General features: G+C 41.9%; 1 protein-coding gene across 1 annotated transcript; it reads left to right on the forward strand.

Moving 5' to 3' along the window:
* The first annotated feature begins 21653 nt into the window (after positions 1–21653).
* Positions 21654–95611, forward strand: gabrr2a (gamma-aminobutyric acid type A receptor subunit rho2a). The gene is made up of 9 exons (XM_040049148.1): positions 21654–22409; positions 33209–33315; positions 53021–53088; positions 56784–57007; positions 66984–67066; positions 79581–79721; positions 83490–83642; positions 88935–89143; positions 92653–95611. Exons 1-9 carry the CDS (start codon positions 22288–22290, stop codon positions 92986–92988), a joined length of 1443 nt encoding a protein of 480 aa, XP_039905082.1. The 5' UTR covers positions 21654–22287; the 3' UTR covers positions 92989–95611.
* The last annotated feature ends 19166 nt before the right edge of the window (positions 95612–114777 follow it).

Genomic DNA, 114777 nt, shown 5'->3' on the forward strand with positions numbered 1-114777 from the left:
TCAGTGGATTGCATAACAGCTGCTAGTGTCTTTGTCTGAACTACAATGTGTTACATAAGCAAATTTGATGTTCACAGATATAATCCGGCCTGTGCTCCCTGAGTACTTCCCACCTAGGATTTCCAGCGTGTCCTCGTCCTGAGCTCAACACTCACCTTGCCCCACAGCTTCAGTTTGACATAACTTTGCATAAAGGCAGATCAAAACGTCAAAATGAGCTATAGTGGTGTGAAAAAGGGTTTGCCCCCTTCCTGATTTCCTATTTTTTGTGTATGTTTGTCACACTTAAATGTTTCAGATCATCAACAAATTTAAACATTAGACAAAGATAACACAAGTAAACACAAAATACAGTTTCTAAATGAGGAAAAATATCCAAAGCTGTTCTCAATTAGGAACCAGGACCTGCCCGACAAAGTGGAGTAGACCCAAAGATCAGTGAGAGCATAGTGAGAGCCATTCACCACAAATGGTGAACCTTCCTAGGAGTGGCCAGCCAACCAAAATTATCCTCAGCAATAACTCATCCAAGAGGTCACAAAAGACCCCAAGACCCCAGAACATCCACAGAACTGCAGACCCTACTTGACTAGTTAAGGTCAATATTCATAATTCCACCATAAAAAAACAGACAGGGAAAAAAATGGCCTGCATGGCAGAGTTCCAAAACCACAGCTGATCAAAACAAATATAAAGGCTCATCTCAGTTTAGGCAGAAAACATCTTGATGATCCCCAAGGTTTTCTGGAAAATACTCTGTGGACTGATGAGTCAAAAGTGGAACTTCTTGGAAAGTGTGTCTCCCACTACATCTGGCATAAAAGTAACATAGCATTTCAGAAAAAGAACGTCATAACACCATTAAAATATTGTGGTGGTAAACATGTCACTCCTGGTCTGATTGTGGAGGGGACCAGAGAAAACTACAGAGTCTGACATTGTTTTGGCAAAGTTTGGCAAACCGATTTAATATTGATTTTAGTGATCTCCAACAGACATAACCGGGTGTCATTACTGCCGACGTGAATTATAGTTTTACTGAATTTACCTCTAACCTTAGCCAGCAGTTTTAAATTTCCCTGAATGTTGCCTGCTCTGGCCCCTGGAAGACAATTGACTATGGTTGCTAATGTCTCTAGCGTCACGTCTCAGAACAGAATCACCAATTACCAGAGTTTGATCCCCAGCAGGTGTGTCACAGAGTGGGAAAAAGTGGTTAGACACATGAACAGGTTGGTGGTGTCCCAGGGGCTTCTGTTTAAGACTATGCTTCCTCCTCACCGTCACCCAGCCATCTTGTTTCCCCGGCTGCTTGGGACAGTCTGCCGGGGGACAGCTGGCAGGGCCTACACTACCTAGTCTCCATTTCAGTGACCCTGGCCTCCAAAGCTGCAAATAGGCTACATTTATTACAACTTTATCACTGCTAAAGGAGGCCAAGAAGTTACTAAACATCTTACAAAATGAGAAGCGCAGGAGGGACAGATGCTAGCGAGTCACTAAGCTAGCGAAACCCTAAAGACACAGTGAGTGAATACCATAGCTGGACTGGCCATCGCCAGTTCATTGCCCGGTATGCCCGATGGTGATTTTTCGTTTTTATGGGCCGATGTTTTTTTTTTTCAGTTTGTTTTCGTAACGGTATAAACACTGAAAGGTGGTGGATTGGCCAGATGCTGGCCGGTGTGTAAAAATAACTCAGTTGTTTGGTGGTGGCTATGGCGGAGCTTCCACAGATTCAGTAACATTAGCAAGTGGTGGAGGCCAGCAGATGCAACACACTGGCAGGTGGATGACGGAAAGGCAGGAGGAGCAGAGACCCGAGGCGGTGAACTGAACTTCAGGTCAGAGTCAGAATACTTTATTGATCCCTGGGGGAAATATTTTTTTTGTTACAGTGCTCCATTATAAACAAACATTAACAAGACAGACAATACGCTAACTAAGAATAGTACAATATATACATATACATAAAGTCACTTATTAATAAATAGCTGAAAAAGAAACATGTGTAGTTGTAGCAGTAAACAGTTAAGAATAAAGAATATACATAAAGAAGTTATGACCTGCAGTCTATCTGGGTCAGATATAAACCAAGCTTAGGTGGAGTTTATTTTTGTTGTGCTGAGTTTTTACAGTCAGTTACAATAACTCATACTGCGTACTAGCTAGCATGACGGAGTTTCTATACAGCTGGGCGGGTGCTATGATGTTAATGATGTTGAACTTGTTTTGTCTTATTTTATTTATAAGGTTAGTTATTAGAGTTTCCAACCATCCCATAAAAAATGGAATCGTCTCGTATTCAGAGAAAATATTGCGCGTTTTGTATTGAAGTGAAAAGGAACAGTTTGTCCCGGACTTCAGCTACAATGAAAAAGACACAAAGCTGGAGTTATTCTGTGTCTTTACACTGCAGCTGCCTCTTCTTCTCTCATCCTCTCCCTCTCCTGTTTCTACTTCAATCATGAAACTGATTCAATGATCAGCTGATCGGCTTTTCTCTCTTGTTTGTTTATCGCCCACTTTGTGCCAGAAAGAGGAAACCAGCGATGTCGCGCTAAACAGCAGCAGCACGTTTAAGCTTGATCAGCTGTTGTTAGAATTTATTTAATATTAATTTCTAGTATCAGCTGATGTTTGCTGGAGCCACAGCTGTAAAGCTGCTGGTCATGATGTCGGTTTGGATATGTGGTGAGAGGGAAACATGAAGATGAAACCAGGAGATGTCCTTACTGAATCATCAGAGCTGAACAGGTGATGGAGAAACAGGTTTACCTTTTAGGTGACATGAATGAGTTGAAGTTATGAACTGTTTCTGAGAGACAAATAACACCTGGATCCTTTTCTAAGTAGCTGACAGCTGCTAACTGTGCAGGGGCGGGTCTAGCAAAGTTATGCCACAGGGGGCAGGTAGGGCATTAACAGGGAGAGGGGGGCACAAGGAAATACTTTTCTTTCTTATTCTCATTTAAAATTTCTCGCTTTTAACAAATAATTATCTGAATCTTACAACAAACGTTTTCATCTGATGTAAAATGTATAGAAATCCATTATTGTACATAGTAATTTTTTTAGGGTCCCATCATAATTTCTTCAGAAGTAGCTAAGTACTGTATATGATGCCAGTGTTTTCCCACATTTTCTAGAAACTGTACCAGTACTGTGTGTAAAATGCCATCAAAAAGTCAGTTCAGTTTTATTCTTTCTCACCTGTCTTTCTGTCTCCTTTCACTTTTTATAGGTTGCCATGTTAGAAAAAATATTTTGCCCTGCCGTGCTGTTTATTGATGTGACAAATGAATGGTTTATGAAAATAAATCTAAATCTGTCATCAGTAATCAGTAATGATCATGTCTCCCCTCTAGTCTTTGTCTTAATTTCAGGTTTCCTGCATGTGTTGTAGATAGTTCAGGAGGTTAACTCGACCAAGCAGTCTACTTTCGGGTACTGTTTAGAATACCAGGACAGGGAGGATGGTGTAGGTTTAAGTTTATTAGACTGATACATATATACCAACAAGACAGTGTACATCACTGTGACAATAGCGTTTGTTTTCATTCAAAGGCTTTATGGGTTTTTCTATAATACCTGGTGGGCCGGTCTCTAGTCAAAATGCCCGGGCCGATTTTTTGTCCCAGTCCAGCCCTGGTGAATACTATAAATTAGCGAGTGAATTCACAGACATTAAAATGAGTCCATGTTTATGTACGTGCACAATCTTATCACTTTAGTAGCACATTTAGAAAAAATGTTTAGATCCTTCTGATCAAGCTGTACTGAAAATAATACAGTTATGGCAAAAGAATGTGCTCATATTCCACTTGTGCAAGCTAAATTTTGTGAATTTTGACTATCTATAAGAATACTTGAAATGTGCTGCCGTCATAGATTAAGCCTACTGTAAGGTATGTCTGAGGTTTTACCTTTATACTAAGACTACTGGGTACCTAATGAACACAGTTTATAGATGCATTACTGCAGTTTTTGAGCTATGGTTCCTGGGTCTTTGACCCAATGTTTTGATTTTTGTGTAATTTTCTGTATTTGTGTTAGTTTTTTTCTCCATATTTCCCAGGTCTAGTTTCTAAATTACTCCATCCCTGGTTTCAGCATATTACTTGAGTGCCTTTGTAGTCTTGCCTTCCTTATGTTGTTTCATATGCACACTACATAAAGGACAAAACACAGATGAGACAAACACGTAAAAATATGTATAAATGCTAATTTACACCACAGAACCCTGTTCTCAAAAATGGATATAGCTATAATCCTGTCTGTGAAGCTGGATTTAAGAAATAAGTGCTTAAAAAGTTGTTGGCACCATCTTCTGTCAGTAAGGAACGTTACATCACCAGGTTGGTTGATCAGAATTATTGTCTAAAGGTGTCACGGCGAGTGAGAAGAGCCGTGTGGAAGAAATGAAGGAGGATCCAAGCGCAGGTTGTCGTGAAGGTGTGAAGGTGGTTTATTGAATAAACGGCAAAGGGAAAATGGCAAATGAAGACAAACTAAACTATACTGGAAAACAACTAAACTACAGCGCAGAAACCAGAACACGAACATGAAGGAGGGCGAGCAGAGGCAGACGATGGTAGACAGCAGGGAACACACACGGATGAAACATGGTGAATACACAGGTGGTGGACACAGCTGGGAATAATCAACAAGACGAGACAGAGGTAAAACTGAACACACACACACTCATATGAAACAAGAACACTACACAAAGACGCAGACTCGACACTGAGAGACAGACAGAAAATGACACATGGAACTAAACCCACACAAAACATGAGAACACAAATCTTAAACCCAAATAAACAGAAACATGGAACTCTAATAATCATCATCATCATCATCATCGCACCCAAAACCACAACAATCATTCAAAAATAAACTAACAATCAAAACTCAAAATACTGGTTTGAAACTGACCCAGAACCGTGATAGTACCCCCCTCCAAGGGCTGGCTCCCGACAGCCCTAAACAAAAAAACCCAAAAAACAGCGCAACAAAACAGAGCACCAGACCAGGGCGGGTGGAGGGGGTCCAGGAAGGAGGGTCCGAAATAAAAAACAAGGAGCACAAGAGTCCAAACACACAAGAAAACAGTCCAAGAACACAGGAAAACAGATCAAAAACAAAACCAAATCAGAGCTCAACAAGAGTCCGAGAAAAGTTCAGGGGGTCGACCCGGGGGTCGACAACACAAGGACCAAGACAGTTCTGGAGGCTGACCGTGCACACGGCAACGGCGGCGGCACAGCCAAAACCAATCAGGAGGCTGACCACTTGGAAGGCAGTGGCGGCCACTGAGCAGGTCCGGAGGTCGGCCGCGATGCCAGCGGCGGCGACGAACTCTTTCCGGAGGCCGTCCCCGAAGGCCATGATGCCAACTTAGAGGCCCGGAAAACGGCCGGCAGAGGCGAGGTGGAACGGGTCAAGCTGGCTCAGACGGCGGTGTGGCAACCGCAGGACCAGGCAAGGCAGGACCAGGCGAAGACGAAGGCGGGGCAGGACCAGGCGAAGGCGGAGCTGGACCAGACGAAGGCGGAGCTGGACCAGGCGAAGACGAAGGCGGAGCTGAAGCTGGACCAGACGAAGACGAAGGCGGCATCACGGAGGCTGGACCAGGCGTGGATGAAGGCACAGAGGCTGGACCAGGCGGCAGCGGACGGCTGCGGAACCTGATGGCAGCGGGACGGCTGCGGAACCTGACAGTGGTGATGCTGCAGGCGGTGATGCTGCAGGAGGTGATGTGGATGCAGGCAACGGTGTAGAAGTCACAGGGGATGATTCATCAGGTGGTGGCTGAACAAACTTCCCCGGACCGTCAGCAGACGTGAGGATGTGTTTGCTGGGTCCTCCAGGACCCCCAGCAGACGAGGCGTGGTGCTGGGTGGGCTCCTCGGACCCACCAGCTGACTTGGCTTGAAGCTGGACGGGCTCCTCGGACCCAGGAGGCACCCGAACCCCCAGCAGACGAAACATGAGGCAGGATGGGCTCCTCAGGCCCTCCAGCCGACGAGGCAGGACGCTGGCTGGGTTCACCTGAACCCCCAGCTAACGTGGCTTGAGACTGGACGGGCTCCTCGGGCCCTCCAGTGGGATATATTATATATAATATATTATATATATATTGTCATAGTGTCTCTTTGTCTTTTGTCTCTTCGTCCCTTATTCTTCAATGCTGTATTTCCCTGATGTGCCATTTCCCATAAATTGGATTATTGTTCATTCTGTAATTTTTGATCAGCCTGTAATAAAAGCTTGGTTCATGCACTTTGTGTCCTGAGTCTTGTATTTGGGTCCTTTTACATTAATCTCCAACCTCTATTTATATGCCCTTTTCCTTTTTCTTGTTTGTGGGTTTATTTTAATTTTAATGTTTGCAACCTGCTATTTCCATTTTAGGTTGAAAAACACAGTCAGAAGTGACTCATTCAGACAACTGTGACATCATCCTGTTTGATTCAGTGTTGAAATGGAAAACCGAAAACTCCTGACAGGTAAAATGAACCCAGTAAACATAAAACCTAAAAATACTGCTCTCCTGGGAAGAAGTCTGTGATATGAGACATGAAGAGGCTGCCAAACTGAATATCCAGCAACACCATCTGAAGATCTGTTCTGCTTCAGCTTGCTGCTGTGCACCATGGGAGGGGGTATGTGTGTGTAAACTAGCATTACTAATGCTGTGGGGACGTCAGTTGTTTTCATGGTCACATTGTGAAGTCTTTTCTTTTAGAGGAGGTGGCAAGCACTCAAACTGTAGCAGTGTGTGTGTGTGTGTGTGTGTGTGTGTGTGGTGGGCCTTTGGACACTTTTTTTGATTGTCAAAGCACCTTGTGTTTTTGAATATGCTGTTAACCTTAGCCTTGTTTGCCTGGTTTTATTGGGTTTATATGTTTCTCATTGGCTTGTTTTTGCTTATTAAACCTGATTAATTTATCTTTTGATTCTTTGATTTATGTGACCCAAGGGAGGCTTGCAGGGATGAGCTGCCATTTTTCTTTTAATATTCACCTTTTCTTTTCATATTCTTTGGTTAACATGGAATTGAGGTGTAGGTTTATAAATTTTCTATTGACCAAGTTAATCAGTTGATGATGTGCTGTTTTAAATTATAATTTACAATTGTACTCGTTGGCTTTGACTCTCCCTGAAATTATCTTAGTGGTGAGTCCCACACTGTAGAATCAAATTAGTTCCCAGAACTTAAAAAAAATATGCAAACTCATTGCCTCAAATAAATTGAGTAAAGCTGACTTAAGATGACTAAGTTAGGACAACTTTTTCATTGCACATTACAGTACTAATAATAACTTGATGTTTCTGATTGTGCAATACTAATTATTTACCCTAATTGTTTATATATTGATATAACACTGTATGCAAGTATAATTCAAAAAGAATAATTAACAACACTTCTTATAATGGTGTTTAAAATCAACCCAACCTTTGTTTTCAGATACAAAAAAGTATATCAGCTAACATGCTGGGCACTGTTGTTCTGCTGAACAAAGAACAATTATATTGCCAACACTGTTAATGATCTTAGAATGAAACAAAGTCTCTGATGTAACTATTCTGAAACTAAGTTTAGGTTTTCTACAACTTTGTTTTGCAAGTTACATTACTTATATAATCGATATTGTCCAGTCACAAGTGCAGTCTCTAGCTCAAACAACACATTTGTTTTGCATTCAAACACATAAGCTGGTATGTTGTAATATTTTAAGGATGACTTGTTTCCTGTCCAGATGGATTTAGGTGATCCAAATGTAAGTGCAGAAGAAAGTCTTTAACTTCCCTTAAGTACAGTGGCAGTGGATGTGGGTTGGAGATGCAATGACCTTGAACCTCCATCTGTGACTTAGGAATCTCTCTCTCTCTTGTTAGAACACCAACTTATTTGCTTTCTTAAAAAAAGATAAATCTGCATTTGCTGTTGAACAGATCCCAATTTAGACAATCTCAGGCTCCCTCCCCACCGGAGAGTAGACATTCAATGTCAGTCTGGACAGCCCTGACCACCACCCGACACACAATAGTGTCATGAAAGCATATTTTTTTTAAAGAGCTCTGCAAACACAAACAGAACTTGCAGACTTCACTGTTTACTGTGCAGACAGTGTGGACCCTCTAAACTAAGTTTGTGGCATATGATCTTTCAAGAAATGCAGATCAAACTGTCGCTGTTTGTTTACTTACACAGCATGTCTTGAAGAATTAACTGGAGTCATCAGCAACAGCACAGAGCATTCATATCTCTGATAAGTCTGATAACAGTAGACAGGAAAAAGATCAGTAAGGAAAGCCAAATAACAAATAAGAAAAACAGGTTGATAAATGTCACTGAGAATTACTAATGTATTGGAAAACCAAACAGTTGATGTCTTTCTGTCCAACAGCTCCTTTTATAGACTTGTAAGAGTTTGATGTGATGTGTGGAGTGCTGCTCTGAGCCCCACAGACAGGAAATCAGAATCAGAATCTATATTGTCATTGTGCTTTAAGAAGATGAAAAATTGTATGCAAACCTGTTCAGTGCAAGTGAAACGAGCACACTTTTAAGGGAAAAAAAAGAATATATATACAACAAATAAAAAAATAAAATAAATAAAATATAGTATATACAAGACTGTTTATAGGAGTGAAGAACACGGCTGTTGCACAGTGATATAGTCCTTAGAAATACTGCACAGTTAAGTTATATTTTCACAGTGGTTTTAACCCCCGAGTATATTTATTAATGCACCAGTCCTGGCGTATGTGCTGTTCCTCAGTCTGTTTGTTTTGTCCTCCTGTACCGCCTTCCTGAGGGTAACAGCTCAAACAGGTGATGTGCGGGGTGGAATGTGTCCTTCGGGATGCTGCAGGCTTTTCTGTGGCAGCAGGACCTGTACAGCTCCTCTGGGGAGTGAAGAGCACAGCTGATGACCCTTCTGTGCTGTGTTGATGACCCTCTGGAGTCATGCTTTAAAACACAAACAGAGGGAGAAAAAACAGAAAATTATTTAGAAGCTGATTTGATCCTTAATGGCTGTGCAACCATTATAACTTCCAACACAGAAAGTCAATGTAGACCTCATACAACCAAATTAGACTAGCACATAGCATATAGCATATAGATTAAAACACCATTTACTACTGTGTCTGAATGTGTGGTATTGCCAAAGTCATTTTAGGCCTAAAGAGAGATGTGTTTAAAGGCACCTAATTTAAATGTAATCATTGCATGCTTGTTAAAGGCTAACTTCCAATATATAAGGTTTCTAATAAGCACACTGACCAGATAAAACATATGGCAGTGATTATATATAACATAGGCACCCTCAAAATGTTTCTGATGATTGAACTGTGGAATTTAACTTATTTGTTTAGAAGGACAAGATAAATTACTTTATTTTCAACTATAAAGGCAACCTGGACTTTAACCATATAACAGGCCACTAATCTGGGTTATGGCTTTGGACTTTCACAACAAAACTAAATGTCTAAATACAATTTTTAACAAAACAAATACTATTGTTATTATTATTATTTAAGGTGTAATTAAACAGATATGTTTGTTTAATGTAAAAACAGCCTGCTTATGTTGTTAGAGAAAGTAAAGATGCCCCTGAGACAATCCAGCACATCACAGCAGGTTGCAAGATGCTAGCAGGCAGGGCATACATGGAACGCCATAACCAAGTGGCCAGCATAGTAATCAGGAACATCTGTGCCGAGTATGGCCTGGAAGTCCCGAGGTCAAAATGGGAGATGCCCATTTTGATCCTGTGTGACTTCCAGATACAGACGGACAAAATGGTGGTGGCTAACAAACCGGACACAGGAGTGGTAGACAAGCAGAAGAAAACGGTAGTAGTGATAGAAGGAGGGACATGGGCCACCCCTCTTAGGCCCACCACCCGCAGAAGGTGCCATGTGTGCTGGGCAAAGGCCAAAGACGGAGACTCTGGTAGACTGATCCTCAGCTACCTAGGCTGGCTATTTGGATATGGAATGTGGCCTCTCTGGTGGGAAAGTAGCCTGTGCTAGTACATGAGTTTGAAAGGTATTGGCTAGATATATTCGGGCTGATCTTAACACATGGCTTTGGATCTGGTCCCAGTCTTCAGGAGAGTGGCTGGAGTCTGTCCCAGTTTAGAGTTGCCCTCCGTGGAGGGCTGGTGTGGGTATCTTGGTGTCCACTTGGCTTGCTGCTTGTACATTGTCATATGGGTCATATGATTGTTGGGTTTTTCTCTGTATCTATTATTGTACGATCTACTGTACAATATAAAGCACCTTGAGGCGACTGTTGTTGTGATTTGGTGTTATATAAATAAAATTGAATTGAATTGAATTGTGCTGGGGCGATCGTGGCTCAAGAGTTGGCAGTTCATCTTGTAATCGGAAGGTTGCCCCTGCGCTTATGTGCCAAACGACAGTTCCAAGTACCCAGAATTCTTGAAGTGCTTGGGTGGGGTGCTTGAGGGTGCTCCACCTGCACACTGTTGCCCTAATGGTCATGTGGGCAACGGCAGTGAGACCTGGAGAAGCTGGGAGGAACGGATTGCCTAATCTGAACCCGAGCAGTGTTCTGTCAAACCACAGTTTGCCTATAACCAACATCATGTTCTAACACATTGGTTCCGAAAGTGGGGGGCACAGAGCCATTGCAGGGGGGGGCACAGTATAAATAAAAAAAGAATGCTTGGACACTGCTAGCATAATGGAAAGGTTTTTGATGGGGCTCCCACACAAACGAAAAGCAGAAGATGAAGCATCGCCAAATATGCCTCCAAACCAACTTCCTTCCAAGCCAAACACTAGAAAATATGGTGAAGCATTTCTTGCTTTTGGTTTACCTGCACAATGGTGGTACCAAGGTAAGTATCTTCGATATAATTTGTTTCCCCTGCATAGGGAGGTGCTGGGCTGTCCAAATCACAGACAAACAGTATCCCACATTCTTGATTTTTAGTTTACAAACACTTCTTATAATGACTAACTACTCTTGAGATTTTGGAGATGATAGCTCTTTATACAGTAAAGTTACAGGAGGATACAAGTAATATCAGGCTGATCCTGACACAATTTGATCCCCCGGTCCAAATCACGGACAAACAGTATCCCACAGCTGGTTATATTTTTAAACCCATTTGGCATATAGGCATTTTTTGAAAAATGTATTGATAGCAGTGTTGAATATTATTACACAGTAAAAAAAAACAACTACACGTAAAATAATTACCATAAAGATGGTTTGTTTTTCTGTTATTTAAAAAAGGGAGTAGTTTATTTTATTGCAACCTGTAATTTATTGCAGTTTGCATTTATTTGTTTAATTGTTTACAAAAGGTTTGAGGTATGAAATAAATTGCAGTGGAGTTTGAAAACAAAATGTGTATGTGTGTGTGTATGGAGGACCACAAGAGCCACGTGCATCGAAATAAAGAATTCTGTGCTTAAATAATGAATTGTAGAATAACTCCAAAAGTTGATTCTGTTCATCTGGACTTAGCGTTTTTGTGGGAGAAATGTTTCGTCACTCATCCAAGTGACTTCTTCAGTCTCAGCTGACTGCAGGCTGAGACTGATTTACTCACCTGGATGATTGAGCATCCATCAAGAAATTGTAGAATGAATTCTCCATTTGTAAATTCATTTTTGAAGCACGTTACCTTCAACAGGTGGTCAGACTGCGTAAATGGGCACTCAGTCAGAGGTTGCGCTGTCCGTTTCGCTGCAGGGTCCCTTCATTCTTCACATATCCGTGTCGCGCTGAGTGTAAATCCTGAGGATGAACGGCCTTTGTACAAGCACACATGCTTCTTAGCAGGGCGAAGCTATGAGCTAAAAAAATCCAAGCAAACAGCCTGTGTCTGTCCACCAATCAGAGAGCTCCTTACATCCCACGGTGTGCCTAATTTGAATAGCCGCAGTTTTTTTTTTTAAATGCAGTTGTTAATCCAGCAGCTAATCCAAAAATTAATCCCTGAGCAAACAGGAAAGGGAAATGGATTTTCAGTTTCACCGGATGGCCAGGAAGCGTTCGCGATGTCTTCTCCGGCGCTGATAATTGGCGTCTGTCTTGTGTCAGTGACGTAAAAGACGGATTTAATGCGACTTGACCATTCACACAGCAGTCGCTTTCTGAAACATCGGATATGTATCGGATTCAGTACCACATACGAAAGTGACCCAGAGCGGATTTGAAAATATCGGATTTGTGCCGTTCACACTGTCACACCATGATGGGTCGCATAGGGTCAAAAAAATCGGATTTGATGCGCTTTCACCTGCAGTGTGAACGTAGCCTAACACACAGAGACAGACAACCATTTGCACTTACATTCACACCCATGGGCAATTTAGATTGATCAATTAACCTATCCCCACTAACTGACTATCTTTGGACTGTGGGAGGAAGCCAGAGTACCCGGGGAGAACATGCAAACTCCACACAAAAAGACCCTGACCTGATGGTGGAATTAAACTCAGGTCCTTCTTACTATGCAGCAAGAGTGCTAAGCACTCCCGAGGCGTAACATCCCGACGTTTTGTCACGTCCCGCGGCGTTCCTGAGGAACATGAAAGGTGACCTTCCACGTTCTTATGTCCTCAGTTTTCCGATGTCATCGTGTAGGAACGTGTTGGGTGCCCGAAAACGTAATATGTTGACGATTTGTCACCTAGCTTTGGGAGTGAGAACGTGTTGAATATGGTTAGAGGCTGCTGGTGACAATAACACTGTAAACTGATGTTTTCAATGGAGATTCATTAAAGTTTGTTTGCTGCTCATTTGAGTTCAGATGTAGTGAGAGTCATGTTTCCTAGGCTCCTACTGATGACATCCTTCAACCTGCAGCAAGTAGAGGGCATTAAAGAAGCTGTGCTACTGTTCTTGTCCAAAAAGACAATCCTACTGTTGCTTCATGCACACAAAAAGTTTTTTGATGGCACAGTTTTTAGTGGAGGACTTCATGATATGGTGCCAGGGTGGGCGGGATTTATGTGGATGCATTGTGATGAAAGCAAAAGTTTAAGAAGTTTTCTTAAATACCCTAATAAGGTAATTTATAAAATCAAAAGGGGTGACGTTATAGTCTGTCCAACTGCAGCTGGGCGATTTTGGACTGGTACTACAGCAGCAATGCTGGTAGGTCAGCCTGTACAGACAAAAAGGAGATTGGTAAGCTAATGTGCTCTTCACAAGTAAAGCTCAGCTCAAACTGTAAGAACCAGCACTGAGCCCTGTTACATTTATACACAGTGTCAGAGCAATGGCTGCAACCAACAGCCTTAAACTTGTGATTAAAATGTTGCCTGTAAACACATCAGTCCAGATGTTACTACATGACTTTCTAATGTCTTGAGTTAAAAGACCTTAAAGAGGGTGATTACAATGATAGTTGTCATTTCTGTCATTGCCTATATCACTGCCCTCTGCCAAGGCAAAGAGTAGAGGTGACACTATTGATTAAAGTTCAGTTGTTTTAATTACACGAGTACACGCACATTCATTCTCAACTGGACATAGATGATCATCAAGGACCATGTTCACCTAATACCAGCCTCTAACATAGTATGTTGAATCCAGGTCCAGTATATTCCAATGAGTATCATTTAACAATTTACTGCACCTATTCAAATAACCCTATTCAAATATGTCGTAAAGATAAAGACAGTATAATATATGTAATGAAAACCAAAGCTGAAATTGATTCAGTTTATTAATTTTGTCTGTATGTTCTGTAGGGACTGTGCCTATACAGGCCCTGAACGTATACAGTAAATTATGTGGAAATCATTTTCATAAAGTTAAGTTTTTAAATCAGTGCTGTTGTTTTGGCTGATGTTCATATTTTCAATAGACCTTTGTGTTTAGGTTTTGGGGCTGAAACAACTCATTGAGTAATTCAAATGATTTGATTCGCGACACAAATTCTTTGTTTAATGCTTTATTTAATACTCAGCTCTGGTTCGTGCCGTTGTAGTAAACACAAGCATTTCACCCACATTTGCGACTAAAAGCAGACCTGCAATAGAAATGGTTTTAGGAGCAGCATGTGAATAAAGATTCTGACAACTTTAAGCCCAAGGTTGAACAGAAACACTGATAACAGCAGCAGTGATGATGGCACTGGCATAGTTTAACATGGAGCTTGAGTCTGTTTACACACCGCGAAGAGCAAAGAGGCGAAAGTGTTACTGAGACGGAGAGCTCAGGTTGACTGAAAGAAAACGTGTTTCTAGTGTCTAAAACTGTAGCACTGTTCCTGTGATCACCATTAAAACCTTTGCTGGAAAAAAAGCACCTGATCAACAAACTCAGACATGAAGAAAAGCAAACTTTGTAGCTGTTCCTTCCACCGCCGTTTTAAATGTCAGACTTCAATATTTTAATTTTTTAAAATCCATTTACATATCCATATTTATTTTAAAAAGTATTTTGTAACACTTTGTAACACAGATGTGACGCACAATAAATCTTTTTTTTTTTCCCCCTTTGGCAAAATTATGGAGGCTAATGGCCAGCTTGTTGGGCTGTGCCTACTGACTGCAACCCAATCTTTCCTTTTCATTACAGACATTGGATTAAACATATACAGAGAGATTTTTAAGCCAATTAAAAATTAAAGTAGGCATCCATCATTATTCTGAAAGAACAAGCAACGCCAAAAGGTCTGAAATGCTGGGCTATACAACTAAGTGGATTATCACAGAATTGTTCCTTTGTTAAATATTTTTAAGGGTTTTTTCTTTTCAATTAAAGTCAAGAATACTCTAAAGGAAGATTTACAAGGAAATGTGCAAACTCGTTCTTACAGGAACAAAAATGCAAGGTCAGATGCTGCCAGTAAAAGAGCCTGCTCAGGACTGGGAAAAACATTCTTTTGAAAATTAAACAGAAGAATTTTTACCAGATTGATGGATAGCAAAACGTATAGAGACGGTAACAGTAACATCTCATGATTTATGATAGGCCAATGTTTATTGTGTTTATGATCAGGATCACTTTTAGTGAAAACGGTGTGTTTAGTAAAAAGTACAAATGGCTGTACAACAGTGGCTACGCCAAATGTTGCAAAAGTGAATGAATGACACTTCAGTGTAAATACTCCATGGCACAAGTGAGAATAGAAATGTAGATTGATCGATAGCTTTGCTCTTATGCTCAACTGTCTTACCACGACAGATCAGTATAGCCCCAGTCAAGACAGATTGGGAAATCCACTTCTGCAAATTATCTGTGGGGTGTCTTCAATGAATAGGTGATATGACAGAGGAGAGGAGAGGGACAGGTGCTGCTAGGGTGAGATAGACGTCTCTCAGGCAGTCCTTTAATGCTGCAGGCAGGCAACATGTTCAAATAGTGCACAACTTTAGGTTTTTTATTTCTATATGATAATTCTGCATTAGTTAGCAGTAAGAACAAGTAGTCTGATGTCCTGTAATCATTATGAAGCTATAATTTGAAATACAATAAACATTAAGTTTTTGTACAAAGTATCGGTATTGGATCAGTATCATCGATACCACCCTGAATTTTACTTGGTATCGGATCAGAAAGGAAATCAGTGGAATCACACATCACTACAAGGGACAATGGGAAACTCACACAATAAATGGCAGAACAGGATAATCAGGTAAGTGGAGGCAGCTGGGGAACATGGGAGGAACAAATCTGACATAGGCTGTGTCCCAATTCAGGGTCTGCAGCCTTAAAGTACGCAGCCTCAACGATCCTCAAGGGCCGCGTAAAGACCGCTAAGGCTGGAAGTGCGAGGCTTGTGAAATGGGACGGTCTAGCCTCCGTTGCGCTGCCCAGGTTGCCTAGCAACCATGATACTAACAGCTGGAAACGTGTCATACAGCTTTGTTTGACAGAAATGAAGGAGAACATCTTTTGTTCATTTGTTTCTTTCTTTCTACATGAGCTTTGATCATTCTCTGTAAGATTAAGCTCAGCTATTGAACGGCGTATATTTTAAAGTAAAGGCTGTAAAACCAAGTTAGTACAAACGTCACTAATGTCACATAACTTTGCCGACATGTGGCCAACAGGAATGTTTTAATGTTCTTCGCTATTAAACATTTGCACATAAATAAGTGACATAATATTCAGTACTTAAAGTTTACTCTTCGGGCGCCCCTCATCCGCCGTTTTTTTCTGCAAATTTATCCACACCCACCGCCGCGCTATGCATTCTGGGATATGTTGGGCCATGAAGTCTACACCGCCACGTCCTTAATGAAGGACGCATTTGAGGGCCGCATTTCGAGCAGCCTTCAAATTGGGACAGCCTTCGTCGCGTCGCCGTGACGTAATCGGCCTTAAAATGCGGCCTTTAAGGCTGCAGACCCTGAATTGGGATACAGCCATAGCGACACGGTTGGGAAGAAAAACTGAACACAATGTGCGAGAGACAAGGACTACCAAAATAAAACAGGAAACACAGCACGAAGAGAGAGAGCGAGGGAGACATGACAGCCTGGGTGGAAGACACAGATGAGACCGAGACAAACGGGACATAAAACAGAATAAACTGAATTAACAAGAAACTAAAAGTACAAATGATTAAGCTGAGAAGCACCAGCAAACTAAATAATACTGAATAAAGACTAAGGTACACAGATTACTACAATAAAAGTAATAAAGGTCAAAAAGGTCCAAAAACGTAAATGCTGGGTCACAGGACCATGGCACCTTCAGTTTTTATTGAGTAAACTAATTGTTTTGTCAATGAAGTTAAATTTCACCATTGCTATATATTCATACGTTTAAAGCCTTGTAGGTGAGCAGCAGGACCTTAAAATCTGCTCGAACCTGACAAGGTAGCTAATGCAGAGATCTCAGAACAGGGGTAATGTGCTCAAATTTCCCAGTTCTTGTTAAAATGCGAGCAGCTGCATTTTGCACCATCTGTAGACCTCTAAAACTTTTCTTTGGTAGGTCAGAAAGAAGAGCGTCGCAATAATCAATGCAGGAAGACACAAATGCATGGACAAGAACCTCTGCAGTGTAATTAAACTTCCACTTAATATTCCGACACTTGATGATCAAAGATCTCCAATCTTACTTTTATTTAAAGAAAATCTGTGAAAGGGCACTTTCATTTAAATTTGGAATTCAAATGATTTCTTTGGCTGTATCAAACCTTTAGTCCAGCAGCCCACGTCAAATGATGAAATGGATATCCAAAAATTGATTCTGTTCATCTGGACGTAGCATTTTCAGTGGGAGAAACGTTTCGTCACTCATCCAAGTGACTTCTTCAGTCTCAGCTGACTGCAGGTTTCCCAAATCTTATAAACTGTACATTTGCATAATGACTGAAACCATTTATCGGGGTAAATTTGTAGTTTATCATTAACAGGAACACAGGGAAGGAAACTACAGGGTGGGCCATTTCTATGGATACACCATAATAAAATGGGAATGGTTGGTGATATTAAAGTCCTGTTTGTGGCACATTAGTATATGTGAGGGGGCAAACTCCTCACGATGGGTGGTGACCATGGTGGCCAACTTTTACAACTTTTGTTTTTTCAATAGGAAGAGGGCCATGTGACACATCGAACTTATTGGTAATGTCACAAGAAAAACAATGGTGTGCTTGGTTTCAACGTAACTTTATTCTTTCATGAGTTATTTACAAGTTTCAAGTTTCTCCCACTCTTCACACACTGATAGCAACACCGCAGGAGAAATGCCAGCACAGGCATCCGGTATCCGTAGTTTCAGGTGCTGCACATCTCGTATCTTCACACCATAGACAATTGCCTTCAGATGACCCCAAAGATAAAAGTCTAAGGGGGTCAGATCGGGAGACCTTGGGGGCCATTCAACTGGCCCACGACGATCAATCCACTTTCCAGGAAACTGTTCATCTAGGAATGCTCGGACCTGGCACCCATAATGTGGTGGTGCACCATCTTGCTGGAAAAACTCAGGGAACGTGCCAGCTTCAGTGCACAAAGAGGGAAACACATCATCATGTAGCAATTTCAAATATCCAGTGGCCTTGAGGTTTGCATTGATGAAGAATGGACCCACTATCGTTGTACCCCATATACCACACCAAACCATCACTTTTGTTGGTCCAACAGTTTTGGAGGGATCCATCCAATGTGGGTTAGTGTCAGACCAATAGCGGTGGTTTTGTTTGTTAACTTCACCATTCACATAAAAGTTTGCCTCATCACTGAACAAAATCTTCTGCGTGAACTGAGGGTCCTGTTCCAATTTTTGTTTTGCCCATTCTGCAAATTCTGTGCGCCGATCGGGGTCATCCTCGTTGAGATGCTGCAGTAGCTGGAGTTTGTAAGGGTGCCATTTGTGAGTAGCTAATATCCGCCGAAGGGATGTTCGACTAATGCCACTCTCCAGTGACGTGCGGCGAGTGCTACGCTGTGGGCTCTTTGATGTGTTTGATGTGTCACATGGCCCTCTTCCTATTGAAAAAACAAAAGTTGTATCCAAGATGGCCGACTTCTAAATGGCCACCATGGTCACCACCCATCTTCAGGAGTTTGCCCCCTCACATATACTAATGTGCCACAAACAGGACTTTAATATCACCAACCATTCCCATTTTATTACGGTGTATCCATATAAATGGCCCACCCTGTATATCATTCGGACAGTCTAAATTGGATGGAACTACTTCCTCTTCCGCCTTTCATAGTCATATGTGAAATACAGCTGTATGAATGCGTGGAAGCCCCTTGGCGTGTGCACTCACAACAATGGCTGAGCGTAAACGCTCCTCCACACCCAGCGGAAGACCAGTTTAAAAGAAACTCTTTAACTATAGCACCCAGCTATGAAAATTGGGCTGCCCAGAATAATACATTCTATTTAAAATTTATAATAATAGTACATTTTATTTAAAAGCACCTTTCAAGACACACAAGGACACTTAACTGTCATGGCCAGTGTTTTTCTAGTCTTACTCCTCGTCCTCGGGCCGGAGTCAGAATCATCTCTTTAGGAGCGCACCTGGAGCTAATTAGCGCTGCAGCATTTAAGTCCAGCTGTGACAACAACTCTTCGTCAGAACGTCTGCTAACCAGTTTTAGTGTCGGCCCATTTTCTTGTCTAGTTGTATGCTCATGTTGCTACTGAACTTGTTTTTCTCCTGTGTCCAGTTGCACTTCCGGAATATTCACTTCATCGTTTGCAGTTACTCTTCACCCGGTCGCTGGACTTCACTGCATTCTTCCCCACCTTCGCTCTGGTTTGAATACACTCAGTCACTCCGCCTGCCTACCTCCTTACTCATCAAGTAAGGCCTCTCAGACCAAACTGCCACTACTCACACGGACCTTCTCTGAACTTACCTCCTCCTGGTGGAGAAAGAACTCAGCCTGGGTCTCTATTGTCTTGTGTAGTCTGGAAGATGAGTGGATGACGGGGTGGGTGTAGTTTTCTCTGTGGTGGGGTCGGGTGGGCTGTCCCGGGCTCTGTGGGGCCGGGCGGCGCTGCTGAACTGGGCCCCGGTCCGGATGGGCCTAGGCCCCCTTTGCCCTGGTGGGTTGCAGAGTATGGGGGGTGCCTACTGGAGTCAGCGGGGGAGCTGGCCCCAGGGAGGGGCCACTTGCCTCTCCCTTCCTTCCTTCCCTCCCCATCGGGGAGCGGGAAGAGTGAGCTGCCTCCCTCTTCCCGCTCCACCACAATCACCCACACATGCAGGGCCTTGGGGTAAAGGTGTGTCACCAGGTTGCAGGGGAGTCATCCCCCCCTCCGTCCCCTTCTGGCTGCCTGTGCCTCAATTTTATCCCACAACTTAGACATTCACATTACTCACACTCTCATAACACATACATATAGGATCTTGGGGGTGGGCACGATACACGGAATCCAAAAGACCATCAGGGTGTACAACCCCACCCCTGGCGTCGTTGCCCACCTCTCAATTTTAAAAACACGTCCGATTGGCGTCTGGAGTGTGGGGACTCCCTGCTGCTGTGGAGTCGGGGCGGTCTGCTTCTCTCCACCCCAGGGAAAAGGGTAACACTACCTGGGTCTGGGTGCAGTTCCCCCCTCCAGGGGCAAGGGTACCTAGACCCGGTTCGTAGAGTACGCTTGGGGAGTGTGATCGTGTGTACAGCGTCTCTTTATGTCTGTCTCCACGTTGGGTGAGTGTTGAGTAAGTGCATATGAGAGCATGAGGGTGGGAATGGATGTTTGTATCTGTGTGTGCCTGTTTGTCTGTGTCTACATGTCAGGTTGGGTAACAGACGCCACCTCTCTGGGGACATCTCAGGCGTTGTGTATTATTATATTGCTGTTTTTGTTTGCTTGTTTTCTCTTTTTTTTCCCTCTCAACAGGTGATTCAGGTGATATATACAAAAATATGTATTTTTTGCTATTAGCCCTAGTGTTAATACTGTCTGTGTTCTGCTCACACATTCTTGCTTACAACTGGAGGGTACTGTCACATCCGGTGTGGCAGACGTGTGAAGTTTGTAGAAAGGACCCAAAATGCAGCAGCTCTGGTGCAGGTGAGTATTTATTGAACAGAGTAGATACAGAAGTGGCGGGTGAACATGAAACTGGAAAACCTAAACTGGGCAAAACTAATAAAACAAACCAGAACAAAGATGCAGGGACGGAGGAAAGAGACGCAGGGAGACCGAGGGGAACAACACAGACGAACCAGCAACTAACAGAGGCAGACACGAGGTTTGAATACACAGAAGGATAATGAGGGAATGAGACACAAATGCAGCCGTACCATCTATAGGGGCCTTGCTAGCTACAGTGGCGTGGAGCCAGGTCTCCAGTTCAGCATTCCTGGACTACAGAGTTGTAAACAGGCTGCATTTATGACAAATATCATTATTATTAAAGGAGGCCAATGAGTAGCTAAACATATGACACACTAAGAAGCAGGACAGTGCAGGAGGGACAGGTGAAGAAGCCATGCTGCTAGCGAGTCGGCTACAAACTAAACTACGCTGACAAATCTCTAAAGACACAGTGATAAATACTGTGAAACAACTAGTGGGTGATTCAGGAGAGAATGCACTTTGGATAAAGCATGTGACGATCAAACAATGAAATAAGATGTTATCTGTGAGTTTTTCCTTAAAAAACACCACTGTGTGTTGTAACAGGAACAGGAAGTGATGCTCTAAGGCAGAGAGAGCCAATCCCATGTGAGAGCCTAAAATAAGTGGACTTATCAGTACTGATTTGTTAGTCTATTTTTTGTATGTATGATTGGTCCTAAAGACATACTGTTTACTATTATTCATACAAATATATGTTGGCTTTGTCATAGGAGTAGAATTTTGATGGAGCTCCATGTGCAGCATACCCATATGGAAAAGAAATAGTAAAAACTTATATGATTTACTCATGAAAGTGGCCACTTTCTCATTACTTTCATATATTGTTTTAGGAAGTATCCAAAACATACAAGTTTCATATAATTTTTCAAGGGATCTTATATCTGTTTTCACTCTTGTATGCTTTTCATACAAGTTTCACACAAGGCAGATACAAACTTTATAAGATTTATATATATCTTTTCCATATGGGTATAAATGGTCTCCTGCTAAGTACAGCTGCGAATCACACCAACATAAGATATCATGTGACTTGGTGGATATTTCTGCCCAGATCCCCAGAAATGCTTCAGCCAGCGCTGCATTGAATGGTTGCATTTAAAATGTTCCAACATGCCTCTGAGCTGGGTGAAACGTGATTCCTGTGATGAGGTTTTTATTTATTTTTTTATTTAGAGGGGGTTATAATCTGGCTCTCTTGTGTCATACCAAGCAGCATAATCGCTCTCTCGCTCTGGTGTGTGTGTGTGTGTGTGTGTGTGTGTGTGTGTGTGTGTGTGTGTGTGTGTGTGCGTGCGCGCGCTCGCGTGAACTGTCTTTGTGAGAACCATCTTGACATTTGTGGTGGACCTTTTAAGAACGGCAGAAAGTAATGTTTAAGGTTGGAGTTAGCATAGACACAGGGAATTCATTATCTGTCAGTCCTCACAGTCGCAGTCTTACTTGTATGTGTGTGTTTCCTCTCCGTGCATGCAGGCTGCAGATGTTCCTCTCGCGCTCTCTCGCTCGCGGGAAATAAGTGCAGGCAGAGTGCAGGATCACACACAGACACGTTCCTCTCCAGCTGCCTCGTGAGGCAGAGTGTGATGCCATGAGCGAGACAACGTCCATCCTCTGCTGACAACCATGAGCAACCGACTGATTCCTGCTGTAATGAACCGTCTGAAAAGGACTTTTAAGGGACTCGCCGGTAGATTCACGCAGTCAAGATGCGTTATTTGACCAAATCTCTGATTTTATTTCTATATTTTGCCATTACCGGGGAATGTTATAAGCACGGTCACCGGGTGCGAAGGTGGGCCGGTACTGGGGAGACCCCAAAGCATGGCACGTAAGTGAAAAATACAGAGACAATCAAAGCACGATTAACACGTGGAAATGTGGGTGACTCATCTTAGTAAATTATACGTTTAACAAAACTGTTTATGTCACAAACAAATGTGTTAGTTATCTTACATTAGATATGATGGTTAATGTAGATGCTAAAGATTAATGGATGGCGTGTGATGTTAGAAATATTTAATCTAAGGCGACATTAACCACAGCTGCTCTACCTAAAATCAGTTGAAATTGTTTAGCAAAGAATGGTGTATATTTGATCAAAATGGTGTAGAGGCATTTGAGTTGAAATTAAAGGTTTTGTCGTTGATTTATTTTAGATGTAAATAGTGTTTTTTAAAATCCCTGAACTTTGTGCACTGCATCAATAAGGTGTGGTCAGAGCTGAATGTCAGTGTGATTATATCTCCTGCTTATGATTATTAATCATTGTACTGGTTATTTTGATTATTTATGACTATTTATTCTTATATATGGCTTAACAGCAATCTATGGACTGCACTGACTATCAAAGTGCGCTACCAAACGTGTGTTCACTGAATAATGCTCTTAATAGAAATTTCAGAATTAGAGACTTGTTCAAGGATGCACTGAGAGGTCGTCAGAGACCTCTAAAGAAGAAAAGCATCTGTAACTTGTTGAATTGCATAAAACAGCAAACAGACTTCTGTGTTAATGAGAAGTGGTGTAAGAGCAGAAGTAATATAGTGCACATGGTGTGATATTGATATATGGTTGCAGGAAATAATTTACAATACTTTAACATTTTCTATATTTCACCAAAAATATAACCAAAACATCATCAGAGTTTTATACAGATGCTAAAAGCCAATGCAGAGATCCTAGTTGAATAAAATACATGACAATATTGAAATTGGACTGGTTCTTATGTCCTGCTTTTTGCCTTGCTTGACCATTCGTTATTCCATTATATGTGCTTTATATATATTACATCCATTAATACAAGCATTTTTTTTCTATGCCTGAGTGCTTTCTGTATAGCATTCACAGACATTGTGGGGTGGCTGTAGCTCAGGTGGTCACCTACTCACCGGAAGATTGGCGGTTCGATCCCAGGCTCCTCCAATCTGCATACCAAATATCCTTGGCGTGTAACCCCATGTTGCTCTCCGATGCATCCATTGGAGTGTGAATGCAAGTGAATGTTGGATAGAAGCACTAAAAACCTTAGATAAAGTGCTTGTGTGAGCAATGGGTATGACTGGGTGAATGCACGAGTTGAGTGCGCTCAGTGAGAGTAGAAAAGCGCTATATAAGAACCAGTCCATTTACCATTTATATTCTTCTATCTGAGAGCAACTTGGGGGTTTTGGTAGCTTGCCCGAAGACACGTTGGCATGTAGACTGGAGCAGGAATCAAACCACCAATATTCCAACTAGCAGATGACCTGCTCTAGCTCCTGAGCCACAGCCATCCAATCCATCAATGGCCATGATTAGTGCCTCTTTGCTGTCTTTCAGTCCAGCTTTGTCCAGCCACTGGTAGGACTTCTGGATGTCAGCCACTTCCTCTATCTGCCAGTGGTACATACCATGCAGGGGTCTATCCTTTCATGATGTGTTACGTCCCCACATGAAAGCTAGGCGAAGAAGGTGGGGGACAGTAACAGTTGGATCTGGGTTGAAATGAAAAGAACGCCAGGCAGAGGTATTTAACACAAAATATATCTTTATTATAATCAATTACCTCAATATTCATATAAACAATAACAACAAAAAGAGACAGCAACGCTGCTTTAATGATAAATCAGACAAGCCAACCCAACGAGATGGTGACCACTTCAACAAAGAAAACAACTATAAGGCTTCAACAGAACAAGACAGCAACGCTGCTATTGGCAATAACCAGGCAGGCCAAACAAAATAACGGAGGCCGCCGTCACCTAAGTGAAACCACTGCTCAGTTAAGAGCTACTCACAAAGAGCCACGCACGGTGGGGCTGGTCACACACACAGCAGGCCTTTTCCACACCTAGACCAGACTCACACACTGACCAGCACAGAGGAAATCCACCAGAAGCCTCTCCCACATCCACACTGCTCTTCTCCAGCTTGTATCACCTCTGAGGGTAATTGGTGGTAAACGAGGGCAGATGAGCAGCAGGTGTGTCCTAAAAGAGAAGGCAGGGGCAGAGAGAGGAGGAGGCGGAGAAAAAACACCACACCCACACAAGGGCAGTTTCAGGAGGCCCAGCTAGGGCCGTTAGACCCCCTCCCATAAATACAAACCAGTGGTTTGTCACAGAATGTCCTACACGAATCTTAAATCTATCACCTACCATGCACCATAATAAGGGTTAGGCATACCCTGCCAAATCTGCCAAGACCTTTTTGATGGGTTGAAAACACTGAATGGGGTTGGCTCAAGTCCCTCAACATAGTGTCCCAAGTGACAGCCAGAGGTTTTTTGAGCCATCACATATGGAGAACCCGTCAGGCAACTAGAAGGCCTTACAGCAACACTTCTCTGACGCTTCTTTGCTGGGTCATGGCGAAAGGCATGCTGGTTAGCCAGAGGTGCAGGTTGCAATGGTTGTGTCGCACACAATCTGTCACACTGTAGGTCATCTGGACGATGATCAACAGGTGGCAGCTCAGAATTAGTCGACCTCTGACATTCACCAAATAACACCACTGAGCAATTATGCTCCCAATTGTTGCCTATGACTGGCAACCTTGTCTGTTTGTGAACCACAGTTCACTCTTTTGAAAGCAGATCGATTTTGCTTTGAGTTGGCTTTTGAACAGTGAGCAATCAGGTGGCCAGGTTTGTGGCAAAAGAAACAGAGCTTTATTCTGGATCTTGAAACCATGCCAGCATTAGCTTTGTTAGCAGGCACACTCCTAGCCCTCGAGACTGACTGTTTCTGTTTGTAGGTCTTACAATTTGCTACTAAATGGCCAGATTTAAAAGAGTAAAAACATTTCCGGTCTGACCTGGGACAAGGCACAGGCACCTCCCCCCTTGTGCCTTGCTCACCACTAGCACTGCTAGCCTTCGCTAGTGTGTTGCCTCGCTCTTGCTTAACGATACTGGCTTTATGGACGAGTGCGAACTTGTCAGCCAGTGTGGAGACCTGCTGCAAAGTGGAGACTTTCTGTTCATTCAGATATACTGCCATCCGCTCGGAGATGCAATTTTTAAATTCCTCAATGAGAATTAACTCCCGTACCGAAACTAGGTCTGCAGCTTTACAGGCCATACACCATCAGTCAAAGAGGACACTCTTTTCCCTCACGAAATCCAGGAAGGATTGACCCTGCACCTTTTTCAACCCCCGAAATCGCTGCCTATAAGCCTCGGGGACTAGTTCGTAGGCTAGCAGGATAGCACCTTTCAGTTTGTCGTAATCCAAACTGCACTCAGCGGACAACGAGGAACAAACTTCCTGTGCCTTGCCCACCAGCTTGCACTGCAGCAGGATGGCCCACGCATCCCGCGGCCAACGCAAGGCTGTTGCTAACCGCTCAAATGATTCAACCTCAGTGTCACGAAATACAGGGACCAGACGACTCTTCCTTCCTACATCAAACTGTACCTCTGTCTGTGACAGCGAAGCCGCCACAGGAGGGGAGGAGGCATGCTGGAGTTTCAGCTGTCGCAGCTTGACCTTAGTCTCCGCCTCCACCTTCTTCAGCTCAACCTCCCTAGCCCTAGCCAGTTCCACATCCAAACGCCTAAGCTCTAACTCCCTTCTCAGCTGGAACTCTCTCTCACGCTCCTCCTTTTCCAGCTGGAGACGAGCCAGGCGGACTTTGAGCCTAGCATCCTGCTTAGAACCCTCTGATGACTGGGTGGAGAGCGGATCAAAATGGGGCAGCGTCATTGGCCCACCCTCGGGCAGCCCCTGGCCCACAGGTGTACACACTGACGTTTCTACAACCTGGCTTGGAACATGAGGCGCTGCACTTGGTCCATCCGGACTGGGTGTGCTCGGTGGTTCTTGCATTACAACCACCCTCTTCTCCAACAACCCAGACACCAGAGCGGCCTTCAGCTCCGCTTTGCGTAGACCAGTGGAGACACTGATCCCGTAATATGTTGCCACCTCATGCAGATCCCTTGTCTTCCTCTTCTTTATTGGGTTTCTGCTGCCTGAAGCATTCATTGAGCACACAGTCAGTTGGAGCCATCTTGCTGATACTGTATATTCTTGGATGTTTGTCCCATCCTGGACTGTGGTACTGACACTCACCAGTCCCTAGCCTCCTTTCTTTCGCTTAGCATACAGCTTTGGGGTGCTGGACTTGGGTCAGAAGCTACTTGTAGCTGTCCTCTATGTCTGCAATGTTGCCATCTGGTGGTTCAATCCCCTCAGATCTGACTATGTTCCCTCTCTTTGTTATCATCCAACAACACTTCTCCAGTCCAAATGACATTCCGATGCCAATTCCTTTCTGTGCCCCACTCATGTTTTGAGCCATGTGCCTGTTCATCTTAGCTGCTATGATGCCTGGCAGGAGCTTCCATGTGGTGCTGAGGCAGGTTATTGGACGGTAGTTGGATGGGACTGGTCCCTTATGGGGGTCCTTAGGGATCAAGACTGTCTGGCCTTTGGTTAGCTATTCCGAGTGTGTCTCATTGACTAGCAGCTGGTTCATTTATGCTGCCAGATGCTCGTGGCAGTCTGCTTCTTCTGTCAGTAGGCGTGAACCATATCGGGGCCTGGTGCTGTCCAACTCTTCATACTGGACACCCTTTCTTGATATCTGCCTCTGTGATGGTTACTGGACCTTGTTCAGGGAGGTTGCTGTGGTGTCCTCTTAGATCCACTACCCACTGAGCATTGCTGTTGTGGGTTGTGTTCTTTTCCTATATGCTCTTCCAGTATTGCTCCATGATGATATCTCCCCCCTGTCATCCTGGCTCCCACTTGCCGTTGCATGTGTATTGTACCTCGTCAATCTCTAGCTGTGAGAGCAGTCCCTTCCTCCGAATGCTGGAACCCTGAGCTTCTAGTTGATTTGCCGTCAATGTGGATGTTGGGCATCAAAGATTCTATAGTTCCCTCATCCTATTCATGTTCAATTCAATTCAATTCAATTTTATTTATATAGCGCCAAATCACAACAAAAGTCGCCTCAAGGCGCTTCATAGATACAGAGAAAAACCCAACAATCATATGACCCCCTATGAGCAAGCACTTTGGCGACAGTGGGAAGGAAAAACTCCCTTTTAACAGGAAGCGGAGGTTTCTTCCTGTTTTGCTGGGGTTACTTGTGTAGTAGTATTCCAACAGCACCCTATTTTCATGTCTTGCCCACGGATGCCTTCGTATTCCAGTAGCTCACTTCTCATCAGGGTGCCCTGGTTCCTCAACACCTGAGCTTGTTGATCTGGTCGATATCCGAGCCAGTATGACTTCATATTTATCTCTCTCGCTCATGGCTGCCACAGGCTTGGTTAGCATGGGGGTCTAGCCTAGGATCCTTACTGGATACAGACGCCCCAGACAGGAATCAAACTTGCCCTACCGCACGCAGCTGAAAGAAAAACAGCACCCAAGAGCCATCAGAGCCCTTGGTTATGACCCAGATCCAGCTTATGACCAAAGTCCCCGGTCAAGCCCCCCACGAAACCAACCCTTAGTTAACCCTATAAAAGCCTTGAAATAAATAAGCTCTAGTATGCCCCATCTCACGTTTAGAGTCACCTCTGCTTGCTGCAGGTTTCACTGCAGTAGAAAGTGGGATGGCTGCTGTCAGCCGTTCTTTCACTCCACCTGAGCTCACTGTTTTTTATAATGGCTCCACCTCTTTCCAGTGTGTGTGTGTGTGTGTGTGTAGACAGACTCAGGCTCCATCTTAAACCATGACAGCCTCATCCTCTCTGCTACTGTTGTGTTATTAGTCTTTTGTTTAAAACTGGGCAGTTGTTTGGGCCTAATGTAGTTTTATTTGCATGTTGTTCCTAAGTACAGTCAGGGAAAAAATTATTTGAACCCCAGCTGGTAAGTTTATTTGAACAGTGAGAGACAGAACAATAACAAAGAAATCCAGAAAAATGCATTTCGAAAAAGTCATAAATTAATTTGCATTTTCATGATGGACATAAGTATTTGCTCCCTTTGCAAAACGTGCTTTAGTACTTGTTGGCAAAGCTTTTGTTGGCAGTCACAGAGGTCAGATGTGTCATGTATTTGCCCAGAAGTTTTTCACACATCTTAGGGGAAATTTTGCCCCATTCCTTTTTGCACATCCTCTCCAAGTCCATGTTTCGTGGCTGTTGTTTGGCAAGTTCAAGTTCAAGTTCAAATTTTATTCGCCACATGCAGTGGCAGGTTGCCCTGCAGTGGAATGAACCCGCCCCCCGACCATACACACACAACACAGACATCACATGAGAATACAAGTCAGAGAACAGTTGCATTACAGAAAAAACACTGAAATGTACACTACAATGGGAAAGTACAAGAGGAAAAAAAGAGACCTCTACTCATGTTGGGCTATAGAGGACAGCATGAGAACAGGAAACAAAAAAACTCCTCTGCACAGAAAGCACATAAATGTCCACAGTACAACATTATAGAGAGCACGTGACCAGCAACAGGGTTGGGTAGGGGATAAGGAGTAATCCCAGGCAACACAGCAGTCATCCTGCCACTGCGCCGACTCTCCAGCGCAGGCCCAGACCCGCCTCGTTTTCCCAGGAGGCAACAAGCATCGAAGGCATTGGAAGGGAAGGGGGGATGTGTGAGTGCTTATCAGTGTAAATGTATGTGTGTGTGTGTGTCCATAGTTCAGCTGAGAAAGTGTCCTCCGCCCTATCAGGCTAAGTAAACAGTCTTCCAGCCAACCCAGGTGGCCTTGCATAGAGTTGGAAGAACAGTCAACACACAGTTGTTACCAGGGAGCTTTTGTTCGGCTCCAGCCATGAGCCCACAGCTGGCGCCGAGGGGGTATCCGCATTTGATGTTGATGTTGTTGATGTTGTTGATTTTTCTTTTATGCGAGCAGCTCATGAGAATTTCAAAGCTGTTCTTTAACACTCCGACACTGGTCTCTCAATCTCCCGTTGGAGAACCGCGAGTTCCCAAACTTGCGGTCCGTGGTCTTATCATTCTTGTGCACAGAGAGCCGATTCTGAGAACTCACGACTGCAGTGAGCTGTTCCACGATGTAATCCAACTTTCGCTCAGAGATGTTATTCTGAGCTGACTTTTCCTTGATGTAACCCAATATACAGCTCCCTCCACAGATTTTCTATTGGATTAAGGTCTGGAGACTGACTAGGCCACTCCAAGACCTTGATATGCTTCCTCTTGAGCCAATTCATTGTTGCCTTCGCCATGTGTTTTGGATCATTGTCATGCTGGAATACACCACCCACGACCCATTTTCAATGCCCTGGCTGAAGAAGGAAGTTCTCACCCAAGATGTAATGGTACATGGCCCCATCCATCCTCCCTTTTATGCGGTCCAGTTTTCCTGTCCCCGTGGCAGAAAAACACCCCCAAAGTATAATTTTCCACCTTCGTGTTTGAGGCTGGGGATGGTGTTCTTGAAATTATAGGCAGCATTCCTCCTCCTACAAACATGGCAAGTTGAGTTGATGCCTATCATCAGAAGGCATAGCATAGAGTTTCACTGCTATGCAGATGACACACAACTTTATCTATCTCTGAAACCAAATAACACACCAATTAGTTAAACTGCAGGAATGTCTTAAAGACATAAAGATCTGGATGACCTGTAATTTTTTGCTTCTAAATACAGATCAAACCGAGGTTATTGTAGTCGACCCTGAAATAGAAATATGATATCTAACCAGATTCTCTACTCTAGATGGCATTACCTTGGCCTCCAGTAACACTGTGAGGAACCTTGGAGTCATTTTTGACCAGGACATGTTCTTCAACGCACATATTTAACAAATATGTAGGACTGCTTTCTTCCATCTGGGCAGTATCTCTAAAATTAGAAATATCCTATCTCTGAGTGACGCTTCATGCATTTATTACTTCTAGGCTGGACTACTGTAATTCATTATTATCAGGATGTCCTAAAAACTCCCTGAAAAGCCTTCAGCTAATCCAAAATGCTGCAGAAAGAGTCCTAACAGGGACTAGAAAGAGAGAGCAGATTTCTCCTATATTGGCTTCCCTTCATTGGATCCCTGTTAAATCCAGAATTGAATTCAAAATCCTGCTCCTCACATACAAGGTCTTAAATAATCAGGCCCCATCTTATCTTAACGACCTTGTAGTACCATATCACCCTATTAGAGCACTTCGCTCTCGCTCTGCAGGCCTACTTGTTGTTCCTAGAGTATTTAAAAGTAGAATGGGAGGCAGAGCCTTCAGTTTTCAGGCCTCTCTTCTGTGGAACCAGCTTCCAGTTTGGATTTAGTAGACAGACACTATCTCTACTTTCAAGATTAGGCTTCAAACTTTCCTTTTTGCTAAAGCATATAGTTAGGGCTGGACCAGGTGATCCTGAATCCTCCCTTAGTTATGCTGCAATAGGTGTAGGCTGCTGGAGGATTCCCATGATGCACTTTCTTCTTCAATCACCTTTCACACTTATGTGTTAATTGGGTCTGCAACCCAGTGTTTTGTGGTTGTGGATTAATTTATATTCCTTGATTATTGTTATTCACGGTTTTGATTTTCTCATTATCGTCTTCTGCTTGTGTTTTATTTTTAGTTCCTAGAATTTAGGTTTCTGTTACTTTGTCTTCCCTGTGTCCCATTTCTAGTCACTCGTCTCCATGTTCCCTCTGTTTCCCATGTCAGTTGTGTTTCTGTGTCTCAGAGTCTAGTTTGTGTCTTTGTGATTGTCTCATGTTTCCTGTTTTACTTTGACGGTCCCTTGTCCCGTGTCACTGTATCTAGTTTTGCTTCCCCTTGTCTCATTATATCTATTTAGTCCCAGCTGTGTTCCCCTCCTGCTTCCCATTCCATCATTACTCCCTTATGTATTTAAGCCCTGAGTTTTCCTTTGCCCTTTGTCGTGTTTCTGGTCTTTTTACACTTCTAATTTCTCAGTGTTTTGTCCTTAGTTTTATGCTCTAGGTTTTTGGTTTGTTTTCTGTAAGTTATATTATGAAGGATGTTTTTTTTGTTTTGTTTTTTTAGCAAATAAGGTTGCCACTTTAAGTTCACCTTTTGAGTTTGAGTAGTGCATGTGAGTCCACATCCTGCCTGCCAGATAGACCTCTGCATTGAAATGTACTTCTTATTAATCTCTAGCTCTCTTCCACAGCATGTCTTTTATCCCGTCTTCCTTATCTCACCCCAACCGGTCGAAGCAGATGGCCCGCCCCTCCCTGAGCCTGGTTCTGCTGGAGGTTACTTCCTGTTAAAAGGGAGATTTTCCTTCTCACTGTCAACAAAGTGCTTGCTGGGGCGACCGTGGCTCAGGGGATTGGGAAGCTCATCTGTAACTGGAAGGTTGCCGGTTCAATCCCCCTACTCTCTCCGTCCTGGTCGTTGTGTCCTTGGGCAAGACACTTTACCCTACCGCCTACTGGTGTTGGCCAGAGGGGCCGATGGCACGATATGGCAGCATCGCTTCTGTCAGTCTGCCCCAGGGCAGCTGTGGCTACAACTGTAGCTTGCCTCCACCAGTGTGTGAATGTGAGAGTGAATGAATAGTGGATTTGTAAAGTGCTTTGGGTGCCTAGAAAAGCGCTATATAAATGCAGTCTATTATTATGTATTATTGCAGGGTCTACCTTACAATATAAAACACCTTGAGGCAACTGTTGATTTGGCGCTGTATAAATAAAATTGAAAAAATTGAATTGAATGCTAAAGAGCTTGATTTTGGTCGCATCTGACCATGACCATCTGCATGAGCTTGTTGTCACATCGTCCCTCGTAGCTGTGTGATTTCCTGTGCTCCGTGTTCCTTTGTAACTCCTAGTTTTCCATTCCCTAGTCTTAGTTTCAAGTTTTCCAGTTTAGTATTCTATGGTTTTTCAGCAAAATAAAGCTGCCTTTTTTAGTTCATCCTCATGTGTACCAAGTCCTGCATTTGGGTCCTAATCCTGCCTGCCACACAGTGGAATCATGGCACTGGGAAGGTTCACCACTATTCCTTGTTTTCTTTATTTGTGCATAATGGCTCTCACTGTGGAGTTCTCAAAGCCTTACAGATGGCTTTGTGACCCTTTCCAGACTGATAGAAGTCTAACTTTATTACTCAGCTGTTTCTTTAGATCGAGGATACTTTTTGAGATCTTTTAGCCTGCTTCACTTTGTCAGACATGTTCTATTTGAGTGATTTCTGCCAGATCTGCAAGTAATCAGGACTTAGCTTTCCAAAAAATGTGGACAATTACAGTTCAATCCTGATTTAATAAGAGGGGCAATTACTTTTTCACACAGGGCCAGGTAGGTTTTCTCCTTTATAAGCCACAAATGAATGCTCTAACAGAGGAGTCATTACAACACATACGTGGCTTGAGGCAACTGTTGTTGTGATTTGGCACAATTTGAATAAGATTGAATTGAATTGAATTTAACCAATGTGTAAAGCAATACAATACCCCAGCATGGCCTCTACTCAACAAAAACACAAATACTGTAATTGTACAAACAGTACAAACAGTAAACTCAATCACTCTGGCGTCAAACAGAGTGACTGATTTGCTTATGTTGAACTGAACTTTTCAATCATCAATCATATCGGCATAAATCAGTTCATACATTTCTTATTCAGTGCATATTATTTTGTACCATTCTTTCCTGGTGCATTATTTTTTAATTCTTAATAATCAAAACTGTTTAAATCAGCTATCTGACAGTGACTGTCATCCTGCTGTAGCTCCTTGTCAAAGAAGCCTCCAGATGTGACGAAATCTCGCAAAATGAAGACAGAACACCTGCTCAAAGTAGATGACCATGACTTCACCATGAGGCCAGCATTTGGAGGTAGGTGTAGAAATTTCTGCTTTTGTTTGTCTTTCACATAGCATTAGATGTTGATTAAAAGTCAGGGTTGAATTACATAAGGGATTAGCATTGAGCTGCTTCTTGCAATGGTAATGGACAAGTGTCTATGGTGTTTGCAGAAAAATTGTGATCTGTAGCGAGAATAGGGAGCAGGTAAAGAGAGTGTCAAGAGTATGGGGTATTTCTCCTGTTGTTGTGGACTATCGGGTCCCTGGGAGGTGTTCTGGGCATGTCTCACCAAGAGGATGAAACCCTCCATGCATGGTAATAAGCGTTTTCATGTTTGTGCATGATAGGCCATAAGTGTTGATTGCCCAGATCTTGTAATTCTCACAGGAACACATGGTAGGTTATTGGCCAGTAGTTGATGGGACCTTCTGGGGATCCTTTGGGATCAGAACTTCAGTTAGCCATTACTGGTTTATTTGTTCTACCAGAGGCTACTGGATCCTTTTCAAGGAGGTTGCTGTGGTCTGCTCTTAGATCCACTAGCCACTGAACAGTGATGTTACGGGTTGCGTCCTTCTCCCTCACGCTTTTCCAGTATTGCTCTGTCTCCAGCCTTGGTGGGGCTGTTCGCATATTGTTGCCCTGCCACTGAGAATACACCTTAGATAGTTCAATGGAGTACAGCTGGTTTATTCTCCTGCCTCCTTTCTCTCTGGTATACCTCTATAAGTGACTGGCAAAGGCTGAGAGTCTTTCCTTGGCAGTTTTCAACGCCTAAGGAATGGACAGCTTGCTGTACTTCTTAAGCAACCCTTTCTTCATCACACCTTTCTGCAGTATCAATAGTTGGCTTACTTCCCTCCACACTCTCCTCTAGTCCTTTTCTCCATAGAGGGTACTTGTGGCAGTTTGTCTTATAGCCAAGCATCTCTGTGATCACTGCTGCTTTGGTGTAGATCAGCTGATTGGTTTTGGTGATGGTCACAGTAGGTGTAGTCTGTAATGCTGCATTCACGTCCTGTAGTAGACCTTCAGAGGATACGTTATATAGTCTTGGTAATCTGCCACATAGTGTCCAGGTCCAACTTTCTTTTACTTTCCTATCTCTCAGGTGCGCAGCTCTCACACTTAACACACCTTCAGTAGTTAACCTTGGTATCAAATCTTGGCTGGGGTTGAAATCTCCCCACTGACCAGACGTCCTGGCTCCCCTTTGTCGTAGCATTTGTGTTGAACCTCATTGATCTGCAGTTGTAACAGCAGTTGCTTCTTCCAAATCTTGGAACACTAAGCTACTTGTTGAATTCACTGTCAGTCCTGATGCTGGGTATCAACGCTTCCATAGGTCTCACATCCTCTTCATGTAACTCCCTTCTTATTCCAGTACCCCACTACTCATCATTGTGTACAGGTTCCCCAACACCTGAGTCAGACCTTGTCACGCAATTTTTTTCCTTCTGATGTTTAAACCTTTTTGAGTTACTAGTTAAAATATATTTTTTAATCTACTTGTAATAGGTTAGATAAACACAATAATATTTAATTGATAAACTTGAGTATATACAGAAATTTACGCTTAGGTCTTGGTGGAATTGTGTCTCTTTTCCAGAGTCCAATTTTTGTGGTGTCCTTAAAACTCAGTGGAGATTTTATTAAGTTATTTGTACGTTAACATCCACCTACATCTCTGTACAGGAGACAGGTGGAAAGCAATTAAAGCTGATTCTTCTTCTTTAATAGAGTCAAACCAACCAAATGCATCATTATGGATTTTATTTAATTTCACAGTACCAATCAGTAAACTATTGCTTAGAAACTCAAAGCTTTGACTCATGAAGGCTTGACTGCCAGTAAAGTACACTTTTCTTCTTGATACAATCCCACTGATTTTCCTATATCACCATCTGGATGGGGCCAAAGCCCATGACTGGCACCTATTTATTGACTTTTCTTCAGCATTTAATAATATCCAGCTACATCTCCTAGCTGATAAGCTTCTTAACCAGTTTAAACTTGATTTTAATCTTGTTGGTTGGATTTTAGACTTTTTAACTGACAGATCTCAGTGTGTGTGAGAGTAAACGGCTGTTTTTCCAATCAGCTGAATTCTTCCACTGGTTCACCACAGCATTGTTTTCTCTCTCCCCTGCTATATATTTTGTACACTAATGACTGTCATAGTACACAGGCTGAAAGGCATTTCATTAAATATGCAGATGACACAGTCATTGTACGCGTCCTTCATGGTGAAGAGTATTCCCATGGACCTGCTGTGGATGAGTTTGCTTCTTGGTGTGATCAGTCCTTAAAGATCAAAACCTTACAAACTAAGGACATGGTAATTTACTTCAGGAAGCCCCCCTCCAACAGTAGTAAATGGTGCAGCCATTGAACTGGTGGATAGTCATAAGTATTTGGAGGTTGCTCTTGATAAGGCTCTGTCCTTTGAGTCACATTTTGACTCTACAGTGAAAAAAAGGTAAAACAACAATTGTACTTTTTAAGGAGATTGAGAGATTTTAACGTTTCATCTCAGATGATTACCTTTTTTATAAAAGTTTTATTGAATCTGTTTTAATCAGCCCAGTGCTGAGGAAGGCAACCTCTGTCATGTCATGTTTAGACCATCCTCTCTTTAGAGACTTTCACCTGTTTCCCTCAGGTCGCTGGCATAAAGTGCCGCAGGGAAGACCAAGAGACATAGAGTGTCTTTTATACCTGCTGCTATTGTTATGCTCAATAACACTAAGCCATAAGTGTTGTTGCCATCACTACTACACATTGCACTTTGTTGATGCTACTGATAACATTTGGGATGTTTCTTTTGTGTGTGTGTGTGTGTGTGTGTGTGTGTGTGTGTGTGTGTGTGTGTGTGTGTGTGTGTGTGTGTATGTGTTATTGATGTGTTGACATACTACAAATCAATGTCCCATTGGGGGCAATAAAGTTACCATTCAAAGATTCAAAGTATTTATTGTCATGTGTACAGAAGAAATAGCATTTCTCTGTGCAATGAAATTCTTCTTCTTCTAATGCCAAGTTAGGTAGGGTTGAAGGAACAAGATAAATAAGGATAAAAATAAGACAAGATATTAAGATAAATAAGGTAAAAATAAGGATAAAAAATACTGAAAGATAAATAAGTACAAAATAAGTAAATGAAGACAAGTGAGGTCCTGGTGATCTTCTCCGCAGTTGTTATCACTCTCTGCAGGCGTTTGCGGTCCATAGCAGTAGTGCTGCCGTACCATGCAGTGATGCAGCTGGTCAATGTGCTCTCCACAATGCAGCTGTAGAAGCTGCTGAGGATCTTGGCTGACATACCAAATTTTCCTCAGGCTCCTCGGGAAATACAGCTGCTGATGAGCCTTCTTGACCACTGTGTGGTGTTCAGTGTCCAGGTGAGGTCCTCACTGATATGAACGCCCAGGTACCTAAAGCTGCTCAACCTCTCCACTTCACTCTCCCGGATAAACAGCGGCTGGTGAGGCCTCGTCTTCTTCCTCATGTCCACTATCATCTCCTTTGTTTTATCAGTTTTGAGGGTGAGGTTGTCCTCACACCATGACACCAGACCGGCCACCTCTCTCCTATAAGCCACTTCGTCCCTTCCAGTGATGTGACAGATCACTGCAGTGTCATCCGTGAACTTCAGTATGACCCTGTGGAACTCCAGTGTTTGTTGTAATGCTGGCTGAAGTCCCGTTGCCGATCCAGACAGACTGAGGCCTGCCAGTCAAAAAGTTCTGTAGCCAGTCACAGAAGGTGGGGTGCAGGCCGAGTGTAGACAGTCTGTGGATGAGGTTTTGAGGGATGACTGTGTTGAAGGCGGAGCTATAATCAACAAAGAGTACCCTGATGTAGGAGTCATTATTTTCCAGGTGGGAGAGTGAGTAGTGGCAGCAGCGATGGTGTCTGACGTGGACCTGTTGGGCCATTAGGCATACTGCAGTTGTCTCTAATGCGCTGATGACTTCGTGGAGTTTGCCGAGCGCTGCTGCGAAGTCAGCTCGTGGCGTGATGTAAACAATGGCCAAAAACACAGCTGAGAACTCCCGCAGCAGATAGTAAGAGCAGCATTTCAGCATTAGAAACTCCACGTCTGGCGAACAGTACTTGTAGACAGTCTGCACGTCTCCACACCACGAGTTGTTAATAAATGCACATAGACCTCCCCCAAAAGCCTTACCGGATTCTCCAGTGTACAGTGTGAGTCTGCAACTGGACGGCGCATTCCGGGACTTTATCTGAAAGCCAGGTCTCGGTGAAAATAAGAGCACAGCATTCTCTTATCTCCTGCTGTGTTGTGATCCTGGCTCATATTTCGTCGAGTTTGTTTTCCAGGGACCGCACATTGGCTAGTAAGAGGTGGTTGGCTAGCCCGAGCTTTTAGCCTAGCATGGAGCCCACCCCTATTGCCTTGTTTGCGTCACTGTCTCCGAAGCGCTCTCCTGGGGTCGGCTGGCTCACTTGGGCTTGGTGCTTCGTGGCCTTCCTGGGAGTGGTGGCGGTGGCTGCCGGGGCAAACAATGGCTGTAAGTTCCAGTGGTAGAGCGAAAAGCTCCAGGGGTAAGAAAAGAGTAGAGTCCAGATAATTGTGTGAGTTGCCAATGTCTAGTAGTGCCTGTCTCGTGTATGTTAACAGCGCACAACACTTGTCCAGTGCAAAAAGAACAGTGAACACACAAAAAAGCAAAAGAAAGTCGGACATTGACCATTGACCATTTACCAAATTCATGTCCAAAAGCTTTCTTGATTAGCACTGCTTTCCACAGCTTTCATATCTTACAACCCCATTTGCATTAAGTTCAAGCAAAGTAATCCTTGCACTCCAAGACCATTTTATAGGTACAAATACTCAGATATCATCAGATCTGTACCAATGCCACTTGCTGCAGTATAGGGAGGATGGGCAGGGGAGGGGATTGAGGAGAGGGTTGGGAGTGGGGGTTGTGGGTGTGGTGCATGATTTCTCTTAATCCTTGGTAAAGTAACACATTAAGCTTGTTTTTAATCCACCGAGAAGGGAGAAGGATTGAAAGTCCATCAGTGAGATCATTTGATATATGGGCTTGGAATGGTTTGTTGTATGATCTACTAAGAATAGCATAAGAATTGTGTTCTTTTCAGAAAATGTAGAGTTTACCAGAGGATACAGTTTCGAAGTTATTACATGAACATGAAAACATACACACTCAATGAGTAGGTCTGGCTTAGGTTTCATACAGAAACAGTTGAGGATCAAACTGTGCAACCCTGCTATTAGGGGACAATCCTCTTATAGATGACGACATTATTATACAAGTGACATGACAAATGCAAAGCGTTTTTTCCTCATGTCATTTGAGACTGGTCTTGCCAGAAGAACAACAATATTGGCTCATTATTGAAGGGAATTAAAATGACCAGAAAAGAACCCCTGTAAGCAGAGCTTCAATGCCCAACAGTCCGTTTTCGCTCCTGAAGCGTAATATACTGACGATTTGTCAAGTCCCAAGGCGTTCCTGAGGAACGCGGAAGGTCACCTTTCGCGTTCTTATGCTACGCGCCGGGTTACGGATGAAATCCAGTAGAATGACGCTCCCGCTGTAATACACATTCCAGCCATGTATTCCAGCCCTAACCCTAACCAGCACTTTAATGACGTTAGATAGTCTTTCCAAAGCGATTTAAGTAAAACAAACATACATGTGTAAATTCATTCTGAACGATTCTCGTGTTTCCTCATTTTTCCAATCTCATAATATGTGACGTGGGACGTGTTGGGTGCCCGGAAGCGTAATATATCGTCACCTAGCGTAAAATGTTACGCTTTGGGAGTGAAAACGTGTTGTGCCCAAAGTGCCCAGATGCAAAACACATATCAGTATTTGGTAAAGAGCTCTACAGATGCTGGTGAAAATTAAACACAGACATTGTGTTTTCTTTTTCTGCTTTCCACTTTTCCACACCTGAAAACAAAAAATAAAAAATTAAATGTGTCTCATCATATTGATAATGCTAATTTAACACATTAATGGAAAAACAAGATAAATATCACCTTACCAAAACTTACCACTTTGGTAAGCTATTGCCAGTCATTCTGACCACCACCACCAAAGACGATCATCCAGCCAAGCCTGACTTGAGCAATGTGCTCATGTCAAAATTGCAAGCAATGTATTAGGTACTTTGTCCAAATAGGATCCCAGCTCTCAATGTTAATAAGCTAGATGCTAAAGCTAGAAATATAAAATATGAGCTCTTGTTTTTCTAATAGCTTGCTCTGGGGCCATCGTGGCTCAAGAGTTGGGCGTTCGCCTTGTAATCGGAAGGTTGCCGGTTCGAGCCCCGGCTTGGACAGTCTCGGTCGTTGTGTCCTTGGGCAAGACACTTCACCCGTTGCCTACTGGTGGTGGTCAGAGGGCCCAGTGGCGCCAGTGTCCGGCAGCCTTGCCTCTGTCAGTGCGCCCCAGGGTGGCTGTGGCTACAAAGTAGCTGCCGTCACCTGTGTGTGAATGTGCGTGTGAATGGGTGGATGACTGGATATGTAAAGTGCTTTGGGGTCCTTAGGGACTAGTAAAGCGCTATATAAATACAGGCCATTTACCATCTAAAGAGAGCTAACAGATAAAATAAACTTAGCAAGAGTGTTTTAACTTGGTTATTGCAATTTCTGATTATAGATGACACAAGACACTGAAATGTTAAGTACTTTTTTAGTCTCTGCCATAGAGACTCAACAGAATGGTACAATGCAATCCTAGTCAACAGACATATCCAGAAACTCAGTCTGTGAGCTCTGCCACTAAGCACTGAGAACCTTCACAGACATTCTGCCACTAAGCATTTTCTGACATTTTAGTTGTGATACCAGTTAAGTTAAAGTGCATCATTCAAATACATAATAATACATTTTAATATGTTTTATATTCTGCTAAGAATGTGATAAATTTAAAAATAATTGTAAATTTGAATTAACTGAATATCATTCCTTTTATATCTTAAAATAACATGGCATGATATCGGGCAGCATGGGAAGAACAGGACTGTGATTACTGCTGCACTATGAATCTGATGTCAGAACTCTGGAGATCAGATGAGAAAATTGTGCTGAGCAGCTATATATTAACAAACAGAAAAACAGAAACATTGGTTTATGCTTCCTCTTGCTTTAATTATTAAAATCACTCTAAATCACGTCATTTTTAAAGGTGTGCATGGCTGTATATTATTAGATTATTCTATTATCATATGTTACCTTATATATGTAATCAAAGTAGTTGAATTAGAATACTGCTGTAGATCATATTATACCCTTTAATATAGAGTGTGTGAGCTGTATGTAGTTTAGTTCTCGTTATACTTTTGAGTTAACAGAACATATTCACTTATTAGTTTATTAGATAAGTGTGCATCACTCTGTATCCTTGATCTGCTGTGAATGTATTACATGCTTAATTGTTGAATCATGAAGAGAAGGTGGTAAGCAGGAGACTCTGTGTCTAAGACAGGGGAGATAGACAGACCACATTCCACACCCCCACCTTACAGAAAGCAGAGAGACAACTGCCGAGGTCATAACTTAGGCGCTGTAACAGAGAAAGAATGTGATGTTTTGGCTTTTACGACTAGATGGGGGCCACTAGAGACTATAAAAAGCTGAGCAACCCGTCACCATTTTGAGACTTGCTGTGACCCTCTTCAGGCATGTCTCCCCATCATGATGGTCCTTATGCTCTTAAGTGTTGAATTGTATGGAAATAAATGATTGTTGATTGAGCATAAATACACCGAGTATTGTCCCTCCTTCAGCCCAAAGATTCAAAGAATTGGGAGATTTCAACAATATTCCCATTAAGATATTTTGAGCTTGTGAAATGTAATGGACAGCAGAAGCTTGTCATTTCTGTTATTTAAGTACACATTATCCCAGTGCATCATCTCTGAGGGGACAAGAGCTCAGGGAAATGACACAATAATCAGCATGGTATTTGTTTCCTTTTTTGTTGCTAAAGCTTTAAGCACTCATTGGTGAATGGGTCAGTTGCACCCATATACCATCTGGAGATGTTGGCTTAATATGACTAGAGTGACTAGAGTTAGTTCAGTTGCTAGCTTTACTCAGTGCAGCTCCCCTTGGCTGTGTGGGCAGCCCTGCCTAGTGTTGTCTAGCAGCATGCCAGACTCCACTCCAGCAGTGACAAGCAGATTAAGCTGACAGCAGTTCCTCATGTTTACAGCTTAGATTAGCACAGGCACCAATCTGTTACGCCATCAGACAGCTGTTGCTTCACCAGTGACACTTTGTCCCAATTTAAGAACAGACATGGAACTGAGAAGTGGTCCAAAACTGGCTGTGAAAGTACATTCAGTATTATTGAAGGTACTTTGAAATTCTGTGTTTGATAGAAATTCCAATGTTTATGAACACTTTCTCCATCATAGTAATAAGTCATGGTGACACAAGGATATGTTTTCACTATTCCTTGATAAATTATCATTTATACTTTCCTTTTTGATAAAACTTATATTTAGGGCTGGACAGGTGACAGGTTATGGGCTCAGGCTGCTGGGAGACTTCCCATGTTGCACTGACCCTTTTTCTACATTTTCCTCCTTTTCCCTGACTGTATGTTCAACTATTGCATTTCACTATTTTTGTCTACTTTCTCCTGTTTATTGTTTTTGTTCTTAGTTGTTCATGGTCTCGCTATGCTTGTCTTTTTTCAATTTCCTTTTACTGTTACGTCTAATACTTTGCAAATATAAAGGCAGTTAAGACAATTGTTGTTTGATTTGGCACTGTCTACCTGGAACTGAACTGAAATGAATAAGTATTTAAGAAAATGGATGGATCAATTGATCTAGTTTGATTTTCTTCCAAGGTCTGTCAAACTCTTAAAATAGTAAACATTATTATGGCAATAAAGAAAAAAAGGTAAGGTATAAGTAAGACTTTATCAAGGTCATTGGAATAAGCATTAGTCCGAAGTACTTTTGAAGTTCAGTTATTTAAATTTAAATCCAGGTTGAAGACTCACCTATTCTCAGCTGCATTTAAATAAAACACCAAATCCACACTTTTAAGCTTAAATTTCAAAACTTACATTTTAACTACTTATTTTATCTACTGTTTTTTTAATCAATTTTAAATCATGCTTTTTATTTGTTTTTGTTTTTTAATGTCTCTGTAAAGCACTTTGAATCACCTTGTTGTTGAATTGTGGTATATAAATGAACTTGCCTTGTCTTGCCTTATTTCAAATTTATTTATGTAGCGCCAAATCACAACAGTCTCCTCGAGGTGTTTCATATTTTAAGGTAAAGAAAGCCCAATACCCAAAGTCATCATATGTATAAAATGGTATGCATGTCAGGTTCACAGTAAGTACGGGACCCAAATGCAGGACTTTTCCAAAAGAGACAATGAGTTTATTTACAGTGAAAAAGGTGAATGACAACAGTGACAATCCTCGCTCTGTGGCTCCCCTGTGATTCTACCAAAATCCCACACAGTGCTCGTGTCCGTGGCGTGAATCGGGAAAACTCCAAACCCCATCTATACAGTGGCTCCGCCCCCGTGACAAACTCTGTTCCCAGATACTGACAAGAAAAGATGCAGTGATTAGTCTGGCAAGCAACACACACACACACACACACACACAAACACACACACACTTTACTATAGAGCTGGGGCTGTACCGAGTCAACTCAACGATCCAACAACATCGGAGATCTCTGTCCAGAAGAGCGCAGTCCTTGGAACAGCTAAGATACTGCGCAGGACCCTCAAGCTCCCAGGCCTCTGGTAGAGGACCCGAGCTTGGAGGATAAACCACCCGCAGGGGCAAGCTGGGTGTTTTTGTTTTTTTTTAAATTTATTTATATATATATATATATATATATATATATATATATATATATATATATATATATAATAAATCTATTAAAAATTGAATTAACTGAATTGAATTGAAGAGTCCACATGAAGATATTGGAAAGAATTGTACAAACTAGACTAAGAAGATAGGTGATGATCAGCAAGAAAGAGCAATACAGATGCTATGTTTACTTTGAGAGTCCCACTGAGAAGTATAGGGGAGATCAGAAGGAGTTTCACTGTCTTTGCTGTTCTAGGGATACCATATAAAAGGGTGCCAAAAGAGGAACTGTGATGATGTATTATGCCATCCAATGCAACTGCATGCATTTTGTTCTTTCCATTGAGTTGCCTCCTCCGACTTGCCTCACCCTCTGCAGGTATTTGGTGATTGCAGCTATCCTAGGAGCCTCTTCATGGTTCCTATTTGCCTGTGGGATTCCCAGGTAGTTGTAGCTGTCCTCATTGTCTGCAGTGTTGCCTTTTGGTAATGCAGTCCCCTCAGTGGTGTGGATCACTGAGCCTATGTCTCGCTCACTCCTGACATACACCTTGATGTCATCCATGTAGAGGAAGTGGCCGACAATTGCATCATACGGTAACCATAGCCAGTCTTGTCAATGACTTCACTGAAGGGATTCCAGCCTATGGCGAAGAGCAGTGGGGACAGAGCATGTCCTTGGTAAATACTGCACTTGGTGGTGACTTTTGCAGTTGCCTTGAAGTTGGCCTCTACTGATGTTACAGTTCTAGGCATTCCAGGATCCATTGTTGGGGCACTCAGTCACAGACCATTGATGACCTGTAGATGTAAACAGACTTACACCTACAGGTGTTTGAGCAGATGGCCCATGATGGTTTGAGAGGGAATGACTCATAAGGATCGTACCTGTTACATCTGCTGAACTGAGACAAAATCTAAACACAGCAGCTTAAAATTCAAACACTTAAAAAAGTCAAAAATGAAATTGCAGCAGTTCACTCTGCACATCCTGGGTTCTAAATGGGAATGTTTTAGACCATGTCCAAGAATTGTTATTCTGGATAGAATGTCACTAGTGTTTATTTTTTCAGAAATGTCCAAATAGAAATTAACTGGTTCACTGTCAGAGTAAAAGGCAGTCTTTTAAAATGGTTTGGAATGCATGAGAGACACCATGAAGCTTTTAGTTAATCCCTCAGTCTTTGTGTAGGCTCAATGACACTTACAGCTCACTGTCTTTGAAATTCACATATAAATTGTGATTTTACAATACTCATTCATGATAACCTGATATTACAAGGAATAGAAATGAACTCCTTGCTCACATTCTTTGATTACTTGCTGACAATAAAATATAATTCCAGCTGGTTGATATTTAATGTAAGATTTTAGATTATAAAAATGTGTCTAGTTGCTAGACGCTGATTTGTTGTGTTCTCTGCATGCGAATTTGTTTAAAGTACCTTCTATATGGAACGAAATTTGTCTCAAAATGGTCAGATGTGTATCAAATGATCCACAAGTGAAAACTAAGATTTTTATGTCATTTTGTGTACACTGCTTTGTCTTGAGATAAAACACTGTTCCCCAAGAACCATTGTGGTACCATGGTACTACATACAAGAGAATAGATTAATACTATAAACCATAGATATGATAAATTAATAGCATAGATAGATAGATAGATAGATAGATAGATAGATAGATAGATAGATAGATAGTGGTTTCTAATAGTTAGGCATTCCAGTCTCTAAATTTTCAGTGGGTGTACTGTTTATTTTTATGTGTGTTTCCAGTTCCTCAGTACTAAGCTGTCCGATAGGGGGGAGAAACTGTTACGCAGTCTGGCAAAGAAGACCCAAATACTTCAATACCTCTTTTTATATTCAAAAGAGTACGAAAGCAGGATTGTCCTGGTTGTAAGAGCATATGGTGTTATCGCCACATCCGCTACTGACACGGTGAGCTCAGTTTGAATGAAATTAAAAAACATGTTTCTAGCATCCAAAATAACAGTGCTTGTTCCTGTAATCACCATTAAAATGTTTACTGGGGAAAAAACTAGTGTGAGTCCTTCATCAAAGCACCTGATCAGCAAACTTTGTAGCTCCTCCATCCAATGAATTTGTTTTACAGAAAGAAAACTAGCAGTAAGTTTTGCAGTTGTATTAAAAGATGTATATGAACCTTAGTCTGATATTAGACTGGTTGAATTATACAGCTTGCTAAAAGCTGATGGGAGCCATAATATTTTACATGGGAGCAATACCTGCAGCAAACTGGGGGAATCTAAAGAGGGGCAAAGAGTGTACTATAATTTATTTAAAGGCTTTCATAACATTTTTCAGATATATAAATTAGGGGTGCAACGATACACAAAATTCACGGTTCGGTTCGGTTCGATACTTTGGTGTCACGGTTCGATATTTTTTCGATACAAAAAAAAATGTTCATGCCTTTTTAATTTGTCATTTATTAAAATTATAAATATATATTTTAACTCAAAAGTACAGTTTTCAAATTTAACCCTAACCCTTGTGCATGTTTTTTATTTTGACAGCGAATGCGCACCTGCGGACCACTTATGTGCACCCCTGGTTATATAGCTCATCATATTGCAGCCACAGAAATTCTTTTGTCCATGAAACCATAAAGCTGCACTTTCTTTTTGCCTTATAGTCTGATTTGTCATAACTTTTCCGTTTTGTGGTAAACTTTTCTTTGGCTGTCACTTCTTCACCCTGACCTGTCTTATTTGACTCAGCAGAACTAAAATATATATCCTGCTGCTTTTACACACGCACTCACATAAGCTCAGCGATTCTCTGCGCGATCAACCTCTCACATGTTTAAGCTTGCTGCGGGAGATTTCACTTGTCATGTTTGCGTAGTAAGCTAACGATTGATAAGACGATGTCAGAGGAATTGGTGCGCAAATTATCATCACTCACCAATCAGTGCTGTCGCTCTCTCTACACAGTTCGCGCAATTGCAAAGTGAAAGCAAAAAAACAAGCGCAAATTCAAACGCGATTTCAATATGTCACATATTGACAGTGGCTCACCGATGCCAATGACATAATTACCCAGCTACATTTCCGAAAGAATGCAAAAGCATTGACATATATTTTTCCTTCCTATGATAGCCCGACGGGCAGGGCAGAGATAGATTTTGGTAGCCCGACTGGAAAAATCGCTAGCCCCAGGACGTCGGGCTAGCGATATTGCGAGCCCTGTATCTGATTGAGGAATCACTCATCTTTGGAAAAGAGAGTTTATTACAGAGAAATGGCTCTTTTCAAAATAAAAGCTATACTATATGCTTCTTCTGGGCTATATTCTCAGCAGCATATTAAACATATCAGGTCCCCATAAGGAGAATCATGTGCTAACGGCTGTCTAAATGACTCGGGTAAAGTTTGTAGCATGCATGCTTGTTGTTTTTGTCTGCTTCCACTTGTCTTTGCACTAGGATGATGTCGGAGTAAATGTGCAGTCATATTCGTTGTGTTCCCACTAGTGCTGTCAGCGTTAATCTGAAATGATGTTAACGCCACAACACGGCAAATCTCCGTTAACGAGCTACCGCCGATCGCCCCGTGCATGGGGCTAGACGGCCAACACATTTACGAGCTAACTGCGCTAACACACTAGTTCCCACCCATGTAATTGAGCATTGCATGGCATACTCTTCCAGTATGAAGAGTTGGACAGCACCAGGGCCCGACATGGTTCACGCCTACTGGCTAAAGAAGCTGACTGCACTCCACGAGCGTCTGGCAGCACAAATGAACCAGCTGCTAGTTAACGAGAGACACCCGGAATGGCTAACCGAAGGTCGGACGGTCCTGATCCCCAAGGACCCCAAGAAGGGACCGGTCCCCTCCAACTACCGACCAATAACCTGTCTCAGTACTACATGGAAGCTCCTGTCAGGCATCATATCGGCTAAGATGAACAGGCACATGGGTCAATACATGAGCGGGACACAGAAAGGAATTGGCAAGAATACCAGAGGCGCAAAACACCAGCTACTGGTAGACAGAACAGTCAGCCAAGACTGCAAGACCAGACTGACCAACCTGTGCACTGCCTGGATTGATTACAAGAAGGCCTATGACTCAATGCCCCACAGCTGGATACTGGAATGCCTAGAATTGTACAAGATCAATGGGACCCTAAGAGCCTTCATCAGGAACTCAATGGGGATGTGGCGTACAACATTAGAGGCCAACTCCAAGCCCATAGCACAAGTCACCATCAAGTGCGGGATCTACCAAGGAGGTGCTCTGTCCCCACTGCTGTTCTGCATAGGCCTGAACCCCCTCAGTGAGATCATTAACAAGACTGGCTACGGATACCGACTACGGAACGGAGCAGTTGTCAGCCACCTCCTGTACATGGATGACATCAAGCTGTATGCCAAGAGTGAACGAGACATCGATTCACTGATCCACACTACCAGGCTATACAGCAATGACATTGGAATGTCGTTCGAACTGGAGAAGTGTAGTCGGATGGTAACAAAGAGAGGGAAGGTAGTCAGAACTGAGGGGATTGAACTACCAGAAGGCAACATTGCAGACATAGAGGACAGTTACAAGTACCTGGGGATCCCGCAGGCGAATGGGAACCATGAAGAGGCCGCTAGAAAAGCTGCAACCACCAAGTACCTGCAGAGGGCCAGGCAAGTCCTGAGGAGTCAGCTGAATGGTAAGAACAAGATCCGGGCCATCAACACGTACGCCCTGCCCGTGATCAGGTACCCTGCTGGGGTAATAGGCTGGCCAAAGGAGGAGATAGAAGCCACTGACATAAAGACAAGAAAGCTCCTTACCATGCATGGAGGGTTTCACCCCAAGTCCAGCACCCTGAGGCTGTACGCTAAGCGGAAGGAAGGGGGCCGGGGACTGGTGAGTGTCAGCACCACAGTCCAGGATGAGACAACGAACATCCAAGAATACATTGGGAAGATGGCCCCAACTGACCGAGTGCTCAGTGAATACCTCAGGCAGCAGAAACCCAAGAAAGAGGAGGGAGACGAGGAACCATCATGGAAGGACAGGCCCCTGCACGGTATGTACCACCGGCAGATAGAGGAGGTGGCTGATATCCAGAAATCCTACCAGTGGCTGGACAAAGCTGGACTGAAAGACAGCACAGAGGCACTAATCATGGCAGCACAAGAACAAGCTCTGAGTACAAGATCCATAGAGGCTGGGGTCTATCACACCAGGCAAGACCCCAGGTGCAGGCTGTGTAAAGATGCCCCAGAGACAATCCAGCACATAACAGCAGGGTGCAAGATGCTAGCAGGCAAGGCATACATGGAACGCCATAACCAAGTGGCCGGCATAGTGTACAGGAACATCTGTGCCGAGTATAACCTGGAAGTCCCGAGGTCAAAATGGGAGATGCCCCCAAGGGTGGTGGAGAATGACCGAGCTAAGATCCTGTGGGACTTCCAGATACAGACGGACAAAATGGTGGTGGCTAACCAACCGGACATAGTGGTGGTAGACAAACAGAAGAAAACGGCCGTAGTGATCGATGTAGCGGTTCCAAATGACAGCAATATCAGGAAGAAGGAACACGAGAAGCTGGAGAAATACCAAGGGCTCAGAGAAGAGCTCGAGAGGATGTGGAGGGTGAAGGTAACGGTGGTCCCTGTGGTAATCGGAGCACTAGGTGCGGTGACTCCCAAGCTAGGTGAGTGGCTCCAGCAGATCCCGGGAATAACATCGGAGATCTCTGTCCAGAAGAGCGCAGTCCTGGGAACAGCTAAGATACTGCGCAGGACCCTCAAGCTCCCAGGCCTCTGGTAGAGGACCCGAGCTTGAAGGATAAACCGCCCGCAGGGGCGTGCTGGGTGTTTTTATATATATAATGCTTATTTTTTTTTAAAAAGCCAATAAAAAATGTACATGGGCGATTAAACTCTGGGCCTCTGACCTGAGGGTTATTAGGTTGGAGACTGAATTATTATTAATACTAATTAATGCCTACACCATCATAATGTCTGTTTTCAGCAGCCCAAAAACTTTAAGAAAATGTTTTCTTTAAAAAAATGTAACATTAATATGGCACATAAATGCAATCAAATGGTTTATTTGTTTTTAGTTTAGTTTAGTTGTTAGGTGTTTGGAGTTAAACTTTAAAACACTGCAATTTCTAAAGAGGAAACCAATGAGCAATTGATTCTGAAAGACCCATTTTGTTTTCTCTTTGAATATTTATTATTGCCCATTAAGACAAAAGTGCTTCTTATCCAGTTACTCAATTAATATATGGGATAATCAATAAATTATTTGATTACTTAAATAATTAATAGCTGCAGCCCTAGTTCACTTACTCCCCATGTCATTGTTAGTTAAGTGCCGTCAGGCTGCAGCTTCTGTTTCTACAGTAGAATCACTGTGGCGATCACTTTGAAGTGTCTTTGTGCTAGTTGTCATCTTTGCTTTTTGTTGTCAGTTTTGTGTTCATACCAAAGCACTAAGAGAAAGATCATGTATGTTTCCTCATTAGGATAAGGATTTTTGTTAGTTTGTAGGACTGTAGCCTTGGTTTCTATCTCGCCTCTGTCAGAGCGCCCCAGGGTGGCTGTGGCTACAATGTAGCTGCCATCACCAGTGTGTGAATGTGTGTGTGAATGGGTGGATGACTGGATGTGTAAAGCGCTTTGGGGTCCTTAGGGACTAGTAAAGCGCTATACAAATACAGGCCATTTAGCATCTATTGTTAAATGGTAGTTATGAGACAATGCTTTTCAGCTGTTTTACAGGAAAATGAAAGTAATGTAATGAGTAATATAATGAACTACTTTCTCCTGTGAGTAACATAATGCATTATTTTTAAGAAAAGTAATATGTGGGGACCAGTGTTGGGAAGGTTACTTTTAAAATGTATTCCATTACAGAATACAGAATACATGCCCTAAAATGTATTCTGTAACGTATTCCGTTACGTTACTCAATGAGAGTAACGTAACGGAATACTTTGGATTACTTAACATATTATCATGCATTTTACAACTACATGAATGTACTATTGCTGTGTGATTCATTACTGTTACTGAAGGTCTGCGGCTCCAAACCCGTAGTAAAGGGACCTCTGACTAATACGTCGGGTTCATGTCGGGCTCATAGCCGAAAAATAGCTTTACTTTGTTGTCTGGGTCAACTCTGCTTGCGAGAGACAGAGAGAGGCGTTGAAAGGCTGCTCCAACGGAACTTATTGTTTCGGAGGAAAACAGGAACACAGTGTACAGTCGAGTCTTAATAGCTTACTTACAACTGGGCTCGTCAGGCTCTCTTCTTGGCTGAAGTGGTTATTATTATATTATCATGCTTCCAGCTCCCGTTTTTGCTTGATGACAACTCATACTTTTCGACTCTCCTTTTTCTCCCACCTCGCTCTCACAGACACATAACGGGTATGGCAGTCCATTCTCCCTGCAGCACGGACTACACCGCCCATGATGCTACATTCTTTAGAGCTGTAGCATTCTGCCTATTAGCTTAGCACAACAACAACAACAAAACGGCGCTCTCTCACCCAGGAAACACGCAGAGCGAGAGCGTCACCCTGTAACCATGGCAACCGCAATGCTGCCGCCTGGAACTACAGAACGTAGCTGTCATACAAAACCCAAACAGTCCTGACCCGTGACAATATGAAACAGGAAAGTACTGGTGTGTAATCCCTTTATTTCAACAAAGTAACTGTATTCTAAATACCACCTTTTTAAACGGTATCTGTAACGGAATACAGTTACTCATATTTTGTATTTTAAATACGTAACGGTGGTACATGTATTCCGTTACTCCCCAACACTGGTGGGGACAGATGTCTAAAGAGGTATGATTTGAGCTGGGAGACATGGAAAACCTTGTGTACGTGCATATTGCAGGGTAACTTCAGGTGAGCAGAGACAGGATTAATCATTGCCTCGATTTCGAAGGGGGGCTAGTATCTTGATTTAGTTGCAGCTGTGCAGACGGGACTGTGTGCTCACCTTCTATTACTGGAAAGAGTGGTGGGTAGTAGCCCAGGGAGACCTCGAAGGGGAACAGGATGGGGGGCAAGGTAGTTGGGCAATTGTGGGCATATTCCATCGTCTATTGTGAGGATTACCGTGTTTCAACCTGACGGAGGCAGACCAGTCACAAAGTTAAGGAAAGATGTGAGACCAGGGACACCCTGGAGTGGGAAGGGGTTTGAGCAGGCCTACAGGAGGGGAACTAGCAGACTTATTCTTCACACAGGTTAAATAGACTGAAACATACTCTCTAGCATCCCTAATTAGTGTGGGTCACCAAAAGAGATTGGAGGAGAGGTTGCAGGAAAGTGAGAATCCTCCTCCAATCATACGTGAGGGGGAAGAGACAGAGCCAGATGATTCCTGGACACCTCTGCCAGATCAGGAGAGGCAGTGATGGAGTTAGAGTGCTAATGGAATGGACAGAGTGACAGATTTTAGATGGTTCATGTGGAAGTCATTACTTCAACAGGAGATGCAATCCTTTCTCCAATCGATACAGGGGTTGTGTAGTTGTAGCTAAGGATGGCCCAAAACTATGGCATTATTTTTGTGCCTCTATTCTGAGCGCACGTAAATAATTTTTGCAAGTAAAAATATTGCATTTTAAGGAGAATATTTTGTGTGAACAAAATTCATTGCTGCGTGCAAGAAATGTATTTCAGTGTTTGCTACTATCCATATACACGCACAATTACAGCCCTCTCCCTCAGTTGTTGGCATTTGCTCTTGCTCAGATCTCTGCTCTGTGTGCTGACAGACATCTGTGGACCTGCTCTCAGAGTGTCGCTCCAGCTCTCAACATCTCTGCTCCCTGCACGCTCAACTCTTTCTGTACTCCGTTATAAATGTGCCACAAAACCAACCACTCACAGACTTGGATGCAAAAATTCTGATTGGTTGTTGTGGTCTCCAATCGACTCGCTATTGACTGCATTCCGGAAACACTGTCCAAAGTTTAGCTAAAACCATTTTCGGTTAGCATGTTATTTTATTTTATTGTAAAATATATCATTTTTTTAAGACCATCGTTGGTTTTAATATATTTAAAACCAAACCACTCCACTGGATTTGTCTACATTTCGCTCAAATTAAGCTTTTTTTCACTCAAAATAATTTTCTCCTCAAAATGCAACATTTGTTCTTGCAAAAATTATTTACGTGCGCTCAGAATAGAGGCACAAAAATAATGCCATACAAACGCTCTGTGTGATTACTAGAAAGGGATAGGGTTTGGGTTTGGTTCTAAGAGTGACATCGGGCAAGTGTTGACCATTTCAAACTGTGACCTGGATGGCACGAGGCTGAGTTTGGAAATATTTCATTTTTGTGCCAGGGAGTTATCAATGAAACACTGCTCTACACCCAAATCAATAAGCGCTTGGACAGAGTGGGTCTTCCCATGAATCATGAGGTGCAGAGGACTGAGAGAGCCAGAGATTTTGCCCACCAGTACTTGTTCCTTTACAGGTGGGCGTAACCTTTTGGCCAAATAGGACAGGCGTAGATGTAATGTCTCCTTTTGTTTAAAATGTGTAATAATTACTTTTTTGAACAATGACCCCAACACTGATCACAGCAAAAAAGGCAAATGCCTCCAACATGTCCAAACATTTGACCACACAACATGCAATTAATTTGAACAAATGCAAGGTCTATGTTGTTTAGCAATGGTGGTGATGCTCAACGCTGAGCCATGGAGAATCCGTAAGGAAATGAATCAATAAGTGATATTGACAATGCAATCAGTTGTTATAGATCATTATTAATGTCCATCCCTACTGATGTGTGTGTTTTTAGGCTATATAGTCTACTACAGTATTTGGTCATGATGGAATTTTGTTTGGCAGGTCCTGCAATCCCTGTTGGAGTGGATGTTCAGGTGGAGAGCTTGGACAGCATCTCTGAAGTTGATATGGTAAGCTGGCATGTTTCTATACTTTTACAGATCATACATCTTACAGTATAAGGTCAATGGAGATGAAACTTGACCTATTTCTCTAAATTTGAAGGAAATATAGAAAAAAGTTTCACTGCATTCCGTTGCCCTGTACCTATGACGTGCAATAACAATAAAGTTGAATTCTATTCTATTCTATTCTATTCTATTCTATGAGTTTAGTAATAATTAAACAAAGAAAAGCATTTTTGTTTAGGGCTGGGTATCGTCACTGATTTCTAGAATCGATTCAATTCTGATTCACAAGGTCCCGAATCGATTCGATCCATGATTCGATTTAATTCGATTCGATTCGATTCGATTTGAATCTGGGAAATTTTGACAGTCAGAAATATTATAATTCAGATCAGTACATTTACATATTTTTGTATCTATAAAAAGGAAGCTGACACACGCAAGACTTTATCAAAGGTGTGAGCATCACAGCAGAGGCCTTTGTGTCAAAGTAGCTGAAGATAAAACAGAAAAACATGAAGGTGATTTTCCTGGCCTGGGATTTTATAAAAATATTCTGCAGTACATCAAAAACGAAAGAAAACCATTAATCAACACATGAACATTACCTCTGACATTACAGCGGTTTTATTAGAGACACGGCTGAGCGTTGCATAATTTTAAAAAGTTTAAATTTGTTCAATATTGAACGGCAGAAATTAGGTTTTCTTTTCGGAAGTAAAAGGAAAAAAAAAACGTCAGCCGACAGCGCTGTAAACAACAGTAGACTTGTGCGTAACAAGCAAGCGAATAATGCAGAAAACAGATTTTTAGACGGGAAATTGTTGTTGAAGTACAGAGAGAGAGAGAGCTGTGCATGGAGTGAAGTGTGATTTTTATCGTGGTGGAAGCAAAACAGCAAAAGTCAGAGGGAATTCATGACGATGTTTATGTGAAGCGTAGTTTGGATCTTCTTTTGCTGCTGGTTCGGTCAATATTGTTTGGAGAGAGATCAAACTAACAGCCATATGATCACCGCAAAAAGGGCGTAAACACAAAGCGCGGACCCGTGGATCAGAATCAGCGAGCTGTCGGCTTTCAGCCCCGACCGTCAGCTGAGAAAGGCGACATCTCACTGATTCTGATCCGCGGGTCCGCGCTGTGTGTTTACGTCTTTGTGCAGAAGCCGTGTACCTGCTGTCATTTACTGTCTTAGCTGTTTGGTGGTTGTTGAAATTTTGTGATCTTTCACCTGAGATTCTGGCATTTCGGGCAAAATAAATTAATATTAAAAAATCGATTCAGGATTTTAATGAATCGATTTTACGTTATCCAAGCCAGAATCGATTTTAATCGATAAATCGATTATAAAAACCCACCCCTATTTTTGTTAATTTCTAATGGTAATAATTAAGTGCAACTTCCCATTTAAAATCTGTTCTAAATTCATGCTTACATTAATTTTATTCAGCTCTGAACTCCTACACTGAGTAGTTTGCTTAATGCATCCTGTCCTGGCACAGCTGGAAATGTGAGGCTGATGCTGAAGCTTTGCATATGTTTTACTCTTACTGCACATATTCTGCCATGTACTTTTTAGTCATTGCACTGAGCCAGAACTGAGTAATGCAGAGACATGTAATGAAGCCATAAAGTCCTTAACACGTACATGTTGTGTTTTTTTTATGTAACAAGCAGGGTTGCAGTGAATCCTCTCAACACAAATTATTGTCTTCAATGCATGGCTCTGTAGAGCACCAATGTGTCAACGCGATGGAGACCTGTAATACAAATGTATGTAGGAGCAACGTATGAATAAAAAGTTAGCATTAAGCGTATGCAGTCCTCAGTATTAAACAAAACCACTGATAACACAATGGGAGCAGTGATGACACTGGCACGGTTAGCTCGTATTGTGCCAAAAAGTGATCATCTGCCAAAAAGTGATTTCTGGCATTTGTCAAAAAGTGATTGCCTGTATTTAAATTGCTGTCATATATCCTTTATATATCCGGTTAAAAGGTCTCATTGACATTAAAAATGTTTTGTTTTTGTTTTTTTACAAGAGAACTAGCCAACAGGGCAGCAGAAATTGCAACAAATATAACCATAGTTTGACAAAGATTTTTTAATTGGCCAAAAAGGACTGGATTGGTTATAATGTAAATTAACATGTCATTAAAATACTTGCTAAAACAGGTAATTTCGATATATTATATATAACACCTTTGTAAATCCTGGTGACTGAAGTCTATTTACTAATATATGTAAAGACATTAAACATAAAAAAACGTAGAAACAGTGGAAATCACTTTTTCGCAGATGATCAGTTTTTAGCATAACATAGGAGTCTGGCTACACACCACAAAGAGCAAAGAGGCAGCCCTGTTACCAAGGTGGTGAGCTGAGGTTGGGTGAAAGAAAACATGTGAAACAACTTATGAAAAGAGAGAAACAACCTTGTTATCCCTTATGTAAAAGATCTATCCATGAAAATCAGGAGAATGTTCTCCAAGCACGACGTCCCAGTACACTTCAGACCTAGCCACACCATCAGACAAAAACTGGTTCATCCCAAGGAGAAAACTTGAACATAAGCTAAAACCAAACAAAGCTAAAAAACATAGTGTTTGCTATGCAGTGCAACGAGGTCTGATCTGTAGAGAGATATATAAATCGGAAAAACCAAACAGCCATGAATGCATGAACAACCACCTCGACAGGACAAGACTCGGCTGTCTACCTGCATCAAAAGGTCATAGGTCACTCTTTTGAGGATGCCAATGTTTACATTGGCATCCTCAATGTAAAATACAGTTGTAGAGTTTTAGTAAGGTACGGCTAAACAAACTGTATATATAACATGCATTCCCCTGCCAGAGAAACACTTGAAATATTCTATAAATAGAAGGATCAGTCAAAATATGGAACTTTCAGCCGATTTGAAACTGAATCTCTGAGCATTACTTGGTCCCTACAGTTTTATTTTGTATTCTCCCAACAGCAGACTCAGTGTTGTTTATTTATATATATATATACTGTATATATATAATGGTTTGAAAGAAAACATTAAATATGAAAACAGAAATGAAACATAGTCTACATACAAATTTAATATGAGGTCAGCAAGTACAATGTAGGTGTATTGTGTTAGGATCAGAAATTAATACTTTTAAAACAATAAAATTGCTGTAAAATTGATTTCTGCCAACATAAAAAACAATAGAAAATCAAGATAGATATGGGTTGCAGAGGGGTGTATCATTGAACAACCATTAGAATATAGAGTTTTCCGAGATCTACTTTAAAACCAGTGTTGGTTACTCCCTTACACTTTATACTTTTGCTTTGGTATGATAAATACCTTGTGGGTTCATGTATAAGAGGATATTAAAGAAATTGAGTCAATCACTTTGTTACTGTTTGTTAGTGTTGTTGTTTATCTATTAGTATGCCTGAGATATACATCTTACCATAAAACTTGGAAATATATTTTTTCTTTTTTTCCTTTGGTGCCAATGATATTTTTAACACAAAAGCAACAGAGGGATTGGAATGCCTGTAGCTTTCTCAATTTGATTATTTAATGAGAAAATCAGCATGGCTTGATGAGTGCAATTGGTACATTAGAATTTGGTAAATGTTTGTGTTTCTTTCACTCGTTCACTACATAATCTCCACATTTACAGTCTTTTAATTACACTCTTTAACTCCACCAGGACTTCACCATGACCTTGTATCTGAGACATTACTGGAAGGATGACCGTCTGTCCTTCACCAGCAGCACCAACAAGAGTATGACGTTTGATGGCCGTTTGGTGAAGAAAATTTGGGTCCCTGATGTCTTCTTTGTCCACTCTAAGAGATCCTTTATCCACGATACGACTACTGACAATATCATGCTCCGGGTCTTTCCTGATGGACATGTGCTTTACAGCCTGAGGTCTGTAGAATCTCTGCATCTGATTTATTGACAGATCAATATTTGAATCAGCCTCCAATTGTATTTTTTTAATTGAATTATTCAAATTATTCCTCTCCAAGTTTCTTGAAAAGCGATCTGGAAGCTTTTGCAATTTTCCTTTCAAACATCAATAGATCTCATTGGTGGAGGAATTATGCCTCAGGTTAATTAAAATCTTAGGTGGGCATTTAAACAGGGAACGTGTCCTGGAATGCCGGCCAGGTTTCACCATAATTTCACAAAAATTGCATAAAAATTATATAATTTGCTTTTTAGTCAGTTTTTAATCATGGTCACTTTGCTTTCAACTCATAATGTACCTCCAAAAGCTACTTCATCAGACAGAAGTTATAAAGTAAACCAGGATTTCTAAGCATGAGATTTTCAGACCATATCTGATTCCACACTACTCACTTTTAAGGTTTCGAGGATTCAGCGGATTTCCTTTAAATCCATCCATCCATCTTCTTCCGCTTATCTGGGGCTGGGTCGCAGAGGCAGCAGCCTAAGGAGTGGAGTCTAGACCTCCTTCTCCCCTGCCACCTCCTCTAGCTTTTCTGGGGAAACAGTAAGGTGTTCCCATGTCAGCTGAGAGATATAATCTCTCCAGTGTGTCCTGGATCTGCCCCGGGACCTCCTCCAGGTGGGACATGCTGAAACACCTCACCCAGGAGGCACCCAGGAGGCATCCTGGTCAGATGCCCGAACCACCTCAACTGGCTCCTTTTAATGTAGAGGTGCAGCAGCTCTATTCTGAGCCCCTCCTAGATGGCCAAACCTCTTAACCTATCTCTAAGGGAGAGCCACCCTTCAGAGAAACTGCTCTGAAACTGCAATGCTTGTATTCACAATTCCATTCTTTCAGTCACTACCCAAAGCTTGTGAGGGTAGGTATGTAGACCAACCACTAAATTAAAAGCTTCACTTTTACACTTCACCATGACAAACCACTCCAGTGCCAGTTGGAGGCCATCACCTGATGAAGCCAACAGAACCACATTATCTGCAAAAAGCAGAGATGAGATTCTGAGACCACCCAAGTGGAAGCTTTCCGTCACTTGGCTATGCCTAGAAATTCTGTCCATAAAAATTCTGTCCAACACCCACTGGAAATGAGTGGGTGCGGGGCCAGCTATGTGGATCAAGGTCTTGGGCTAGAAACCCCATACTCCTGAAGCATCCCCAAAGGACACACAGAGGAACATGGTCAAATGCCTTCTCCAAGTTTACAAAACACATATGGACTGTTTGGGCAAACTCTCATGCCCCCTCGATTATCCTCGAGAGGGCAAAGAGCTCGTCCAGTGTTCCACGCCCGTGGCAAAACCTGGATTGTTCCTCCTGTATCCGAGTTTCGACTAACGGACGGACTCTCCTTTCCAGCACCCTGGCATAGACTTTACGGGGGAGGTTGAGGAGTGTGATCCCCCTATAGTGGAGCACACCATCCGGTCCCCTTTCTTGAAGATGGGAACCATCAGACTGCCAATCCAGAGGTACCGACCCTAATCTCCACGCAACATTGTAGAGGCGTGCCAACCAAGACAGCCCTACAACATCCACAGCCTTCAGAAACTCAGGACAAACCTTGTCCACTCTTGGGGCCCTGCCACCAAGGAGTTGTTTAACTGCCTCATTGACCTCATCCCCAGAGATAGGCAAGTCGTCGTCCCTCTTCCCCAGATTCTGCTTCCTCTAGGGAAGACATGTCAGAGGGATTAAGGAGGTCCTTGAAGTATTCCTTCCACCACCTAACAATGTCCTCAGTCAAAGTCAGCAGCATTCCACCCGCAATATATACAGTGCAGGTACATCACCGCTTTCCTCTTCTGAGTCGCCTGATGGTTTGCCAGAATCACTTCAAGGCAGTGCAAAGGTGTTTTTCCATGGTCTCTCCATACTTCCCCCACACTCAAGTTTTGCTTCAGCCACTGTCCAAGCCGCGTCCCGCTTAGCCTGTTGGTACGTATCGGCTGCCTCCCAAGTCCCACAGGCTAACCAAGCCTGATAGGACTCCTTCTACGGTTCCCTTCACCTGTGGTTCCCACTATCTGGTTGGGAGTTACCACCATGCCAGGCCCCAATCACCTTGCGACCGCAACTCAGTGCAGTTGAGATTGGCCGGACATGGTAAATGGTAAATGGACTGATTCTTACATACAACATGCCACAGTCACACCCACACACTTTCTCTAAACTTAGTGCTGTCTAACCACATTCACACTCCGATGGATGCATCGTAGAGCAACTTGGGGTTAGTATGTTGCCCAAGGATACTTGACATGCAGACTGGAGGAGCCAGGAATTGAACCACCAACCTTCCAATCAGTAGGTGACCTGCTCTACCTCCTGAGCTCCAGCCACCCAAAAAACATGGGAGGCATTCCCAGCACACCCTCACTATATTTTTAGGCGCACCAGGTCTACCCAGTATCTTCCACCGCCACCTTATCCACTTAAATGGTGATCAGTTGACAGCTCAGCAACTCTCTTCACCCAACTGTCCAGAACATATGGCTGCAGATCTGATGATACGATTACAAAATTGATCATTGACCTGTGGCCTAAAGTGTCCTGGTGCCATGTGCACTTATGGACACCCTTATGTTCTAACATGGTGTTCATTATGGACAAACACAGAAGCACAGAAATCCAATAACAGAACACGACTTGGGTTCAGATCTGGTTGGCCGTTCATGCCCCTCCAGGTCTTACTGTCGTTGCCCACATGAGTGTTGAAGTCTCCCAGTAGGACAACAGAGTCCCCAGGTGGAGCACCCTTAAGCACAGGCCGGGTACTCTTAACCATCTTTCAGCACATAAATGCAGACAACAGTCAGGACCCATTCCTCAACCAACCCGACAACAAACCCTCTCATCCACTGGGAAAAAACCCCAACATACAGGCAGCAAGCCTGTATGTTGGGTGTAGGATACCCACCCCAGCCCGCTGCCTCTCACCAAGGGTAACTCCAGATTGAGACAGTCAAGCCCCTCTCCAGGAGTTTGGTTCCAGAGAGGTGATATGCCATGTCCCAGTTGCTAATTTCAATAGCTGGGGGATCAGTCAGCCAGGGTCTCTTCCCCTGGCCAGTGCCCAGCACACATTGCACCCAAATCCTATGGCTCCTCCTGTGGGTGGTGGGCCTATAGGAGGGTGGTCCCATGTCCCCTTTTCAGACTGCCGAGCCAGGCCCCATGGACTAAGGCCCACTTGCCCTTGCCACCCTCCCTGGGCCTGGCTCCTGGGACACACAAACCCGTTGACCATGATATGGTAGCGATTCACAAAGTGGCTTTTAAATAGTCCCAGTTGCATCATATAATGGCATGGTAAAACACTTCATGCACTTCATTACCACAAACAGGAAATCCAAATTGGAGCTGGACATAAAGTCATTTAGAATGAAAGTTTTATTAGATATGGATCTTGGGCTGATTAGCACCAGCTTGACTGGAAGGGCCATGTGATGTGATAAGGGTTTTTACAACAGAGGGCTAAGGGGTCGGGCCACTGTGCCACATGCCACCGTGTTTCACTGTTTGCCTGGCAGGGGCACCGCCGGGAGGAATTTCAAAGTCAGCAGCTGAGCCCATAGGGCAATGTTCCCTCTAATTTTTCATGTGTCTGAGCGAACACACAAATTCCCGGAGCGGTCCCTTGGACCACTGTGGTCACGCCAGCATCGAATCCATCCAAGTTACATGGTTTATTAAAATAATCAAATTACAGCATTTACATTTATGTTAGACTACTTTTAATTAACTGCTTTAGCCCACTTATAATGAAAATATAAATATATATATGCATTTTTATTTTATTTTTTTAAAGCTCTGACTTGTATTATGAGTATGAGCCTGTGGTCTGGGAGAGAGTTCTGTAACTCTCTGTCTGCAAAATACAGTATATAATGACCAATGTTGGGCAATTTAATTATATAGTTTTTTCTTCAAAAAAGTAACTGAGTTTTGCAAACAACAAAGTTTTTTGCAGCTGTTTACCTAAAAATGCAGCCAAGGTGTTTTTTTAATTAAACATTTCAAACTGTTTACAGAACAATCAGGTGTTTTGCATCAAATTTGATGCCATACAAATTATTTGTGCCACTCCAAAAAATAATTTCTGTCCACTATGAGATAAAGGAGAACAACAGCCTGATACCTGCAGGCCTGACAACAGGAGATGTATCACTCCTGTAACACCTGTTACAGGAGTAACAGGTGTTACTCAGAATCAACTCAGTAGTTGCCTCATCGTTCTGACACACACAACAAAACTATTGACTACACTACACACTACAGGGAGTGCAGAATTATTAGACAAGTTGTATTTTTGAGGAATAATTTTATTATTGAACAACAACCATGTTCTCAATGAACCCAAAAAACTCATTAATATCAAAGCTGAATGTTTTTGGAAGTAGTTTTTAGTTTGTTTTTAGTTTTAGCTATTTTAGGGGGATATCTGTGTGTGCAGGTGACTATTACTGTGCATAATTATTAGGCAACTTAACAAAAAACAAATATATACCCATTTCAATTATTTATTTTTACCAGTGAAACCAATATAACATCTCCACATTCACAAATATACATTTCTGACATTCAAAAACAAAACAAAAACAAATCAGCGACCAATATAGCCACCTTTCTTTGCAAGGACACTCAAAAGCCTGCCATCCATGGATTCTGTCAGTGTTTTGATCTGTTCACCATCAACATTGCGTGCAGCAGCAACCACAGCCTCCCAGACACTGTTCAGAGAGGTGTACTGTTTTCCCTCCTTGTAAATCTCACATTTGATGATGGACCACAGGTTCTCAATGGGGTTCAGATCAGGTGAACAAGGTGGCCATGTCATTAGTTTTTCTTCTTTCATACCCTTTCTTGCCAGCCACGCTGTGGAGTACTTGGACGCGTGTGATGGAGCATTGTCCTGCATGAAAATCATGTTTTTCTTGAAGGATGCAGACTTCTTCCTGTACCACTGCTTGAAGAAGGTGTCTTCCAGAAACTGGCAGTAGGACTGGGAGTTGAGCTTGACTCCATCCTCAACCCGAAAAGGCCTCACAAGCTCATCTTTGATGATACCAGCCCAAACCAGTACTCCACCTCCACCTTGCTGGCGTCTGAGTCGGACTGGAGCTCTCTGCCCTTTACCAATCCAGCCACGGGCCCATCCATCTGGCCCATCAAGACTCACTCTCATTTCATCAGTCCATAAAACCTTAGAAAAATCTGTCTTGAGATATTTCTTGGCCCAGTCTTGACGTTTCAGCTTGTGTGTCTTGTTCAGTGGTGGTCGTCTTTCAGCCTTTCTTACCTTGGCCATGTCTCTGAGTATTGCACACCTTGTGCTTTTGGGCACTCCAGTGATGTTGCAGCTCTGAAATATGGCCAAACTGGTGGCAAGTGGCATCTTGGCAGCTGCACGCTTGACTTTTCTCAGTTCATGGGCAGTTATTTTGCGCCTTGGTTTTTCCACACGCTTCTTGCGACCCTGTTGACTGTTTTGAATGAAACGCTTGATTGTTCGATGATCACGCTTCAGAAGCTTTGCAATTTTGAGACTGCTGCATCCCTCTGCAAGATATCTCACTATTTTTGACTTTTCTGAGCCTGTCAAGTCCTTCTTTTGACCCATTTTGCCAAAGAAAAGGACGTTGCCTAATAATTATGCACACCTGATATAGGGTGTTGATGTCATTAGACCACACCCCTTCTCATTACAGAGATGCACATCACCTAATATGCTTAATTGGTAGTAGGCTTTCGAGCCTATACAGCTTGGAGTAAGACAACATGCATGAAGAGGATGATGTGGACAAAATACTCATTTGCCTAATAATTCTGCACTCCCTGTAACTACACAAGATTTGTGCTAAACGTCGCAAATCTCTCACATCTCAAAACACCGCCATCATTCCTAAAACTTCCCCCCTTCCTAAACAACTAAATGCCATGTTGCCATTAGGGCTGCCACAAACGATTATTTTGATAGTCGACTAGTCACCGATTAATTTTGCGATTAGTCGACTAATCAGATCATGCATCCTTTGGACGTAAAACTTACAACTTATTGCACCAGCATGCATCTGCTCTTATATAACTATCATTAGCTTACAGCTTTAAGTATTTAAGGTACAGTATGTGCTAACTAAAAATAAAGACAAGATGGTAGTTTATTAAATTTTAATGAAATTTGCAGATTGTTTTGGTGAAGTTTAATAAACTCCTTGCTATCTAAAATATAACGGGACACCGGAGTATATTCTCGAGCATCTCACACTTCTGATAATCAGTTGTCTGCTTGACATTTATTCAGCTGTGTAAAAACTATAACTTTAATCTCAGCCAAACCGATTTACTCAGGAACAAATAAAATACTAAAAAAAAGCCAAACAATAACATTTTGAAGTTATCTAAGTGACTTATATATCATGTCTAACCTGAGGCGGTGGGTTTGAAAACGATTTGCTGGGAGTCCAGTGTTCTCACGGGCTCTAGTGAGCCTTGCCCCCGGCTAGCTATCGAGCTAGTGGGTAACAGACGTCTCCGAAAACGTCGGAGCGCTTTTAAAAATATGTGGTGTCTTGGTGAACTGAGCAGATATTTGAGGTTTACACAGCTACATTCTTGCCTGAACATATGTTAAATGTTTATTTTGTGACCCAGAAAGAATAATAAGAGTAATATTATAACTAACTAGCTTCCGCCATTGTTGGAAACTGAGCAGGGCCGCGCTATGAATTCTGGGACACAGCTACTTCTTCTTTTTCGGGGTTTAACGGAAGCTGGCATCCCTGTACATGCAGTGCTGCCATCTTCTGTTTCAGTCCGTTATTACACTCTTAAATCCTACTACTTATTCCTGCGTCTTTTGGGATCTTACAAAGCTTCAAACGACGCGTCGACTATTAAATCAGTCATTGACGATTTTGATAGTCGACGTAATCGTGACTAGTCGACTAATCGTGGCAGCCTTAGTTGCCATATCATTTTTTGATTGGTCGACATGGTACATTTTTTGACCAATAGGAAAGGGTGGGGGTTTTTTGGTTTTGATTTTGCTCACAGGCGGAGAGTGCTTTCGAGCGTTTTCCTTATAAAACGCCGTTTCTTCCCGCAGTAAATATAAACAACGATAGTACTCAGGAAGAAAACCAAACATTGCATATATTTTTATCATAACTCTGGTTTTACGTGGCAAACGCACAGCTTAGAGGGAACAATGCCATTGGGATAGGTTGGAGGAAAGTGTATCTGGGCACAAGGGAGTGGCAGTGGATTAGTTGGATTAGCTGACAAGGCCAATCAGATCCATCTTCCTCAAGGTGAAACAGGCCTGAAGAGTAGTGAGCAGAGGGGGGCTCATGTTAATCCACCCTGCTTTCAACAATCGAAAGGGATATTTGCTTTACAAGTAAATATATTTCCTTATATTACCGATTCATATTATATACTAAAACAAGTCACAGTGCAACTAATAAAGTCTGCTGTAATTGTATCACAAAGTCTCTTGATGCATGCTCAATCATCCAGGTAAATGAATCCCCAAAAGTTGATTCTGTTCAACTGGGTGTAGCGTTTTCAGAGGGAGAAACGTTTCGTCACTCATCCAAGTGACTTCTTCAGCCTCTGGAGTTGTTTGTCATCAGCATCACATGATTATTGGTCCACATGCAGTAGACTTTTTGGGTGCAAAAGAAAGAAAAAAATCTAGTAATCGCAGGAAAAATTCAACAGAATGCACTACAACAACAACAAAAAAACTTAGTGGAGAAACATGAAAAAGCAAACTTCAAATAAAGCAAACTGAGGTTGGCAAACAACCTCCCCAAAGGAGACAATATAAAACAATATATACACTCAGAGAGATTAAAAACAAGATTGAAAATGAGAAACAATTGGCAGTTGTTTTATAATCATAGTAACAAATCATATTCTATGTGTTCTATACTCTGTCATTAAAAGATACACCCTGTGTTAACTGAGATGTACCATAGCACTGTGACTTGTGATTCCTAAATTTTAAATTTCCTGCTGGTCTGTAACATCAATTGTAACTGAATAATACACATACATTGACTGGCCAATTCGTTTGGCAAATCATTAATGCAAATATCATTCAGTCACATGGTCCAACACGATGCATTTACTAATATTCTAATATATGTTCATGACACAGTGAAGTTTCCCACGTGGTGTGGGAGTTGGTGACTTATGGCTGGCTTATTGATGCCAGAGATCAGAAAAGAATGGCTAAACTGCTTTAAGAAGATAAGATAAGATAACATAACATAACATAACATAACATAACATAACATAAGATACGATAAGAAGAACTTTATTGTCATTGTAGTTATACAACAAAATTTGTTTGGTAGCTCACAGAGGCCAGCAGCAATAAAACAAAAAGCAGCATAGTAATAAATAACCATAGTAAAAGTATAAGATATAAAGTAAAAGGAAGGCACTTAGCACAGTAAATAACAAAGAAAATATAAAAGTATTTACAATATAACAAACAGTATAAGATAATATAACAGTATTTACAATGTGGTAGTTGAGTGCAAACATGAATGTCCCATAAAGTGTCTAAAATAATATGTATAACAGTATTTACAGTGTGGTAATTTAGTGCAAACATTAAACATTAACGCCCAGTAAATGACTTTGTACATTAGCAGCAGACATGATATGGGGTAAAGGAGAGAGCGAGAGTTAGCTATTGTGTGTTGGGGGAGGGGTGACACAGGCTCCAGCTCTGGGGAAAAAGCTGTTCTTTAGTCTGTTTGTGTGGGTTCTGATAGCCCTATATCTCTTCCCCGATGGGAGGGGTACAAAAAGTCTGTGACCTGGATGGGTTGGGTCCTTGATGATGCAGCTAGCTCGCTTCTGTAAACGGCTAGCATACACGGTGTCAAAATTCGGGAGTTTGGTTCCAGTGATCCCCTTGACAGTTTTAAACTAATAGGAAGGCAACAGTAACTCTTGTTGCCACTTTTTAAAACCAAGGTATGCAGCAGAGCATCTCTGAACACTCCGCATTGTACCTTAAAGCAGATTAGCTATATCGGCAGAATATCGCACTGGTGTCTTCAAGTGCCGGACTTGTAAACTAAGAACAGGAAACAGAGGCTACAATTCTCACTGGCTCACTAAAATAAAAAAAACAGAAGATTGCAAAAACATTTCTCGGTCTGATGAGTCTTGATTTCTCTTGTTACATTTGCATTGTAGAATTTGGCATAAACAACATGAATCTACCCAGCATTATATCAGCAATAGAAGCTGCCAGCAGCGGTGTAATGTGTGGGGGATATTTTCATGATGCTCTCTGGGGCACTTAGTATCAATTGAGCAGCATTTAAATTTCACAGCCTGCCTGAGTATTGCTGCTGATCATATTCATCCCATTACAATTGTACTATGCCCATCTTCTAATGGCTGCTTCCAGCAGGTAACACATCATGTCACAAAGCCCAGATAATCTCAAACTGGTTTCTTGAACATGACGATGAGTTCACTGTACTAAAATGGCCTCCATAGTCACCTCATCTCAATTCAATAGAGCATGTGATGGAATGGATATCATGGATATATAGCTGACAAATGTAATCATGTCAATATGTGGACCAAAAGTCTGCAATGTTTCCAGCACCTTGTAGAATTTATGCAACATAGAATTAAGATATTTCTGAAGAGGTCCAACCCAGCTAATGATGTGGTACATGAAGGGGCACAAATTATATCTGTATTATAATTCATTCCACAGAAATATGAAATATGCTGTGATGACAACCAAACTCTAATCCTGGTTCTGACCGTGTCACTGTGAGGGTCTTTTCCACTTGTCTTCTGATAAATTGACATTCTTCATTTTGTCACATGTGAATTTACAGTGTGCACTACTCTCACTGTGTCCCTCTATTGGTGCATTGTTTGCTCACAGAGTAACAGTAACAGCAGCCTGTAACATGGACTTCAGTCGCTTTCCTCTGGATTCTCAAACCTGTTCACTGGAGCTGGAGAGTTGTAAGTAAATGTTTCATCTGATGATAAAATGGTGCACATATCAAGTATTTCATTATTATTAGTAAATATCAATATATTATCTTCTTTTTAAATTGTATTGTCTACCATGTACTCTGCTATTTCTTTGTTTTGTTTTTTGTAACAGTTCCTCTATATTTGAACTTTTCTCCATACATTTTAGGAGAATTGCAGTTAAACCAGTATAAAACTGACAGACCATCATCTTGATGCATCAGCAAAGGTGGCAAAAGTGCAGACAGGGTTACAAAGTACTCCAGTAAAAGTTGAAGTACTGATTCAAATTCTTTACTCAAGTAAAAGTCAAAAGTAAAAAGCAAAGAAACAGACTCTGAAATGTGCTCAGAGTAAGAAAGTAAAAGTAGATCTTTTTGAAAACATTTGCCCCAGCTGTTTTTTATGTAAAGCCAACTGAACCTCGTGCTATATTAATGTAATGTAATATACTCAGCAAGCAAGCAGAGTAAAAAAAAAGGGTGAATTTTTAAAAGTAGCTCTATTTTCTGTTGCCTCAGTCTGAGGAAAAGAATCAAAACTTTTCTTGGTGTACAGGCTGTGATCAGCTGCCATGCTAATACCAACTTTATGTAGCAAAACTACATAAAGTTGGTGAACCACATTCACTGAATTCATCTAAGCATCATATACTTAAATTCAAATTAATGTCTGCTACCCATTATGCAACCCATAGCCACTGTTCACCAGTCTAACACAATGTTCTTCACTTTAAATCCATTCCAATATGGCAAATTAAACTTCAGAGTGTTTTTGCAACCTTTTAAATAACACAAAATCGTTAAACACCTCAATTTGTTTAGCAAGACTTTTCAGTATATCAAAAAAAATAACTTCACATCATGTGCAGATCCAATATCTGATTTATAAATGATAACTTCCTTTATTTTTTCAGCTTATCAAATTCCTACTGTGCAGTTCTTACCTTTAAATATCACCTCTCTTCTTCCTCTCCTGTCGCTACGTCCAGATGAACAGAATCAACTTTTTGGGATTTACTTACTTGGATGATTGAGCATGCATCAAGACATCCTATACACCTGCACACAACCACAAGTGGATAAACAGCTGATTCAGTGCTCCACAACCAGGATGTGGAACATTGCTTCTCCTGGATATAAAGTTAGACTAATGGAAAGATTCTCCATAACGACCTATGCCAGTGGTTCTCAAACTTTTCACAATGAGTACCACCTCATAAAATATATGGCTCTTGAAGTACCACCCTTATGACCGACATTAAAGTACAGTAGTATAGGCCTATTTAACACCACATACTGTTTACCCAAGGCAATTTTATTTCTTATATGAATGTTATTCATTTTAACTGTCACAAACAGGATGTGAAAAGTGATAATAATAACAACTGTACTGCATTATAACATTCACAGCAGGTGGGATATGCAATCTTTAAGTGATGACATATGAACCCTGCTTCCATGTCCAAACTATTCTACATTTATTAAGGCTGTTGTGTGTTTAACATGTTTTAATGTTTTGAATTTTGTTCTAATTATTTAGAACAAGCCCCTAAAAAAAGTTGGTGATCACTGTCATCCTCTCTTGGTTTTAATCATCACTATTCATTTTAAAGCTCTATTCATTGTAAAACCTTACAATGTAACTACAGCCCAGCCCATGCAGCAGTATATTAATGACTAACCTTGTATTGTGGATGGATTAGCTCAGTTGTTCTCCTGACTGAAGTTTGGTCCATTTAAATCATCCCGACATGCGATTGCATTTGTCCCCAACCACCAGAAACCTTCACGTTAACTTTTATCGAGTGGAAAAAAGTTAGCGTTCATCCTCCAGCTTCACTGTGTTTATGTTATGCTAACTATAGCTGTGTAGCTAGCCACCACGCACATCATTATATACCAGCTAGCCCAACTTCAGTAACCCTGCAAACGCTACCGCTGTTTAGTTTTCTGTCTTCATTTATGTTGGAAGTGATAGCAGAGCTGTACATTTAAATTTTTGCTGTGGTGGTTAAGCTGCCGGATTTTTGGCTTCACGACCCTCCTTTATAGTTTGTGTACGTCGAAACTCAGTTTGCTCAGTTTGCTCGTCGTGGTGTTTCAGCCAATGACACAAAATGTGGTGGCCTTGCTGGATCCGCTGTCCACCCGCCATGTGATGACCCTCCTCTGGGATCACTCCAGCCAAGGGAAATATACCGCTCTCAGTACACCGCTCTCAGTACACCGCTCTCAGTACATCGCTACTGCAGTGCTACTCCCTTTTTCCACATAGAGCAGGCCGTGAAACTCTTCTCTCTCTCGGGCCTGGGTGATGGTGCCGCTCTCGAGCTCATGGAGAGCACGTTGTCCTTGCTAGGAGCAGATGACGGCGGATTCCTCTTCACTCACGTCTTTCTCCAATAGTTGCTGGTCCGAGGTGGCCTCGCCAGCTCCCCGCTGCTGGGTGCGAAGGATTAACGCCCTCTCGCAGAAGAAGTGGATCGCATCCTGACTCACTGACGGTATCTCCCGCACCCCCACCGATTCTCCCGGGAGCCTCCGACTCATTGATGGTGGCTGGGAACGCGGCACCGCGAAAAAGGGCAGTGTTTCTACCGTCAGCGTGACAGCACCGTGGCACCTTTGCAGTTTTAAGGCCCAGGGAAACGAGCCTACCAGCACTCTGTAGTGTGGCCGCAACCTTTTCTTTTTACTATTTAATCGTAAAAAAAATGGAGATTTCCCACGTACCACCAGAGAGAGCCCAAGTACCACTAGTGGTACGCATACCACCATTTGAGAAAGACTGACCTATGCCATTATGGTGCCGAGTGCACTTACAGACACTCTTATGCTTGAATGTGGACAAACTGTGGCTGTCAAAGAATTCCAACAACAACACACCGCTCTGGTTCAGATTGGACCAGAACAGTGCCAATCACACCCCCCAAGGTTGCACTGTCATTGCTGACGTGAGCACTGACATCTCTCAGTAGAACAATGGAGCACCACACCCTGAAATTACAAGAAGGCTTGGTACACTGAACTGTCATTTGGCAGATAATTACAGAGAACAGTCATTCCTAGGTTACCAGAACTGAGGCCATAGGGAAGGAAAGTAGGATTTGGTGTAAGATCAGTTGCAGTGGTGCCGTGTGGGGAAAATAATCACTTAAAAATAAGTCAATAATTTGTATTATGAGTTCTAATAGAATTTGATTTATGAACAGACTGTGATTAGCTGACCTGTGTTGCTTTGAGATTCTGTGCTCGGTGGGACAAAAATGCAACTAGAACATGCTGGAGGTATTAAAGGTATTGCGCTACAGTAGTTTGAATGATATTATTCCAGTATGCTCCAATTTGTTCAGCTAAATGGAGAAATCTTCCTCATACAGAAAGGTTAATTTTGGAGTTCCACACGGTATTGTGTTGGTAATTTAATTTGTTTCAATTTATATTATTCACACCTCCCTCAGGCAATATTCTTAAAAGTCATAGCCAGTGTTGGTCAAGTTACTTGAAAAAAGTAATCAGTAACTAATTACTGATTACTTCCCCAAAAAAGTAATCCCGTTACTTTACTGATTACTTATTTTCAAAAGTAATTAATTACTTAGTTACTTAGTTACTTTTTAAAAACACGATTTACAACCTGAAGAGGTGATAAAGTGATAGATCTTTCAGCCCAATTCTACTTTTTCTACATAATCCATCATACAAAATGTAATCAAATGGAAAAGTCTCTTTTTTTTAACTTTTTTTATCAGTTTTAATCTTTTAACTTTATGCATCAAGCAAAAATGTAATTATATGCACCATTCTCTGACTTGAATAAATTAGTTTAACATTGAAACCTATTTTCTGCACATTCCAGCACATAAAATAAAATATTTTTTGTGTTTACACTCAATCTTTCAAATAGATGCAAGTAAAACACAGCAGAAAATAAATAAAGTCAAAGACTCAGCGGTCCTGTTGCTCTATTTTCACCTGTAAAGCAGGACTGCGGTAGGCGGAGGTTTACCCTGGTGCAGGTGTGCCGCAGCGGTCAGTTGAAGAATCCGCGAGTTTCTCTGTGAGTTTCCCACTACGTCGTAGCGCACTCGGTGCTTGCTTGGAAGTTTAGGGGTTTTTTTCGCTGTAAAAAGAAGTTTTCTTCCCACGCACGATGGACACTAATGTTTTTGTCACTTTTTATGGAATCAAACTCAAAGTAAGGTCAGTACTTCCACGCTTTAAACGCTGCACGCTCATACTCTCTCCCGCACTCGATATGTAACCCATTGTTGATCTGCACACAGCTGTTGTCACTAACGGCGCACTCGCTTACGTCACTGTCGTGAGACATTCTCGCAAAAAATCACGGTTTTAGTAACGCAGTAACGCAGCGTTACTACGGGAAAGTAACGGTAATCTAATTACCGTTTTTGCAATAGTAATCCCTTACTTTACTCGTTACTTGAAAAAAGTAATCAGATTACAGTAACGCGTTACTGCCCATCTCTGGTCATAGCATACATTTTTCTCAGAAGAGAATTAAAGGGTGAGCTGTGCTACTAGGCACACATGTCATATTTACCATCAACTACAGGTTGAGGCATCTGACAGTCTGTATTATTTTGAAACACCATTACTCCTGCATCATTTTTTTTCCTCTAACCTCTTTGTGTGTGTGTGTGTGTGTGTGTGTGTGTGTGTGTGTGTGTGTGTGTGTGTGTGTGTGTGTGTGCACGCATGCGTCATGTAAGGTTTGTGAGGTTATACCCGTAATCTACATAAGATAAGCACACCCCTAAAAACGTTGTGTACGCTAGCTTAGATAAACACCAGGTAGTGTGGTAACTTGCGCTGTACAAACAACTCAACAACATGCTGTATGACAAACATGCATGAAAGTCTGCACCAGTTTCCAGAGCTACCATGGAGATCTAGTGTAAGTCATCCAGCATATCCCAGTCCCTGGACATAGTAATGGCACCCAGAGAGAAAGTCCCAGAACACCACAGAAGCCGGGGGACTACGAACAAACCCGAAGACCAAGTGGGGCACTGGACAACACAACCCAGGCACCACAGCCCACTCCAAGAGGTGCAAAACAACCAGCCTGAAAAGGGCTGAACCCCAAACTCCCAGACGCCTACCAATCCCAGGAGCAAGAGGCACCCACCCAAACCCAGAGAGCCAGGTGAAGGGAGAGGACAGTGGGCCTGCAGGGAGGGCACCAGAACCGCACCACCATATGAATAGATCCTGCTCTGACATATGGCATAGAAACATTTAACAGGATTCCTGGAAAACCCTCTTTTATCTGATCATGTCCTAATCAGAGGTGGTAAAAGTAAAGACAAAAAGTAAACCACAGATTGTATAAAACTGACAGACCATCCATTCACGATCCATCAGCAGAGGTGGCAAAAGTAAAGACATTGTGTACTTAAGTAGAAGTACAGATGCTAGTTTTTACAAATACTCCAGTAAAAGTTGAAGTACTGATTCGACTTCTTTGTCATTCTTGATAGAATGATAGCTGCGCAGTGAAATTTAAAGTAAGTGACATGAATGCTAAGTGGCCTGGAGAAAATGATTTGACTAGACCAGTGATCACACAAACAGCTTAAAAGTATGGAAAAGGGGGAGTGATAAAGCTTGGATTTGGCCGGCAACACCTGGGAGCAGACAGATGTGAGACCATAGATTTTCCTTATTGAACTTACTGGAGACTAAGTTTCATTAGTCTCCAGCCTCCTTCCTTCCATTTAGCGTACAGTCTCAGGGTGCTGGATTTGGGGTTAAACCTTCCATACATGGTCAAGAGCTTCCTTGTCTTCCTTGTTCTTGATTTCTATCTCCTGTCAACACCTACAAGGTGTTGACACCCCGAATCTTGATCCTACCATTCCGCTGACTCTTCAGGACTTGCCTGACCTTTTGTACTGCAGGTACTTGGTGGTTGCAGCTTTCCAAGTGGCCTCTTCCTGATTCCATTTGCTTGTGGGATTTCCAAATACTTGTAGCTGTCCTCAATGTCTGCAATGTTGTGTTCCGGTAGCGCGATCCCTTCAGTTCTGACTACCGTCCAACTGACATTCTGATATCGTTGCTGTATATCTTCGTGGTGTGGATCAGTGAATCGATGTCTCGTTCACTCCTGGCATACAGCTTGATTTCATCGATGTAGAGGAGGTGGCTGACAACTGCTCTGTTTTGTAGTCGGGTTCAGACCTGTGAAGAACAGCAGTGGGGAATGGGCAACTCCTTGGTAGATCCCGCACTTGATGGTGACTTCGGCTATTGGTTTGAAGTTGGCTTCTAATGCTGTTCACCACATCCCCACTGAGTTCCTGATGAAGACTCTTAGGGTCCTGTTAATCTTGTATAGTTCTAGGCATTCCAGGATCCATGTGTGGGGCATCAAGTCATAGGCCTTGTAGTCAATCCAGGCAGTGCACAGGTTGGCCAGCCTAGTCTTGCAGTCTCAGGTGACTGCTCCATCTACCAGGAGCTGGTGTTTTACGCCTCTGGTATTGGGGATCAGGACTGTCGGGCCATTCTCTGTGTTTCATCCCTTAGGAGCCTGTTCATTTTTGCTGCCAGATGCTCATGGAGTGCAATCAGCTTCTTCAGCCAGTAGGCATGAATCATGTCATGGCCTGTTGCTGTCCAGCTCTTCATACTGGAGATCCTTTCTTAGATGTTTGCCACTGTAATGCTTACTGGACCCTGTTCAGGGAGTTTGCGGTGGTCTGCTCTTAGATCCGCTAGCCACTGAGCATTGCCATTGTAGGTTGCATCCCTCTGACTTATGCTGTTCCAGTATTACTCTGTCTCCAGCCTTGGTGGTGCTGTTCTCATATTCTTCCCCTGCCATTGAGAGTACACCTTGGATGGTTTGGTGGAGTACAGCTGGTTTGTTCTCCTGCCCTCTATTTCTCTGGTATACCTCTAGTAGTAGTTGGCCAAGGCTGTGAGTCTTTGCTTGGCAGTTTCCAAGGCCTCAGGTATGGACTGCTTGCTGTACTTCTTCGGCACCTTCTTCATCACACCTTTCTGTAACGCCGATAGTTGGCCAACTTCCCTCTGTGCTAACTTGATCTTGGCTTCTAATCTCCTTCTCAATGTAGGGTACTGTTCCTTCTGGCTTTTCAGCTTATAGCCAAGCATCTCACTGATTAATGCTGCTGTTGTGTAGATCAGCTGATTAGTCTCGATGATGGTTGCAGTAGGGATTGTACATAGTGCTGCATTCACATCTTCTAGTAGATCTTCAGAGGGTACTTCATGCAATCTTGGTAACCGGCTTCGGACGGTCCAGCTTTGCAGCTTTGCCATGATCCTATCTTTCAGGTCACTACTTCATACTTGGTGCCCAATCTTGGGTGGGGGTGATGATATCTCCCACCTGGCTCCCCCTTGCCATATCATTTGTGATGCACCTCATCGATCTGTATCTGTGAAACCAGTTCCTTCTTCTGAAAGTTGGAACACTAAGTTACTAGTTGTTTCACCATCAGTCTGGATGCTGGTTAGGGTTAGGGACCTCTGTGGCCAACAATAAACACCCCTCTAGCTCCACTGCCAGTCGGTGTTGTTTTCCGCCAATCACCACACAGCTGTCAATCCTGCATCCTCGACCGAAGCTTTTGGCTGAGTCTGTTTGAGTCTTTCGTTGGCGAGTGAATGGGCATTAATGAAGAAGAGACTGGGAAGTGCTGCTCTGTGCAGGTTAGCATGTAGCCGAAAGCGCAGGCCACTCCTCTTACCCTGCTTTTTTTTCTAGATGTCTCCTCCGTCTACTAGGCCCCAGATTGAGGATGGTGACAGGACCAGTAGTCCGCTGTATCACTGGTGGAATAAAAAACAGCTTTGGGGATGTAAAAAGGTAGTACCACAATTCGGCCCTTTCATACTTTATTAAGCCTCAGAGTGGCTTAGCAGACAGTAAAAATATAAATAAGAATGTACGCGCTCAATCTAAGATATAACATGCCACCAAATAAGATATAATAAGTTAAGACCCTTACACGTTAATCCACTTCGTAATACAAATCCAAATAGTGGGAGGTTTTCCCACAAGCAGAGTGAAAACATGCTTTCATATTGAGAGCTCTTAAATAATGGCCAATCATTTTTTAAAATGTATTTATACATGTTTTAGGCAGTGTCAGCATTTGAAGAATGGATTACATGTGTCAGTGTAGATTTGCATTACCACAAACAGGACAATGAAAACAGGAAAAATCCCACAAACTGCCATTTCTCATTATATAACTTCAGCAACAGCAAATTAATTATATTTAATACAAAAAAAAGTTGTCAGAAATCCCTGAAAGTGCAATCAAACTAGGCCAAGTAAATGCCATCCAGAGCAACAAAGCCAGTGGATGTCTTGATTGTAGGATCCATGGGTTCAAGTAACTGTGGCTCTGTGCAAAAAAAACACAATTTTCCCTGTTATTTCTGCAATACTCTTCTTACTATCCAGAGATAGAGCTACCTGTGTACCTGGGCACCTTAGTACCCAGGTACACTGCACCTTCAGCCTGTTGATTCCTTTAATTTTAAAGGCATCAAAAAGGCTGCCAGGAAAGCCAGCACACACTAGTGTCTCTATACATTACATCCTCTCATGTTTTAAATTTATCTGTGAACTATGCGAAGCTTCAAAATCTCAACAAAAGACAGTTAAGTTATTTTAACTGTTATTTATTTATTTTTATTTATTTATTTTTTGTTTGTTTCAAGATGGCGCCGAGTATGGCAGCCTTGTCGCGAGCTCCCCCAAGCAACAGCTTTTTTCTGTGTTTAATTTTACTTTTCCTTCATTTTTTCGCAAGTAGCACTTGTCTCCTTGTGTACGACCGACAAACCTTACTGGACATAAAAGACGGTCTTTCTTATAACTTTCCGGAGTTCAAGTTTTGCAACACGGACGCTCCGTTTGCAGACCCCCCATTCATCTCACCTGAGACGCCTTTGTTCTCTGGCCCTGGAGGCCGCAAACGCCGACACAGAGGGAGAAGATCTGGCGTTCTGGTTCGACTGAGACGGCGCACTAACAGACCACCGTTACCCAGTTTATTACTGGCTAATCTGCAGTCTCTGGAGAACAAGCTGTGCGAGCTTCGGGCACGGATCTCATTCCAGCGAGAGATGCGGAACTGCTGCGTGATCTGCCTCACAGAAACCTGGCTATCGGACAAGGTACCGGACTCCGCAATACAACTACCGGGGTTCTCCGTGCATCGCGCGGACAGGTCACAGGATCTTACTGGGAAAAGCAGAGGCGGTGGTGTGTGTTTCATGATCAACAACAGCTGGTGTGATTATGCGAACATGCACCCGGTCAAATCCTTCTGCTCACCGGACCTGGAGTACCTGATGATTAAGTGCCGGCCATTCTGGCTACCGAGGGAATTTACAGCAGTGATTATTACGGCTGTTTATATTCCCCCACAAGCCGACACTGACCGAGCACTCAGGGAACTGTACAGCGCGATCAGCAGCGAGGAAACCGCACACCCAGAGGCGGCGTTTATCACGACCGGGGACTTTAATAAGGGAAACCTGAAGAAAGTCTCACCCAAACTCCACCAACACATCCACTTTAACACTCGTGGAAATCGGCTACTCGACCACTGCTACACCTCTTTCCGGGATGCGTACAAAGCCCTCCCCCGCACCCCATTCGGCCAATCAGATCACCGCTCCATCCTGCTCCTGCCCGCCTACAGGCAGAAGCTGAAACAGGAAGCTCCAACCCGGAGGGCGGTGCACTGTTGGACGGACCAATCGGAGTCTGCGCTGCGGGACTGTTTTGATCACGCAGACTGGGAAATGTTTCACGTGGCTGCTAGGGACATTGATGAATACACAGACTCAGTCTGCGGATTTATCAGGAAATGCGTGGAAGATGTCGTCCCATCCAGAACAGTTAAATCCTTCCCAAATCAAAAACCCTGGATTAACGGAGATGTTCGCGCGGCACGGAGCACCGCCTTTGCCTCCGCGAACACATCGGACTACAAACACGCACATTACCAACTCCGGAAGACGATCAAAGCAGCCAAACGTGAGTACAGGGACAGGGTGGAGCAACAGTTTGACAACCCTCGGAGTATGTGGCAGGGACTAAACACGATCACAGACTTTAGAGGGAAAACCAGCACACCGCAGACCACGGCCTCTCTGTGTGAGGATCTAAACGTATCTACGCTAGATTCGACACAGCGAACACCATGAGACCGGACAGTGTGCGCACCGCGGATGACGTCAGTGCGCACACTGTGTCTGAGGAGGATGTGCGAAGGTGCTTCAGGAAGGTGAACGCACGCAAAGCTACTGGTCCGGACGGGATTCCCGGCCGCGTCCTCAAGTCATGCGCGGCTCAGCTGGCTGGAGTGTTCACGCACATCTTCAACCTTTCCCTCTCTCTGTCTGTAGTCCCAGCCTGCTTCAAAATGGCCACCATCGTCCCTGTACCCAAATCCTCCACCATCTCCTCATTGAACGACTGGCGACCTGTAGCCCTGACCCCCATCGTAAGCAAATGCTTCGAGAAGCTGGTCAGGGACTTCATCTGCTCTGCACTACCCGACTCACTGGACCCTCTACAGTTCGCATACCGCCACAACAGGTCCACTGATGATGCCATAGCCCTGACACTACACACTGCCCTGTCACACCTGGAGAAGAGAGACACGTATGTGAGAATGCTGTTTGTAGATTACAGCTCAGCATTCAATACCATCGTTCCCTCGAAGCTGGACAGGAAACTGCAGGATCTAGGACTGAGCAGCTCCCTCTGCAGCTGGATCCTTAGCTTCCTGTCTGACAGACGCCAAGTGGTCAGACTGGGCAGCATCACCTCATCCCCCATCACACTGAACACTGGTGCTCCACAGGGGTGTGTACTGAGCCCTCTCCTGTACTCACTCTACACCTTCGACTGCACAGCCACTAACAACTCCAACATCATTGTGAAGTTTGCAGACGACACTACAGTGGTGAGTCTTATCACCAATGGTGATGAGACGGCTTACAGGGAGGAGGTCAGCGCCCTGACCCACTGGTGTCAAGACAACCATCTCACCCTCAACGTCGCAAAGACAAAGGAGTTGATAGTGGACTTCCGGAGGTGCAGAGAAGTACACACCCCCATCACCATCAACGGCGCTGCTGTGGAGAGAGTGAGCAGCTTCCGCTTCCTTGGCGTACATCTGGCTGAGGATCTTACGTGGTCAGTACACACAAACAAAACAGTGAAGAAGGCGCAGCAGTGCCTCTTCTTTCTCAGGAGACTGAAAAGATTCGGCATGAGCCCCCGCATCCTCAGGACCTTCTATCACTGTGCCATTGAGAGCATCCTCACTGGATGCATCACCACCTGGTATGGCAACAGCACCGCCTACAACTGCAAAGCTCTCCAGCGAGTAGTGCGGTGCTCTGAACGGATAATTGGAGGTGAGCTTCCCTCCCTCCAAGACATCTACAGGAAGCGGTGCCTGAGGAAAGCGGGGAGGATCATCAAGGACTCCAGTCACCCCAGCCATAAACTGTTCAGACTACTTCCATCAGGAAGGAGGTTCTGCAGCATCCGGTCCCGTACCAGCAGACTGAGAGACAGCTTTTTCCATCAGGCCATCAGACTGCTGAACACGTCATAGATACCTCAGCTTCACTACTGGAACTTTAACATTATGCACTCCATACTGTACAGTAACGCCACTGTTTTGCACATGTCTCACTCTGTATATTTTATTTTATTTTATTTATTTTATATATTCTATTCATTACTCTATTTAATTTGTAAAATATGTGTACACACACACACACACACACACACGTAGAAAAATATTTAGTATACACATCCAGAAATGCATATACTATTATATATTGTACATATATTTATTAGTTTCAGATGTAGCCATTCTTGTATTTTGCTTGTTTACATTATTGTATTTTGCACAACTCTGTTGCTTGTGAAGCTCGCACACAAGAATTTCACTCACATGTGCTGTACCAATGTACCTGCACATGTGATGTGACAATAAAAGTGATTTGATTTGATTTGATTTGATTTAAGGAATTGCAACAGAAGACAGTTGCATTGTGTAGTAAATTTCTTGAGTACCACTTCAAATTGGCTCGTTTTTCAGTGGTACATTTTACATTTGCTGAAGAGACAGTGCTTGGCATAATATTTATAAATCCTGTCCAGCACTGCCTTAATAATACAATAAATACAATCCCTTACTAAGGTTGCTATAGCTCAGGCTATAGAGCAGATCATCTACTAATCAAATGGTTGGTACTACTCATATTTGGTATGAGTAGTTTTTTCATGTTATGTACATACTAATATATATTCTTCTGACAGTTTTAAGTTGCAGTTTCTTTACTTTTGATTTAGGTTGCTCCTCTGTTTTGTTTTGTTTTTCTTTTTTTTCTTAATGCAAAGAAATGGTTAAAAGTTCTACTGGCCAAGTCTAAGCTTATTACTGCATGGTGTTTTACAGATGCTTACACAGATGAAGACTTGATGCTGTACTGGAAGAGCGGAGATGAGTCCCTCAGCATTGATGATCGTATCTCCTTATCACAGTTTCTTATTCAGAAGTTTCATACCACATCTCGCTTGGCCTTCTATAGCAGCACAGGTATAAACACTTAACAAAAAATCATAAGTTCTTGATGCTTTTTAAATTATGTTTTTGTGTATCTATACAGGCTTGCACTTACTTACTGAGTACAGTCAACATATAACCTTTCCTTTAATTCCACCCTTAGGATAAATTTGGACCTTTTATATTGGCTGCTATGCTAGCATGGTTTTAAGGGGGAGGTTTTCAAAGAATCTGAAATCCTCAAATAGTCAAACTGAGCCTAAGTTAAACTCATTGAAAATGAAATAATTTATAACAGTAAATAATGAAAAGTAGAAACAACAACTTTAAGTTTACAGAGGTAGAAAGACATCATTGAATTAGCCGGTAATAACAAGTCAAATACAACTGTGAGTCTGGTGGGACCAATACCAAGTCTGGACCACTACATGGAGTACAAATTATTATCATATCTTCATGTTTTTATGTTTCTTTATTTCATGCTTATCTAAATAAGCATATGGTTAGCCCTGCTAAGCCAGGTCTCAGTAAGCACGAGTAAACAACTGTCTTTCACCTCTCATGTTGATGTTACATCCTGTCTGAGATGGTTCAGTTTATTTTCCAGTGAGTGGACGTTTGCTTTGTTTAGTATTGCAATTCTTCTTGATACTTCGGAAATTAATGAGATGATGAAAAGCATAAATGAGTGTCTGAATAGCCTTGCAGGCCCGGTATCTTACCAGTGATACCTGTTATGGCAGATACCCTCTAAATTGGTGCACTGGGTTAAATTTTGGGGCCTGGACAGTAGACCTCAAAGTTCTGTTACTTTCAAAGGGCTGGAGTAACCTGTAAGACCTATTTATACTAGAGATGGCACGATACCACTTTTTTATGTCCGATACCGATACCGATATCATAAATTTGGATATCTGCCGATACCGATATGAATCCGATATAGTGTTTTTTAATCAACAAAACTGTTTTTTAAATATCTTGCTGCATTTTGTATAAGTTCATACTCAAGTTTAAAACAACAACTACACTAAAGCTATTCTGTTATACCTGTATGCAAAAAAAAATATTTCATAGTTCAGCAATACTGATCAATCTGATAAACTTAAACCTACACCATCCTCCCTATTCTGGTATTTTAAAGAGTACTTAGCATAAATATTAAGCAACCTAACTAATAGGGTTCCAACTCCCAGCAACAACAAAAATAAATAAATAAAAAATAGGGAACCACCCCTCACGCTCCACCTCATGATGCTTAATCGACGTAATCAACCTTAATTTGATGCAGTGTGAAAAAAAATGCACAGAAATCAATTCTTTTTCAAGAAATATTAAATAGATTCAACATCTTTCTTCAACAAAATTGCAGACTTCACAGATGGTACCTTCCCAAAGGAAAAAGTACTATAGCTTACTAGGGTATATTAGACTTAACAGTTACTATATGCAGTAATGGACTTCTATACATTTTACATCAGATTAAAACTTTGGGTGTAAGATTCAGATAAATATTAAATAATTAAAAGCGAGACATTTTAAATGAGAATAAGAAAGAAAAGTATGTCTTTGTGCCCCCCTTTTCCCTGTTCATGCCCTATCGGCCCCCCTGGCTAAACTTTGCTAGATCCGCCCCTGCACAGTTACAGCCGTCAGCTACATAGAAAAAGATCCTCGAGTAGAAAGTAATATTAAATAAATTCTAACAACAGCTGATCAAGCTTAAACGTGCTGCTGTTGTTTAGCCGCTGGTTTCCTCTTTCTGGTGCAAAGTGGGCCAAAAGCAAACAAGAGAGACGGAGTCGCCACAGAAAAGCCGATCAGCTGATCGTTAAGCAGTTTCATGATTGAAGTAGCAGCCGGAGAGCGAGAGGCAGTCGCTCGTTAAGCTTAAGCAGGAATGCTTTACAAACATTCAGAGATGGACTTACACACTTGCTTTACTTCTCTCGGGATAACTTTGTCGGAGATGAAATGCCGGGTTGCTAGTGAAGCTCCAAATGCTATCCAGACCACCGACAGGTCCCGCATGCCACAGCCGCTCTATCACGTGATGCATACTGCTCCGACCTGCTAACGTTCTGAGGTGAGTTACGGCGTGTTGCAAGTTTTGTGAGGTGCTTTCGTGATATTTAATGGATCGGATTACATTTTTTATTTTTCTCCGATATCCGATCCAGTAATTTAGGTCAGTATCGGACCGATACCGATACGTAATATCGGATTGGTCCATCTCTAATTTATACCAAAAGGATTAATACTCAGATTTATACCTTTACTGTTTCACAAACAATTAAAAATGACGTTAATTACAGGATATCAAATTGAAACAATTTAGCAGGAGCAAAGCAAAAGCAGAATCAAATAATAATAGCAATCACAAGTCATTGAAATCACTCCATTGCATTTTTTCTTTTCCATGTAATACTTAATATACTTTTAATAATTACACAGCATGTGAACCTTCAGTCAGCTATGAATACAATATCTTAATGTTTCATTTGTTTCAGGTAATTCTACTTCAGGTAGATTTGTCATTAATACATTCTCATATGTACATCCATTTTAATACAATTCAAATATAGAGGAATACTCACTTTTTCTTAATAGAACTTATTTTTTATTAAATTATACATTATAAAAATCAGACATTCTTTGGTGGCTCCTCCCCATCCTGCAACACACACACACACACACACACACACACACACACACACACACACACACACACACACACACACACCTCCTAAGGCTGTTTCTACACAGCCTCTCAGTTAGACCTGTCTTGGAATCATTTCATAGGTTGTATTGGCTTATTTGTTATATTTGTTCAACTTTAAAATACTTGCCAAGGTCGAAGCTTGATCACGTACTGACACAAGATCACTGCTCAAACTACACTTCTCACTTAACTGTTGAGTTATATCTTTGATTAAGAATAAGGATGATTTACTAAACCACACAAAGAAACTCTGGCTGGATGTTAAGCCTTTTCGTCCTGTCTCAGAGGTGATGAGAGGTAAGTCAGGGGGACTTCAGTCTGTCTCTATCCCACCTTTCTTGATACAACCTATCTACAACTTATCCCCAGCATAAACTCTGAAGTTCTGCATTCTTTTTCAAGGCAGAAATGTTAGTGATAGTATTTCTATATTTTTTAAAAAAGGTATAGAAATTGTTTAACTACAATACAGTTCAACTCACCAAATACGGATTGAAGAATTTGAAATAGCTGGCAAGAGCCACCCAGAGGGTGTGATTTTAAAAGCATCACTTTATTATTTGAAAAATACCTTTCTCAGAAACCCAGGAGACTCATCTTTATAAATGTCTTTTGCTGCTGAACATTCTAAATTTTGCTGCACAAATAACGAGCATTCAAACATTACATATTACATTTGTCTGAAAGTCTTTACACTGGTTACCTATTAGTTAAGCACTGATTTCATTTCATGAGTTTTTAAGCCAGTGCGTGGGTTTTATCAGATGTTTCTTGCGGATAACCAGTGGTTTATAATCGAGGAAGGCCCTGTGGATCTTCTAGCTGTTTTCTCGAAGAAGAAAAATATTTGGTTAGGCTGCTTTTTGTTTCTATCTGTCACCAGGCAGTTTTTATGTTATTAAGTTAGAGGGCAAAAGTCATACATTTTGTTGCAGTACTTTAGAGGAAATAAGAAGCAGAAATCTTCACTTCTTACATCTTACACCTACATATTTGACACCTCATGCAAAATCTTGACATTTTAGGTAAGGAAAGCTCTGACTGTTTTACCACTCTGAGAAGGTCTCTTGCTGTGTTTTCAGGCTGGTACAATCGTCTCTACATCAACTTCACATTGAGACGGCACATCTTCTTCTTCCTGCTGCAGACGTACTTTCCCGCCACACTCATGGTGATGCTTTCATGGGTGTCATTCTGGATTGACCGCCGGGCTGTGCCAGCCAGAGTCTCCTTGGGTAAAAAAAAAAAAAAGAGAGAGAAAAGAAAAGAAACTCATATCAAATGTTCTTTGAAGAGGCTCTGCATGCCTGAGGAAAATCTGTCTCTGTGGAATGATGAAAGCTCGTTGTGACATAGCTCCACCAACTGGGAATACACACATACATGTGTCATCACACAAGCCTCCCACGCTATACCACGCTTACTTTTCTTTTGAATTATTTTCTGTATTGGGGCTGTTGCTGTACTTGTCACGCAGGCATCTGCTTTCCCCCTTACTTCTCTTATGGCTCAGCTTATCGCTCTTATTAAATTCAGTTGGTGGAGATGTTTTTATGTGACTGTTTGAAGGTCTATTTTTTTCTTCTTTCTGCTTTGTGCATTTAATAATTTACAGCAGCAATTTAAATTTGAAAGTTGCTCAGGCAGTCCTTGGGCAGTCTATGCAGATGAAATTAACAAGTAGCTAATTCTGGTGTCTTTTCCTTTGAGAATTCTTTTAAGAGTACCTGACAAGTATGTTAAAAAAAAAAGTAACACATAAAGCAGAAAGGTTGGTTCTCTACCTCCTATTAAATTGAAAAACAGCTCACTTACTGTCTCCAAAAGTTGATTGTTCTGTGTGCTCTGGGACGTTGCGTTTTTCAGTGCGAGAACCGTTTCGTCCATCATCCAAGTGTGAATTCTTTCAGTTCTCAAGACTTAGACCTGCAGGGGGCTACGTGGGTCCGGGTGTCTTCGTACCTCGAACTCTTTTATTCACATCCAAGATCAAATGAACACCTCCAAGATCAAATCATAGCGCGTTTCAAGGCCAAGCGCTTTCGAGTCCTCTCTCACATTCACACACGGTTTCCTCCGACACACCTGTTGTTCGGCCCCTCTGGCCAACACCAGTAGGTGGTAGGGTAAATTTATTATATTATATGACATTATATCATATTATATTATATTACATTATATCCTCTTTCACATTAGAGCCACAACAGAACCCACTAGAACATGGGAACAAGTAAAAGTGAAATATAAGAATTTCTACAGAATGGTAATATTTATCACTTATATAGCTCTTAGTCTCTTGTAAAGAGACCCTGAAATAATCTGTTTGTTTGTTTATAACAGCAACCAAGAAAAGGGCAGAGCAAAAAAAAGACAGGTGGTGGTCCTGCACCCCCTCGTCAACAAGTTGGTTAAGTAAATAATACCCTCACGGGAAAATCGATATCTCTCTATGAGCACACTGTCGCGCTGAGCTAAAGGATCCTGTCTATCCCGCAATATACGCTGAATTCTGAAAACTCTCCTTATCAATCTTGCACCTTCCGCAATGGGTGGCTCGCGTATACGGACAGGACATGGCTGCGACAGACTTCCCAAATCCACCTTCGCTTTTATAGCCGTGGTCTCTCATCTTGATTACATGAAGTAATTTACTATTACTACTCTAAAATATGAATTACATCTGAAATAATCAAATACATGAAATAGAATGATTAATAGTACATTTCCCTTTTGTTAGGAAATGACCTGTGTGTATCTGTATGGAATCAATGAAAGAATCAAATACTGCATTATCTTTAGTTACATTGATAATATTTATTTATGGTAAAACAGTGGTGGAATATCGCTGTTGCTTTCGTATACATGAAGCGGACATACCTGAGTGGCCGCGATCTAATCCTGTTTACATAAAGTAAACCTGCTCCCGAGCAGGTTTACGCTTACGGATCTGTTGCTATGACAGCAAGTCCCGGATGAGCTTCGGAGAACCGAACGATCCAAGATCACGCGAAATCGTCAACAATCAAATCCAGCTAACTTACTTAGCGAGGTACGAAGAACGGACCCCAGGTTTCCCCAAATCTAATTGGGGAAACGTTTCTCCCGCTGAAAACGCTACGTCCAGATGAACAGAATCAACTTTTGGAGATTTACTTACCTGGATGATTGAGCATGCATGAAGACGTTTTAACCCGCACTTACTGTCATTCAATGGATTTACCTACAGAATTTTATTTTAGCTCTTCAGCTAATATTGCCAACAATGACCAGTTTAACCTGCATTGGCTGCTTTGAATACATGCTGTGTGTTCAAATAAACACCTTTGGAATGCTAACACAACTTTTGAACAATTCCAGACCTTTTACCTGCTTAAAGACTTTCTCAGTCAGTTGTTTGATAACATTTAAGCCTCCAGAATTGGGGGGGGGGCGTCTCACATCTCAGTTAAAAGCTAAATGTAACCAATTTTTCATCCCATAACTGTAAACTGAATAGGTTTTGGTACACAGCTGGAAAAGTGCAAAAATGTACCAGTGTCTAAAATTATATGGTTCTAGCCAAAATTCTGCAGCCACCTAATTTTCTAGTGTACATGCTCCCCACCTCCTCACTTCATTAATGGAGTCATTCTACTGGACTCCCTACATTAATGAGCTTCTCAAACAAAATGATTTTTAATAAAATGGACTAGAGAATAACCTTTTTATTAACTTTACATGACATTTAAACTAAGCCTATTATGGATTTGATTCCCTTATAATAAATTAAATGTTAATAATGTTTCACTTAAATTAATCTTTAAAGACCTGTTTAACAAAGGACTTAAAAAGACAAAATATATACTCATTTTGAATAGGCTGTACATTTATCAGTTATCTATAATTGACGTCTTCATCTTCCAATATTCTCTTAATTTATAAAAAGTATTTCCAAATTCCCAGTCATGTCCTCTTGCTACTTGTTAATCTTTAAGAAATGTCCCCATGCCACACAAACAATGTCAGCGACTGCTGTATGCACCATTTCATTCGGTTCTGTGGCCAACAGTTTCCTGTACTGATATTATAACTTCAAACGAAAAACAAGATTGAAAAAATCCAGACACGACCCAGCAAGAACTGTGCATGGTCAAGCTGTTTTAAGAAGCATTTTTCAATTCTAGAAATATGGAGCTGTTAAAGATTGATACCATCAGTTGGAATGAACATGGTAAGGTCTTTAAGCCACAGATGGTCATTTTGAGAGATGAACTAACACACTACTAGTTTTGGTCTTTTTAAAACCAGGAAAACATGAAACAATTGCAGCCCTATCACTGAAGTGAAATGAGGCGAGCACTGTGTTGGATCTGAGGTTGCCGAACTCAATTCCTCACATTCCAAGCATGTAGGAGAAACTACTGTGACTTCACAGTATGCTTGGCAGACCAAATGTAGATAACATTGGTTCATTTTAAACAAATGAAAAGCAATGATTCATAGTTTAATGCGATTATACAGAAAATTGCTCATACTTTGCATGTGATCACCTGTAACACATTGGTCCTTTAAAGACATCTGGACTCATCCTGCTGTAAAAAATGGAGGTATTAGAAAAATGAAATGACATTCAGGTTGGCTCTCTCTCTTGCAGTAGAGTATCTCTTCCTGTTACAACACACACTGGTGTTTTTGTGTGGCTTATCTGCGTAGCCAATTTACTTTAAAAACTCGCTAGCAGCATGGCCACTTCACTCGTCTCTCCTGCACTGTCTTGCTCACTGCATCAGATGTTTAGTTAGTCCTTGACATCCTTTAGTAATAATGTGTGTTTGCACATTATTCCACACCAGTTGATTAATCAACCAAAGACCTAGACAGAATTTTAATTCATTCAAAAGCCTGACACTTAGCCTTGTCCACCCCAGCTGGAAAAATCAAAAACCAGTCTTATTTGTTGTTACCCATCATCCACCTAGGCTGAGGTTCTGTCCGAATTCTCAGACTTTGTCTCTGATTTATGGGGTCATATAATTGTTGGGGATTCTCTGTTTTCTTTTTATTATTATAGGGTCTTTACCTTACAATATAAAGTGTTTTGAGGGAAGTGTTATTGTGATTTGGCACTATATAAATTAAATTAAATTGAATTCAGTTTTTAATAGTTTTGCAATTACAAGTGGTTGTGAGAGATCCAACAAATTTCTAAAACTCACACTTGTAAATTTACGATGATGTTAAAACCCCTACTATCATTGTAGGTAATACACTATACAAGGCCACAACGCACTGATGTATTTTTATTATTTTCTAGTTATATTTAATTTAAAATGATGATTTTATTATCTTCAGCATATAATCAAATATCCAGTGTTAAGGGTTCAATATTGAGGAAGGGTACAAGAGGTGATCGAAGAATAACCACACTGATCCGGCCAGGTGAAGTCAAACGATGATTTTAATGAATACACGCGTGGGAAGAATAATCTGTACGCAGACAAGAATTAATCTTCAACTTAATCAAAGCACAAACAATTATTTTATAGCATCAGGGTCACAGGTACATTTTATACATAGATCAGCTCAAAACCACAATGACTTTTAACATAGTTTGAAAGAACATCATCTTCTATTTTCATAGCCGGTACTTCCGGTCAACCTTTCAGTTTTTGTCTTGAAGTGAATTGTTCCCCTTTTTGCCGAGACAACAAGGAACGGTTCCTCGTTTACAGAGACACTTTCGCAGTTACAACCAGACATGACTAACCTCTTTCCTATAAATAAGTCTAACTAATGTGTGTGTGTGTGTGTCACGACCTCACTTCAGCCTCTATGTCACCTCTCACCTACTGACTGTCTGTGTCTCGTCCTTAAATGCTCTCTCTCAATTCACCTGTTGCACTTCTGACCTTTCACCAGAACAGAGGCTCATCCTTATGTGCACTAACCTAACTGAAACTATGCATATGTCATCTACTAAATAAATGTTTTAATCAAGAACCTTTTACTAAAAGCTTAATATGAAAATGACCTGATATAAGTGTTTTGTAAGCCTGTATTGCAATTCCTTCTATGTTCTAGTTTCCCTCAGCATGTATCACCTGGACAGTCACGCCAGTGAAGCTTAAGACCCTTAATGAACCAAACCTCAACTCAAAATAAGCACAGATATGCAATGTGTATAAAATAGTTATAACTGCATCTGAAATACAAAGTTAATATGATAACCGTATGCATAAACATCTTAAGGCCATCTTAAAGCTATCTGTTACATTGTTAAAGCAATGATCATACTGCAGATTATATTATGCTGGTAAAATACTTTTGTTCATCCCCACACCAGCCTTGTCATGTCACATGCATTGCGTGGCAATGGTATTGAATCAGGGTAATGCTTTTACGCCTGCACTTTTAGCTATACATAAGATTAGCTCCCTGACTGACAATAAAAAAGAATTATGCTGTAGTGTCTACAATGTAATATGAAAAAGATGCATGCTAAGATTCAAACATGTTTACTTTAGTAAAACTTTGTATCCTGTGTCCAGGCATCACCACAGTGTTGACCATGTCCACCATCATTACTGGAGTGAATGCCTCCATGCCCAGGGTCTCCTACATCAAAGCTGTGGACATTTATCTCTGGGTCAGCTTTGTCTTTGTCTTCTTGTCTGTGTTGGAATACGCTGCTGTCAACTACCTGTCCACTGTCCAGGACCGTCGAGAGCGCAAAATGAGAGAGAGAGTGCGGTCTCAGGTTTGTTTCACTGCACTGATAAATCAAAAGAGAAAGTAATGTAACTAAAAAGAGGTTAATTCATTCTACTCACAAGGCACACCTCAACTCCTTCAGCTGTATCAAATGGCAAAACCTCCAGACTCTCTTCCTGAGTCACTTCACTTACAACAATATCTGTCAGGGTTTCTGTTTTACAAGCAACACCTCAAGAGTGCCAAAGAAATAAAGACAGAAATAAAGAACAGAGAAACAGTGAGTGTTTGTGGCCAGCAGTTTGTGAGAATTAGTGAAATTTGTGAGATCTCATCCCTGAATGATGTTTAACAGTTGAATTATACATTTAGGGAAACCAAAGAACCCTGGCTAGGTGGATGGCACAACACAGAAGAGCTAGCTTGTCAGGCCAGGACTCCGCAGTCTATTTACACCTACAGGCCAGTCTTCCAGTGATGAGGATGTACACATCTTGGACAGGGAGAAACGCTGGTTGGAACAGAGTCAGGGAGGTCTTTAATGTTAGAAAGGGAACGAGCATCACTAAGCCGAGGAGGAGTCACCATCTTACAATGCTGTGATGGCAGCTTTTTCCAAAGTATCTCCCCCCTCACCACACTCCCTGCCATTGCATTCGTGGTTCTCTGTGTCTGGCGCTGGGTTCTCGGGTGAGTACTGGCTCACTCCCAGCAGCTGCTTGGTGGGGCCTGGTTCCTCTGGCTCAGTTGGGCACCTCCCGGGGTGTAGAGGGCCCTTGGATCTCAGGTCTCTGGGCCCGGGGCTTGGTCTGTTCTGGCGTAGCCATCTGCCGCTGGAGCCTGCAGGCTGCTGCTCAGTAACATTCAATATTTATTATTTACTGTTACTGGTTTGTTGGTTGGTTGTTGCTGTGATTCCCCTACTGTGTTATTTGCTTTTTGCTTTTTTTTCTTCAGCAGGTGATGGAGCAGATTTTTAGTGTCTTTTCTCTCTCTATCACTCACACTTTTAAGATTAGGCCAAAGTGCCTTGAGGCAACTGTTGTTATGAATTGGCGCTATATTAATAAAACTGAATTGAACACCTTGTTCGAACATAAGAGTGTCCATAAGTGCACGTGGCACCAGGATGCTGTAGGCCGCAGGTCGATGATCGATTTTGTAATCTTATCACCAGACCTGCGACCATATGTTCTGGACACTCAGGTAAAGAGAGGGGCTGAGCTGTCAACTGATCACCACCTGGTGGTGACTTGGATCAGGTGGCGGGGGAGGACGCTGGACAGACCCAGTGCACCTAAACGCGTAGTGAGGGTGTGCTGGGAACACCTAGCAGAGGCCCCAGTCTGTGAGATCTTCAACACACACCACCGGCAGAGCTGCAACAGCATTCCGAGGGAGACTGGGGACATTGAGTCCAAATGGACCATGTTCAGCATCTCCATTGAAGCTGCTGCATTTAGCTGCGGCCAGAAAGTGGTTGGTGCCTGTCGTGGTAGTAACCCCCAAACCAAATGGTGGACACCAGAGGTGAAGGGAGCCACCAGGCTGAAGAAGGAGTCCTATCAGGCTTGGTTAGCCTGTGGGACTTCGGAGGCAGCTGACAGGTACCGACAGGCCAAGTGGAATGCGGCTTGGGCAGTGGCTGAAGCAAAAACTCGGGTGTGGGAGGAGTTCGGAGAGGCCATCGAAAAAGACTTTGGGACTGCCTCGAAGAGATTCTGGCAAACCGTCAGGCATCTCAGGAGGGGAAAGCGGTGCTCTACCTGCACTGTGTATAGTGCTGGCGGAGCGCTGCTGACTTCAACTGAGAAAATTGTCGGGCGGTGGAAGGAATACTTCGAGGACCTCCTTAATCCCTCTGACACGTCTTCCGAGGAGGAAGCAGAGTCTGGGGTTGAGGAGGATGACCCACCAATTTCCGGGGGCGAGATCACTGAGGCAGTTAAACAACTCCTTGGTGGCAGAGCCCCTGGTATTGATGAGGTCCACCCCGAGTTCCTGAAGGCTCTGGACGTTGTAGGGTTGTCCTGGTTGACACGCCTCTACAATGTTGCGTGGAGATCCGGGGCAGTACCCCTGGACTGGCAGACGGGGGTGGTGGTCCCCATCTTAAGAAGGGAGACCGGAGGGTGTGTTCCAACTACAGGGGAATCACACTCCTCAGCCTCCCTGGGAAAGTCTATGCCAGGGTGCTGGAAAGGAGAATTCGTCCACTAGTCAAACCTCAGATACAAAAGGAACAATGCGGTTTTCGTCCTGGTTGCAGAACACTGGACCAGCTCTTTATCCTCTCAAGGATACTTGAGGGCGCATGGGAGTTTGCCCAACCAGTCTACATGTGTTTTGTGGACTTGAAGAAGGCATTCAACCGTGTCTACAGGATGCTACGGGAGTATGGGGTGTCTGGCCCATTGCTACGGGCCATTCAATCCCTATACAACCTTTGCAAGAGCTTGGTTCGCATTGCCGGCAATAAGTCGGACTCATTCCCGGTGGGTGATGGGTTCCGCCAGGGCTGCCCTTTGTCACCGATTCTGTTCATAATTTTTATGGACAGGATTTCTAGGCGTAGCCAAGTGGCGGAAGGCTTTCACTTGGGTGGCCTCAGAATCTCATCTCTGCTTTTTGCAGATGATGTGGTTCTGTTGGCTTCATCGGGTGATGGCCTCCAGCTTGCACTGGAACGGTTTGCAGTCGAGTGTGAAGCAGTGCCATGGTTCTCAGACGGAAAAGGGTGGAGTGCCCACTCCGAGTCGGGGATGAATTCCTGCCCCAAGTGGAGGAGTTCAAGTATCTCGGGGTCTTGTTCGCAAGTGATGGGAGAAGGGAGCCGGAGATCAACAGATGGATTGATGCTGCGGTCTCAATTTACCAGTCGATCTATGTCCCTACCCTCACCTATGGCCACAAGCTGTGGGTAATGACCGAAAGAACAAGATCGCAGACACAAGCGGCGGAAATGAGCTTCCTCCGAAGGGTGGCTGGCCTCTCCCTTAGAGATAGGGTGAGAAGTTCAGCCAACCGGGAGGGGCTCAGAGTAGAGCCGCTGCTCTTCCACATCGAAAGGAGCCAGCTGAGGTGGTTCAGGCATCTGACAAGGATGCCTCCTGCAGACCCAGGACACGCTGGAGAGATTATATCTCTCGGCTGGCCTGGGAACGCCTTGGTGTTCCCCTGGATAAGTTAGAGGAGGTGGCTGGGGAGAGGGAGGTCTGGGCTTATCTGCTTAGGCTGCTGCCCCCGCGACCCGGCCCCGGATAAAGTGGAAGAAGATGGGTGGATGGATGGATGGATGGATGGATGGATGAATTCAAACAAATGGCACTGTGCTGTACTGAGAGCTTTTAAAGCAGAAGTTTGAACAACACAATCCTTTCTGATAACAGTAGCTGAAATGAATAAGATTGGCACATTTACAAGACAGCTATCATTCATGCAGTGATCTTCAAAAAATCTGTGTTCCAGCTGCTCTGTCCTGGAGCAAAGATGAAATGTTGATATGTGGTGATGTTGCATGCAATAATGACTTCAGTTGTATTTCTTCCCTGCCAGTCACTGCCCTGTACCTGTGGTATTTCCCAAACACGAACCATGACCATGTTGGATGGCACCTACAGTGAAGCTGACACCAATAGTTTGGCTGGCTACACTGAAGAGCCCATAGTACCTGAGGAAGTACAGGCAGACATGCACGAGGTTTCTGATAAACCTGATCATATGGTGGTACACCTGTCAGTGAGTAGTGAGTCCACAACAACGAAGAAGAAGAAGAGCCTTCGTGCCCTCAACATCATCCAGAACACGCATGCCATTGACAAATACTCCCGAATGATTTTCCCTGGTTCATACATCTTCTTTAATCTTATCTACTGGTCGGTGTACTGCTAAACAACACTGTCAGTCAAGACGGAGGCCAGTGAGGACATTAGCATACACAGACAGTATGAATGCTACATCAGTGAGACAAGGGACTAATTCTGAGTGCTGTTGTGCTGCTAAATCATTATAATGAAGGACATGAGCAAAACATGTCTTAAATGTTTCCAATGTGACTATGGGATGTCAATCAGTTAAAAAAAACAAAAGATATAAATTCTGTTCCAAACCACTGATGCTAATTCTTGTCGTCTCTTTTAGCTTTGTCAGTTGTCAGCTGCTATTGAAAAGGTCTTTGTACAAATTACTGCTATTCCTGATATGATGAAGAAACCGTATATTTTGTATTTTAATTGTATAGATAAAGATACAGTGTATAGTGTCTGTATTTATGCCGTGAGGTATTGATTGTTTATTTATATTTATTGTTTTGATTTTTAACAATCATAAAATGAAAGTCACAATGAGGTGCATTGTTAATCATGACTCAGTTATTTTCATATATATATGATAGATAAATAATGAACTCTGATCATATTTTGTAAGACAGTTATTTCAGCTAAAATGATATTCTGACCTAAGATTGAGGAACACACATTAAGAGTTCTCCGAGGTTGTACTCTGTTAGTATGCGCATCATCTTAAAGGCGAATAAGTGCTTTTGCTTTAACATGGATACCTGCTTCTATTTTGCTGCTGTCAGTTTCAGCATTCTCATTATATGCTGTATAGAGTTCTAGAAACAAATATGGGAACAGCTCAAATGTTTTTGTGAAGAATGGCTTCTAAAAATATGAAAGAAATTGATTAAATACAAAGTAAAGCTGATGAATGTCAATATAGTAACGTTAGTGGAAAATAATACATAATCATAAACTTTTCCCTGTAAAAGAAATCAAGAAACTCAGGATTCATGCCGTGGAGAACAATACTATGTATACCAAAGTTTCTTGTAATGTAACCATAACTGCAGAGATATTTCACTTACCTAGGACACTTGAACTAAAATTCAACGTACTAGTAACACATGACAAAGATCAAAGGTCTGTTAGTCAGTATTAGAAGTTGGGCTGATCATATAATGACTAACTCAACAGTAACTCAGCTGTTAGCATCTTGCTGGTGATTGATCAACACAATCACATAAAAAAAACAATCAATTCTCAAAAGACAGAGAAATATGTGGATATGCGTAGCAATGGGTTTGTTTCAATAATGTGAATAATTATTAGTCTGTGCATGGTTCAGAGCAAAGATTTGGTCTGCTGCTATTTTTCATACTTCTTTAGTCTGAAAGCCTCAGTCTGGCAGGACTTATTTACAATTTTTTACACTCTTTTAAATAAAATTAAAATGCAAAAAATATTTGGATGGAAACAGGCAAGTTCCAGAGTTTTTCATGTGCGCAGGCTGTGGTGGGAAGTTTAACACTAGAATTACTGAGCCTTTTTTTCCCTGCAGGGAAAAACCTAATAAGTTCACAGAACTCAAAAATTGTTGTGTAACAGATTACACAACAATTTTTTAGTGATGTTTTTAAAAGTTTTACGTTTAACTAAAATAAAAATTATAGTTGCAGTTGCCTTAAATTACCTCAATGTTAACTCATAAATGTTGATATTCCTCAACTTATAATTAGGGAGTAATAAACTCAAAATGTTCAATATTTCTCAACTTAATTAAGGTGGGAAATACACTCAAAATATTTTACATATTGCAACTCATACGATGTGGGAAATAAACTCAAACTTTTTCATATTTTCTAACTTATAATATGGGAAATAACACTTAAAATCTTCAATATTTTTAAAATACTGTGGGAAATACACTTACAAATAATTCTAAACTGTTTGCCCAGTAAATTATAATCAGCTAAAAGTGTTAGAAAACATGAAAGTAACAACACTAACAATTTAACAACTTTTTATTAAACACAATGTGCTTTTAAAAAGGCACAAACAACAGAGCTCACTCATAAAAAAGTGCTTCATAAATAAAACAAGAGAAAAAGACTCCAAGGGTCTCCATCTCAATTCTGAAATTCAATAACATTTTCAGTATTAACAGCAATTGCAGCTATTAGAACACTGAGGCATTTAACACTTACTGTACCTTGACAGCTGCAGCTCACTTTCTTTTTTAAAAATACATAAAAAAAAAAAACAGTACTGGTTTCCACTGCTGTACTTATAGGGAGCAAACATCAAGGCAGTGCATTTACGTATTAGGCAACAGAACATTAAACATGAATAGTGCATGAACTGAACAGTCATTCATCTTAAATGTGAGGTAGAAGAGGCAAATGGTAAAAAAAATGGTTTAAAAAAATGGTATAAATAAAACAAAACAAAAAAAGAAAAAAATTCAATACTTAGCTTAACGAGTTGTCTATTCCAAGTGATTCACTTGAACAAATTCTTCTGTATCAGTAAGCGACCTAACAGTGGTTTGTTGTATTCAAGGCACATCACAACCTTCTGGATACATGTGAATAAAAGCTCGAGAGTCAGTGTATTGTAGGTCTAGTGCACAGAACTATGGTAAATGGCCTGCATTTGTATAGCGCTTTACTCAGTCCCTAAGGACCCCAAAGCGCTTACACTACATTCAGTCATTCACCCATTCACACACACATTCACACACTGGCAATGGCAAGCTACGTTGTAGCCACAGCTGCCCTGGGGCGCACCGGACACTGGCGCCACCGGGCCCTCTGACCACCACCAGTAGGCAAACATCTTGTTAGTATCTTGCCCAAGGATATTTGGCATGCATGCAGCCAGGAGGCAGCCTGGGATCCAACCACCGATCTTCTGATTAGTGGCTGACCTGCTCTGCCACCTGAGTTACAGCCACCCTACCCAAAAAGCAGGAGAAATGAGGCATCCAGATTTGTACTGGTTTATACAATTGTACATAACTGGGAACAAACATCAGGTAGTGCATTAAGGTATTAGGCAACACAACGTTAAACATGAATAGTCCACAAAATGAGCAGTCATTCACTTTAAATTTGAAGTAGAAAAGCCAAATGATTAGGAAAAAAACAAACAAAAAAAAAGCTTCCTCAATACTCAGCTCAACAAGTAGTCCATTCTGAGTGATTCACTCATTGAACAAATCATTCTTCAGCGTCAGTAGATGCCCTTTCAGTGGTTTGTTGTTCTTAAGGCACATCACAACCTTCTGGATAAATGTGAATGTAAGCTCAAGTTTCTTTGGGTATTGTAGGTCTAGTGCATAGATGTACCCAAAGAGCAGGAGAAATGAGTCAGCCAGATTTGTGGGACCATTCACAAGTATTTCATTCTCAACGACAATGCAGATGCTTTCGGGACTGAAGAGGGCCGAATCAGTAGTGTCATTCGTGACAACTGTCAGCAGAGCCACAGGAGTGTCAGTGAGGTCTGGACCATCTGCTGACTGCAAAACAAAAATAATACAAGAATGAGTTCAGCCCCACAAGGACACAAATCATGCTATTGATTAGAGGTGTGAATCTTCATAAGTCACACGTTTCTTTTAGGATTATAATGTCAACGCTTTAATATGATATGGCGATACATCATGATGCATTACAATAATCTTAATTTGGGGTTGGTTTCAAAACATATGTTTAAATAAATGTTTTCAATAATAAATATATGCCAAGATATTTGTTTTTGTTATTTACCAAACATTTCTCTGACCACAACATGGCACCTCCAAAAAAATAGAACACTTGAATTTTAAAAGGGAGATAGTTTTTATCTGTGGATTTTTTTTGTTTAATAATCTTTCAATTATTTTCATGTTTTCTGGTTTATGCATAACAATCTTCTTGCAATCTTATTCAACAATAGTTGATATATGGGAGAAAACAAGTCAGATGAGGACTGTGTTGAACCTCCTTCCTGATATACACCCTGGTTCTCCTTGAGTTCTGAGCGATGTCATATGTTCGACTGAACAGCTAGGCAAAGGAAAGGGGTTGATGCTGAGGCCAGTACACTTACATCACAAGTCCTGAATAACGTGGAGGCATCTTCACGCAGGTACACAGGAAGTGCACGAAGGATGAGGGCCCGTCTTGTATTTACAGTGGGGCAAAAAAGTATTTAGTCAGCCACCGATTGTGCAAGTTCCCCCACTTAAAATGATGACAGAGGTCAGTAATTTGCACCAGAGGTACACTTCAACTGTGAGAGACAGAATGTGAAAAAAAAATCCATGAATCCACATGGTAGGATTTGTAAAGAATTTATTCGTAAATCAGGGTGGAAAATAAGTATTTGGTCAATAACAAAAATACAACTCAATACTTTGTAACATAACCTTTGTTGGCAATAACAGAGGTCAAACGTTTACTATAGGTCTTTACCAGGTTTGCACACACAGTAGCTGGTATTTTGGCCCATTCCTCCATGCAGATCTTCTCGAGAGCAGTGATGTTTTGGGGCTGTCGCCGAGCAACACGGACTTTCAACTCCCGCCACAGATTTTCTATGGGGTTGAGGTCTGGAGACTGGCTAGGCCACTCCAGGACTTTCAAATGCTTCTTACGGAGCCACTCCTTTGTTGCCCGGGCGGTGTGTTTTGGATCATTGTCATGTTGGAAGACCCAGCCTCGTTTCATCTTCAAAGTTCTCACTGATGGAAGGAGGTTTTGGCTCAAAATCTCACGATACATGGCCCCATTCATTCTGTCCTTAACACGGATCAGTCGTCCTGTCCCCTTGGCAGAAAAACAGCCCCATAGCATGATGTTTCCACCCCCATGCTTCACAGTAGGTATGGTGTTCTTGGGATGCAACTCAGTATTCTTCTTCCTCCAAACACGACGAGTTGAGTTTATACCAAAAAGTTCTACTTTGGTTTCATCTGACCACATGACATTCTCCCAATCCTCTGCTGTATCATCCATGTGCTCTCTGGCAAACTTCAGACGGGCCTGGACATGCACTGGCTTCAGCAGCGGAACACGTCTGGCACTGCGGGATTTGATTCCCTGCCGTTGTAGTGTGTTACTGATGGTGACCTTTGTTACTTTGGTCCCAGCTCTCTGCAGGTCATTCACCAGGTCCCCCCGTGTGGTTCTGGGATCTTTGCTCACCGTTCTCATGATCATTTTGACCCCACGGGATGAGATCTTGCGTGGAGCCCCAGATCGAGGGAGATTATCAGTGGTCTTGTATGTCTTCCATTTTCTGATGATTGCTCCCACAGTTGATTTTTTCACACCAAGCTGCTTGCCTATTGTAGATTCACTCTTCCCAGTCTGGTGCAGGTCTACAATACTTTTCCTGGTGTCCTTTGAAAGCTCTTTGGTCTTGGCCATGGCGGAGTTTGGAGTCTGACTGTTTGAGGCTGTGGACAGGTGTCTTTTATACAGATGATGAGTTCAAACAGGTGCCATTCATACAGGTAACGAGTGGGGGACAGAAAAGCTTCTTACAGAAGACGTTACAGGTCTGTGAGAGCCAGAGATTTTCCTTGTTTGAGGTGACCAAATACTTATTTTCCACCCTAATTTACCAATAAATTCTTTACAAATCCTACCATGTGAATTCATGGATTTTTTTTTCACATTCTGTCTCTCACAGTTGAAGTGTACCTCTGGTGCAAATTACTGACCTCTGTCATCATTTTAAGTGGGGGAACTTGCACAATCGGTGGCTGACTAAATACTTTTTTTGCCCCACTGTACATCATGCTGTTCCTAGATGAACATACAATATCTATTAGAATAGTATTTACACAAATGCAGAGTAAAAGCAAAGTGTTGGATAGCCATGTTCTGATTGTCATTGTTATAGATCAGGGGTGTCCAAACTTTTTGTGTAACGGGCTAAACCTGTCAATCTAGAAGGGTAACCCAAAAAAATCTAAAAATTTTGAATAATTCAGGGCAAAATTCTCTAGTTTCTTTGTATTTATTTTTTATTTAAATTAGGACACAAATTATAAAACTCACCCACTGACAACTGGTGAAATGTTGACTCTCTGTAGCGCTCTTTGCAGTCTGATATCTGTAAACAATATGTGCACAAAGACGACTTATTAATGTTCAAAAACATTTTTTGCACAGCACACACACGTAGTCAGCTGATCTCATCTGATGCAGATCTGCTCCTTGATCAAGTAACATTTGTCCGGATTTCTGGCATGAGTGGCGTCGAATCAGCACCGCAGCTGGATGGCCCGATTTACATACCCAGCGCAGCTGATACTCACCACAATAATTTACTAAGATTATATGCACTCCTGTTAGTATATCTATACTCCGATTGGGTATAGATATAAGTTTAAAATCCTCACCTTTACGTTTATGTCTCTACAAGGTGAGGCCCCCATCTATATCTCGGAGCTTCTCCAACCCTATTCTCCAAAGCGGACTCTTAGATCCACTGATAGTGGTCGTCTATCTATTCCACGGACTCGTCTGAAAACAAAGGGGGATCACGCTTTTCAAACCCTGGCTCCAATACTGTGGAACGGTTTACCCTCCTCACTACGCACCATCGACACGGTGGCCTCTTTTAAAAAACAGCTTAAAACTCATCTGTTTAGACAGGCATTTGGGTAATATTAATGCGTAATATGTTGTTTTATTTTATATTTATATTGTACTATTGCTTGTTTGATATGCTTTTATATTTCCTCTATGTTGCTATATTGTTTGTTTGACATGTCTTCATGTGAAGCACTTTGTAACAGCGTTTTGTCTTAAAAAGTGCTATATAAATAAATTTTACTTACTTACTTACTTATTAAGTCCAGTTCAGTCTGTTAATGTTAACCGTTTCAAACTAATGTTGATAGGTGTGTTGCTAAGCTTAATAACTTAAATAACAAACTTGAAATTTACCCGTCCTATTTTCCCCTTTATTGTTTTTTCTCTGTGCTGTAAATCTTCTGTCTAAGAAGAAATCTGAGGCTGCTGTTCTGAAAATAAGCTACCAAAGCTTTTTCTGAATGAATCAATAAAAATCCATTTATGGAAAGCTGTGATGAAGGCAGTTTTGTCTTTAATTATATTCAACAATATAAAATATTCAACCACTTTTAAGTGATTTTGTGATCTTTAATACACTAAAGTTAAGGTTATTTACCTAATTTCTAGTAAGTGGCCCTCAGTGAAAAAAGTTTGGACACCCCTGCCTTACAGGTTAGGGAGTATTTGTGATCCGCACAGTCTGCATCAATGATTCTTTCTTAGCCTGGGAGCAGAACGCGGCTCTTTATTTTCATTTCATTTCAATTTATCTAGCAAAGATCGATAGGGTCTGGCTTAAAGGTGTCAAGGAGGCTCCTCAGTCTGGCTGGTTGAGCCTTGTCGAATTAGCGCGAACAATTTAGCTGAACTTCGTTCGTAGCACCGAGTTCAACCAGTGTGTAATGTTAGGCTGAATCAGGCGATGCGTTTTTCCGCAAGCCTTGACTTGTAGAGCTCGCTTAGTGGAATACCCCTCTAAACTGTTAAAAGGATTTCGAGATTATCTCACAACCACACATTTGAGACTACGAAAAAATACAAACATGTGTCTAATTACCATCATGATAACACACTCATGTTGTTTATTATTGTTCGCTTCATGCTAGCACACACACACACAGCTCAACAGCGTAAACTACTGACTGTGTAACACGGACACTTATTGAAATAAGTATACTCACAATACGCACGTGCATTACCGGCGAATATATGGGCTCAAAATGTGGTCATAAATATTTTGTACTTGTAAATCTGTTTTGTACTTGTAAAAAAGATTTGTATGTGTAAAAAAGATTTGTGCGTGGACTTAGCCCAAAAAAAACCCTGCAAGTTACAAGTACGAATTTTGACCCTATTTTTCTTCCTTTAAGTTGATTGGTCAATGTCATGTCAATCACAAATTAAACAATCCAATCAGAGAACAGGATTGGAATGAATGCCATCAGTTCATGAACTGACAAATTCCAGTCCGGCTCTGTTCTGTGGGCTTGATGGACCGTACACTCCCTGATGGTCTGCAGCATTCCCACATCTAACAGGCAAAGGAAGCTTTGGAGCACACTTGTAATCTTACGCTGTCAGAAGATAAACAAATAGAGAATGGTAAATTTACATGGACCTCACTCTAAATGGGTTTATATAAATATCATATGTAATATGGCAGTGACAAACCTTAGCAGACTCTGTGGGTCCAGCTTGTGCAGTGAAGCACGAGCGATTTGCTGCTGCACTGGGCTTTCCAATGTCCTCCTCAATCCACACAGTGCCGTCTTTTGCCGTGTGGCTCTGGCTGGGCTTCCCAGTACCACGGGGCCTCTTCCGTGGAGGCATGTTGGATTCTTGTTCCGTCTCCTTTACAGATTCTTCTGAGGAGGTATCAGTGGCCTGCTGGACAAATGAAACCTCTCCTCCATCAGAATCTGCTTCGTCCATTTCCTGAAGCAAGGCCAAAGCCTGTTGCGCGGAGAGGTTCTTCCTGTGTGGCACTGATACGGAGGCCATCCTGATGTGTGTTCTCAGAAATGCGAAGAAGAAATGATTCTCCCGCCTGGGTCGGTCTGCTTTTATGCACAGCACTGTGCTGTAGTCAAGCACTGCCACTTCCTCACATACACAGTGACAATGGAACAATGGAAGATCTGTGCTGAGAGTCAAGGAAGGTGTGACTGTGTGTCTTTCATATTTGCAGGTCAGTCAATGTGTGGGATATTTTGTATAGATACGGCAGGCGTTTCTGAAAGTTGTAACACAGAGGTTTGGCCTGGCTTGGATCTGAGCAACTCTGAGTAAACAAATGCAAATGTGCCAGGCCTCAAGGATAATGGGTGGTTTGCACAACAAAAGCTGGAGGAGAAACGAGCTGACGACCTGTGAAAATCTCAGCAGGGGTGAATAACACCTCGGGACTTGCACCAGAAAATAAAAACCCCAGTAATTCTAGTAGGTGTTGAGTTGAGGGAAGTTACGCAAATTTGCGCAGGTTTAGTAAATCTAGTGTTAAAAGTGGTTAAAAATTCAGCTAGTTCTAATGATTTTAAATGTTCAAACTCCTTCCTCCATAAGTAAGGTTTAGAAGTAGTGCTGTGAGTGTTAATGTTAATAACGAGATTAACGCTGACAGCACTATTTAGAAGACATGACTGCCTCATAAGAGTACATTAGCTGAATTGAAGCTCAAGTTTCAGCAACAAGGTAACTGAGCTAATAACATATGCTCTGGTTAATTTTTTTTTCACATTTTCCTTAAAACTCACCATTTCAAAGTAACAGACCAGTAGGTAGTAAACCTAATCACTGTGAGGCATATGAAGTGGTGTCCATTCTTAGCCAGTCATCATCACCATTGAAACCATTGAAAGGAAGGTGTGCTCAATTAGCACAGTGATGGATACTCATTCATCTAACAATATAGACCGGTAATGTTTCTATTATTTAGTATTTTCTAGCCAAAGGTGATGGAATGGGAGAGGTTTAAATGGGCCCAGCTTCGGCTTTACAAGTTTCAGAAAACATGGCATCAAAAAGGTCATCATAAACCAGAAGTTTTTAGAAGACACCTCTGAAAAACATTGTTCTACAAATTAGATAAAAGGATAAAAATCAATTTTGGATGCCGATTACCTTCAGACCCTCAGATGACACTGAATTAAGAACAGGTATCATTCTATCATGAACTGCATAGGCTCAGGAGCACCTCCAGAAATCATCTGTGAAGACAGTTTGATGGCTGTAGATTAAAACTCTGTTATACAAAGAAAAAGTGGAAAACACTTCTGTAATAAGACAAACTGAAATTTGAAATTGTTTTTGGAAAACAGAATTGGGCACTTGCTCCTCTGGACTAAACAGGAGAGGGACCATCTGCCTTTCTATCAGGACTCAGTTTAAAGCCTCCATCTCTGATGGTATGGGGAGCAACTTATGTACCATCCAGAGTATGGCTTCAGGGAAGGGTTTGCATATTTCAGTAAAACCACATACTGCATCTCTTCCAGCAGCATGGCCTTGTACTAGAAGCATCTGGCCACCAACTGAAAAACATTTGGTGTGTCTTGAAATGAAAAACATGAGAAAAAAGACCCAGGACTGTTGAGCAGCTAGAATAATCTATCAGGCTACAATGGGGCAACAATATTTCTCTCCCAAAAGAGCAAGATCTCCTCAGTTCCCAGACGTTTATAGACTGTTACCAAAACACGAGCGTAGTGCACCTCAGGAGGTAGTGCAGGTCATCTGCTAATGGTGGTTCAGTCCCTGGCTGCTCAGTTGACATGCAAAGTATCATTGAGCCAGAAATCCTAAACTACTTTCTGATGCAATTATTGGAGTGTGACTGTTAGAAAGCACTTAGGTGTAGAAAAAAGGTGCTGGTGTGAATGAGATAAGTTGTACAAAGCACCTTGAGAGCTCCAGGAGAATATAGGAACCAGTCCATTTACCATCTTTGGGTTCCCCAACACACACCACTGGACGCAAGTCTCTGGTTATGCTTGTCCAAAGGTTATACTAGACCAAACCCAGTTCGCTCAGTTAACTGTCAGAGCTACAGTGACTGCCAATCAAAGTCAGCACCAACCACACCTCAGTGCCAGCTTACCAAGTGTGCACATAAATAGAAGAACATAGCAAAATAGAAATGGCCTCCTCTGGTACTGCCCCTGAACCCTCCGTTCCACAAAGACCAGTCGTACTAAACATGGTCCCAACTATTATCAAATTTAAAATTAGCTATTTTTTTCTTCTTAAAATTGTACATTTTCTACGTTTCAACATTTGATGTATTTTCTATGTTCTGTTGCGATTAAAAGATGGGTTTGTAACATTTTCAAATTGTTGCATTTTATTTAAAATTTACATCTAATACAGCATCTCAAATGTTTTCAGAACTGCTGTTATATTTAAAGTTGTGTTTAAAGCCACATGTGACTTGGGATTATGTTTTGTAAACTGCTGCAATTGCAATCAATACTATGGGTAAAAAAGGAAACTACCTACCTCTTCTGGTGTCATGTTTTCTAAAACATTATGTTTCTCAAACATTGTCGTTTCTGTATGAAGATAACCACACATTTATGTATTTCTAGCCATATTTCTGGAACTACTTTCACTCAGCAGGGATTCAAGGTGCCTCTGACCAGTCTGCAGATTCAGATGTGAAACACTGATGCCCTGTACTTCTTCCTGCTGTGTTCACATGTTTCCTGACTTTTTATTTTGTTATGCAGTTCAACAAAGTGAAGTGTTAAAAACACACAATTCTGCAGTGATTACGGGGTGTAAACAGACTCACGCGCAGACCAGGGATCCTTGCAAAGAAGACAGTGAATTTATTTACAAAAGACAACACCAGGTGATAATATGTACACATGCAAGAGGGGGGAAGCGGGGAGGTCCAGGGCTCCAGGGTCCGTGAGGGATCGAACAGACTCCAAACGTTTCCAAATTTCTCTCCTCTCTCCACCACAAGGTCATACACGCCACACACTCGCTCGCAGGCGGGACCGGGTCCGGGAAAGATCTGTACACAGAAACTCCGGTTAGAAACAGACTGACAGAAAGCAACTCACAGATTCTAATTTTCTGACTGCAGGGGGACTGACGCTGATAGCTCAACAATCCAGCGACGAGTAGCACAGTGCTGCCATCTTAAGTAGGGCTCGGGATTACGAAGATAGGCAGCAGGTGTGGAGATGGCAGGTGCGTGGGCCAGGGGCGGGAGCCCATAATGAGCACCAATGAGCATAATGAGCTGATCATGCAAACAGTTCTTTTAGCCCGTTCTAATTTAATCACATCATACCGAGATGATATTTGACAGTTACTGGATTTTTCTTTTTTCTTTTTTTTTGTGTCCCGTTTGGATCTTTAGCCATCAGAATTGTTGTCTTAAGGCCAAGAAAGATGCCAAGCGGGTTTATTTTACCAAGTGGATCATCATGGCCTTGCCATATTGGTCCATTTGATTGACCTTTATTATAATTATGAATTTATTTTATTTTCAGTTGCTACAAACGGGACAGACATGACTGGGGGATAGGACAGGGAGAAAGAATGAAAGAAAGAGAGGGAGAGAAAGAAAACCAAAGGGGAGAAGAGACGGTGAGAAGGGGGGGAAGAAAGGAAAAAAAAAAAAACCACCTGGGTCACCTGTATGGAGAAAAAAAACAGAAGAGAAAGCAAACAACAAAGAGCAACATAATAAAAAAAAACAGCACCATCACAATAAACTAGCTAGCAGTAGATATCAGTAGATACTAAATAATAAATGATATTGTGCAGCACGCAAGATAGACAGCGCACAATGTGCTTTGAGGCAGCAGCCAAGAAAGCTGTAGTCCACGTCTGTGAACACCCGTGTGTACACCTGTGTGCATACCTGTGTGGATCAGCATGCTTGCATTCCAAAGGTTTCTCCATGTAACGATCTGCTAGAGGGTGTGGGGGAGCCACAGCCCCGTCCTCCAGGGCATGAAGCAGGTATGGAGGAGATCAAAACTCCAGCCATCCAGAGGCCCCCAGAACACAAGAGACCAAGGAAGACCAACAGAGGGGCAGCCGCGCCACTGTCCCAGAAAGAGCTGAGGAGAGTCCCAGATGAGGGCTCACTCAGCAGCCGCGGAGCAGAAGCCAGGGGGAGTTGCAGTGACGCGCCCGTGAGCTCCGCCGGCAGCCAGCTGTGCCAGAGTGACCGAGCCCCAGGCCGAGAGGCCGGGGGCACCCCACCTCCGAAGTGGCCCGAGCGAGCCCCAGGCTCCAGGCCCCGATAAGCAGCCACCAAGGAGTGAGCCGGTGTGTATCCGGACGCCCACCCCCAGACACAAAGAACCACCAACACACCGACACCTGAGGGAGTCCGCCACTGGCAGGGGAAGTGGCGGTGGGTGGAGATAGGCCTCCAAACCTTGGAGGGCCTGAGATGTCCCCAGAGAGGTGGTGTCTGATACCCAACCTGACATATAGACACAGACATACAGGCACACACAGACACAAACATCCATTCCCACCCTCATGCTCTCATATGCACTTACTCCACACTCAACCAACGTGGAGACAGACATAAAGAGACGCTGTACACACGATCACACTCCCCAAGCGTACTCTACGAACCGGGTCTAGGTACCCTTGCCCCTGGAGGGGGGAACTGCACCCAGACCCAGGTAGTGTTACCCTTTTCCCTGCGGTGGGGAGAGGCAGACCGCCCCAACCCCGTAGCAGCAGGGAGGCCCCACACTCCAGACCGCAGTCGGACGGCCAACTCCTCCTCCTAGCCCCCAGGGCTGGACTGGGACAAAAAATCGGCCCGGGCATTTTGACTAGAGACCGGCCCACCAGGATAAAGATTGAAAATGTGACGTCATTCAGGGGTAAAACCGCAAAGGATTCTGGGAACTTGTGGCAAGAGCTACTAGCGCATGCAGGCGTTCAATTGAACTCAGTTACACAGCGATAAAAAGAAACCCAAAAAATGCCAAGAAGCTGTTGTATTATTAACTGCAATAGCCGGTCGCATGACAGCCACGGGAAGCCGACGGGTAAAGAGATCGGTTTTTATCGGATTACGTCGTTGAAGAGAAATTTTTTAAGCCATGTTTCTGAAGTAAGAGCCGACGGATGGTCTGGATATACCAAATATAACGTCTCAGAACACTCCAGCTCACATGTTAGTCTGCTCCAAGCATTCCCACAAAGGTCAGAGTTTTGTAGTAGTTAATATGTCATTTTTCTTATAGGTTATAGGTTACAAGCAAGTCTGGCGCTGAACAGAAATTGTCGCGCTATGCTCCTTTATTTATTGTGCATAAATAGTGAATTGTCCTGACACAATATTGCGTTTCGCTTCTGTTATTACCATGGTACATTGACAAAAACATATACTTTTATTCACAGGGTAAAACAGTTGTTTTGTATCACTAATTGCCCAGTACGATTACAGCATACAGTATTATTGTCACTGCTACATTTCTGTAATGCTACCAGAAATTATTTCCACTACTAATTAATTACTGTTGAGCTCAAAGGTTATATTAATAAACGGTTAACGCATGTGTATTTATGACGACGATTTGTGAGACTGGTAAACTTACCTTTGTTCGTACGATGGTCTTTCGTTCTACACGGTGCATTTCAAGGTCCTGTACCCATCCGTCGGTAAACTGTACCTGGGCTTGTTGCAGTGACCTGAAGTTACTAAACTTCATGAGTGTATGCACTCACTCCAAGAACCGTATAATTATAAATCTGAGCGTGGTGAAAGTTGGGCAGCATGCTGACGTCTTTTGTCCCTCTGTGTGCTCGTAAGGGTCTGACCCTTTCACTCCTTTGATTTTTTCCTCGTATCTTTTCTTTGTCTTTTCGTCGAGTCTGTCTTTTTACGGACCGGCATTGTTCTCCTTTTGTTTTGTACATTCCTTTTTTGTGCGGCATAGAAAAAACAAGAAGGTATTGGAACCGGAGAATGAACGTTTTCCGGTGCTGCAAATGCTTGCATTTGATGCGGTACTTGGATTGTTTTGCCACGAGTTCCTGGCATGCAATGTGCGAAAATCACGTGATTGCTAAACAAGGGGGAGGGTGCATCCAGCCTCCTCGGCTGTAATTGGTCCAGCCCAGAGTCGATCATGACCAATTGGCCAATCCAACACCTTTCATTATATATACCCTTCCTAAAAAAAAAAATAAAAAAATCCATCGGCCCATAAAAACAAAAAATCGCCAGCGGCCCATCGGGCAAATGGCCCGGTATGCCCGATGGCCAGTCCAGCTATGCTAGCCCCCCCGCTCCAGCAGGCCGCAGAGAACGGGGGTGAGAGAAGACTCCAAACCTCCCTCCACCCGCTCATTGTAGTGTTGATGCATGTGTGTTCTAAGGTGCCTTTAAAACCCAGGAGGGCATGGAGCTACCTGCCAGAGAGCAGCAGGTAAGCGCATAGTCCCTCCTGCTAGCCCTCAATGTCTACGTGTATTTAAAATTGAGAGGTGGGCAACGACGCCAGGGGTGGGGTGTACACCCTGATGGTAATTTGGATTCCGTGTATCGTGCCCACCCCCAAGATCCTATATGTATGTGTAGTTGCTGGATTTTTCAAAGAATGTATGTATGTGAAGTACAAAGTTTGTTTTTTTGTTTTGTTTTGTTTTGTTTTTTTTTTTGGGGGGGGGGGGGGGGGTTATATTTAATAATACATTTATACGTCAAACAAATATACTGTGACAAATTTTTTCAAATCCACCAATCTTATCCTATGACAGCAACAGATGTTACAGTAATTCAGTAATTCAAGATTTAATTAAGTTGAGTGACAAATGTCCACATGTGTCCACAGTAAAGCTTTATTCATATCGATCGTAACTGTATAGATATTTATGTTTTTATTTGGAAGCTGATCCTGTATCATTAATAAACATGAAGCCTGTGACTGAAATGCTCTGTACACATGAGTTGTTACTATTTTTTTGGATATATTAAACACATTAACTCACTAAATCCTCTCATGTAAAATTGCAGTAATCCATATTTTATGTTAGCTCTATAGAGCTTATTGTATTGAATGATATTTATGTCATAACCTATGTGCAAGTAAAAAAAAAAAGCATAATTCAAGCAAATAATTTCATGTCACAAATGCAAGCAATTGCCTAAGCTTGACTACTTTATCTATTCTGTAGCAATCTTTAGCATAATCTTTACTTATATACTTTACTTATATACTTATATACCATGCATTTTAATGATTTTAAAACATGATAAAGTAAACAAAAGACAGAACGCTTTTTCTTAAACAAGTGGAGAGCTCAATGTTTAGGAAAAATACAGTTTTTCTCTATTTAAATTAATGCCACTTTATAATTGCCTTGAAATTTAATAACATTATCAACAGTGTATCAAGAATATCATTTTTGATCTTTCCACACATACGTGTAAAAAAAACTCATGTGCAGTTTGGAATCAGACCTGTATGAGTCATACATTTCTTATCCTCTGGAGGGCGTCCACATGTCAACTAAACAAGAGGGGAATTTAAAAAGTGGCCATGTATTTGTTTGCACTCTTTTCCTCTCTTGTGTGTTGTGTTTTTCTACATGTACAGCACTTCTGTCTGCCCCCATGTTCCCGTATTTTAGAAAGATGTCATACTGCCTTAGAGATTTCTTTAAGATTTGAACCAAAATTAAAATGAGCAATCTTAAGAACACAAAATACTTGCTTTTAATGTAAACTTGAGATGTCCTTCTCAAAGTCATCAGAGTGCTCTTGAAACGTCCCATAAGAATAAGACAAGAGGGTGTGACATCACAGCAGAACACAAAGAGGATGAGCAGACTTTTTTTGCTAATGAAGCTTGTGTGTGCACCAAAATGTTGAAGATGTTCTGTCAGTCACTTCTGGTGAGTGCCGTGTACTTTGCTATGGTGTGCTCCATGAGCCGTACTCCATCATGGACAGTCCTGACCACCCTGCGAACAATCATAATTCTCTAACAGAGCAATTCAGGTCTGCTCCTCCAAAGAAAGATACAGGAAATCTTTCATGCTATCGCAGTCTATAATGTGACCCAGTTCTGAAAGCCTTGGACTACTGTGGAAAATGTAATAACAGAGTGCAGTGATTTTCATGTTTTAAGAAATAAAAATAAAAAGTTATTCTTTGTAATCATAAATGTCACTTCAAGGTCAACCACTTCAAGTATTATTTTTTAGTTATTTGTTAGTTTTACCAGAGCAAGAAGTGGACCATACATTTGAAGACTTGCTGGTCTTTGTAACTGGAGCTGCCACCACTGGGGTTCCCAAAGTCCTGCAATAGTTTTATGACCAGGAACCAGGATTGCGCTGCATATTGTACGCTTACGACATGCAGCTTATGACTCTATCTGCCAAGAGGTGTCGAGAATGAAGAACAATTTATTACACTGCATTAAAAGGATCCCTCAGTTTTGGAAAGGCATGTGACTTCATATGAAGTAATTGTGCACTGCTTTGAACAGCTGACTGTAAACCTGTGACTTTAAAGATTGCATGTTCTCAATACGCCTGGATTCACCCTGGCTTTCTGAGTTTTTCCGGTGTATTTTAAAATATAGACCTTGAAAGTGTCTAAAGTGTACTCTTAGAAATTGTGCCTTCTCTGTATTTACTTATATTTATTGTTTAGTTTAGACAACAGTTGGTTAAGCAGGAGGCAAACAGTGCACAAAAATTTGTTTTCTTTGAGTGTTGACTGTGTTTTAATTTTGTACAAGCCTTTTAAATATAAACCTGTTAACATGAACACAACTGTCACTGGAATTATTCAAACATAAACCTAGCTGCATTGACTATAGTAAAAAAATAACCAATAATTTATTTATTTTTTTATTAATTCCAATCAAGAAATGAAAAAAGGCAAAGCGGAGACTGTGTGTGTTTCTTCATGTATGTGTTGGTAGGTGGGCATAGCACCAGGGTGTAGTTTAGCCTTGTACGGTTGGTCTTAAGTGTCAGATGATGAATAATTTGACACAGGCATAGAGTAGCCATTATAGGTGTAAAAACTGTCTACGGGAGAACTAGGTTTTATTGTAGGCAGAATATTATGTAATGTAGGCTGGCACTACCTTTCTGCACAACAAATTAAATAGACTATGTTTGTGTTATTCAGATGTTGCATGAAAATGCTTGGTAGCTTTGTGCAGGAAAAACCGGTTCGCTTGCAGTAATGTGGTGAGCTCACAGTAAAGGCTTTGGTGCTCATGGTCAGTGATATATCAAGTGTAGCCGAGATTAATTTATTTATCTGAATAGTGTAGTATCCAGCAGCTGGATAGTGTAGTGGTACACTAAAGTAAAGTGCTATACAAATACAGGCCATTTATACAGTTTCGAAGTGGGAGTCGCAAGGCTGATTCCAACCCGGTATCCAATAAGGGTCCAGGCTACGTCTGCAGAATGTCCGCAGTTTGAACACAAGCATTTCACTACATGTTGACTGAGATAGTTTTGAAACATCTTCCTACGTGTTGTTTTCAAATTCAGTTGTGTAAATCCATAAAGAGCAGCAAGTCAGCTGATAACAGCTCGTCCACTAAGAAAATCTACTGGAATTCACATTAGAAATGATCCTTGTTTTTAGTATTTCCCCCACGCAACAGCACAAAACAACAGATCTTAGGCTTCCCCCATCTTTTGAATCTTACTTTAACGCCTGACTGTTCTCATTTTTCTGTTTAGGTGTGGAGGCAAAGTCATCCTCAACCATGTAGGCAACAGAAAAATGAGATAATTTAAAATTCTCTCTTACTGCTTGTGTCCTGTATAATAGATTCAAGCAAAGAACATTCATTAGAATTAGAACTGAGATTTAAATAACATCAGTATTCTCATGTACTACGATTATATTAGTATATAATGAATATAGCAGAACGTCCAGTTACCTTTCCATAAAAAATATGGTAGAAATGTATTTTAAGGAGCTGCGTTTTGCTCTCTTACTTTGAGTGCATTTCATAGCCATTACTTTTTCACTTTCATTGGAGTAAAGAAGTTGAATCAGTACCTCAAGTTTTACTGAATTTTGTTTTGTTTTTAACTTTCTTTTTATTGTTTTTCTTTAAACACTATACACTATACAACAAAACAAAACAACAACAACAACAACAACAACAAAAAGATAAATACAACAAGTAGGATAACAAACAAACAAACAAACAAAAACATGTTGGATCTCTTTGTTTCTACAGTTTGATCATTTCTCATTATCAATGTGTTGGTCTTTATCCTGTTGGGTTTATGTACTCAGTCCATTTCTCTCACTTTTTATGGTATTGATCTTCCTGAGTCCTTATTCTGTAGGTCAATTGTTCCATGGTTTGTATTTCATCTATAATTTTGATCCATTCGTCCTGTGATGGTGGGTCTATCTTGTTCCATTTTCTTGTAATTGCCTTTTTAAAGGCAGCAAGCATAATTTTCAATATGTATCTACCTTCTTTCATCACATTTCCCGTAATGACACCAAAGTATATTAATGTACAAGTCTTAGATACAGCATAACCCAGAATTGTACCTATAACTAAATGAATATCTTCCCAAAATTTTGTAATCTTGGGACAGAACCAGACACATGGGAATGATTCACATTTACCTCTCCACAGCCCCTCCAACACGGTTGTGGTAATGAGGTATGTTTGTTCGTAATTTTGGGTGTTATAAAAAATCTAATTACATTTTCCCAGCAGTGCAGTCTCCAGGCACGTGATGATGTTGTTGACTGCTGTATTTTCCAGGTTTGTGAACATTCCTCATCAGATATGTTCACTCCCAACTCTCTCTGCCACTTCAGTTTTACATATGTTGTTGTACACCCTCTTGCCTCCATTATATGCTCGTAAATTGTAGAGATTGTTCTAATTGTTTTTGCTTTGTAAACTTCAGTTATGGTTTTAATTATCGAATTTTTATCCAGATTTACACTATGTTTTACTCCTTTATTAAAAAAGTCCAGAATCTGTAAATATCTGTAGTGATCTTGATTACTTAGGTCATATTTTTGTTTAATCTCCTGGAAACTCATAAAATTCCCATTTTTAATTAGTGTACACATCGCTGTTAATCCAGTAGGAATCCACTGTTTAAATCTTTGTTCCATAGAACCGGGTGTAAAACCCTCATCATAGGCTATCCATCGAATTAATCCAAGCTCTTTTTCTAGTTTGTATTTTCGTATCAGGTTAAACCATATTTTAAGCGTAAACTGAGTGACTGAATTCAGCTGTTTAATTACTCTCATTGTTTCTTTTCTGTCTCCTGTAAGGCTTTGAATTTCTCTTCCTTGTGCTGATTTTTCTAAATTCTTCCATTTGGCTTCATAATCATTGTCACACCAACAAATGATGTACCTGATTTGTGCAGCATAAAAGTATGCCTCAAGATTTGGGAGTGCCAAACCCCCCTTATCCTTTCTTATCTGTAGTGTTTCAAATTTAATTCTCGGTCTATGACCATTCCATATAAACTTGGATATAATTTTGTCCCATAATCTAAATTGTTTTTCAGGTATATCAACGGGTAGTGACTGAAAAAAGTACAGAAGTTGGGGTAACGCATACTTTTATCGTCTCTATTCGAGCACCAATATCTGATGGAAGAGTAGCCCACCTACCCAAATCTCTCTTAATTTCCTTATCTAAGTTAACGTAGTTAAGTTTATATAAGTCCTCAACGTTTTGTGATAAGGTTACCCCAAGATATTTCATTTTTGTTGCTCTCCAATTCAAATTATATTTTTGTTTTATGGTTTTGGATGGGAGATAGTTGAATGTTAAAATCTGAGTTTTATTCAAGTTAAGCTTGTATCCTGAATAAAACCCAAATATGTCGAGTTGCTTAATTAATATGGGAATACATATGTCGGGATCCTCTAAAAAACAGATCACATCATCTGCAAAAAGTCCTATAATATGTTCCTCATCCCCCACCACTATTCCTTTAAGATTTCTATTTTGCCTAATTGCTTGTGCAAGGGGTTCTATAAAGATTGCAAACAAAGTAGGAGAGAGGCAGCAGCCCTGTCTGGTAGACCGCTCTAATTTTATACTCTCAGTTAAACTGCCGTTTATTCTTATCCTTGCAGTCGGGTTTTGATAAAGCGTTTTAATACATCTGATAGCTTTATCATTAAATCCAAATTTCTCAAGTACCTGATATAGAAAATTCCAATTTACGCTATCAAAAGCCTTTTCTGCGTCGAGGCTTATAAAGACTGCACATTTTCCTTTTTGTTGAATATGATTGATAATATATAAAGTTCTCCTTATCTTGGGTTTGACGTCCCTTTATAAAGCCTGTCTGATCTTCATTGATAATATCTCTAATAAAAATATTCATATCTTTTAGAAATAATTGAGGTATATATTTTATAGTCAACATTGAGTACTGATATAGGTCTATAATCTGAACAAATCTCACTTGATTTTTTGGGGGGGATCACTGTTATAACCGCTTCTTTCCATGAAGGGGGCATTTCACCATGTTCGAGTGTATAATTGAATGATTTTTCGAGTAGTGGTATAAGCTGTTCTTTAAAAGTTTTATACCACTCGGAGGGTAAACCGTCACTGCCGGGAGATTTATTTGATTTTAATTTATTTATTGCTTTATCTATCTCTGTTTTTGTAATAGGAGAGGTCAGAAGGTCATTTTGATTGTTCCCAATTGAGGGTAAATCCAGTTTCTCAAGAAAAGCTTTTATTTGATCAATGTCAGCGGAGAGAGGTTGACTGTATAACTTTCTATAGTAGTTCCTAAACTGATTTCCAATCTCTTTAGAGTCATAAATTATTTGACTAGTTTCTATATCCTTTATCTTATGAATTGTCCGATCTGTTTTTACTGAAATTTTTAACAGAAGTATCTGTATTTCTACTTAAGTCTGTAAGTTACCATGGTGATTTAGCCGGTTAAAACTTCGCGACACAGATAACTCGACACGCGCTAAGCCATTAATCTTGCTTCGTAGTTACACCCCTCCGGACTCAGCAGCTGCTCCGGGTTTGTTTAGTCCTCTGGTTCAATCTGTTGAGTTCAGGTTCTGGCGGAAACACTCTAGTAATACGACTAGAACTGAGAACGGTATGCAATTAACTGACAGGAATACCATATTAGTGGAACCTGCAAATCTGCAGTCAACAAAAACCTGTATGCATGTTTTTCGTGAATGTGTCAAATAAAATTGTGATTTCACGATTACTGTTTCTATCTCTATTTGAGGAATAGGCAAAAATGTACTATCTTTCTTCTAAGCATGTCGAATGCTACAGGAATTTTCATACTTTTACTCGGTTTGTTTGAGA

Source organism: Simochromis diagramma, unplaced genomic scaffold (genome assembly GCF_900408965.1).
Source record: "Simochromis diagramma unplaced genomic scaffold, fSimDia1.1 OVJJ01000426.1, whole genome shotgun sequence".
Lineage (NCBI taxonomy): Eukaryota > Metazoa > Chordata > Actinopteri > Cichliformes > Cichlidae > Simochromis > Simochromis diagramma.

What these genes read in the sequence shown, in the direction of transcription:
- gabrr2a (XM_040049148.1), top strand. Translation starts at nt 22,288, where the DNA reads ATGCGTTATTTGACCAAATCTCTGATTTTATTTCTATATTTTGCCATT. An exon ending in GCATCTCTGAAGTTGATATG is followed by an intron (nt 53,089 to 56,783) that starts GTAAGCTGGCAT and finishes TAACTCCACCAG; the next exon opens with GACTTCACCATGACCTTGTA. An exon ending in CATGTGCTTTACAGCCTGAG is followed by an intron (nt 57,008 to 66,983) that starts GTCTGTAGAATC and finishes GTTTGCTCACAG; the next exon opens with AGTAACAGTAACAGCAGCCT.